The 113,127-nt window shown below is 53.5% G+C and overlaps 4 protein-coding genes across 5 annotated transcripts; 2 read left to right on the top strand and 2 right to left on the bottom strand.

Annotated features, from left to right (window-relative positions):
• The first annotated feature begins 525 nt into the window (after window positions 1–525).
• LOC123929534 (junction plakoglobin) lies at window positions 526–23,047 on the top strand. The gene is given in 16 exon segments (XM_045985334.1): window positions 526–728; window positions 10,845–11,057; window positions 12,641–12,900; window positions 13,122–13,360; window positions 14,061–14,262; window positions 15,072–15,216; window positions 15,359–15,462; window positions 16,582–16,821; window positions 16,823–16,921; window positions 18,094–18,249; window positions 18,445–18,564; window positions 20,522–20,672; window positions 20,783–20,904; window positions 21,430–21,469; window positions 21,728–21,893; window positions 22,211–23,047. Coding segments are annotated over 14 exon segments (2,235 nt in total). The 5' UTR covers window positions 526–728; window positions 10,845–10,852; the 3' UTR covers window positions 21,880–21,893; window positions 22,211–23,047.
• Window positions 23,048–34,922: 11,875 nt separating this feature from the next.
• HAP1 (huntingtin associated protein 1) lies at window positions 34,923–41,795 on the top strand. The gene is given in 12 exon segments (XM_045986266.1): window positions 34,923–34,935; window positions 35,017–35,517; window positions 35,609–36,041; window positions 36,113–36,131; window positions 37,413–37,532; window positions 37,629–37,768; window positions 37,817–37,895; window positions 37,975–38,261; window positions 38,263–38,350; window positions 38,938–39,285; window positions 39,912–40,400; window positions 41,703–41,795. Coding segments are annotated over 12 exon segments (2,610 nt in total).
• Window positions 41,796–46,901: 5,106 nt separating this feature from the next.
• On the bottom strand, window positions 46,902–49,186 carry GAST (gastrin). Of its 2 annotated transcripts, XM_045986570.1 has the most exons (3): window positions 49,023–49,186; window positions 47,183–47,398; window positions 46,902–47,061 (listed from the first exon to the last, which is right to left on the bottom strand). In XM_045986570.1, the coding sequence occupies exons 2-3, from the start codon at window positions 47,391–47,393 to the stop codon at window positions 46,958–46,960; spliced, it is 315 nt and encodes a 104-aa protein (XP_045842526.1). In that variant the 5' UTR covers window positions 47,394–47,398; window positions 49,023–49,186; the 3' UTR covers window positions 46,902–46,957. The 2 variants fall into 2 exon arrangements, with proteins under 2 accessions (XP_045842526.1, XP_045842525.1); XM_045986569.1 differs by lacking the exon at window positions 49,023–49,186 and having other exon boundaries at window positions 47,183–47,446.
• Window positions 49,187–64,611: 15,425 nt separating this feature from the next.
• On the bottom strand, window positions 64,612–66,928 carry EIF1 (eukaryotic translation initiation factor 1). The gene is made up of 4 exons (XM_045983743.1): window positions 66,744–66,928; window positions 65,875–66,038; window positions 65,628–65,729; window positions 64,612–64,829 (listed from the first exon to the last, which is right to left on the bottom strand). The coding sequence occupies exons 1-4, from the start codon at window positions 66,772–66,774 to the stop codon at window positions 64,785–64,787; spliced, it is 342 nt and encodes a 113-aa protein (XP_045839699.1). The 5' UTR covers window positions 66,775–66,928; the 3' UTR covers window positions 64,612–64,784.
• Between the last annotated feature and the right edge of the window lie 46,199 nt (window positions 66,929–113,127).

Here is a 113,127-nt window from a genome sequence, read left to right as displayed (position 1 = left end):
TCTGTGGCAAGGGTGAATAAGCCCAAAGAAGCATCATGCCTGACGCTGAGTTGGCTGACCTGTGAAGGCGTCCGTCCTTTCCCATGGCGCCTCCTGACTCACCTGTTGGACAGGTAGGGGGAAGGGGAGAGTAATGAGTCTCACCTGCTCAGAGCTAGGGTGGGGCAAGACACACCCCATCCTTCCCATTGGTTCTTTCCTTAGTCTTACTGACAATCCCTTGCCCAATCAGGAGGAAGTAACCTTCTATCTGCCAATAGGTGCGGAGTGAGGATGAAACCTCAAGTTGGAGGCGGTCCCCAGAGCCGACTAGCAGTCCCTGGGGCCAATGGCCAGAGGATAAACAGAGGCGGCGGTGGAAGAGGACTGGGCGCGAGGCTCCGCCCCTCGACGGGACTGTCAGGAGAAGCAGCCAGTGAACCCTCATCAGCGGGTGGGCGTTTCCCTGGGGGCGGAGCTTCGAGGGGGCGAGAGGCGTGGCTTGGCTGTCAGGTCCCTTCGCCTTTTGTTCGGTTACTGAGTTGCTGCCTTGGCCAGAGTCCGGAGCAGCCGCCGCCCGAGCGCGCCGAGCTCAGTTCGCTGCCCGCGCCGGCTCCCAGCCCGGCCCGACCCCTACACCCAGCCCGGCCAGGCTCCACAAGCAGGTGCGGACGATCGGGGCAGGGATCGCTGGGGCGAGGGAAGGGCGGCGAGCGGCGGAGAGGTCGATCCCCGCCGTCTCCGGGCAGGTGAGGGAGTGAGCCGGAGAGCGCCACCCTGCACCGGCGGCAGGGGGCGCGCTGGGGCGCTTGGGCGCGGCGAGTCAGGGGGCGCGAGGTTCCGGGCGAGGGTGCTGGGGGCTGCGTGAGCTGGAGATCCGCGAAGGGCAGGGAGGGATGAGGGCAGGTGCCTCTGGGGTCGCGCCTGACCTGCGGCCCGTGGAGCCCGCTCGACGCGGCGTCCCCGACTCTCGCTCTGACTCTTGCGAGGGTGACTTTGCCTTGCTCCTCTGCGTCCCAGGGCTCACTCTGTAGTCAGGAATGTACAGTTCGGGAAACTTGCTGCCGCTGGTGTCTTTGGGGCCACCCTCACCCCACCTCACGCGTCATCCTCGCTTTCCCTCCCTCTCTACTCCCCCAGGCTTGGGTGGGGCCCTATTGTCTGCGCCCGGCTTGCCCAACCGTGGGGGCCGAGCACACATTTTCCCAGCGACGCGGGCCCCACCTGCGGAGCAGGTGAGCACTCGGAGTCCAGAGGCCCGGCCCTGCAGCTCCCCGCCTCGTCCGTACAGTACCTGCCGCGCCTCCCTCCGCCCCGGTGGGTGCCGGGCTAGGGCTCTGCCATCGGAGGTGGGATGGGATGACAGCGGAACTGGCGCAGGGCCGGGGTTGCGCGGCCAGCTGGTGTCTGACGCCCGTGGCCCGGACTGGGGTCTGAGCGGAGGGGTCGTCGCTGGTTGGAGAATTCCCTGGCCCAGTTTCCAGTAGCTGCTGCTACCAGAGAGTCGACAGGGAACAGGACTACTCTTCTTCACTAACCTCTTATTGTCGAAAAAAAAAAATCACCCCAAACAAACTTTCTAGGAGGAAGTATTCAAGGTAGATTTCTCTGCGGGTTTTCCTGCCTCCTTGCCCAAGGGTTTTCCCCCAGGCTTAGGGGGTCAGTCTTGGAGCAAAGCTCCCTCCACCAGCCGGCACGGCTGAGCCCCGGCCAGTGCCTGCGCTCTGACCCAGTCCTCCCTGCCCCCACTTCCATCCTGTTTGCTGGGCCCCTGGGACCCGAGGTGGGGGCAGGGGTGGGGGGCGTGGACCAAAGGGGAAGCAGCTTCTTCCTTCTCTTCCTGCCTCCGGGGACCACCACACCCCCTCGCTCGAGGCTCGCGCCAGTGGCTCTCTCCCAAGCTTTGCCCCCTCCCCAGGAATGGGGGTGGGGCAGGGCCCGGCCAAACCAACAAGGGTGGGGGGAGCGATTGTTCTGGCCTTTTTTCCACTCTCCCCCATCCCCCACGTTATATAGCTGGATGGTCTTTGAGGCCGAAAAGTGTGGAGCTTGGGGTTTGGTTGCCATTTGATTTCTGGATTTTGAAGGTACAATTCCTTCTGGAGGCTTTTGCAGTCAGTCTCCCAGCCTCCCCTTCCTGAGAGAGTTGGGTGGGGCGAGTGGGACAGGCATGGGGACAAGGTTTCAGGAAAGAGGCATGAGGGCCCTCTGGTTTACTGAGGGCCCCTTCCTTGGGCAGAGCTGGAGATCCCCAGGCTTTCAGCACTGGTTTTTTAAAAATCTGAAGTGTGATCTTTCTGCAGGATTTTGGATGCCAGCTTCCTTGGGGGAATGGAAGAGCCAGGCTCTCCCTCAGTCCCGGGGTGAAGGGAGTATTGGAAGGAATCAGGGCTGCTTGGCCTAACTCAGTTGGGAGGACCCTACCACTTCTTTCAAAGCTGTAGTTGGGGGAGTGGGGAGGGTTCAGACCCATCCCCATGGAGTGCCCTGGGGGAGGGGGAGGAGGAGGAGGGAACCCCATCCTTCTTTAATTGGTGGTGTACCTCTGGGGAGCCAAAAGGTCATGGAATTTGGGCAAAAATAACCTGTTTTCCCTCTTCCATGTGCCAGAGTGGAGGAGGGGAAGGCGTGGTAATTACATTGGTTAAATGATTAGTTTAGCTAATCTGGTTCGTGGCTGTGATCAAAAGATAATAGTGAGGAAGTATTGCGAGGAGGTTCCTGGTGGCAACTGGTGGTTCTCCTGGCTGGAGGTAGGAGGGGAAAAGTAGGATCCAATGAGTCATTTCTTTTTTTTTTTTTTTTTTTTAATTTTTTTTTCTTTTTTTTTTTTTTTTACAGATTGAGAGAGAGAGAGAGAGAGATTACAAGTAGGCAGAGCAGCAGCCAGAGAGGGGAGGAAGCAGGCTCCCTGCCAAGCAGAGAGCCCGATACGGGGCTCGATCCCAGGACCCTGAGATCATGACCTGAGCTGAAGGCAGAGGCTTAACCCACTGAGCCACCCAGGCGCCCCCAATGAGTCATTTCTTGCTAGATCAAGCACTAGCTTGGGTGACAGAAACCCTCTCTCCACCTTGCCCCACCCCCATTCCATCTGGAGTCTTTGTTGGGGCTGCCAGGGCCAAGGCTTCGTGAATGTGTAGGAACAATGTGTAGAACGATCCCTTCCTGGAGGCTGGAGGGGCAGGTCCCCGTGAGGGGTAGCGGAGAGAGGGCCGCCTGAGAATGAGATGGGGTGATTGACTGTTCAGTGAGAGATGTTTCCAAGGGCCTGTTCTGAGCACAGTGAAATGGGCGTGGCCTGAGCTGGGTTTGAGTCTCAGCTCTGTCACTCATTACTTGTGTGGCTTCGGTGAGGTCCCTTCATCTCTCTGAGCCTCAGTGACCTCTGCAAAATGGGAGTAATACCCGCCGCCCAATAGTACTTGACAAATGGTAACTAAAAATGCTCGGGAGGACTTTACAGATACAAGCGGTTTCTTTGAGCGTTCTCGCTCATTCCTTAGGACAATCCCTAGAGGCAGGTATCATTACCCCATTCAGCGGATGAGGAAACTTTAAACTCAGGAAAGTGAAGAAAAGTGCCAGAGATTGCAGAGCGAGACCCAAGCCGCTGCCAAGACTAGCCTTTGGGTCCTCTGGTTCCAAGCCCAGAGCCCGTCTTATCACGCATCAACCCACCGCAGCTCTGGGAAGAACGTGCCACTGTTCGTTCTTCTGTTCTGAACGTGTCACTCTGTTCGGAGAGCCTCTGCTTGGGACTTTGGGGAGAAGACAATTCTAAATGACCCAGGAAGGTTTGTGTGGGTAGTGAAGGTGGGGGCAGGTTGGTCAGGAGGGGGTGACTCATGTCCTAGCCTCCAGCCCTCTGAAAGCTCCCTGGCTTGGTTTTTAGTTTGGGGGAGGGGGCCGTCCCCAAGGCCAGGGCCTGTGGCCATGTGCGGAGGAGGCTGGTGGGGGAGAGAGGAGGGCAGGGGTCAGAGCTGCTGCTGCCTCCTGGTCTGTGCTGGGCCAGATCCTGGCTGCTCTGGGCTTGTCCCTGCCTAGGAAGTGGGGCTTCCTGCTTTGCTGGGGGCGGGGGCTGGGCCAAGATCAAGGGCAGCCTGGTCCCTGGGGAAAAGAGAGAAATGAGAGATTTAGGACTGGGCCATGGTGCTGTAGGATTGTGCCAGTCAGTACTGCCTGGCTGCTCTGGGGCCAAGAGCTGGCCATCCTCTTTCAGCGGGGGGGGGGGGGGGGGGGGGGGGGCGGCGGCACTTTTAGGGGATGGGGGTGGGGTCAGCCAGAGCCTTGGTCCCGGAGGGAGGGGCTGGTGTCACAGTCCTCTCAGAGCCGCCTGGTTTTGACGCCTCTGCCAACTGGGCTCCAGATACCAGAATGGGCCTGGGAAATGGGGCCTCTCTCTGTGTGGGTGCACACCAGGCACTGAGCCTGTCAGCACTGGGTTTTTGGATCCCTTGAGGTCAAGAGGGGACCTTGGGCATGGAGATTATTGATCCAGGAGAAGAGAAGGCTGAGGGGACTTGATGTGCCAGAGAAGGAAAGACCACGGTCTCAGTCCTGACTGATGCTATAAAGAGGGTGCCATCACCCCTGGGGACGCAGGAACCACTGGGACTCCTGATGTTCTTCGGGAAGGAATGGCAACTGGACAGGAGGAAGGACTTCCTGTCTGTCAGAGATGAGATCTTGTGTTGCTGAGTAAAAGGGAGAGATGGAAGGTCAGAGGTGACTCTTCTCTGAAGAGGAGGAAGCAGGGCTCTGTCTGCTGGAGCTGGAGGAGCACCACTGTGGCCCAGGAGAGAGTGCAGGCAGGACTCAGTACCTTTGGTGCCAGTCTGAGGTCTGTTGGGGTCCCTGGGGGAAAGTCATAGTCTGGTATCTTCTGAGAGTAGAGAGTCCTGGCAGTAAGAGGGATAGGTATCCATGAGCTGGCCGGACCAGTGACCCTCTACAAAGAGAAAGAGAGGTGTGGCTGGGGCAGGTCACCCAGCTTTGTGTCCCTGCAAGTGACGTTTTGAGGCCTCTCTCCTGGGACATGGTTGAATCTGATGGAGGTCTAGGGGCATGGACTGCCCCAATTTCTAGCAACTTCCTTGCCCAGGCCTGAAGAGAAAGTCCTTTGCTCAGCCTCCTGGCACTTCAGCCTTTGGGGGCCCACAGGACAAGAAGCTCAGCTCTCTGTGACCTGCAGAATGTAGGTTCACAGGCCTTGCCTTCTCTCCACTGTAGGGACACTGGGCTGAGGGTCAGGGACAGAGTTGGGATGGGCTGGGCAATCAGTATGTTTATTTGGGGATGAGGAGGAGGTTGGGCTCTGATTCCTCCTCTCTCTTAATGGAAAAGTAATATCTGATAATTGTAAAAAATAATTGAAAGTTTAGAAAAGTTTACAAGAGAAGAAAAAAAAAACAACAACCCGTAATCCTACTCCATAATCCCGCCACTAACATTTTTTCCCCTCTCTTTTCTTCTTTCTTAGCCTCTGCCTTGATGATCTCATGCTCTGTATACAATAACACATTTTAACCAAACCTTTATCCAAATCCTAGTTTTCTCCAGCAAATCAGGGAACTCAGGGTTGGTTCTTCCCTGTACTTCCTGGGAGAGGGTCAGGCAGATCCCTGCAGAATGAAACCTTGGGAGACCACCTTCTAAGGAGGGGATACCAGCTGGGGTCAGGGCTGCCCAGCCCCCTGGGGACACTGGTGTGTGGGGCCTCACTGACACAAGTCAACCTTTTGCTGTTTCCTGAGGCTGGCTGCAGTGTTTTTCCAGTCTCAGGAGCCCTGGTTTGGGGTGATCCACCGGTTTGGGTTTTTGCCCGCAGAGGGTCACCAGCAGAGACGGGAGCTCCAGCTGGAGCCCTCTTCCAGGGGAGCCCGGAGGGTCGAGCCACCTGGCCTTGCATTTCCCTCTCCAAGTCCCCTTCATTTTCCCACCCTGATTTGTTTGCTTTGGGAAGGAGCCCAGAAGGAAGAAAACAAACAGCAGCTGGGACGGCCTGACCTGAGACTCCCCCACCCCCATCCAGTCCTGGGCAGCAGCTTGGGCTGTCCTCCAGACCGGAAGTGAGGGTTTTCCTCTGGAAGCATCCAGGAGGATGGGCTCCTCTGTCTTCTCCTGTCCCCAGGGCCCTGGCCATAGGTGGTGCCCATTTCGGTCTCTGCCTGCTCGGAATGACCATTCTGAAAGGAGCGACTACAGAATCTGTCCAGGAACCTCTAGTCTGTGGGGGTGTTTCCTGCTGGAGCCACCGGTCTGAGGGGAGAGGCCTATTTGGGAAGCCTCAGCCTGATGGGGGAGACAGGGCTCTAGAGGGAAGCAGTCACGTCTGTCTCTACTTTTCCGGTCAGTTCTTGGGACCGCTGGCCAGATCTGGACTGGAGTCAGAGACAGTCAGGAAGGGTGGGGGCTGGTGACCCTGCTCAGCCCAGCTTCTCTCTGGGGACTGCTATGTGGGGAATGTCCCGGCCTGACTGGCCTGGCCACCCCTGGCTGCAGGAGGCAGCCCATGTGACTGGGAAGAGGGGAGTGAGGAGAGGGCGGTGGGCAGCACTGGGTCGCCTCTCCTGGACTGGACATAACTCTCCCTCCCCAGCCACATCCCACCCCCAATATTGTATTGTATTAGGCTTAGGGCTGGGAGACAGACACCCTCCCTGGTCCTGGTTCCCAAAAAGCAGGCTGGCTGCTGGCCACCTTGCCAGGCCTGGTTCTGCTGGGCTTCTCCTCTGCCGTGTCTGCGCTCGGCTAATAGAAGAAAGCTGGCCTGGGCCTTTACTGTTGAGAGAGGGCTTTCCTGGTCACAGTCACGGCTTTGTGAGATCCATGACATGGAGTCTGAAGAAAGGAGTGGCTGGATCATCTCTACTTTGCAGATGGCTTAAGGAAATCGGATGACTTGCCCGAGGGCACGCAGCCAGTGACTGGCAGGGCTGGACGGATCCCTTCCCCTGACTCCCAGGCTCTCCTGCTCTGCCCAAAGCCCTTTCCCTCTGTCACGGAGCTGTGATCGGTGTCCACAGGGTGCTGGCCGGAGGAACTTCTGGAGGGCCCTGCCTGCTCTTCAAGCTCCCTCATGCTGTGTGTCTAAGCCTCCTTCCAGCAGGCCCCCGCCGGGGCGGGCCCATCCTTGTCCATGTTTCCAGGTGTTTCCTTGAACCTTGGCATCTTGCTGCTCAGCCCAGCCGTGCCCAGCACTGACAGAGGTGCTGGAGGGGGCAGGGGCCTGAGGTAGCTCTGGGGGCAGGGTTTTTGTTTTTATTCGGTTTTTTAAAAAAAGATCTTATTTCTAAGCAATTGCTACACCCAACAACCCCAGGATCAAGAGTTCCTGGTCCTCCCACTGAGCCTGCCCGGTGCGTGGGGGTGGGGGGGTGGTTACTTCGAAAGTCAGGACTGGACCTCACTGTGCCGGGACCCACTGGGACTTAGGGTGCCCAGGTGCAGCCCGCTGGGGTGGCCACGCTGGGGAGGAAGCAGGAGTGGAGCGCAGGGTATGTCCAAAGTTCACCTGCACCCTCCCACCCAGTGTGGACCTCCGTGGGGAGGTTCCTTGGCGCTCCTTCTCCAGGGCCAGGCTGCTCTTCCTGTCCCCGGTACTGTTGGCACCCCACCCTGTGGTCTCGGAGCTGGCTTGCCGCCCTGCGTTGCCCCAGGCCTGCAGGAGAGCAAGCTGCTGAACAAAGGCCTCCCATGCCCTTCAGAAAGGAAGGCCGTCGCCCCGTGTCTCCCTCTGCCCGGCTCTGCCCGGCTCTGAGTGGCTGGAGCTTGGGAGCGGGGCCCACGCCTGTCTTGCCCACTTCCACCCTGGCTCTGTCCGGGGGCACTGTGGCAGGGCCTGCTCTGGTCCGGGGTGGAGAGGGGCGAGACCAAGCTGGGTGCGGCCCCCTGCACTGTGGGAACTGCCAAAATAGCACTTCTGTTTCTTGGTGAGAGAATTCCCTTGTTTTTCCTGTGAGCCCGTGAGGAGAAAGGTGGGGCGGCCTCACAGTACTGCCTGACGTCTGACTCCTGGCCTTCCTGCTGCAGGAGGAGCTCACTCTGGGATCCATTCCTGGAGAAGCGTTCCGGTGTGGGCGGGGGGGGGTGTCCTCCCTGAACTGTGTGCTGTGTCTCCCCTGGCCCACCCTCAGCCTTCTCTTGCCTGTCCTGGGAAGCCCGAGTCTTAGAGATCCCCGTTCCTCTGAGATCAGCGGGGCCATGCTTCCTGTCAATGACGCACGGAGGGCAAGGAATCGTCTCAGGACACCAGTGAGCTTGTGGCTGAGCTGGGACCAGGGCCAGGGCCTGGGACTCCTGATGTCCTGATGTCGCAGCCAGTGCTTGGCCTCCAGCTGTGAGCGGCCTAGGCCTCCCCAGCCTCTCTGCCCGCTGGCAAGGGGCTCCATGCTTCCCTTGCCCTGGCCACCCCCTCATACACTGGTGTCTGGCCCCCTCTCCTTGACCGTCAGGAGCCAGGGGAGCAGCCCCGGTGAGTGGGCTGGAGGCGAACCCCGATCTGAGCAGAGCGCTGCCCTGTTCTCAGGGTGGTGTCTCTCTGTCTTTTCAGCTGGAAACTGGGCGCCACACATGCCCCCCCCAGGTGGCTTTGAGGCTTGAAGGAAATTCATTTGACAGTAAAAGCAGCTGTGTGGCCTCCCCGCCCCCGCGCCGTGGACCCTTTGACCTTTGTATGGCCTCTGTCTCTCCCTGGGCAGCTGCCAACCCTCAGCCCTCAGCTCCTCTTGGCTCCAAGCCTGGGTTGGCAGGGGTGCTGAGGGGCCTGCTGGGAAAAGTCCCCTCCTGTGGCCAGCCTTGACCTCGGTGGTCCCTGTGGCTATGGGGCCGGCAAGAGGAGGAGGTGTGAGCCCTGAAGTTTGGGGTGAGGCCTGCGCCCCTCTGGCTGGGCTGAGAACCCCCCGGGGGCAGGCGGCGCTCCACTGGGGAGGGCTCTTCCTGGCTCAGATGCGGTGTTCTTACTGATCCTGGCTGGAGATTTCCAGTTTGCCCTGAGCAGATCTGACGACAAGGCTCTGGGCCCAGCTGTGGCCTCAGCCCTCTGCCTGGCGTAGTGGCTGGATCCGTGCAGCTTCTAGAGCTTTACCTCCCTTCGGTAGCACTGGCACGGCCCAGGGCTCCTCCCCGGGGGCGGCTGCTGGTGCCTGGGAAGCAGCTGGATGCGGCTGGTGGCACGGAGCCTGCTGTCTGGGGCGCGCTGGGCCTGCTTCTGTTTATCATCTCGAAACTCTGAGTCACTTGGGGTGAAGGGAGGAGAGGAAGGAGGTGGCTGGGAGCTGGTTTGGCTCCTGCCTCTGCTTGTTCCAGGTGCGCTCGCTCGCAGGCAGGGAAGGAGCTCGTGTTGCCATAAAAGGCAGGGAGGCCTGTGGATCATTCATCCTCCCCGAGCCACCCACCACCAGGGTAGCCCTGGGAGGACGGACCCTGCTGACTTGGTTCCTGGGGCGGGGCCAGGCTGAGCCTGCTGAACCACGCTGGGCCTCACCTGGACCCCCATCAGGAGGGGACAGTAGGTGTGAGGGGCTGCGTCGTGTCTACCTTCGTGGGTGGACCGGCCTGGGGTCTGCTATTTGATGCCACACTGTGTGTGCAAAGGGCACAAACCCAGGTGTCTGTCACGGCTCTGCCCTGTCCCAGCTCTGCCATTTCTTTTCTGTGCCCCCTCCCCAGGTGGAGCCTCGGGCTCCCTGTCCATAAAGGGGGAGCACATGCTCGTGAGGATGATGGCATTCGAGAATGCTCTGGCCAGGGGAGGAGGGTAGAGGCCCTCCCCGGAGCATAGCTTCCCGTGCCTCTCCTCCCAGGGGCAAGACTCTGGAGGTCAGCTCCCCGGACAGGGAAGCCCAGCAGACCAGGAGAGAATTCACTACCCTGGTCCACAGTAGGGCCCAGCAATTCATGAATCTCAAGTGCCCCCAAGTTTCTGCAGGGAGAGGGAGGGATGCCTGAATAGCAGTGACTGCCCCCCCCCCCCCCCAGGGCCTCCTCTATCCCTTATCCCTAGTCTGGGTTTTAGGAGGACAGGAGGTGAGAAAACCCCCCTGAGGAAGAGGTGGTGTTGCTACATGGCACAGGCACGGCCACGAGCATGGCCACGGCCACCAACACTGAGCGCCTGCGATGTGCCCAGCACTGAGCTGGGTCCTTTACAAATCTGCCCTACGAGAGCCTGTGAGGGACGTGGTACCCCGTTTTGCAAATGAGGGTTGGGCTCTACGGAGAGGTGAATTGGCCCAGTAGTGTGTAGCTGATAATGGAACTGGTCATTGGGGCTTGGAATTCTGGAAAAGGTTTCTAGGAGCTGGGGTGCTGGAGAGACAGGGATCTCAGGACTTGGGCCTCTGGGGTCACTTGTGAGCCCACCCCATCTTCAGGAAAGGTCCTGAGATCGTGGAGTCTCCAAAGGAGACTTTGACGGCTCCCAGTGGCCTCCAGGGCTCTGCGGAGAAACCCGTTTGACTGCCTCCCTGCCCCACCCAGTTTCCTGTTCAATGCTTGGGGTGTAGGTACCTCATCAGAGACTTTCCCAGGGAGCCCCAGTGCACGGGGGTGGGTCTGCGGGACCCCAGAAGCTGCTGGAGGCCCAGTGTACCTTTTGCTCTGGGAGTGTTGGGCAGGGACATCGAGGTGAGTGAGCTCAGGGCTGGGTTGGGGCCTCTGGCTCTTTGCTGCCCCACTGCCCATGGGGCTCACCCCACCCTGGGCTGGAGGTTGGAGATCTAAGCCCAGGACTCACCCTTGGGTATCCCATTGTGGGCAGTCCGTCCATGGGCCTGAGGATGGGCTGGAGCTGCGGGGCTGCACCAGGTCATGGGATGCCTCCCTGGAGACCTCTGATTTTCCTGCCATTCCTGTGTCCCCAGCAGCCGCCATGGAAGTGATGAACTTGATCGAACAACCCATCAAGGTGACTGAGTGGCAGCAGACATACACCTATGACTCTGGCATCCACTCGGGTGCCAACACCTGTGTGCCCTCGGTCAGTAGCAAGGGCATCATGGAAGAGGATGAGGCCTGCGGGCGTCAGTACACGCTGAAGAAGACCACCACCTACACCCAGGTGCCCCAGAGCCAAGGTCAGGATCCCTGGGGACTCTTGCATGGAAACTATTCCACAGAAATGCTTCAGCAGAGAAACAGCCTGGGCCCTGGAGGGAGGGCGCAGCAGAAGGAGGCAGACTTGGTTGGGGGGCTCCTGTCTGAGGGAGGAGGCACAGCTACTTTGGGGTTCCCCCATCTGAGAGGAAGATGGATTCCTCTTCCCTGAACCTCTAGTAGGGCGGGGGAAGTGAAGACCTTTCCTGCCAGTTGGAAGGCATGGTCCTGGCCCTCGAGCCATCACTATTGCCCTCAGGGGACCCCTGGTCTGTTGGGGAAGATGGTGCTTTTGCTCTAGGAGCCTCAAGTTTGATGGGGAGGCAGGGATCCCATTGAGGGTAGGAGGAGACCCGCAGGTAGGCTGAGGCCAGGTGGTGGCAAGACGACCCAGCCGCTGGCTCCCGGGCCTGGGGCTTCCGGCTGGGGCGCTGGCCTCTCCAGGGGAGAGGAGTATGTGGGCCCTAGGACCGCTGTCCACGGGTGCCTCCAGGGCCCCGAACATTGAGCTGTGGGTGCTGGGACAGGTGCGGGGTGGGCTGGGACAAGAGGAGGCCCTGCGGAGCTTCAGTCTCGGCATTCAGGACTCTCCTTCCTGATAGTGGGCGGGGGCCTGCCATTGTGTTAATAGCTCAAAGTACAACGTTCAGGTGGGAAAGCTCTGTGGGTATCTCCTCCTTCCTGAATAATTGGAGGGTGGAATGTCCGCCTCTCTCCCCGGGGCATCTGGACACCTGCCAGGGCAGGGCTGCCTGGGAAGCTTGGGCACCTACTTGTAGGACTCCTGGACTCACCCAGGGGGTGGAGCCCGGAGTCTGAGCTGAGAACCCTCCTCTTGCTTTCTGAAACCCACACTCCCACCTTTCCCTCTGATCTGTATGATACTGGGTGGCCCTCTGGGCCTCTCTTTGCTTGCCTCTGTAATGGGAGACTTGCCTCTTTTGGAGATGATGAGGATGTAATTAGAATCATGAGATTTCAGGGTTGAAAGGAGACCTAGGTTGTCTCCTGCTACCCCAACCTGATTGTTAAGGGAGGGGTATAGAGTTGGGGTTTGGGCTCTGGAGTCAGGCTGAGTTCAGACCCCAGCTTGAGCTCCTAGAATCTCTCTGTGCCTCAGTTTGCCCGTGTGTAAAATGGAGCTGATAATGGTACTTATCTCATAGGGTTATTACAAGATAAATGAGAAAATATAAGAAAAGCTTTTAATTCACTGCTAAGCACATAGTGAGTACTCAAAAGATGTTAAATATTCCCATGAATAGTAACATTCACGAACAGGTTTGTAGTGATGTAGTGATCCCTTCTTTTCAGAGGGATTTACAACTAGTGTATAATTCCCCTAAGGATTCCCTACGATGGGCAGACCAGGTGGCACCCGATTTTACGGCTGACTTAACCGCCCCGGTTAGTGGCAGAACCACGTGAGGGGTGTAACTGGGGCCTTGGTCGGGATCAGTCCCAAGGACACAGGTGGCCTGTCTACAAGGCCTGCCCTGCTCCCCAGTGTCCCCCCACAATGCACCTTGTATGGCTCAGTCCCTGCCCACGGCCCACCCCCCAGGCGATCTGGAGTACCAGATGTCCACGACGGCCAGAGCCAAGCGAGTGCGGGAGGCCATGTGTCCTGGTGTGACGGCGGAAGACAGCTCGCTGTTGCTGGCCACCCAAGTGGAGGGCCAGAGCACCAACCTGCAGCGGCTGGCCGAGCCGTCCCAGCTGCTCAAGTCAGCCATTGTACATCTCATCAACTACCAGGATGACGCCGAGCTGGCCACCCGAGCCCTGCCTGAACTCACCAAACTGCTCAACGATGAGGACCCGGTCCGTGAGGGGCCTGGCTGGGGTGGGGGCGGGACAGAGAGCGGAGAGGTCAGGGGTCTGCAGGGAATAGCCTTACCACGGGCCCCATCAGCAGGGAGGGGAGAGTCTGAGCTGGGTCCCTCTGAACTTTGTGGAGGGAGCCACTGGACCTCTCCATCTCTCCGTGACAACTGGCCCAGCCCACCTGCTCACTTTTGCCCATCCCTCCCCCTCCCGCTCAGGTGGTAGTGACCAAGGCAGCCATGATTGTGAACCAGCTGTCCAAGAAAGAGGCATCGCGGCGGGCGCTGATGGGCTCGCCCCAGCTGGTGGCAGCTGTGGTACGCACCATGCAGAACACCAGTGACCTGGACACGGCCCGCTGCACCACCAGCATCCTGCACAACCTCTCCCATCACCGTGAGGGGCTGCTGGCCATCTTTAAGTCAGGCGGCATCCCTGCCCTGGTCCGCATGCTCAGGTACCCACCCCTACCTACTGTGGGATCCCAGGGCCTCCCCTCCTTTGGGCTTCCATACAACATTTATTGAGGACCTACTGTGTGCCAGGTGCAACCCCGTGCCTAGTCCTGGAGCTCAGCTCCTCATAGCTGAGCGGGGGAGACGGGCACGTAAGGAGCGAGCACGTTAGTTCCCAGAATATGGTGTAGGTTCGAGAGCACTCTGAGCAGCTGTGCACGCTAGCAGCAGGGTGTTGACAGATGAACAGGGTTTGGCCCTTGTCAATGAAGGGAAGACTATCTAGGGCAGAGGGAACAACAGAGTTCTTTGCCTTCCATATTTTTCCCAGCCTTGCAAGGTCCCTTGGTCTTTCTCCTTATGTCCATTCCAGGCTGTGAGTTCCTTGAGATTGGAGATACACTGACCCCCCCCCCCCTCCCAGGACCTCTGTAGCACATGGCCTCCCATGTGGTAGTAGACCTACTGTGTGCTCAGCCCTGGGCTACGAGCCCAGGAGGAGGAGGAGTCATGGTCCCAGCGGGGAGATGAGTGTGCTCTCGCTAAGAGTGGGGGCGAGGCTTAAGGAATGATGAGATTTTAAGTCAAGGGCTATTTCCACAGGGGTGTTGGTATGGGGAAGGCTTCGTCCGGGAGGTAGCCCACATTCACGCCAGGCCCCTGGGGACCCGACTCACGTTAACCCCTTGCCCATCATCCCAGTTCCCCCGTGGAGTCGGTTCTGTTCTACGCCATCACCACGCTGCACAACCTGCTGCTGTACCAGGAGGGCGCCAAGATGGCGGTGCGCCTGGCCGACGGGCTGCAGAAGATGGTGCCCCTGCTCAACAAGAACAACCCCAAGTTCCTGGCCATCACCACGGACTGCCTGCAGTTGCTGGCTTATGGCAACCAGGAGAGCAAGGTGCGCTGCGCCCCGCCTCCAGCCCCGCCCCTAGCACCCCCTCACAGTCCCCCAGGGCACCGACTTCTGCCCAGCAGCAACTTCTGGCCCTAGTCCTTACCCTTTTTCGGTTAAATATGAGTATACGCAGCTGGACATCTTTCATCGTAGAACTGAATATTTTGAGGATAAGGAAAAGGATAAAAAAGTCACCGTCCTCAGCAACCACTGCTATCTCCATGTGCTTCCAGCAAGGCCATCCCGTGGGCTCATTTGTGCGTGGTTATAGTCGTGGCAAATGTACAGCGTTGCATCTGTTTTCTGCGTATTTTAAAATCCCCCCCCCCCCCGTATCCTTAAAATCACCCTCTGTCCTGGCAAATAACCTTTCATGAAGTGGGGCCCCCAGACCACCTTCTTAGGGAGGGCATTTAGATTGCTCTGGATTTTTTGCCTTTATGAACAGTGCTGTAATGAGCAGCTTTGGGCACGTGGCTTTTCCCAAAGAGTGGACAATTTTTTCATCAGTGGAGCTGCAGGTTTTTAATACTTGTGGGCTTTTACCCAGATTGCCAAACGCCTTCTGGAAGGATTGTATTACTTCCAGCATTGTTGTTGGTGGTGGTGTCTGTTAATACAGTTTGACTTTACCCTTGTCAGCATTGTGTATTACCCTTTTTTCAAACTTTTTGGCGTTTTTAGTAGTCACAGAAGCGATTCACATTTTCGCTGAAGTTCAGTAGTGACAGCCTGTCGTTCCCTCTCCTTTCCTTGTTCCTTGTCCTGTTTCCTGTCTGTCTCCCACTCACTCTCCACTGTCTCCCCCTAAGCTCATTATCCTGGCCAACGGAGGACCCCAGGCCCTCGTGCAGATCATGCGTAACTACAGTTACGAGAAGCTGCTCTGGACCACCAGCCGTGTGCTCAAGGTGCTGTCCGTGTGTCCCAGCAATAAGCCTGCCATTGTGGAGGCTGGTGAGTGTGGCCTGCAAGGGTGGCGCGTGTGGCCAGGAGGGCCGGGATGGTGGCGGGGGGTGGAGGGGAATGACTTGTCCAGCAGCCAGGCTTGGTGAGCTGTGCTCCCTGTGACTGACATGCTCCCTGTCCCTTGCCCCAGGTGGCATGCAGGCCTTGGGCAAACACCTGACAAGCAACAGCCCCCGCCTCGTGCAGAACTGCCTCTGGACCCTGCGCAACCTCTCGGATGTGGCCACCAAACAGGTGAGGGGGGCGATTGGGCCCGGGCCCACCTCCCCAGCCAGCTCGTCCTCCCCTCTTGCCGCACACAGGCTCCCGTCTGGGACTCTACCCTTAGGAGCCGTGGGGAGCCTGAGGCCCAAAATCTTGCGTGTTGTGGCTGAGGCTGGAAACACCCTGAAATCCTCATCCCTTTGGCTTCAGGCTCTAGGGGCTGATGTTCCTAAACTGAGTTCAGGTGGTCCCTGGGAAACAGTTTCGACCTAGACCCTGTGAGGAGCAGAAGTGATGTACCAGGAGACGTGGGAGCTCTGGTGGCTAAACACACAGTTTAAGGAAAAATGTGGTTTTAGAACAAGACTGCTGATCCCTCCTTCCAGCCCGACTACCATTCTGAAGAGGCCCCCACACCCCCGTCAACAGGCAGTTTATTCAGCCCCGGCCACATGCTGGACCCGGCTGAGCACTTGTGGGCCTTGGTTTGCTAACTAACCCCTTTCAACAGCTAGAGGTGGGATAGGGGACCCAGGTGATCAGGCGAAGAAAGAGGGGTCCAGGGAATTATGTAATGGCCCTCGGTCATAGCTGGTAAATGGCAGAGCTGGGACTCAGCGGTGTCATCCCAGAGCCTGGAGTCTTCCTCTTCTCACAAGGCCCTTGGGGCTCCCCCTGGGAGGAGTGAGGCTTCTGGGTCAGTGATGGTCCCTGAAACTGGATTTGGTCTGGGGACCCCCGAGGGGGCAACACAAAGGCTCAGAAAGATGAGAGGCTGGGAAGAGCAGGCCACCTGGGCCCCTGAAGCATGTGGCCACCTCTGCACTTTCCTCCCGGCCCTGCGTGGGTTTGAGGACTCAGAGGGGCAGGGGCACTTAGAGACAGGCCAGAGTTCACAGCTGCCCTGCCGGCTGTGGCTGTGTGGGCGAGCCCCTCGGCCGCTCTGAGCGGTGGTGGCCTGGTGGGCGAGTAACCCCTTCTCCTGGGGTGTCGTCAGCAGCGGCACAGGGATAAGTCTCTGACCGTTGACTATCAGCTGAGTGGGTTTTAGACCCTGTCAGGCCATCTTGCTCCCGTGGGACAGATTTGGGGAGACTTCTGGGAGTACGCATCTCCCTCCCTCTCCGCTATCTCACCCACAACCCACAGGAGGGCCTGGAGAGCGTGCTGAAGATTCTCGTGAACCAGCTGAGCGTGGACGACGTCAATGTCCTCACCTGCGCCACGGGCACTCTGTCCAACCTGACGTGCAACAACAGCAAGAACAAGACGCTGGTGACCCAGAACAGCGGTGTGGAGGCTCTCATCCATGCCATCCTGCGTGCCGGCGACAAGGACGACATCACGGAGCCTGCCGTCTGCGCCCTGCGCCACCTCACCAGCCGCCACCCCCGAGGCCGAGATGGCCCAGAACTCCGTGCGCCTCAACTACGGCATCCCGGCCATCGTCAAGCTGCTCAACCAGCCCAACCAGTGGCCGCTGGTGAAGGTGCCGTGGGGGGCCGCAGTGGGGGCTGGGCGAGGGGAAGGAGCTCTCTGTGGGCAGGCTTAGATGCTGGATGGGTCTAGGCTGCTGTGACAGAGAGGCCCTGAGTCCATAGGTTGGGGTGGGCTCAAGATGCTGCATTTCTAACAGGTTCCCAGAGGGTGTTGCTGGTCCGTGGAACACATCACTTCCTCTCACACTTCAGGTCTTAATCACACCGTCTAGATACAAGGAGGCTAGCCAAGTGTCGTGGGTCCGAAGGCCATGTGTCCTGCTAAAATTCAGGGGGGATACTAACAAGACAACAAACAGAAAGGGTTTTGGGGGGGGCAGTTAGCATCTGCCGTAGGGAGTTAAGGGTGTGAAGGGGGCTGCCTGGGTACAGAAGAGGGAGCTGGTGGGGCTCCCACTGGTAAAATTTTCAACAGTCTGACAGGACAAATAAGAATGAGTCTACGGAGTTATACATTGAATTTTAACCATCCATAGTGAGGAAAGAACAAACAAACAAACCATGTGGTCCCTCCTTGGGGTTGGTCCCTACTGCAAGTCGGAGGTAGGGGAGGGTTTGACCTAACAGCTCACTGACAGGTGACCGTGGCAGGCCATCTATCTTGTGTTCACATCCTCATCTCTCACGACTTTTGTCCCTGCCCTCCTGGCTGCTTTTTTTGAGGGTCAGATGAGATGAGGGACTCTGGGAGGCCAGAGTGGTCCCTGGGAGATGGGGTGCCCCGGGGAAGAGGCCTCTTTCCAGAGCTGCCTTGCTGGGGATTGACTGCAGTATGCGTATCACTAAAGCAGGAAGCTTTGGGGTCAGCCATAGCAAGGACTCCCTGATAATCATGGTTTGGGACTTAATCAGAAAAGCAGGTGTTCTGGGGGAAGGGAGGCTGTTGAGAGAAGGGACAAGGGTGAAGGTCAAGGCATGGGGCTAGTAGAATGTTCTGGAATAGGGTATCATTTTAGCTGGGGCTATTAGACGTGCGAACCCACAGATCCAAAGGAATAAAGGACATGGGCTGGGAGTGGTCTCATGGTCTGGAGATCTTCCAGCATGTCTGTGTCTGGCCTGGGGCACAGAGAGATGGCAAGGGAAGGGGGAGATGATGCGGGGAAGTTGGGATTCTCCAGACGCCCAAGAAATGTCCCTATCATTGTCATTGTTCTTTCAGGCGACCATCGGCCTGATCAGGAATCTGGCCCTGTGTCCCGCAAACCACGCTCCGCTGCAGGAGGCAGCGGTTATCCCCCGCTTGGTCCAGCTGCTGGTCAAGGCTCACCAGGATGCCCAGCGCCACGTGGCTGCAGGCACACAGCAGCCCTACACGGTGAGCCAGCCTTCTGCGGGAGTCGGGTTGTCCTGTTGGTGAATGTATGCGTGTGCGTGTGTATAAGCGGGGAGGCAAGTTGTCACTGAGGCAGTCTCCGGGGGTCTGTGAGGTTTGTTGGATTATCATGGTGGGGGCGTGTGGCCAGGTCCAAGGACCATCGTTTGCCACGTCCCGGTGCTTCCTCTTGCGCAGGACGGTGTGAGGATGGAGGAGATTGTGGAGGGCTGCACTGGAGCCCTGCATATCCTCGCCCGGGATCCCATGAACCGCATGGAGATCTTCCGACTCAACACCATCCCCCTGTTTGTACAGGTGAGTCTGGGGCAAGTGGATAGGAGAGGACCCTCCAACCCCTGCTCACCCCCTGACGGAAAGGGGGAGCTTGGCAGCCATGGGTTTGGTGGGTCTGGGCCAGGCAGCAAGAGGTCTTTGGAGGAGTGTGGAAAAAGTGGCCACACCAGGAGTGAGCGCTTAGCATATCCCTGCATAGAGGCTTTCCAGGCTCAAAACCAAGGGAAGAGGGACACCTGGGTGGCTCAGTCGGTTAAACGTCTGGCTTTGGCTCAGGTCATGGTCCTGGGGTCCTGGAATAAAGCATCATCGAGCCTGCTTTTTCTTCTCCCACTCCCCTGCTTGTGTGCATTCTCTTTCTTTCTCAAATAAATAAATAAAGTCTTAAAATAAATAAAAAAAGAAAAGGAAAGAGATCATGAATAAGAAAAATTACCTCCAGATTCAACCGCATAAGCATTAAAATCATCTGTATGTCAGAAATAGCCTAAAAAGCATGAAAAAGTCAGTAGCACACTCGGAAAATGTTTGCAAGTGTCACAATAGGCAAGAGTTTGATATCCTTCGTATACAAAAGCTCCCTAAGACGGGACCCCAGTGGTTAGACAGGCAGAGGCCGAAGCAATCCCCAGGTCTCTCATAACAAGCAGTGCTCAACCCCAGGAGTTTAGAGGAATGAAGCTGATGCTTCCAGTGAGATTCCATTTTCCACTGTGAAATTGGGGTGGGAGGAAAGGGAGGGCCCTGGGCTTCGCCCTGGGGTGGCGAAGATGTGATGAAATACACAGCCCCAGACCCCGCCAGGGAGAAGGGAAGATGGCCAACCCTCCCCAGAAGGCAATTCTGCCATCCGGATGGAGAACCTTGGAGATACTCATGTCTGAGGCTCCTGGGTGGCTCAGTTGGTCAAGCCTCCAACACTTGATTTCAGCTCAGGTCATGATCTCAGGGTTCTGGGATCGAGCCCCTCACCTGGGATTTTCTTCTTATGAAATCATTTTAACATTATTTAAAATATGGCAGAAATATGTACCTACAGCCAACAATCACAGTGTGCTACTTACAATAAGTGAAAACAAAATGAATGGCCAGTGATAAGGGAATGGTTAAAAAAGAATGAATTCGTTTTATCATATGGCTGTATACAATGAGGTTGAAGAATTTTTTGCTTTTGGAATTTTTCTGTTTAATTACTAGAGTTTCAGATGGTGCCATCGCCTGAGCCACCTAGGTACCCAAAAATAAAATCTTTAAAAAGAAAATGCTAAAAAATAAATAAATAAAAGCAGGAATCAAAATTTATATATATAGGGGCACCTGGGTGACTCAGTCGTTAAAGCATCTGCCTTCGGCTCAGGTCGTGATCTCAGGGTCCAGGGATCGAGCCCCGCATCGGGCTCCCTGCTCAGCGGGTAGGCCACTCCTCCTGCTTGTGTTCCCTCTCTAGCTGTCTCTCTCTTTGTCAAATCAATAAAATCTTAAAAGAAAAAAAAAAGAAAAATATATATATATAAATAAATAAAACAGGATTACGATAAAAAAACCCGATGTAAATACATCGGTGTATTAACAGAGGGTGGGGAATTATGGCTGATTTTCTTTCCTGTTTCTTTATACTTTTCTTAGACTTTTCTACACTTTCTGGTAGGAGATTGTGTTAAATCCAGAAAAGGGGGCGGTGCACCTGGGTGGCTCAGTCGTTAAGCGTCTGCCGTCTGCTCAGATCATGATCCCAGGGCTCTTGGATCGAGCCCCGCTTTGGGCTCCCTGCTCAGCGGGAAGCCTGCTTCTCCCTCCCACTCTCCCTGCTTGTGTTCCCTCTCTCACTGTGTCTTACTCTGTCAAATAAATAAATAAAATCTTAAAAAAAAAATCCAGAAAAGAGGCGGAGATGGACAGGATTGGGAGACTGGCTGCCCACCCACCTCACACCTCACCCACCTGCACCCCTTCCCCATCCCATGCACCCTCTCCCCAGCTCCTGTACTCATCAGTGGAGAACATCCAGCGTGTGGCCGCTGGGGTCCTGTGTGAACTAGCCCAGGACAAGGAGGCAGCTGACGCTATTGATGCTGAGGGGGCCTCGGCTCCACTCATGGAGCTCCTGCACTCCCGCAACGAGGGCACCGGTGAGAGGCGTGCTCTGGGTGATGGGGTGGCAGAGGAGGGCTGGGTCTTGGTCCTTCAGCCAGGGTGGAGGCAGGTGCCTGAGCTGGTTTTTCCTTTCCTCTCTGCTCAGCCACCTACGCTGCTGCTGTCCTGTTCCGCATCTCCGAGGACAAGAACCCAGATTACCGTAAGCGTGTGTCTGTAGAGCTCACCAACTCCCTCTTCAAGCATGACCCAGCTGCCTGGGAGGCTGTGAGTATCGTGGGCTGGACTGCAACATATGGTTGTGCAAGTTGCGCACTGCACAAGGACAGCAATTTTTTTTTTTTTTTTTTTTTATTTTCTATTAAGGACAGCAATTTTAAGGGGGCTTCTACTACACTATCAACTTCATGGATTTTTATTTTATAATTGGATCACTGATGACAATTTCTAGCAGATGGGAGTAGTAGGACAAACTGTCTGTTTCTGAGGGGTGGGTGAGCCCCTGGTACCTGCTCTCATATTGTCCCGTGCACTGCTGTCCCCAGGGCTGTTCTAGTTCTGTGGGTTTCCCCAAGCATGAATGGTGGGCCCTTCCACCCTAGGGGGGGATGCCTGAGGAGAGGAGTCCCTTGGGGCACTGTGTAACCCTGTTTCATCTTCTCTTCTTTCGAGAGGTCTTTGCTTTTCCCTGGCCCCTTTTCTAGCACCTTCTCTAGCTGCCCACCCCCAGCCCAGAGCCTACGTTGTCTACCCTTCTCCCCTCCCCCAATGTTTCTCTGTCTCTTTCCTTAGGCCCAGAGCATGATCCCCATCAATGAACCCTACGCAGATGGTAAGTGTGTGCAGAGTTCCTCAGAGACCAGCGGGAGCCTGAGGTGTGGGTTCTCTGTGGATGTGAGCAATGAGAGGCACTGTGTCTCCAAGGCCGAAGGATCCGCGGCAGCTTCTGTGTAGTGTCCACACACACTCCTGTCTAGGCCCCCTGATGTGGGAGGTTGGAGAGGGGTCAGGCCCACTGGAGATGGACTGAGGGCTGTCCAGCAGGGTGGTCTACAGACCGTAGAAGGTCCTCTTGCCTTCTCTTCCCCAGACATGGATGCCACCTACCGCCCCATGTACTCAAGCGACGTGCCCCTGGACCCCCTGGATATGCACATGGATATAGACCCGGACTATCCCATCGACGCCTACAGCGATGGCCTGAGGCCCCCATACCCCGCGGGGGACCACGTGCTGGCCTAGCAGGCCCCACTCCGGTATGGCGCCTTCCCGCTTCGCAGCCCTCCCTCATGCCCATGGGCTGTTGAGACACGCTTTTCTTGCCCTCTAGAACCTTCTCACAGAGGCCTGTCATGTTTCCTCTGAAACCCTGGCTCTTTTTGGCAGGGTTCGAGTGTGGGGCCTTTTGCTATTGAGCTTCCCCCAAGGAAGGGCTGTGCCTTAGCCTGCCTTGGTCCCTTATCTTGCTGGGGCAGGGAGTCCCGTCCCTCCTGTGGGTAGTGGCTGGGTGACAAGCTCCTAGGGGCCACAGGCCTGCCCTGACCCCTCTGTGTCTGCCCCACCCCCCTGCCAGGTGCGATTCCTCATCTGAGAGGCTCTCCGTGCAGGTGAAGGGGCGGACAGAAAAGTGCCTGAGCCCCGGGGAGCAGGGCCGTGACTTCTCGCCGAACCCCACGCCTCCAGAGGTCCTCTGTAGGGTCTTTCTTGGGATGGTGATCTGCTCCTGCTTTTCTGTCTTGGGCTGTGGGTCTAGGGCCCAACACCCCCTCCCCACCTCTGTGGCCCTGGCACTAAAGCTTTAGACTCAATCACCCACGCTCTTCCCTCCCCCAGCAGTCACCCCCCACCCCCACCCCCACCTCGGGTAGCCTGACTCCAGCGGGGCCTGGCCACACAGCGCTTTGGTTCCTTCTTTGGGCCTGACTGTCTCACCGAACTCCAGCCTACCAGCTGTTCTGAGCCCCTGGGGTGTCCAGGACCCAGGATCAAGGCCCAAAGTCCAGAATCCAAAGCTTGTTTGGAAAAGTTCAGGGACAGACCACAGAGATGGGACAGAGGCGCAGAGAGTGAGTCCCCCTACTCCGGGGCACTGCTGTGCCTCTCTCCAGGATGCTCAGCTGCCTTCGGCCCCCTCCCGGGAGCCCTGGGGGTGGTTCCCTCACGCCCCTTCCCACCCACAGCTGCCCTAGCTGACTCCTGAGAAGTGCTCTTGGCTGACCCCTCTGGTGTGCGGTGGGGGGGCTTTCTCTTCCCCTTCCTGTTTCAAACCCACCACCACCTCCTGCACATGGGTGTGGGGGGCTGGGGGAGGTCCCAGCAGAGAGTTTTATTATTCTTGCTTTATGTTTTTGGTTATTGGTTTTTTTGTATAGACCAAAGCAAAGAAAATAAAACTAACACACAGATCTAATGGAGGCTGTACAGGGGGGCGGGGGGGTTGGTGGGGGTGGGATGGGGATTTGGGGGGTTCCCGAGCGGCCTGGTGCCTCCTTGGCTGGGCCCCATGTGCACTCCTGGCTACCTTGTGTGCAGCAAAGACACAGAGAGGGGAGTCAGGGAGAAAGGAGCGGTGAAGGATCTGGAGTAGCTTTAATTCAATTCACACACACTCAAGAGGCCTCCAGCTTGGAACCTTGGAACCTTTGGGGATGGGAGGGCTGAAGAGATGGCTGGGCATGAGTCCCCCCTTCAGGGACACCAGGTCTCTGGTGTCTGTCCAAGGGGTGACCTCCTGGCTGGCCTCAGCTTCCAGCCCTGCCCCGCCCAGCCTTAGCATACACGTGCTGGATTTCTCTTGGGCGGAACTTTCCCTGTGGCCTATGGCTTGGCGTCCAGGCTCCTTTGTGGTCTGGGGTGGGCCACCCCAACCCCTGCCCCTCCCTCCTGTCTCCTCAGCCAGCATCCTCCTTGCCGGCTCTTGCCTCGTGATCTTTCTGCAGGATGCCTTCCCCTGCTAGACCTCCCTCTGGGAACACTTCCTCCGTGACCTCCCACTGCTCCCAGCCAGGCCAAGGTGGTGGCCCTTCTCTGTTCCGTAATGCCCTGTGCACGCCGTCATTTCCCCAACCCCGTTGTCGTGACTGCCTGCTCACGTGACGGTTCCCCACGCACATCTCCCATCCCCCTTCCCAGGGCGGGCCAGCTGCAAGGCGCCTGCCAAGCCTGAGGACCTGGGGCACCTGGGGGCCCACCACTGTGTCATTTCCTCACCTGCCTGAGGTCAGGCTGTGCAGGGAGGCCATGGCTGCGTCCGCACAGGATTTCTGGCACTGGCACGGGTGGGCGGGGACAGGCGCAGGGAGCACAGTGGAGAGGGAGGTGTGGGGTGCAGGCAAGGGGTGCTGGGTGCTAAGCCGAACTCTGCCAAGGAGAGGGGACAGGACAGAGTTCTCAGAATCACAAGGATTTTCAGCAAAGCCCTTCCTCTGCACTCTGTGTTTGGGGGCCGTCTTCTGCTTGGGCTGCTGTAACAGAATGCCAAAGGCTGGGCGCTTGAACGTCAGGCATTTATTTCTCACAGTTCTGGGGGCTAGAAGTCTAAGGTCAAGGTCCCAGCAGAATCCACACCTGGAGAAAGCCCGCTCCTTGGCCTGCAGACCGCCACCTCTCACTGCGTTCTCGGTGCAAGCTCAGTGAGGGATGTCTCCCTCTTAGAAGGACACCACTTCCGTCCCAGGGCCCCAGCCTCATAGCCTCATCGAAACCTAATTACATCCCAAGGGATCCACCTCTAAATATCGCTTTGGGGCCTAGGACTTCAACATATGAATCTGGGGGGACATTCAGGGCATGATGGGGCCCTGGCAAGATCCACACAACTAGGGTCATTTGAGAATTTGGTGAAGGGACAGTTTACAGAGACCTAGGCAGAGGGAGGAACAAACAAGGGAGAGGGCAGCATCCTGGGCTAATTACAGTGGCCTCAGGCCAGAAGGCAGGGAGTGCTTCTTGGGGATGGACCCCTGGATGAGGTGCTCTCCTCCCACCAGTGATCTTTGTTGGCCAAACCCAAGCAGAAACCAGAGAACCCATCCATGTACCTCACTGCTGTCCAGAGCAGGGTGGAGAGAGGTACAGGAGCCAAGGAAGGGTAAACTGACTGACCCCATGCTTTCCAGGGGAGGACTCTTCCAAGAAATGGTTGTCTTCAAGTTTCGCAAGAGGCGATGAGGACGAGGATGGGAGGGGCCAGCCATGGTTGAGCTTCACAGGAGGTGCTGAGCTTCCTGGCAGCCTGGACAAAAAGGGAAAGTTAAGCTAGCTGAGGAAGTGAGTTGACACTTCCAGTTGCCCAGTAGGAGCTAACTGAGCCTCATAACCTTGAAAAAAAAAAAAACAGTGGATGTCTCTGAACCTCAGTTGCTTCCTCTGTGAAGTGGGGATAATGCTTGCTCCGCCTACTGCACATGAAGGCAGAATGAGAGCACAGTGAATCCAGGCAGGAGGAAGGGGGAAAGGCTAAAGGCTTCCCAGAGGAGTTTTGCCTTTCTGTTTTCCAGAAGGGATATCTACCCCCAGGGACACTAGCAGGAAGCTGTCCCATGACCCTACCTTGCTGCAAGGGAAGTTGGGAAATTTATTTATTTGACATAGACAGCAAGAGAGGGAGCAAGACAGCAAGCAGGGGGAGTGGGAGAGGGGGAAGCAGGCTTCCCGCTGAGCAGGGACCCCAGTGTGGGCCTCCATCCCAAGACCTAGGATCATGACCTGAGCCCAAGGCAGACACTTAATGACTCAGCCACCCAGGCACCCAAATCAGGGTCCTGATGGTAAGAAAGGAAGGAGGCGTGGAAGACGGGGTTGATCTGTCGTGTCTGCTGTGATGTGGAACTAGTCTCCCCGGCTAGCCTCCTCCACCTAGCTAGGCTTATTCGAGGGAGGCAGCAGAATGCCTGGGTTTCAGTGAAGGAGCCGACCAGAAGGGGGAGTGCAGGCTTAGGGGGTGTGGGCAGACCTGAGAGGCAGGCCCACGGAACAGGAAGCCCAGCCCTGGTGGTCTGGGCCAGTCTCTTGGTGTCTGCCACACACCACAGGGGCGTGGTGACACCACCTCGGTGTCACCAGTACCAATGGAGACTGACACTGTCCTATCACAGTGGCAGGCGTCACACTGAAGACAAGGGAGGCAGCACCAAGCGCCCCCCAGAAATGGCAAAGAGCGAGAATGAGGGGCAGAATCCGACAAGGTGGTGTTGGGCAGAAGACCTTCCTTTGCCCTACATCCTGCCAGCTGGGCTTAGAGTCAAGTTGACATGAGACAGATTAACAGAAGAAAGTCAAATTTAATAGGTCTACCTAGGGGGAATCCACACAGACATGAACTTCCAAAGATGATGAGGCAATGGGAAGCTGATCCGGGAAGGGTCTGCGGATTCAAAGGGGAGGAAGCTCACTAGCAGGAAGGTGAAAGGAGAGCTTTGGAAGAACAAGGTTGCCCAATTATGCAGGTAAAGGGCAGTCTGTTAATAGCCCTCTTCCGGGCACAGGCTCTTCTTTCCAATGCAAATTTCGGTAGCTGAAGGGGAGGCCAAGAGCTTTTCTTGCATCTGCTGAGTTTTGATTCCTTCTACCTGGAAATAATCTTTATGCCCAAGTGGCCCATCTTGGAACAGCCTGCCCTTGGCCCCTACAGTGGGATTTCAATATCAAGTTCTCAGGAGGCACCTGGCTAGCTCAGTTGGTAGAGCACGTGAGGGCTGATCTCGGAGTTGTTAGTTTGAGCTCCATGGTGGGCATAGAGATTACTTAAAAAACAAAACAAAACAAAACAAAAATAAGTTACCAAAATCCAAAATTAGCTATCATTTGTGACCCTAAAAGTACTGTTAGAAATACAATCTGTCAATTTAAAAACATTATTAAAAATGTATTTAGGGGGGCGCCTGGGTGACTCAGTGGGTTAAAGCCTCTGCCTTCGGCTCAGGTCATGATCCCAGGGTCCTGGGATCCAGCCCCACATCAGGCGCTCTGTTCCACGGAGAGCCTGCTTCATCCTCTCTCTCTCTCTGCCTGCCTCTCTGCCGACTTGTGATCTTTGTCTGTCAAATAAATAAAATCTTAAAAAAAAAAAAAATAAAGGAGCGCCTGTTGGCTCAGTGGGTTAAGCCTCTGCTTTTGGCTCAGGTCATGATCTCAGGGTCCTGGGATCGAGGCCTGTGTCGGGCTCTCTGCTGAGCGGGGAGCCTGCTTCCCTCTCTCCCTCTGCCAGCCTCTCTGCCTACTTGTGATCTCTCTCTCTGTCAAATAAATAAATAAAATCTTTAAAAAAATTAATTTAAAAACATGAAAAAGAAGTAAATCTTTTTTTTTAAAGTTCATCTTTTTTTTTTTAAGATTTTTTTATTTATTTGACAGAGAGAGATCACAAGTAGGCAGAGAGGCACACAGAGAGAGGAAGGGAAGCAGGCTCCCTGCTGAGCAGAGAGCCCGATGCGGGACTCGATCCCAGGACCCTGAGATCATGACCTGAGCCCGAAGACAGTGGCTTAACCCACTGAGCCACCCAGGTGCCCCAAAATAAAGTAAATCTTACACTAAAAAGAACTCGAAAACATGTCTACACAGCCGCATCTAAAAAGCATGTAAGTTGGCTAAAAAGAAACACTCAACAAGATAAAATAACTAGGTAGGAAATATGTAGATGGAATCCTAAATCCTATACTAGATCCAAAGACATCTGTGCACATATAGAGACATGGGTAACATATATAGAGAAATTAGGTAACACCCAAGACACGTGGGAAAGATTTGAGAAATTCTGTTGTTGACCCCCCGCTCCCCATAATTACTAGTACCATGAAGCTGTGCAAAACGTGTCCAAATGCAGTCCTGGTCTCTAGAAGGAACGGGAGCACTCCTTGTGGGCTAGATACTTGGGGCCTTCTTTGTTCATTCCATCACCAAAGCTTCCTAAGGGTCTGCTTTCTGGCAGGCTTTGCTCATGGCCCTGGGGATAGAGATGCCCCACATTCTCGTCTTCCCGTGCGGAAACAGACAAGCAATGGTGGCAGCAGAGGGCGCATGTGCGTGGGAGTCTCAGTGGGTTCAGAGAGCCTGCGGAGGTAGTGGGGGACATTTGAGTCACCCTTCAAATAAGGGGGTGTTCGATGGAAATCATGGAAGGCATCTGGGATTTCCTGGCAGTGGGAGCAGCAAAGACATGAGGACAGGAGACTGAGCACAGAGTCAGGAGAAATGACAGTGGGTTGGAGGGGTGAGAGCGAGAAACAGGCTGGAAAATGAGGCAAAACTGGTAAAAAGGTCTTCCTGGAACGTGGCACCATGGGGCGCCTGTGACAAGGGAACCCCAGGACACTAGTCCTCTGCCAGGAATGGCTGGAATGCCCAGAGTCCTCACTCGCTGCATGGTTGCTAACCCCTGTTTCTCATCTATAAAACAGTAATATTTTTCTTCCTTTCAGTAAGGATGAAATGACATACATGATTAGCATATGGGGCCCAGTGAATTTGCGTTTCTCCCTGCTTTGCTGTCCCCCAACCCCATCATGAATTGTTCCCAGAAGGGCTCAGAGTCTGGACATGGACCCAAGGTTTAGAAGGAGCCGCTGACTCCGGGGCCAGAAGTCAGGGCACGAAGGGTTCCTTTGTCTTCTCCCTGAACGTGGTGGAGCAGAGAGAGGCCCCAGGGCAGGAGAAGCTCCTCCCAGGCTTGCCTGCCATTGCCAGCTCAGCAGGCTAGACAGAGCTGATAGCCCTGCCTTCTCTGACACAGGGTGCTGTGGTTCCCCTCACCTGGCTTCCAGGTGCTTCCCACGGAGCCTCCCAGGCCCTGGGCCGTGACCTGCCACCTGCTGGTTGCTCCTACCCCACTTAGGCTTCTAGCTCTGGTGCCTCCAGGAAGTGAGTGTGGGCTGAGCTGAGGGGCTCTAAGTGAGAAGCAGGGAGAGGACTATGCTGCAGCCCCAACATCCCCCACCCCCGAGGTGTCCTTGTGCTCTGGGGGGTTTCCTGGGGGGGGGGCTCACCTGTGTTGGGGTGTGTGGAGCACTGTCCAGGGTCTAGAGCTCTAGAGTCTTGCCCTGACTGGGCAAGCCTCTCTGGAGTCTTTTGGGGGCCACTCCTCACCTGCCCCACCCACAACCAGACTCACCCAGAGAATCCGTCGTGTGTTCATTCAACAGATACTAAGTGCTTACTCTAATTAGAGCCCTAAGGATACGGAAGTGAGCAAACAGACCTGCTCTCCTGGTTAAATAACCATCTTATAAGTAACAAGACTCTTAACACTATGAACAGTGAGAGGCAGGAAGATGCCAGGAGGAAATGGGGAGGGCTTCCCGGAGGAGGAGGCCAACCTCAGCAGGAGAGCCAGAGAAGAGCAGAAGTGAGCCTGTGGGTAATGGATGTTCCCGGATGTTCCTCCAGGTCAAGAGCCTAGCCATCCCTGCTAGAGCCCGGCCCCCACTGTCACCCCAGGTACTTCCCCTCTGCCTTCTCTCCTTCCCTTGTCCTGACCAGCAGGGGGCCTATACACCCAGAAGACACCAGGCCCAGGGGCTCAGTCCCCCAGCACCCTCACTTCCTCAGCCCAGGCCTGGGAGAAGCTCCGAGTGTACAGAGCCGGGGAGTCTGACCAGGATCTGGGGAGGAGGAATCAAGGACAGGGGGCCTGAGGTTGTGGAGGGGCCTGGGCAGTGGTGGGGAAGAGGTGCTGCAGAGGGAGGAGGGGTCCCGGGAGGGAGCCCTACAAGAGAGGAGCAGGAGTGGGGCTGGTGAGGCAGTTCCTCTGGCCTGCCCAAGGCACTCCTACCTAGTCTGATGCAGAAAGTGGTCCTGGTGTCTGGCCCCACCCTGATCCCTGGCACTGAACTGACCCTCAGGGGCTCTTGCCATGGGGTAGCCTGTCCTAGGTTCATTTCCCAGGATCAGGTCAGGCGAGGTGGCCTGAGCAGGGGGTGCCCCGAGGCTGGGGTCAGTGTGACTGTGCTTGGCTTCAAGTTCATGGCTGTAGTGGGTCGCAAGTCCCTTCCTGTCCTCTCTCTGGTTCAGCAGGGGTCAGAGGGTGCGTACTGGGAGGGAAGGAGGAGGTCTAGGGTTTCTGTTCTGCTGACCTCTCTGGTTAGAGCAGCAGCAGAGTGGGGAGGAGAACGAGGCGGAAAGACACCACTGCAGAGGGACGCGCGGGGTCTCCTGGACTGCTGTGGGCTTATCAGCCAGGACAAAATGTTCATTTGTGGAGTGACCAGGGGTCTGAGCGTTGCCTTCTCCATCTATCAAATGAAGTCATCGTACTCTGCCTCTCCTGTGGGGTCACTGATCCCATGGGTGAGGGCTGGCTGGGAGAAGGTGGGGGTGTGTGGGCTGACACTGCCCCCTGGTGGCTATGTCTAGAGTTGCTTTGCCCGGTGCCGGGACCTAGAGGGTCCCCTTTAACTTTGTCTTCTCCGCTCCACTTTCTCCTTCATCACCCTAAACTTCCCAGGGTCCTCCGCGCTGCTTTCTCATGAGCAGGAATAATTCAATTCAGCAAACATCCATTCAGCAGGAGTGGAATGGGTCCCTATTGTATGTCCTGTTCTGGGGAGTTTTGTAGGGGCAGGTGATAAAAAATATTAAATGTTAAGAAATTAGATACTGGTGTTGGATGCACAACTCTGTGAATTGGACACTTTAATTTTTATTTTATTTTGAAGATTTATTTATTTATTTCAGAGCGGGGGGACGAGGGCAGAGGGAGAGAGAGAATCCCAAGCAGACTTCTTGCTGAGTACAGAGCCTGACCTGGGGCTGGATCCCAGGACCCTGAGATCATCACTCAAACTGAAACCAAGAGAATGTTCCACCAACTGAGCCACCCAGGAGCCCCTGTGATTTTGTTTTATTTATTTTATTATTCATTATTTAAAAAAATATTTTATTTATTTATTTGACACAGAGAGAGATATTACAAGTAGACAGAGAGGCAGGCAGAGAGAGAGGAGGAAGCAGACTCCCCATTGAGCAGAGAGCCTGATGTGGGGCTCAATCCCAGGACCCTGAGATCATGACCTGAGCTGAAGGCAGAGGCTTAACCCACTGAGCCACTCAGGTGCCCTGTCCCTGTGATTTTATTTTTAAGTAATCTCTACACCCAACATGGGGCTCAAGCTTACAACCCCAAGATCAAGAGTCCTATGCTCCACTGGCTGGGCCAGCCAGGCACCGCTGGACATTTTTAGGGGCTCCTGGGTGGTTCAGTAGGTTAAGTGTCTGACTCTTGGTTTGGGCTCAGGTCATGATCTCTATTGGGAGCTGGAGCCCTGAGTGAGGCTCCCTGCTCGGTGGGGAGTCTGGTTCCCCTCTCCCTCTGCCCTTCTCCCACCTTGTGCACTTCTCTCTCTGAAATGAATAAATGGTCTTTTTAAAAAGCTGTTTTGTTTCCTGGCGATTCACAGACCTGTACCCCTGGGGCTAGTAATACATTATATGTTAATAAAAATAAAAAATTTAAATTAAAAAATAAAATGAAATAAATATAAATTTTTTAAAAAGCTGTTTTGTTTCAAGAGCAAGAGCCATAGGGTCGTTATGGTCTAAATGTTTGTGTCCCCTTGCAATTCATGTTGAAATGCTAACCTCCAGTGTGATGGTGTTAGGAGGCGGGGCCTTGGGGAAGTGACTAGATCACGAGGTGGGAACCCCCATGAGTGGGAACTGATGGCCCTTGTAGAAGAGCCCCCAGGAGCTCCCTCGGCCCTTCCGCCATGTGACGACCACTGGCAGAAGACAAGACAGCAGTCCACGGACCAGGAGTGGGAGGTCTCACCAGGCACCACATCTGTGGGCACCTCCGTCTTCCAGCCTCCAGAGCTCCGAGCAACAGTTTATAAACCACTCAGTCTATGGTATCTCGTTAAAAAGCCCGAGCCAACCAGGACACCGTCTACTGTCTCTACTCTCAGCCGCAGCCGTCTCTTTCTCTCATTAAACTTAAGATGACATCTCTCTGATGACAAGCCGTCCACTCCCTCAGGCGAGGTCTGCTCCATGGGGCCTGCTGCTCCCTTTCTTTTTCTTTCTTTCTGTTTTTTTTTTATTTTTTTATTTTTTTTAAAGATTGTATTTATTTATTTGACAGACAGAGATCACAGGTAGGCAGAGAGAGAGAGGGAAGCAGGACCCTGAGATCATGACCTGAGCCAAAGGCAGAGGCTTTAACCCACTGAGCCACCCAGGCACCCCTGCTGCTCCCTTTCTGACCCTCCCCTGCAATCCTCTCAGCTCATTTCAGCCCCTCTGACCTCCCTCTCCTACCTCAAGCCTTCACTTTTGCTGTTGTCTCTCACTCTCTTTGGGTGGCTGTGCTCCCCTGCTCCCTCCCTTGTTCAGCTTTGGACCGGTGCCCACCCGCCGCTCCCAGCCATCCCCTCCTGTTGTCTTTTCCTCCACAGTACTCGTCCCAGCTGAAATATGATGTGATTTGCTTCTTTGTGCAGTGTTTGTAGCTCCCTGCTGCATGCGGGCCCTGGGAAGGCAAAGACCTTTGTATGTTTTGACCACTGATGTCCCCAACCAGTACTAAGGGCAGTTGCGGAAAGCCTAGGAGGAGGAGATTGTGGAGTTTGGATGCCTCCTCTTCTTACCCCAAGCCTCTGGCCTGACACCCCCCCCCCCCACCCTTAATAGTTTGGAAGAAGTATTGGAGTCTGGCTGGGAGGAGGGGAGGAAAAGAGGGAGTTGGGGCCAATGGTAGAAGGGATCCATTTCTTACTTCCCCCAGGGACCCATTTCTTACTTCCCTGCCAAGACAGGTTTGGAGGTGGAGCCAATATACATATTTTTAAAGATTTTATTCATTTACTTGACAGACAGAGATTGCACCTATGCAGAGAGGCAGGCAGAGAGAGAAGAGGAAACAGGTTCCCTGCTGAGCACACGCTGGGATCCTGAAGTGAGCCCAAGGCAGAGGCTTTAACTCACTGAGCCACCCAGGCGCCCCCAATATATATATATTTTAAAATATTTTTACTAATTTGACAGAGAAATACAGCAAGAGAGGGAACACAAGCAGGGGAAGTGAGAGAGGGAGATGCAGGCTTCCCGCTGAGCAGGGAGCCCAATGTGGGACTCCATCCTGGGACCCTGGGATCATGATCTGAGCCAAAGGCAGATGCCTAACAACTGAGCCACGCAGGCGCCCCTGGAGGCAGTAATTTAGAAATAGCATAACTAAGGAAGACTGCCCCTCTGATAAACAGGCAGAGAATTCCCTGGGGGGGCTGTTGGGGGTGCAGAGGATCTGGTGCGAGGGAGGTGAGCAGGCACCAGGGTTCGCTCAGCAATCAGGAATGATAAACACTGGCTCCTGAGGAGAGAGGCTGCCCTTTGAGGGGGACAGGTATGAGCTGGCTGGGAGTGTGGCCTGAGATGCAAACTAGGAAGCCATTAATGATTTCTCCTCCCGCTCCCACCCAGACCACCCTGTCAGATGGGTACTTTCCATTTTTCTCATTGTTCCTTGTTTGTCTCAAAAAAATATCACCATGTTCTGTAATTGTCTTAATTGTTTTCTCAGTTATTTGCTTCCCTTTCTAGATCCTGAACTCTAGGAGAACAGGGATCTAGTTTCTCTTACTCTTTGCTGAAAGTCTAGTCTGAGAGTCTAGTACAGTGCCTGATGTATATAAATATATATTAGGGACTCAATAAATATTTGTCAAATGAATGAATGGACCCAGATGGAAGGAAACATTTTTTTTTAAGATTTATTCATTTATTTGACAGATAGAAATTACATGTAGGCAGAGAGGCAGGCAGAGAGAGAGAGGAGGAAGCAGGCTCCCTGCTGAGCAGAGAGCATGATGCAGGGCTCAATCCCAGGACCCTGGGATCATGACCCGAGCCGAAGGCAGAGGCTTTAACACACTGAGCCACCCAGGTGCCCCAACATTCTTTTTTTTTTTTAATTAAAGATTTTATTTATTTGACAGAGATCACAAGTAGGCAGAGAGGCAGGCAGAGAGAGGTTGGGCGGGGGGAATCAGGCTCCCCGCTGAGCAAAGAGCTGGATATGGGGCTTGATCCCAGGACCAGGAGATCATGACCTGAGCCAAAGGCAGAGGCCCAACCCACTGAGCCACCCAGTCGCCCTGGAAGGAAACATTCTTTTTTTTTTTTTTTTAAAGATTTTTTTTTTTATTTATTTATTTGACAGAGAGAGATTACAAGTAGGCAGAGAGGCAGGCAGAGAGAGAGGAGGAAACAGGCTCCCTGCGGAGCAGAGAGCCCGATGCGGGGCTCGATCCCAGGACCCTGAGATCATGACCCAAGCCGAAGGCAGCGGCTTAATCCACTGAGCCACCCAGGCGCCCCTGGAAGGAAACATTCTTATCACAATCCTTCTGCATGGGAAAGCTGCTAGACAGGGCATTCTGATCCTCGTTCCTGGGTTGTGTCTCTTGTTCCATGCTGTGTCACAGACGCCCGACTCCCAAGGCACGTTGTCAGCACTAGAAGTCTCTGTCCCAGCTGCAGTCCTTGGGCAGCAGCCCCAGTTCTGGGTTCAGGCTTATCTTGGTGGCTGTGGGGAAGGGATTTCTGGAATTCCTTCGAGATGGATTCATGTGGAGGGGGCTGGGCGTTATCACAAAAATCTAGAAGGGAAGATGAAGCCTCAACAGTAGAGGGACTGAAGAGGAGACTGCACAAATATTGAGAAATATTTAGGCAGTAAATCAAGCGGGATGTGATTGATTATCGAAGGGAAGAAAATTGGGGCACCAAGAATGATTCTAAGGCTTTTTTAAAAAAATATTTTATTTATTTATTTGACAGATAGAGATCATAAGTAGGCAGAGAGGCAGGCTCCCCGATGAGCAGAGCTCTATATGGGGCTCAATCCCAGGACGCTGGGAGCATGACCTGAGCCAAAGGCAGAGGCCTTAACCCGCTGAGTCATCCAGGCACACCAATTCTAAGGCTTTAAAAGAATTAGTTCCACAACCATCTCTTTCTGGCCGGCAGATTCTTCCAGTCTAAAGGGGCAGAAATGCCCACCGGACTCCTCTGTGGCCCCATCCAACTCATTCAGGACTTCGGTTGACTCTCATAGATACCCTCTCCCGGGGCACACTCTGTGGGACTCGCTCCCTGCGCTGAAGGGGAGCCCGTCTGGTCTTGGAGACAGACACACTCAGCACTGCCTGCCACCGGGTAAGGGATGCTCTGGGGGCACGCTCTGGGGGAACGCGCAACGAGGTCCGAGGAGTCCTCACTTGGGGAGCCTCTAAGCGCAGTCTCCAGGAAGAACAGGTGTCTGCCAGGGTGGAAGGAGGTGGGCAAATCAAATGAGGGCTGGAGGTAAAGCACTAGAAAAGGTAATAAGAACAAGTAAGATATAGGAAAGAGGGCTGTCTAGCGGCTGGAGGACGGGGGTGTGAGCGCGTGGACCACAGTGTGACGCCCCAGAGTGGGCAGCACGTGGAAACTGTACTGGAGTTTGGATTCATCTCCCGGCTACCGGGAAAGCACAATACTGCCCTAACTCCCAGATCATATCCGGGGTGGGCAGCCGGCAATCACGTCGGGAGTGGACGGAGTGGGTGTTCCCAGCTAGGAACTTCGAAATCGCCATACCCGAATTCCAGGGAAGCTGCGACTTGGGGCAGAACCATTCTCGGGAGGAGGAGAAGCCCTGCATTCGTAACCAGAGCCCATGGAACCGGCTGGGACGGCCACTCGACTCTTCTCCTTATTCTGATTTTTGCGCGCTGCCTCCCCACCAAGGCTTCCCTTGCGCGCGACCCCCAGTCCCGGACCCACGGGTTGCTCCCGGCCGCGCACTCCCGTGCGTCGTACCGCTCCGCGGGCGCCCACTCCGGGCGCTGGTTATACAGGCCGGGCTGCTGCAGCGGATTGCGGACTCAAGTTGCGTCCTAATAGGTCGGGGCCCGGGTACGCGAGACACCGGTTCAGAAAAGGGGATCCAGCCGGAATCACCCTCTCACCCCCGCCGTGGCGCATCTCACTCCAGAGCCCTCTGCGCAGGCACCCGCGGTCGGACAGGGAACAGGATCCAGATCCCCATCCGTCTCGGGACTCCCAGCCCCAGCTCGCCTGATCTCCAAGGCTGGATCGGGGGCAGGAATCCCACGCGCGTCCGCATTCTCAGCCGCCCGGGGGAATGCCCAGTCCTTGCCCAGCAACTCGGACGCGCCACGGACCCGCTTCATATTTCAGGGACCCTCTGGTCCCCGGGCCACTGGCCTGGGGACTGGAAAAGCAGCGGGCATCTGGAAGACGCCGGCCGCCTACCTCGGGCGCGCCGCCTTTATTCGCGATCTGGGTAAACCCGCTCCGCGGAACTCCAGGGCGGGTGGGACGCAGGCACTCCGGTGGAGAGGGGGCCGCGTCGGTTCCAGGCGCCCCGGCCCTTCTGGCATTCAGTCTTATCGCTCTACCCATTTGTGACGTCACGGTCTGCGGAGCTTGTCCGGTCGCCTCTTCACTATCTCCTCCTCCCTTCTGTCGTCTGCAGGTCGTTGACTGGGGGTCAGGTCTAGGGGCTCTGCGCGCCCGTTGCTCTGCAGATCGGCGCACTCTCAGGGCACCGTCCTCCCCCGCCCCAGGCTATCGCAGTGCCAGGAGAAGGGCAGGTGCTGAGGGATGGCGCTGCCCCGCGCGGGCTGGGGAGGTGGGTGGGCGGAGCGGGAGGTTTTGTCCACCTTTTGGTTGCGGGGGCGGGGGGGGGGCGGGTGTCAAAGCCGTGCTTTCCCCAGCCTACGGATGGGCGGAGCCTCAGGTTTCTTCCCCTCATAGCCTCTCCTGGGTGACAGGAGATCCGTGGATTAGGTCTAAAGGCTTAGGCCCCCCCACTGCAGTGGTGGAAAAGTTTCTTTCTTCTCTCCATACGCAACAGGTGCAGGGCGGGTGACTGTGTCTGTTTTCTGACCCACGAGGCTTCAGTGAGTCGGCCAAGACTCCAGTGAGTCTTGCCCTCTGGGTAAGGAGGAATGAGCCAGTCTGTGGCTGTACTTCCACCAGCCGCCTGCATTCTCCTGGGTGCCAGGGACCGAGGCGGCCGAGAAGCAGTTCCACCTGAGCTTGGAGGACTGGGATCCTACACCTTGCCCAGGCCCCTCCAGAACAAGAGTCCAGCTGGTCCTGGGAGCAGGGAAGGGAGTGCTGAGTACTGGGGGGGGGGCTAGGGGCAGCGGCGCTGTGTGTGGAGAGGATATTGGGGGCAGGAAGGGAGCTCAGTCTTCTCCTCCCTTGTTGCTGACTCTTGTTTTTGTGGGAGAATTTGGGGATCGGACAGGAAACAGTGGGATGTAGGGTGGGATATGCTCCCCTTTTTCTGACACAGCCGCACCCCCTGATTTTGCATCCCTTTGTCCTGACCCGCCGGTGAGTCAAGATCACCCAAGAAGCTCTCAGGTTGATGTTGAATCTGCTGGAGGACGTGGGTATTGCCTTCCCCACTGGGGCCAGCCTGAGTCTTAGCCAGGCCTCCCTTTTAAATCTGCCCGGAGGGGTAGGAGTCCTGTCTGTTCCCTGTTTCACTGTTTTTCTGGGGGCCAAGCTGGGGGTCCCTCTTATGAGATCCAGACTGGAATTGCTCTTAAAGCCATCTTTTCCGTAAGGGGACATGGAGTCAGGTTCCACAGTGGGTTGATGGCAGGTTCTTTCCTAGTACCCTGGAAAACTAGGGTGTGGAAAGGTTTCCCTTAGTGGCCTGGCTTCCCTTTGACCCCTGTGTATTCCCTAGCTTCTCCCACCTGTCTGGGAGATTCCAGAAAACAAAAAAGTATTCCCCATGGTTGTGGGTCTCTCTGTAGAGAGAGCGGGACCTAAATATGGCGGCTCGCATTGGCCAGTCCCTGGCGAAACAGAACCATGTTCTGATGGAGGAGAAGAGCAAGCTGGAAACCATGCTGGGCTCAGCCAGGGAGGAGGGAGCTGGGCAGGGAGGAGGGGCACGGGAGTGGGCCCGAGCCTGCCTCTGCCTGCCTTCCAACACAGATCCTTCCCCTCCACCCCCCCCCCAATGGCAGATTTTACATCTCAGACGCCAGCTGTGCTTGCGAGATGATTTCTTCCAGCTCTACTCCGACTCTGATGAGGAGGAGGAGGAGGAGGAGGAGGAAGAGGAGGCAGAGCAGCAGCACCATCATCCCTATGGAGCCTGTGGGCTGTGAGTGTCCTGCCATTTCGCTGGAGCAGTCCCTTCTCTGTGCCTCAGTTTACCTGTCTGTGCACACATGGTGCACCTGCCAGCAGGGTTGCTGGGGCTAAATGAGACCACCCTGCTGAGCCTGGGGGTGGGGGGAAAGACCCTGGGGGGGCTGGGCCCTGGGTCCCCCAGCCCTGGGCCCTGACTTCCCTTTCTCCTGCTGCTAGGACTTCCTGCGGAAGGTCGAGTCACTGCACTACTGCCCCCAGCTGGAAACCCTGCAGGAGCAGCTGAGGCGGCTGGAGGAGGAGAACCAGGGAAGGGACCCAGGCCCAGGGAAGGTCACAGGGTGTTCTAGAATGCCTGACTCTGGCGCTCCATGGGGCCCCATTCCATGGGACCTCTTGCTTCAGAAAGGGCTGCCAAACAGTCGGCAGTGTGCCTGGGAAGACTTGCTGGAGCGGGTAGGGAGGCTTCAGGTGGGGCTGGTGTGTCTTGGGTGGGGCTGACCAGTCTCGGTCCTTCCAGTATGGAGTGCAAATGGAGAAGTTGCAGCGGCAGCTGGCTTTGGAGAAGGAAATCCAGATGAGGCTCCAGGTTGAGGTGAAGCTCCCCCTGGGTCCTGCCTGGGCCTTTGAGAACCCCTGGCCCAGAGCCGGGAACTCAAGGCCCTTGGCCAGCTGGCTGTCTGTCCTGGGAAGATGAGCTCCTTGAGCAGGTTCTGGATCTGTCCCTTTGCACACTCATGGTGTCTGCTGTGGGGCCTGGCTGTTCAGCCCTTTCTGAAGCAAGAGGTCACGTGGAAGGGGGCCTGAGTGGAGCAGAGTCCAAGGACTTGCTCAGGGGCATCCTGCACGTCCTTATGTGGGTCTGGAGCCTGGGCCGTGTGTCTGCAGCAGAACCTGCACGTGGCTTTCCAGCTGCAGGACCTGCAGGGGAGGTACGCAGAGTGGGGGGGGGGGCATGCCGACTGAGGCCCAAGAGGAGGTGAGGACCCTCGGCCAGTGAGCCCCCGTGTCCCCTGGTTCCTGTCACCTGCTACACATACACTGTACCCCTGGTGAGGACCACCCCCTCTGCCTTCTGCCCTCTGTGTGCTCTCCCCTGCTGGCTGATTTCCATCCCCCGTCCCTTTCTGGCCCTGGAAGTGGGGCTGGGTTTCTGTGGGGATCCCCTGCTCTCCCCTGCAGGAGGCCCTTCCTGGTTTCCAGGAGACCCTAGTCCAGGAGCTCAGAATATCTATAAGGAAGATTACCTTAGACTCTGTGCTTTTTTATGGAAAGGTGCGCTGCTGGGCTCCCCCCAGGCTCCTGCCTGACCCACACTCACCTTCCCAGAGTGTGGAGGGGGTTTGCTTTTGCTTTCGTTCACTCTTGCCCCACCCCCATTACCTGCCTGCCCCCCCCCTTTTCTCTGTCCACGTGTGTGGGCCCGTCATTTCTCCAGGGACTTTTTCCACACTGGGGCCCCAGGGACTTTGCAGTTTCAACTCCTGTTGTCTTGGGACAGTGATGGCCCTTTTCTCTGTTGAAGGAGTCATGGGATGATCGCAGAGGAGATGTCACACTTGGGGTAAGTTGGCCAGGTGCTCCCCCGTCACCGGCCTCACTTTAGCAGCCAGACAACCACCTGTGACCCTGCCATCCTGGAGAAGGCTGGGCGCTCGGGGCTGGCTGGGCTGAGGTGTTTTGGGAAGGGGATGCCCCCTCTTCCTTCGGACTTGCTCATAGTTGGCCAACTGACTTAGGCTGTTCCACGTGGGGACCGAAGCCTTCCCTTCACCTCACCAGGGACTGAGGGGAGAATGAACACTGGCGTAGGGCTGGGGATGTCTGGGACTTGAGTCCCGGCTTCTTTCCTTTATTGACTGTGTGTCCCTGGGCAAATCGCTTGACCTGTCTGAGCTTTACCAAAATGGATTTTTTCCTATGGCAGCTAGCTGTGGGCTGGGCCACGAAGGTTAAATCAGGGAGAGGAATATTATCTTTGCTCCTCTGGGGTGTGCACAGGGTGGGGGGTACCAGGGGCTTGTGGGGCTTGTGCAGGATGGGTGGCCCTTCTCCCTCCTTCTTACCTGGAAGCCTGGATGCTGGTTCCCAGCCCCCCCCCCCCCCCCCCCCCCCCGGGAAAGAAGTGGGGAGGAGCCATCGGGTCTTGAGGGTAGACTGGGACAGAGAGCAGGGAGCTCCTCAGCCCTGGTGGCCAGGGATGTCCCACAGGAGTGGATGATGGGGGAGTGGGGGCTCTGGCTGGGGTAGGCTTTCAGGGGCACGGAAAGACGTTCCTGTCTCCCTGGTCAGGTTCAAGCTGTGCGGCAGTGAGGCGCAAGAGCAGGAACCGGGGGTTTGAGGCTGAGAAGAGGTTAATGACAGCCGAGGATTCTGTGCCTTCAGAGGAGCTGGGGGCCACAGAAGAGGGGGTGCCCGCTGGGGACGGGTTGACAGAAGAGGCGGAGCTGGTGTTGGAGGAGGCTGAAGCCTGGGAGGAGGTGGAGCTGGAGCTGGATGACAGCGTGGTGTCCTCGACCCTGGAAGCCAGCGGCTTGGGCCCCTCTCACCCAAGCATGAAGCATGTCCTCCAGCAGGTGGCCGAATGGTGGGATTCGGGGTACAGGTGGCAACTGAGATAGAAGATGTTCCAGAAAGGTGAGAAGGTGAGTGTGCTCCCACAGGGGTCACTCCTCAAGGCCCCCCCCACCCCGCCAGCAGGACAAGCTCATGGAGTGCTCACTGACTCCAACCTGACCCCACCCAGTGTGCTTATTTGCATGGACTTTGGGTATCATTTGCATAGGTAACAGGGAACTCTGGTCCCAGGGCTCATTTATGTGGAATTTGCATAAGATTCCAGAGTTCTACCCCCTTTTCTCTCGGGGATGCTGGGCTAGGGGTCAGTACCAGGACTGCTGCCCTCCATGACACCTTAGCTTCCTGTCTCTGCTGCCCCCGTCCCCAAGGCTCCCCAACCCTAGGGCAGTGGCAGCAGCAGTCCAAAACAGTGTCGGGGGCATGATCGCAGAGCAGCAGCCTGGGTGCTGACCCTGGACTTCCAGAGACTGGAGGAGGACAGGGCCAATCACCTTCCCAGGACCTGGGATGAAGAGGGGGGTGTTTTGGGGCCACCCAGGCCCTTGGGACAAAAGCCTCTGCCAGCAAGGGTGGTCGGACCTGTCCCCTGGGTGAGTTTGAAGATGGGCTAGGTTCTCCTCTCCCCAGCTAGAAACTCCAAGGTTTGGAGAGCTAAGTGCCAGCTGCCTTCACGAAGGTCACAGAGATGCATTGTTTCCCTTTTTTTTTAAAGATTTTATTTATTTATTTATTTGACAGAGAGAGATCACAAGTAGACAGAGAGGCAGGCAGAGAGAGAGAGGGAAGCTGGCTCGCTGCTGAGCGGAGAGCCCGATGCGGGACTCGATCCAAGGATCCTGAGATCATGACCTGAGCCGAAGGCAGTGGCTTAACCCACTGAGCCACCCAGGCGCCCACATTGTTTCCTTTAATTGTCACGCCCTTACGTAGATGTGCCCCCTCCCCCTTTGTTAGGTGAGAACAGAGCTAAAGTAACTGGTTGGAGGTCACACAGCTGGAGAGGATCTGAGTCTGTTCTCATCAGCGCTGTGCTGGAATGACTCTCCTAGCCTATCCCTCTCCTCTGACCCTGTCCTGGTGCCTGCCTAGCCTGCTCAATCAGCTGTGAAATTTAGAGCTTGTTGATAGCCTCACCATCATAGGTGGCCTGTCCCAACTCTGGTGGCCTTTTGGTCACTGCTGGGCAGCTTCATCAGGGTCGCCATGGATAGTTGTGCAGTTTGTGTACCAAACAGTGGCCTCTATGGCCGGCGATGGGCAGCCTGCACAATGGTCAGTCGTGACTGTCTTTCTGATATAGTGACAAGGCCTCAGTCCCTGCCCACCGCCCAGGCCCCCAGTTCACCTCCACTCCCCTTCTTTTCCAGGCTTTGCTGTGTCCCAGCAGCCTGCAGAGGCTTCACAGACAGCCTGAGGCCTATCCTTCAGCTAGCTGCCTGGCCAAGTCCCACCTGCCCTAGAAACCTCCTTCCCATCCTCCCAAATGGGACCCTCCTGTGTCAGCGGCGCACCTTCTGTCCTGATGAACCTGGGCTGGGCCTTGAAGACCCAAGCCTGCAGGCTTTCTTGAAATCGGGGACCCTGGCCCTCACTCTGCAGCTGGGCCTGGGATCACGAGCTAGTCAAGGGGGCGGTGGAAGCCCAGGGGGAGGCCGGCCAGCTGCCAGACCCAGCTCTGAGCTGGGCTGGGGGTGGGGCTCAGGCCCTGGTGTAGCAAGCTCTTCTGACGACCCTCCTAACAACATGCACCTTGACCCCCAAGGTAAAGGTGACCTCCAAGTCCTTGCTGACTTTCAGGGACCTGGCCCTCTTCCTCCATTCTTGGTCCTTTCCTCTCAGTCCGTCACTACTGTCGGAAACCCCGAGTGTCTGTATGTGAGGGTGGGGGTCCCTCTGTCCACTGGGGGCCTCCTCCCCGCCTCCCTGCCTGTGGCCCTTGAGTGTCTAGGCTCCCCGCCCAAGTCATCCCCTCCCTGTTGTCCTCCCCTCAGTGCTCCTCGTTTCTTCATTCCAGATGTTCTGCCCTTTCCTACTCTTTATTCCTAAACAGCTGGACTCAGGGGCTCAGGACCCCGCTCGGTCTGACCCTATTCCCTGCTGTGCTACTCGCTCTTCTGTTTTTCTGTTGCTTGTCAGCCCATACACCTGTCGGTGCAGGAAATAAAGGACCTGTGTGCTACCAGGCCTGCACTGGGGCATCTTTCTCTGGGAGTGTGTGTGTGTGTGTGTATGTGTGTGTGTGCGCGCGCGCGCACGTGCTTGTGGGTGCGTGCTGATGCATGCAGCTTTGCTGGGGCAAAGCTGTGGCGAGACAATGGACTTTTGTTAAACACACGACCTAGTCCCATCAACAACCCGTGTGGAGTGGCAGGTGATCTGACAAATGGTGTCGGAGGATGAAACAGGCCCAGGCAGATGAAGTGACCCTCCCAAGGGTCTAAGAGCTGGCTGCGGAACTGGGATGTGAAGCCAAGCCCTCAGGTGTCCTGAGCCCGTGCTCAGGCAGCCTCCCTTCCCTATTTTTCTGCCCCAGGGATTCTGGCCTAGTGCCCTGGCTATGAGGGATAAGGCACGGGCAAGAGTTGCCCACTGTCTTAGGTGGAGGTCCCTTAGACCTGGAGTCAGACCTGCAACAGCATTTGAAGACAAGTAGTTTGTTTGGAAGCTGACCCAAGAAGCACTCCTGGCTGGGAGCGGGCTGGTGGGGGGTGGGGGGCTGTTGGGGGGGGGTATTAAGAAGGAAGGAAGGTAAAGGACATGTGAGGCACTGAGGGTTAACCCTACTGGGGAACTCTGGGAACAAATGTACCCTTTGCATCTCGGGTGTGGCCTGTGGACAGGCGTCATTGGCATCTCCTGGGAGCTTGTCAGAAATGCAAATTCTCAGGTCCCACCCCAGACCTGTAGAGTCAGACTCTGCACGGTCACAAGGATGCTGGGGAATGCACGCGCATGGTAAATTTCGGGACCCACTGAGATGGAGGCCATCTCTGTTATCCCCCCCAAGGGGTGAGGAAGCTGGGCAAGCATCTCCCAGCTGACATTTGTCACTGGCAGCCTTGGGTCTTAATGTCATGCTCTGTGCCCCGTGCGTGGGTAGGAAAAGGCCGCTGGCAGAAAATTTTTTTTAAAGATTCATTTATTTATTTGAGAGACAGAGAGAGTGAGAGCAGGGGGAGGAGCCGAGAGAGAGTGGGAGAGAGAAGCAGGCTCCCTGCTGAGCGCAGAGGCCCATGACAGCTGAAACCAAGAGTCAGATGCCTCACAGGCTGAGCCCCCCAGGCGCCCCAAGAATATTGATGCTTCTAGTGGACCATGGACAGCACATGCCGGAACAGATACTTTTTTTTTTTTTTTAAGATTTTATTTATTTGTTTGACAGATAGAGATCACAAGTAGGCAGAGAGGCAGGCAGAGAGAGAGAGAGGAGGAAGCAGGCTCCCCGCTGAGCAGAGAGCCAGATGCGGGACTCAGTCCCAGGACTCTGAGATCATGACCCGAGCTGAAGGCAGAGATTTTAACCCACTGAGCCACCCGGGCGCCCCAGGAATGGATATTTTTTAAACGATTACACTTTTTGTATGTGTGTATATTGCCTCCATGCCCAGCATGGAGCCCAGTGTGGGGCTTGAACCCATGACACTGAGATCAAGAGCCATGTGCTCTACTGACTGAGCCGGCAAGGCGAGGTGCCGCCTTGCACTGTCTCTTTGCTGTGGGTGGAAGCGTGATGGCATTTGCGTTCTCGGCTGTGGCGGCTCAGGACCGGTGCGTGACAGCTTTGGAATGATCGGGGTGTACCTCCCTGCCCAGTGCACACACATACTGATAAATGGCAACTTCTAAGCACTGACGCAGACTTGTGAACCAGGCTGCGGATCGTGGTTTTCCGTTTGGGCAGCTGACATCAGCCTTAGGCTCGTTTGCTCTTGATCTCTTCTCCTTGCCTAAGACCAACAGGGCTCTTCTTGGCCACCTGTAGGTCTCCAGTTTAGGGGCCCCATAGTCTAAGCTGTTGCTGCAAATCCTGTGGGCTAAGGCTGCCTGGTGAGTAGGTCCTCCTTGCCTCTGATGGATTAAGTGCTGCCACTTGGTCCCCTCTGTCCTGCAATCCTGTCATCCCCGCTGACACTAAGAAGCCTGGGTCCATAGCAGCATCTCCTACATCAGCCCCGGGCTGCAGAGGACACGCTCTGCTGGGCTGCTCAACAATGCTTACTTGTCCTCACCAACACGTTCCTTATGCCCTCCAGGAAAGGACTGGTTTTTGGACCCTGGCAGGGGCAGGAGTCACATGGTGGATTCTCTTGTCTGACATGGCAATTCATTCCAGGGTGACTGCCCGTCTTTTGGCTCCTTCCTCGGTCCTCTGCTGAGGCAGCTCGGGGACCTCACTTGCTCCAGACTTTCAGGGAGTCACGCCCAGCAGGGTGTGAAGATGGGCTCCGCATGTCCTTGCCAGGAGCTGAAAGCCTGAGTCGTGGGAGATGGTCCTCCACTCCCTTATCAACAAACTCTCTCTACCCAGTCCCCAGCCCGCCTCCTCGGTCTGTCAGTTTTGAAAATCCCCTCCTGTATGCGCTTCCTAGTTCCTTCTGTGGCATGTTTTCTGGTTTCTTCAGGACCTGCAGTATTTTGGGTGAATAATCCCGTTTCCGCCATGTTTGGGACAGTGCTTCTGCACAGCCTAAGACTTGACCCTAGTTTTTGGTGTGGAAGCCCTGAAGGGAGGCGGGGGCCAATCGTGAGAAACATCACTTTGCAAGACCTCTGCCTCAAGGAGGCCTGGGCATGCTCTCCAGGGGTGGAGAAACTGCTTTCCTCTGGCAAGGTGGAGGCAATTCCTCCAGCCCAGAAATTCCTGGAAACCTGGGAGTTTAAAGTTCCTCAGGACATTTTCTCAAATGTCCTGTGCAAGGTTATCATGGTCCCATGCCTTTCATTCTAGGACTTTGATAGGGAGACTTGTTGGGGCCCCAATGTCAGCTTCCTTTGTTATCTGACTTCTTACATTCAGATCTTGGGCTTGAGTTAATGGTTGGCTGACCTGAGCCCAACATTTTCTTCCTTCAGAAATCTCTGATCGTTAGCGGTAGCCAATGGACACCACAGCCATAAGCATCATCGCTCTTCTGTCTTGAATGCTGAAGCAATCAGCTACATCAGGGCCCCTAAACCCCGTCCCAATGCACCAACAATGAGAATCTTAGCAGTCGGGTTGCCACAGTACTCCAGAGGTGGTCGGCACCCTGCTTGACGCCAGCAAAGGGTCTGGCTAGTGAAGGATCAAATTCCAGAATCCCAAAATGACAGTTGCTTTCTACAACCCTTCTAGGACCACCTGTTTTCAGAGGAGTCCCCTGGACCAGAGGCAGACTTGGAAATAAGGATTTGAGTTCAAATAGTTTATTTGGAGTGTGGTGATCCCAAAGACCACCGGTGGGAGCCTGTGCGTGCGAGACAGGGAAGGGAGGGCAGTCAACAAAGGGTGCCCTTGAGCAGCTTCCTGCTGTGGGCAAGTGGGGCTCAGTCCTGGGGGGCAATTCTGAGAGACAGAGCTGGATTCACCTCAGAGTTACCCCGCCCGAGGGGTGAGGAAGCCGGGGTATTGATCCTCCTGCTGTCATCTGTCACCGATGCAGGGCTCCTTTGGGAGACACTCACTCTAGAGCATTTGCAGCCTGCCTCGCCTTCAGAAAGCCCTCAGGGGGAGCAGTGGCACCTGCTTGGGGAGGGATGCTGCTGACAGGCAGAGAACTACGGGGGAATATGGGTGTAGCATTCACAGTGCCTGTGCCGGCCACTCACGTGCCCGTCTGATGAGCGTTTATGGGATACCTCCTGTTCTTGGAACCAGGGGTACAGCAGGAAAGAGAGACATGTGGTTCCCACTCTCACAGACTTGCCCTGCTAACTGGGGAAGCAGACAATAAACTAGCTGACGAGACAATGACAGGGTATGAAGTGTGCTCTGAGAGCAACGTCAGGGACTGTGGGGCCGTTAGAGGACACTGGGCGCTGTGTATGAGGCGGGAGGAGCAGAACAGGTGGGTCTCTCAGGAAGAGGCGTTTCAGCCAAGACCCCAGGGCGAAGAAGGGCAGCCAGCCGTGTGAAGCCTGGGAAAAGCCTTCGGGGCACACGGAATGGCGAGGACAGATGTTCTGAGCAGGACCCAGCATGGCGCATTTGTGCAAGGAGAAAGGGAGAGAGGAGGAAGGAACAGGGCACCTGCCGTGAGGACAGCAGGCTGGCTTAGGGCTTTGGCAAGTTTAGGTCTTATCCTAAGTGTGACAGGGAGCATCGGAGGGTTAAAGCCTGGAGTGGCACAATTTGATTTGTCTTTTAGAAAGCTGACTCTGGTTGCGACCCCACCACCATTTCCCACCTGCATGAGTAGGTTAGGGTCAGTGTTAGGGTCTGGGGACACCCAGAAGAACAGGTCATGGTCCCTGCCCCCAGGGGAGTGCTCAGTTTTGCCCACTGCCTCAACCCTATCCCCACCCGCTCCCCTCTCCTGCCCCACACTTGACACAATGTGATCCATTGGAAGCTAGTTTATTTTGAATGTTTTTTCATGGGGCTGGGCTGGGCTGGGCGATGTCTGGGCTCTGAAGCTCCGTTCTAGGGACGCTGGTCCCCTTCCTCAGCACTGCGGCGGCCGAAATCCATCCATCCGTACGCTGCTTCTTCTTCCTCCACCCACGGTCCCTGCTTCTTGGACAGGTCTGAGGGTCAGAGCAGGGAGGGAACGTGAGGATATGGGAAAGACGTCTAGCTGCTGGAAACCAAGGCCAGGGACAGCCCTGGCTGGCCGAGGCAAGCAGGGACGGCTGTCACAGTTCCTACCTGCGACCAGCTGTGGGGGACCTTGGAGCCCTAGCTGCCTTCGCTGGTGAGGGGCTGCGCCCAGCCAGTCCAGCCAGTGTGGCTCCAGGCCCCTATTTGCCCCTGGACCCGAGGGTGCGTCCTGCTGCTGGGAACCGGGCTTCCAAGCAGCTTCAGAGAAGGTGGCCAGAGCCAGCGCCAAGATCAACACGCACACACACAGTCGCTGCATCTTGTCTGTAAAGAAAGGAGGGGCAGAGCCGCAAGATGGGGCCATCCAGGCACCCAGAGGCACAGGCCTGGACCAGCTGGACTCTAGATCCCTCCCTGCGGGCAGGTACAATGCCGTGTGGGGTTGTGGACTGTCCCTCAGCTCGCTTCTCCAGTTCCTGCTAACTCCCCCAGCTCCCAAGCCTTGTCCCCTTTCCTCATCACCTACCTTCGTTACAGCGGTGACTTCTCTTGGAGGAATTTACAACCTAGAGCAATGGTTTCCAAACTTCTGCAGAATTTGAGGCTATGTGAGTGGCTCTGTAGCTGTTTCCCTTTTGTAATTTCAAGTGAGCTTTTAAATAGTCATATCAAGGGTACGTTACAGACGACCTGGTATCTGAGTGGAGACCCCCAGTGTATTCACCGTGGGGTCGGGTCTCACTGTTTCTGCGCTGCCCGTGGAGGGAAGCTTCTCCCACCATTTTTGCTTAACTGAGGACTATCCTGTGATTGTAATGAAGCCGTTAAAAATTAAGCTGTTTTAAAAAAAATTAAAAAAAAATTAAGCTGTTACCATTTGCTCCTGTATGTCAGGGTGACCTGAGTTTGGGGAAACCATAACACAGAAATAAACTGATACTCAAATGAATCTAAAATTCAAATATAAAATTCTATTCTTAGCATTTGTGTTCTTTCAGTCTCATTATTCTGATTGGCTTTACCTTCTAGGAACACATTAATAGTAATAAAATAAGACTCTGTTTTTCATAGTGGGGTTCTCTGTTAGATTTCCTTTGGAAGAGAAAGTGTTCTAGGTGCTAAAGATACAAGGTTGAGGGGCGCCTGGGTGGCTCAGTGGGTTAAGACTCTGCCTTCAGCTCAGGTTATGATCTCAGGGTCCTGGGATTGAGCCCCGCATCGGGCTCTCTGCTCAGTGAGGAGCCTGTTTCCCCTCCCCCTCTGCCTGCTTCTCTGCCTGCTTGTGATCGCTCTCTATCTGTCAAATAAATAAAATAAAATCTTAAAAAAAAAGAAACAAGGTTAAAAAATCAGTGATCTAGAGCTACACTGGCCCATGCTGGCCACGTGTATTGTCCAATGTGGTAGCTAATAAGCAGATATAGCTCTTTACATTTAAATTAATTAAAATAAAAAATTTGTCCCCGAGGCTAGCCACCTTTCCAGTGCACTTGTGGCTGGTGGCTACCATATTGGATGGTGCAGGTACAGACCCCATCATCATGGAAAGTTCTTTCAAACAGCCCTCGTCTAGGAAAGAGCTTGAGATGGGATCCGGAAGCCCTGGGCTCCAATTCCAACCCTTCCCAATAATTTGTGTGACTTTGAGCAAGTCACATCTTCTTGGCCTCAGTTTTTTTACCTAAGAGATGGGAGAAGAGCCTTTGTCTTTCTCACCTTGCAGGATGGGGATGAGTGTGGAGTAAGAAGTTTGAAGTAACAAGGCAGCTCAAAGGAAAGGTATGGGAACGCCAGTGTGGGTTCTAGAGCTGAGACCTAGTCTGGCCCTGAGATAAGAGAAGGGTGGCAGCCTTGGAGACACGGAGACGTGAGCCTGGTACCTTGATGCAGGGAATTGTCCCATCAACCCTCTTCCCCTCCTCTCCACTCCCTTCCTGGGTGCTCTCACCTGCAGAGCTGGGAGATGGGCGATGCTCTAGCCGGCCTGGTGCCTTTTCCTGTCTGCTGCTCCTGGTGCTCCTGCCCTGCCTTATAAAGCCCTCAAGGCCCCTCCCAAACCCCAGGAGGTCAGCCTGCACCACAGCAAGACAAAAGGGTGTGGGCACAGGTCCCTTGCCCCTGCCCTGCCCTGCCCTGCCATTCATTCAGTCATCTACATGGGGGAAGGGAGGGGAGTTGACCTTCCTGGCAGTGAGGGACAGGTGTGGGTTGGGGCCTGGCTTCAGCTGGGCGTGAGGGCAGACAGGAGACAGGCTTCGTGGGGTCAGGAACAGTGCCCCTCACCCAGACCTTGGGGTGCATCAGCCCTCTAGCTACGTCCCCCTGGGGGGCTGGTAAGGCAGTTGCACCCAGTGACCTTGGACTCAGAGGAAGCATCTTTCATCAGACACTGGTGTTTGAAGAGCAGGGAGCGTGTGGATGTCGAGTGCTGTATCGATCCCCTGTCCCCTCTGCCCGGCTCTACAAACAGGATGTGAGCTAGTTATCGGGAGCAATGGGCCGTGGGCTGATGGCCCTGCCCGCTCTGCCTGGGGGCTGCAACCCGGTTGCCTCCGTCACCTCCCTTGCCTGGAAAACCCCAAGTGTCCCCCGCCTTGCGCCCTCTGTGGCGGCTGGGTTCCTGGGTTCCGCTTGCAGCTCCCCTCCACCTCAGATCCGCCCCGTACCCCCTGCCTCTTGCAAACCCCCACCCAGGGCTGATTCTTGCAGCCTCCTGCAGCTGGGGTGTCCCTCCTTTTGTCTTCCAGGGTAGATGGTAATCTGTGTCATGCATTCACCACTTTTCAATATAAAAATACACCTTCAAGTGGTTAGCAAAGAGACTGAATGAAGGGTTTGCCGAAGATGTGCCAGAACACCAAATAGTACGCTTGTTGACTGATTTGATAAATTGCCACCTCGACCTGTTTCGGACCGATGTAATGAGCCCTAGGCTGCTTTTGATTTTTCCACGGTTGACGTTAGAGATTTTGCTTTTGTTCATGCGTCATCAGGGCCCCTTCTTGTCTGGGGGAGTTCTGATGCCCCTTGGGTCCTGGATAAAGGGCAGTGGTACCCATGCTCAGCGACAGCCTTGCCGAGAATTAACAGGTGATGCCGCAGGCTGTGAGGTGTCCATGGCAACCAGCAGCCGAATGTTCTTGTGAATAACCGCTCTAACCCAGGGCCGGGTTCGGTGACTCAGCAGATGGACTTAAGTGAAAAATGACAAATCCAGTGCAGAAATCGGTGATAATGAATTGAATCCAGAGTCTTAGAGATGGAAGGGCCTTTGCTGGGGGCTTGGCAGCCGGTGGTGTGAGGAGCAGCTCTGTTCACGTGCTAGAGAATAGAGATGTTCGTGTTACCATGGTGATGGGAAACAGGAAGCTCTCTGTGGAGCCTTAGTTGTACCAGAACCCAAGATTTCGGCTGTGGAGGGGGTTAGGCAGCCCTCCACCTGCCACCCTGGCTGTTCTTCGCAGGCTGGTCACACAGGGCTGGTGAAAGCAGCAGACAGAAGCGGGTACCCACTCAGCAGGCGATGATCCCCGCTGACTGCGGGCACTGGCAGGGGCGCAGGGAGGGCTCTGCTCAGAGTCGAGAGTCAGCTCTCGTCCTGAGGTGCTTCCAGTCACGAACCTGCATGTTCTGCTCTCAGGGGAACCTTGCCCAATGGGAAACAGAAGCGTTTCCAGGCCCTGCCCTTTTCCAGATGTTGAACTTTGAGCACATCTCTCCTCCTCTCTGTGCTATTTTCTCCTTCAAGAAATGAGGAAAATAACTTGGGTTGGTGGGGGGGGGCATCTTGTGAAGGTGATGTACATAAAGCACCATGCACAGTGCCCAGAACATCACAAGAACCTAATTTGTTTACGGGCCTCCGTTAGCCTCATCTGTGAAATGGGAATCATTCATTCCTACCTCACTGGGCTGCTGTGAAGGGGAAATGTAACAAGGTCTGTGCACACACTTTGCACACATCAGAGAGCTTCTCCTTTCCCAAGACGTAGGAGGGTAATACCCTAAAAAGTATCATCTGTCAATCTAAGACTTTCGCTCCTGCTGGCCACAACTCCAAGGGACACTTGTCCTGGGTTGCCACTGAAGAGGGGGCAGTGATGGAGCCTGTGGAGGCTGGACCTCTCAGAGGCCAGCACCGACTGGTGTACAGAGGATGCGGGAACCGGTGAGGCCAGGATAGACTCCTGGCTCCAGTATTTTGACTCACTGGGTGACCAGAAAATCCAGTTTCTGAGCCTACCAAATTGAAGACCAGATCCCAGACCCTGGGGCCAGGGCCCTCCCTCTCTCTGCGGACCCTGCCCATGTTTCCACAATAGTGACAGTGCTGTGTGACAGGCCCTTTGCATGAATAAATGTGGTTGCTGTTTACCATGGTCCTTGGATGTAAGTACTAATGGGTCCCTATTCCACAGACAAAGAAACTGAGGCTCACACAGGTGAGCAATCCCTGTCCTGAGTTTACAGGACCAAGGAGACCTGCACCAGAAATTCTGGTTCTGGGATCTTTCTCCTCCCAGGAGAGGTGTGGTAGGCAGAATCATGGTGCCCCCAAAATGTCCATACCCCAGTTCCTGGGACCTGTGAATATATGAGGTTACATGGCAAAAGGGACTTTGTCGATATAATTATAGACTTTAAAGTAGGGAGCTTAGGGCACATGGGTGGCTCAATGGTTAAAGCCTCTGCCTTCAGCTCAGGTCGTGATTCCAGAGTCCTGGGATTAAGCGCCATATCGAGCTCTCTGGTCGGCAGGGAGCCTGCTTCCTCCTCTCTCTCTGCCTACTTGTGATCTCTGTCTGTCCAATAAATAAATAAAAATCATAAAAAAAATAAAGTAGGGAGCTTATCCTGGATTGTCTGAGTGGGCCCCATTTAACCAGATGAGCCCTTAAAACGTTCTTTGGCGGGATGCCAGGGTGGCTCAGTCTGTTGAACGACAGGTCATGATCCTGGGGTGTTGGGATCGAGTCCCGAGTTGGGCTCCTTGCTTAGCAGGGACCCTGCTTCTCCCTCTGTCGCTCCCTCTGCTGTGTGCTTTCTCTATCTCTAACAACAACAATAAAAAATAAAAAACAAAAAACCAAACTATGTTCTTTGGCTAGAATGTCCTTTGGGTAAAGGTGGAAGTGATGCGGCTAAAGGATAAATCAGAGAATCCAAGAATGAGGACGATTCCACCTGCCCTTGCCGGTTTAAAGATAGGAGAGGGAAGGCAGCAGGCTGAGGAGAGCAGGAGGCCTTCAGGAGTTGAGAGAGGCCCCCAGCTGAGGCCCCAGACCGCAAAGAACTGAATTCAGCCAACAATCCGATGAGCCTGGTAGTGGGTTCATCCAGAGCCTTTAGAACGGAGCATAGCCTTGGGGACGCCTTTGTTTTGCCCCAGGGACCCACACTGTACCTGGGACTCCTGACCTATGCGATGGTCAGAGAATGAGTTGGTGTTGTCTTACACTTCTAAAGCTTGTGGTGATTTGTTATGGCTGGAAAATACCCAGGATTCTGGTCTCATGGAGGTTTCCTTCAGTCAGAACTGGCCCTGTGTGAATTTGTGTGGGATTTTCTAAATATAGGTAAGGAGGGTGTTCGTCGAAGTACGGGGCCGTTCCCCCATTCCATTTCCTTCCAGTTAGTGAGCACCTGCTGTAAGTCAGGGGTAGGTGAGGCCCTGGGGATAAGAGGTGACTATGACTGGCCCCTTCATGGCTTGGTGGCACTGAGATTCCAGGGGATGGGAGCAGAAACAATAGACATAATAACAAGAGTGGGGAGGATGGTCCCTGGGGAGGGAGAACCCTCCGGGGGCAAGTCTGCTCTTGGGACCACACTCCCACCGGCCAGGGCTGGCTCTGGCAAGCAGTGGTACTGGGGCTCCCACCTGTGGTCCCGGGGAGCTGCAGACTGTGCGAGGCCGCCCGGGGCTCCTCATTGATTATTGATGGTGGACAAGGGAGAGGCTGAGGATGCCTCTGTGCCTCAGGCAATGAGGCCTGGGGAGGGGTGAAGGTGCTGGGACGAACAGTGACACCTGGGAGGTGTTCATGGCAGCATGGGCATCTGCGGTCCCTCCCCCGGAAGGGGGGGCTGCGGAGGAGGAAGTGGGTTCACGACTTCTGGCTTTACCTGCTTTCCCGGCCTGGTAAGGGAGCAGGACCAAGAGGACAGCCCACAGGCTGCTCTCAGGCAGAGCTGGAGAGGGTGCCCTGGGATGAGCTCAGGGGCCAGGTGACCCGCCTGGCTGGCTGGGAGGGAGAGCAGAGGGCACCCCACTTTCAGCCTTGGCCTCCTCTCCCTGGTCCCCCTCTCCCCTTCTCTGATGCCCAGCTGTGCCTTTGGAGCGGTGGCTTTCAATCCCCTCCTCATGTTAGGATCACCTGGGGGAGCGCTAAGCCCACCCCCACACCCAGGGCGCTCATCAGAAGGCTTTTCAAATCAGAAGCAGGGGTGAGACCCATGGGCTGGCTGGAGTCTGGGTGCGGGATTGGCGTTTGTGCACGTGGGAGGCCAGGACTAGGAGGCTTTGCCATTCTGGGCTGAATCCCAGCTTTGGCACTTCCTAGCTGTGATCTGAGGCAAGTCACAGACTTCGGGCCCCTCCCCCCCTTTGCTGCCATTTACCTGGGAGGGCCACGGTGAGGGATAACAGAGACACCTGTAGCATTCACTTGGTCTCTGCCACTCGGTAAGTTCTCCGTAAGGCTGTCATCATCGGTATTTTCAGCACCACAGCCTTACCTGCCCCTCCTCCATGCTGCTGCATCCTGCCGACTTCCAGAATATTCTACCCCGCTTTCCTTGATTATTTTCTTCTCCACTCTTTCCTGTAATAGTCCCTAGAGCCTTCCCTCACAGAGCCCATCAGAAACACAAGGGGGGCTTGAACCTAGACAGTTGGATTCTGTAAGCGTCAAGAAAATCCTTTCCGGCGGCGCCTGGGTGGCTCAGTGGGTTAAAGCCTCCGCCTTCCGCTCAGATCATGATCCCTGCGTCTTGATATCAAGCCCCACTTCGGGCTCTCTGCTCAGCAGGGAGCCTGCTTCCCTTCCTCTCTCTCTGCTTACCTCTCTGCCTACTTGTGATCTCTGTCTGTCAAATAAATAAATAAAATCTTAAAAAAGAAAAAAGAAAAGTCTTTCCTTGCTGCTATCCCGCTTTCTCTACAGTGAGCCTTCTCTTCCCTGCACTCTGTAATCTGTTAAGCCAGTGAGTGGGGTTGGTTGGAGTGGCAGACTCAGGCCAGGGAAACGGAGGTTTTTGTAGCTGATTTCACCTGTAATCTTACCTTTTTACCCCTCACACACACACAGTGAGAGAGGGAACACAAACAGGGGGAGTGGGAGAGGGAGAAGCAGGCTTCCTGCTGAGTAGGGAGCCCAGTGTGGGGCTTGATCCCAGATCATGACCTGAGCCCAAGGCAGACGTTTAATGATGGAGCCACCTAGGCACCCCCGCCCCACCTGTAATCTTACTTGGCTATTATAAAAAGCTGTTTCAGGGAAAGGAGAAGGGGTGGTGCATTTCTTTAGGCTTTATTGAAGTTTCTCCTGTTTTACAAACCCACCTAATTCTGGACTCTCCCTGGCAGAGGGTAAGGACATTTCTGTTCAATAGTCCAAAGTGGTGCTTCCATGCGGTAAGGGCAAAATCCCTGCTCATAATTTGCCCACTCAGCCAGCTCTGACACGAGACAATTAAAAATAGACATATAAGGGGCACAGGGGTGGCTCAGTTGGTTAAGCATCTGCCTTTGGCTCAGGTCATGATCCCAGGGTTCTGGGATCAAGTCCCACATCAGTCTCCCTGCTCAGCGGGGCATCTGCTTCTCCCTCTCCTTCTGCCCCTTCCCACCTCACACATGCTCTCTCTGTCACAAATAAATAAAAAAATCATTAAAAGATACACATATAAGCTCTATTTGTTGAGATATAGTGCACATATCACACAATTCATTCTTTTTTTTAACACCATTCACTCTTTATTTATTTTTCCCGTTCACTTTTTTTAAGAAATTTTTTAAAGATTTTATTTATTTATTTGACAGAGATCACAAGTAGGCAGAGAGGCAGGCAGAGAGAGAGAGAGAGAGAGAGAGAGAAGAGGAAGCAGGCTTCCCGCTGAGCACGGAGCCCGATGCGGGACTTGATCCCAGGACCTTGGGACCATGACCCGAGCTGAAGGCAGAGACTTTAACCCACTGAGCCACCCAGGCACCCCTCCATTCACTTTTTTAAAGTACACAAGCCAGTGGGTTTCAGCGCATCCACAAAGTGGTACAACGATGACCTTTATCTAGTTCCAGAATATTTGCATCAACTCAAAAGGAAAACCCCCTTACCCATTTGCAGCCACTCCTCATTCCTCCCCACCCCTCCCAAGGGAATGACTGGGAAATGAAAAAGAGGTTTTCAAATAACCGTTTGGGGAGTTGGCAGCACGGAGATCACCTTACGAGGAACTCCCTCCTCATCGACTGGTCGAAATTTAAAGCGGCTCTCTCAAATAGCACTCTGAAAGGAAACCCAAACCACTGGGTTCTAGAACCTTACAGCCACAAGAATTCTAAGAGATGGGAGAAGATGGGGAAAATCAAACAAAGATAAATTATTGACTTGTTCTGGCAGTCCCTGTCACAGGCTGAGTGTGACCCCTTGCCTAAGCACGACTGAAATAATTCAGGTGTTTGTACACTGCTTCTTTAGCATCTGACTCCCCAGCTAGAGTGTAGACTCCGGGAGGAAGAAGGTGGACTTTGGTTTTTCCGTTGCTGACTTGTACAGAGCAAGTCCTCCGGAAATGGGAATGGGTGAGTGAACAGGGCAGAGAGTTGGCTGTGAGCTCTGGGCTCGAGAGAGAAGTGGAGGCTGGAAACAGAGAATTACGATCATGAACACTGAAGGCATAATCAGTCATGAGGGCTGGTGTATGGTGCTCAGCGCCGCAGGAAACAATTGTAGGAGATGAGGACATCCAAGACCCTGTCCATCTTCCTCTCCTAGAACGTAGTGTCCATTCGGGCAAGGATCTTTGTTCGGGGCTACATTCTTAGCTCCGCAAAGGGTGGCCGGTGCAGCTGGGATGCCGCATAAATGTTTACTGAATGAATGAATGACTCATGCCATGAGAAATGAAAATTAGCAGGTGAAGATTCTGTAACATCATGATTTGCTCTCCTTCCTTTGTGTTTCTACTTGGTGGATCCCGAGGGAAAGGGTGAATTAAACCAGTGGTTCTCAAAAGGGGGATGTGGGTTTGCCTCCCAGGGGCATTTAACAATGTCTGGAGATAATTTTGGTTGTCAGGCATGCATGGGAAGGAGCGCTATCACCAAGCAGTGGTGGAGGTCCGAGATACTGTTAAACATCCTGTGATACACAGGTCAGCCCCCTCTTCCCCAACACATAATTATCTGGGCCCAAATATTAATAGTGCTGAGTTAAGTGAAGCCTCTGGGTTACACAAACTCGCTGGTAGTTGTCATAAGCCTGAGCAAGCTCTGCGTGAATCGGTCCACACGAATGTTTTCTGTCCTGCGTCCAACACAGCGACTGAGCTCTGTCTCAGTGAGTCTTGACTCTTTTGGATTCAAAATCCCTGTCATATCAACAGTCTACAGGACCAACTTGGGATCTTTAGATATTTTTAGATCTTTTTCATCATATGCCAGGTGTATGCCCGGCATTTTAAGAAAAAAATAACCTGAAGTTGGTAAATTATAATCGGTTCCCTTAAAGTTCAACTTAAAAGATAATCTGTAATAATCATACCGTGCAAAGGCAGCTTTTGACTTTCCCCTGTAAATAAAGGGGACAAAACACTGTTTAAATTTAATTAGAAGGAAAAGCATGACTTCAGACAAATTAAGAAGGGATACTGCTTCATGTTTGGTTCTGAGAAAAAAATGTATTTTAAAATGCAGCTTTAGATTTTGCTACGTAATTAAAAAACAATCTAATGTTCATTGGGATCCCCTTATATTTGTTATAGCTTTTGTATTATTTTTCCTGGGGGCGACAGAACAGGGTTTCAGGTGTCTCACACGCAGGCACATTGCGAACAGCACTACAGAAATGTAGGGTGTCTTCGGTTCCAGTGAAATAGAAGTCAAATTAGTTCTAGCCAGCACCGTATTTTCTCCTTCAGCATTGTTTTTGACATCCTGGAGACCTCTTAATCAGACGGATGGGACTTGGAGGTCTGGTGGGCTTCGATGGGGGTGAATGGCTAGATCATCATCACTCATGGGCCACCCCCGCCAGTGGTTCTGTCCTGAGGCTCTGGGGGCCAAGCCCAGACTTGGTACCATTGCAGGGGGCTCCCCAGCTGATCCCATGACAGCCAGGTCTCTGTACCTCTTAGCTAGTGCAGTGAACCTAATCCATATTCAGCTCATAACTGTTGCTTTCCACACTGTGACAATTTTTATGTGTTTTATATTTTTAAAGATTTTATTTGTTTGACACAGAGAGAGAGCAAGGGAGGGAACACAAGCAGGGAGAGTGGGGAGAGAGAGAAGCAGGCCTCCCACTGAGCAGGGAGCCCATTGTAGGGCTCCATCCCAGGACCCTGGGATCATGACCTGAGCCAAAGGCAGACACTTAACGACCGAGCCACCCAGGGGCCCCTTTTTGTGTGTTTTATTTTTATTTTTTTATTTTTATTTTTTAAAGATTTTATTTATTTGAGAGACAGAGAGAGGGATCACAAGCAGGCAGAGAGAGAGGGAGGGGGAAGCAGGCTCCCTGCTGAGCAGAGAGCCCAATGCGGGGCTCGATCCCAGGACCCTGAGATCATGACCTGAGCCGAAGGCAGAGGCTTAACCCACTGAGCCACCCAGGTGCCCCTTTTTGTGTGTTTTAAATGCACATCTAAAACCATAATGGAAAATGCACTTATAAAAATTAAAAGTCATAGGGGACCTGGCTGATTTAGTCGGTGGACTACGTGATTCTTGATCTCAGGGTTGTGAGTTCAAGCCCTACGTTGGGTGTAGAGGTTACTTAAAAATAATATCTTAAAAAATAAAAGTCATAATATTACTATCTTTTTTTTTCTTTTTAAGATTTTATTTATTTATTTGACAGAGAGAGATCATAAGTAGGCAGAGAGAGGAGGAAGCAGGCACCCTGCTGAGCAGAGAGCCCAATGCGGGGCTCGATCCCAGGACCCTGAGATCATGACCTGAGCCGAAGGCAGAGGCTTAACCCCCTGAGCCACCCAGGCGCCCCTACTATCTTTTTTTAACCAGTTTGCAAACCACAATACGAGGCCTGCTAATTTACGGTTCAAACCCGTGCTTCTCAAGTTTTGCTAAGTGCTGATTGTTAAAATGAAGATGGCTTCAGGGGGTCTGGGGTAGGGCTTGAAATTCTGTCCATCCAATGAGCTCCCAGGGGACACTGAGCAGCAAGAGTCTATAGTTCTGGGGCGCCTGGGTGGCTCAGTTGGTGTAGAGTCTGCCTTCGGCTCAGGTTAGTGACCCTGGGGTCCTGGGATCGAGTCCTGCTTCGGGCTCCCTGCTCAGGAGGGAGCCTGCTTCTCCCTCTACCTGCTGCTCCTCCTGTTGTGCTCTCCCTCCCTCCCTCTCTCTCTCTAGCAAATAAATAAAATCTTAAAAAAAAAAAAGTGTCTGTAGTTCTGTCTTGAAGGTGGACCACGAAACCTAGGTAGGTCACAGCTCTCTGCATTGACCTCGTTCTTGTTTGCTCCTGCTGCACAGAAATGGACAATCAATGACTTGACACACAGAGAATGACAGTAACGTTTTCGCCCTGCATTAACATTTCCAACCTCTGTGCTCCCTGTGCTTCCTGTTTTCAGCCGATTGTTCATTCTGGGTATAAATCGACCATCAAGGACTAAGATTAAAGACAATTTAAACTGGGCGACGGCCCGGGCTGCTGAGGCGGGTGGTGGCTGCCGGCAGCGGCTAACGAGCAGTCACGCACGGCGGCGGTCTGTGTACCTTCTGCCCGGCACACACTCGGATTGGGAGCTGTTTAGAAATGTCTTTAAATAGTTATTCATTTTCAAAGTTGATATTGGAATAGGCACGTTTCTGCTTGGAGTGCTGTGCCTGGGAAAACCTTGTTAATCCTGGGGCTGGGTAAGACTGGGGAGGAAACCACAGACCCGTGAGTCTTAGCTGGTTTGGGTAATGGGGTCTTTTAAGAATCTGATAAAAGCTGTGGACAGTCTTTTTAAAATTTTCTAAATTTTTTTATTTGACACAGAGAGAGGGATCACAAGTAGGCAGAGGGGCAAACAGAGAGAGAGAGGGGAAAGCAGGCTTCCTGCTGAGCTGAGAGCCGATGCATGGCTCCATCCCAGGACCCTGAGATCTTGACCTGAGCCGAAGGCAGAGGCTTAACCCACTGAACCACCCAGGCGCCCCATGCCGTGGACAGTCTTACCAGAACATACCCACATGTACCTCACACACAAAACCTCAGGGGTTGGTTTCTCAGGTGCTGGTAACCAGCTCTGACTCTTGGCCACCACCTTCTCAAACCATCTTAAATATAATACTTCTGATTGCTTTCCCTGAAGCTTAGCTCTGCTAACGCTCTCTCCCGCTCATATTTCCTCAATAGCTCCCATTAGCCAAGCAGTGTTTCCCCAGTGTGGTTTGTGGCCCTCCCACATGAACTGGCCGATGCTGGTTAAAATGGCAGGTTCCTGGGCCCCACATCAGAACCTCTGGATCAGGGTCTCTGGCTCTAGAAGGGAGGCATTTCCTGGAGCATTGTGGGCCAGGCATTCTGACCTCAGAGGTTCTGTTGTACCTCATACTAAGTGAATAAAATGCATCCACAGGCCAAATAGACATTTTCTGTAGTAATATTGGAAAGATGTATAAATTTTATAAATGTGAGGTTTTTTTTTTTTAAGATTTTATTTATTTGACAGACAGAGATAACAAGTAGACAGGGAGGCGGGGGAGGGGGGCGGGGGGGGAAGCAGGCTTCCTGCCGAGCAGGGATCATGACCTGAGCCAAAGGCAGAGGCTTAACCCATTGAGCCACCCAGGCGCCCCATAAATCTGAGTTTTGTTAAAAATAATATTGTTCTTGAGGCGTCTGGGTGCCTCAGTCTGTTAAGTGTCTGCTTTTGGCTCAGGTCATAATCCCAGGGTCCTGGGATCGAGCCCCACATCAGGCTCCCTGCTCAGTAGGGGAGCCTGTTCTCCCTCTGCCACTCCCCCTGCTTGTGCTCTCTCTGTCAAATAAAATCTTAAAAAGAAAAATATTGTTCTTAGGGCATCTAAGTGTCCGACTCTTGATCTCAGCTGGGGCCTTGACCTCAAGGTTTTGAGTTCAAGCCCTACTTAAATAACCTGTTCTTTCTCTAGAAATTTTTATTACATTTACATATAGTTATACAAGAATTATATCACAGTGACAGCCAGTGCTACCTCTTGTAGTGTGGAACACTTATCCATTCTGAGTCTTACAGTTTTTTGGTTGAATTTTGGAGACGATCAATTACTTCCAGTGCCTAGACGTTTCTGTAGGCCCTTGAAAAGCAGGTGGGATTAGTCAGCTCACACCCAATGGAGCCTAACTATCCTGGGTGAGGCCTAGAATCTGAAAAAATTTTTAAAGATTTTATTTATTAGAGCGAGAGAGAGCACAAGTAGGCAGAGAGGCAGGCAGAGGGAGAGGAAGAAGCAAGCTCTCCACCGAGCAGAGAGCTCGATGCGGGGCTCAATTCCAGGACTCCGGGACCATGACCTGAGCTGAAGGCAGCTGCTTAACCCACTAAGCCACCCAGGCACCCCTAGAATCTGAATTTTTTAACATGATTCCCAAGAACTGTGTATTATGAATATTTGAATTAGGAGGATTTAAGAGAGTCCGAGTGAAGAAACGGCCAAAGCCTCAGACTATTTGCTAACTCTGAAATAAATGTGTACCTCCTGAAAAGTTAAATAGTCTGGGAGCTCTTCCATTTCAAAGCCTTATGAACAATCAACTGTGTTTTGACACTCATGCCACCCGGGGGCAGCACTCAGGCTGGTAAACAAGGAAGCCTGGCAATTCCAGAGCTGGTTTGACCCGATGTTTAGTTCCCAAATATATCATGTTTCTTTGTCCTATTTATAGGTAAACTTTGAATAGGTTTTAAAGTAGTTTTTGTGGATTCCTGTGCAGTTTTAGCTGACCAGTACTCATCTTGTCTTGCTAACACAATTTGACGACTCGACACAATTGTTGAGTCTGGGTCTGCTTGTTCCAGGGAGAGGGAGCAGAGAGAAGAGGGGAGGAAATAGGAGAGGGAAGGGGAGAAAGACAACCAGAGGGAGCGAGGAGGCGGAGAGGAGACAGGGGCAGGAGAGAGAAGCCAACAGCCCAGAGCTTGGACACACTCCTCACCGTGTTCTGCTCTTGGCTTTGCCTCTTTTAACACAGACTAACCGCTGAATGTTTTCAGCTTGCGGCTCAGCCCACTGCGACCTCACACCAACCTTCCAGCCCTCCTTCCCCTCTGCTCCCTTCTCATCGCCTAAGTGCTGGCTCATTGCATCACTTCTCTGAATCTGTTTTTCCGTGGGGCTGAGTCCCTACTGTTAAATAAAGAGGCCACTGTAGCTATAGGCGCTTTGCAAAGGCCTGGCATATAGTAAGAGACAATACTACATTATTTCTGCTCTATACAAGGCCTTTGTTCCAGCCAAATGGTCCTACCTTAGGGCCCTGAGACACTGGGTGCTCTCACCTCTGGGTTTTGACTCTTCTGACCAGAACACCCTGACTTAAGATGACACCAATTTAAAAAAAAAAATTTTATTTATTTGACAGACAGAGATCACAAGCAGGCAGAGAGGCAGGCAGAGAGAGAAGGGGAAGCAGGCTCCCCGCCGAGCAGAGAGCCCGATGCAGGGGTCGATCCCAGGACCCTGAGATCATGACCTGAGCCTAAGGCAGAGGCTTAACCCACTGAGCCACCCAGGCGCCCCAAGATGACACCAATTTTAATGAAGCCTTTCCTGGCCCCCGAGTATGGACCGGGTGGGGATGATTTCCCAATCCCAAACACCTGCGGCTCTTTGGACAGGCCAGTGGCAGTACTGGCTCCTTTCTGCCTCGAGTTCAAGGAGCGTGCTGGTCCTCCACTGCTATTGGGCCATCTGCTTCCTGAACACAGGGTGTCCTCCTGACTGCTTTGAGTGGACCCCATGACTCCCCACGCTGTACACTGCATACACCAGTCTCTGTAATATGAGCTATTTATTTTTTAAAGATTTTATTTATTTTGAGAGGCATGGATCACAAGTAGGCAGAGAGGCAGGCAGAGAGAGGGGACGGGGGAAGCAGGCTCCCCGCTGTGCAGAGCCCGATGTGGGGCTTGATCCCAGGACCCTGGAATCGTGAACTGAGCTGCCCAAGGCAGAGGCTTTAACCCACTGAGCCACCCAGGTTCCCCTGTAATATGAGCTATTTAAATTGTGAATGTGTACGCTACACATTTACAAAGCACAGTTGTGCCCATTTGATGGGGGAAATTCGCCGGACTACTCAGTGTAGAGTTTCATCTAGAACCCAGGATCTCTGGCTTCTGCCCTTCCCAAAGGGGCACAACTGTGCTTTGTATCAGGCCCGAGATACTGAATTAGGGTGTTCCCCAAACTCCTGCCACGCCTACAGGTAGTTGTTTTGATTGGTTCTAGATGGTTGATTGGATACTGATGCTGCTAGCTTAACTCCATCTCGTTTCTAGAAAACTGAAGTCCTTAAAAGGTGAAAGTTTTCTCAATAGCCTAACACAGGACCTACTGTTATTAACCTACTTGATTCCGTTTTATTTTCTGATTGTGGTCTTCTGTGGGTTTGGCCTCCAAGGTTCCTACTGGAAGTTTTTTTTTTTAAGATTTTATTTATTTATTTGACAGAGATTACAAGTAGGCAGAGAGGAGAAAGCAGGCTCCCTGCTGAGCAGAGCCCAAAGCGGGGCTCGATCCTAGGACCCTGGGATCATGACCTGAGCTGAAGGCAGAGGCTTTAACCCACTGAGCCACCCAGGGGCTCCCCTACTGGAAGTTTCCAAGAGCCCTTCTGCTGTACAGTCAAATCTTAGATTTACAACAGTCACCCAAACATTCTAACAATGCCATCACATCTTGTTTGCTAAACAAAGGTTTTATAGGACCTTAAATTAGACCATGTCTATCTCCCAGTTTACAATCCTCTACTCTCACGGCAGTGGCCACCATCTCATCTCCCCTTCCAGGTTGGCCTCTGTACAGTCTTGTTCACAAGGCTGCTGGATGACCATCTACAAGAGGGGAACAAGAGTGGATTCTTCAGGACTCCTCTCTGCAATTTGCAGCCCGAATTTTATGACCTTAAATTGGTACCAATTCAGGATCCATGTGCTGGGAGAGTTTTAGCAGAATTACTGGCACCAGGAACAAACTTCCACAAACTCATTGCCTTTTCAAGGGACGGCCTCCAGACAGTCCTTCAACTTCTCAGAATACTTCTAGTCACTGAACTGTCACATGGTAAGCCTACTCCCTAGAAAAGGCCTTTTGTACCTCCTATGGGTGTGAGGATTAAATCAAGTCCCACACTACTGTCTGTCCCCCCATTACAGCCTTTAAGCTAAGATCCTATCACTGCGCAGACTCCAAACTGCTCCATAGAGCAAGTTCCTCCATAGCCACCGGGAAGGGACAGCCCTGTTACCACATCTGTCCACCATGCCTGCAACACAGCTGACCTGTGGGGAACTTGGGAAGGGAAAAGCTCACTGAAGGTTTTCTTGGCCAGGAGGTTGAGGTCCCAGTTGAGCTATAGGTATAGACTACCCCTCACTGCCCATTTCTGTGGTTCCTTCACACACTGATTATAGATAAAATACAATCTTCAAGTCAGGTGTTTCTGAAAACAAGTTTTATTTAAATAAGGGTTTAAATACATTACATAACATTAAACTGAAGGAAGAAATAAACCAAAAACCAGTCTGTTACTTCACATGGCATTGGGCAGCTGTCGCTAGTAAGTTGCAAGCTCTACAGCTAGCTACATGACTGACACATCAATCAGTTTGAAGTTTGTTCCCTTGTCAAAAGTTTAACTCAGATAGAAGGTTGGCCTCACACTCTGGTGTTTGGACATCGATTAGCTAGGATGTGTCTGGTCAAAAAGACCTGGTGGCAAGTCAGATGTCCTAGGAGGCCTCACTTGAGGGAAGGTGGCCGCCCTAAGCTCTGCCCACCTGGTCAGGTTGGAGACACCAGGGATCGAGCTTTGACTACCAGTGACTCTCTGTAGCAGCACAGCTGCGGTTGCCGCCTTACCCCATCCTGTCCTCTCAGCTTCACCGTGGACGGTTCAGGTGGTGACATTCTCTTAGGGCAGGGAACTCTGAAGAGGGAGAGGCGAGGAGCTCTTCTGGCCAGACATAGCCGTCTGTGATCTTGGGGCTCTGGGCTGGACCGAAACCTCACGTTACTGCTTGGTTTCAGGCCGGACACTGCCAGGCGCCTACTGCTTGACCTCTGTTTAAATGAGGGACTTCAAGACTAGACAGCATGGCTCTTTTCAGTTTATTGCATGAAGGAGTTACACTAGTCCAAGTTAAAAGCAGACCCCAAATGGTTACATTATACAAGCTGTGAGGTTTTTAAACTTGTGACAAGGGACAGAAGGGAAATTCTACTCATTGCAAGGAAATCCTCACTTAAGCTTCAGTGAGCCAAAAGCACTTAAAACCCATGAACCTTCAGCTGGTCGTCCTTTGCCAGTCCAATCTGCAAAGAAAAGAAAACAAGGTTATAATAGGGGATATGAAAAGAATTAAAAGTATCCATTTCCTTTTTTTTTTTAAAAAGATTTTATTTATTTATTTGACAGAGAGAGAGATCACAAGAAGGCAGAGAGGCAGGCAGAGAGAGAGGAGGAAGCAGGCTCCCTGCGGAGCAGAGAGCCCAATGCGGGGCTCGATTCCAGGACCCCGAGACCATGACCTGAGCTGAAGGCAGCAGCTTAATCCACTGAGCCACCCAGGTGCCCCTAAAGTATCCATTTCTGATGGCAACAACTTTGTCTGCTTGCTTCTACACTGGGCAAAAGTCCCAGAGCCAAGGCACACACTTTGAGCAGCAGGGCACAATGGTTTGTAACCATTTGAACCAATGATGTAACAGGATTTTAGCACTTAGGAACAGCCAGCCAGACATCCTGTTTATTTTATTATCTGCATGCAATTCAAAATGGCATCATTAAAGATGATCCACGTACATGGCATCTGTCTGGCTAAGTTGGTAGAGCACGCAACTCTTCACCTTGGGGTTCTGAGTTCAGACCCCACGTTGGGCCCAAGTAGAGATTACTTAAATAAAAAAAAATTGTAGGGGAAAAAAAAAAAAGATCCAAGAAAACATTGATATAAGGCAAACAAGTCTACTGGTGTATATATTTCAAAACTCAACCACTGTTTTGCTTAGCCCTACAAAACAAACTTCTGTGTCCCCAGGAGAGCTTGAACAGACAACAAAGGATTGTGACACAGTGGCACAAACGGATTCTGAAGAACCGACTGAACTCACCTCCACCAGGAACTGGCATATGTTCTTGCGCTGGTCACCCTGTAGCTGAATTACTTCTCCATATTCTGGATGCTCAATTACAGTACCATTGCAGGCAAATTTCTGCAAGCACCAACAAGGCAAAACAAATTAGACCAAGTCAACAGGCTGAGGGCACTAACAATCCCTAATGAGAAGCAATCCAAGTCAGCACCCCCAACCGGAGCAAGTTAAATGTGATTTTCCTACAATCTCATTTAAGACCCACCTTCTTAAACGCCTTCACTAGTTTCTTTTTATCGTAATCATCAGCGATCCCTTGGACAGTAGTAAGGGTCTTCCTGCCGTTTCTCTGTTGAATTCTTATATGGATATAATCCTCAGTGCCAGCAGGAAGCAGATCATCACCCTTACTTGCATCAGCAAAGGGGTCTGGGAAGAAAGATCAATCTCGTTTAGAGCTGTTGGGGCTCAGACGCCACTGCCACCCTTCCAAAGCATCTTTTTTGCGCGCGCACAAACTAATACTGAAATCGCCAGGGCTTAGGTCACGTCAGATCTGTCCTTGCTGGCTGTCCGCGAACGGGTCAGTCTGGGACGGCCAGCTTTCCCAGAGCCAGGGAGCGCCTGGGCCTCCTGCCCCAGGCCCGCCCCCGGAGGACGATCACGTGCCGGGGGAGCCCGGGCCAGCAGGCAGCGCCCCACCCGGCTGATGCAACAGGCCGGAACCCGAGCTCCAAGGCGGGGCCAAGCTTCCCGCCCCATTGGCGCGAGCGTTTGTCACTTAGGGCTGGCACCGCCTCTCACTCCCAGCTCCGTGACAACGGCGGTGACGTAACGGACGTGACGCAGGGGTGGCGGGAGGGGGCGGGTGTGGCCCAGGGCGGCCCGGGAGCCATTAGTAAATGCGCCACCCGAGACGCCGGGCCCGCCCAAGGGATGCCTCCCTGCCCGCTCCTTCCGGTCGTGCTTTAAGGGCCGACCCCAGGGCCCAAGTCGAGGCCCCGCTTCCTGCGAGACCACACACCTTATGTCAGCCTGCGTTTACGAAAGCCCGGAGCATCCGGCAGGGGTCCGGGCCCGGAGCACTTCGCCGCCCCACCCAGGCCTCTCCCCTTGGACCTTTCCGCAGCTTACCGAAAGAGTGGAGGTTCTGGATAGCGGACATACGATACGATTCCTTTTCCTCGGTGGAAACGGCCTGCGGAAGGCGGCGGCGGCGGGAGAAGGCGGGCGGGGGGGACGGAGCGTCGGGAAGCGAGGGGGCTCAAGGGGGAGGCTGCTGAGTCCTCGGCGGCGGCTCAGTGACTGGGGCGGAGGGGCGGCGCCTGTATTCACTTATATAGCCACCCCTGTGACGCCAGCGCGCTGCCCTCACGTCCCGGTCCCACCCACGGCGTCGTGGCCTCCGCGCCCTGGCGCCGCCGCTTCCGATTGGTTCGGGGGCGGGGACGCGGGACGGCGCCTGCGCAGGAACTCTTGCGCTGTGGGAGGGCGTCCTCTCGATTCCCCGAGAGGTGGAGGGGGAGGGAGAGGTTGGTCCATCTAGGCGCCTGCGCAGTGCAGGAGGAGGGTGTCAGGGTGGCGCAGGAAACTGGCGGAGGCTTCAGGATCGCGTTGCTTCTTATGTTCTCTGGCACGTTCCACCTTGTTGATCCGGTTGCAGCCCGATCTGCTTGGAAAAGAGCGTTTTCATGGGTTAGATCGGCTCTCCTTAAATAAGGCTTAGATGCTGAACCTCCCAGACGCGACGAATTCCCACTGTCTCATACTCTCCCAGTTACCCACGTAATCTTTCTTACGGATTTAGAGCAGCACTTTTAATCAACACTGATATCAACACTGGTATCAACAATGATATAACCCAAGCCTTAACTTCATCATTTAGATTGTTACTCTTCAGATGAATCTAATCTAAAAATGGATTAATCTACCTTAAATACATCATTCATACAATCTAAAGAAAGAATGCCCAGCTCCTTAACCTGGGTTCAAGGGAGAGTGACGCGGGTTCTGGGGGCTAAAAAGAATTCAGGCACCCGAAGGGTGTCCTGTGTGTCCTCCAAATTGTGTGGGGTAGAATGTTACCAGAGAGGAGTCAAAATATTTTCTGCAAAACAGTCAACCTTTCTTGATCTTTCAATATATAAACTGAAATGTTCTCAGTTGCAAGGGTGAATAGAGGGGATTTAGACACAGAAGGCTTCCAGGGGCCAGGAGGGTAAGATAAAGGAGTGTGATGTGACGGGGTGTGGAGGGGACCAGCATGAGAACTAGGGGTTATCGCGGCGATGGGCGATGTGAGTCCCAGGTGACACATAGAGGGTGGGAAAGAGCCTGTTTGTGGGGGCAGGGTGAGAGCCTACCAGATGAGATGAGAAACCCCAAGGAAGGAAAAGTTAGGTGTACTTGATAGTTTGTTTTGATTGCATATTTACTAAGTAATCTTTTAATAATTTGGCTTCCTTGATACCAGGAAGGGGGGGAACCAAAGCTAGAAGTCATGGGCATCTCAGATGTCCATCCCTACCTGCCCTCCACCTAGGAACCTCTGCCCTCATAGAGGTGGCTGTGCTTGAAAGGGGTTTGGGGAGAGAGAGTGTGGATGAGTTAGAACTAGCCTTCCCAGTTTGCAGACATATTTTGTTATACATATTTTTAAATTAACAACATGGGTTTGCCAATCAATCTTCCTTTTTAGGAAAAGACCCTTTCTGTGCCATTTTAAAGAAATCCTTTCTCTCCTTTGAGTTAATAAAGATACTCTTTTTGTTGTTGTTTGTTTGTTTCAAAAGCTTTATTTTTATATTATTTATTATTATTTTAAAAAGATTGTATTTATTTATTTGAGAGAGAGAGAGCGTGAGAGGGGAGGGGCAGAGGGGGAGGGAGAAAGAATCTGAAGTAGACTTTGCACTGAGCTCAAACACAGGGCTCTATCCTGATGCAGGGCTCTATCCAAGACCGCTCCCGAGCAGAAACTGAGTCAAGAGTTGGTGGCTTAACTGAGTGACCCACCAGGTGCCCCTTTTTTGTTATTTAGAGAGAGAAAAAGTGAGAGTGGGGGAGGCGCAGAGGGAAAGAGGCATTTAAAAAAAAAAGATTTTATTTATTTATTTGACAAAGATCACAAGTAGGCAGAGAGGCAGGCAGAGAGAGGAGGAAGCAGCCTCCCTGCGGAGCAGAGATCCCAATGCGGGGCTTGATCCCAGGACCCAGGACCCTGGGATCATGACCTGAGCGGAAAGTAGAGGCTTTAACCCACTCAGCCACCCAGGCGCCCCAAGAGGCAATTTTTTTTTTCCCGGTAGTTAGCAAAGCAAGGCCACTTGAGTGATAGGACAAAGCTCCCAAAGAGGGAGGGGACCCGAGAGGGTTGCCCAGGAGAGTGTCTTAAACAGGCTCCACATCCCGCATGGGTCTTGATCTCAAGATCCTGAGATCATGACCCGAGCTGAAATCAAGAGTCAGACACTTGACCAACTGACTCATCCAGGCACTCCTGTTTGCTTTGAAAGTTTTTTTTTTTAAGATTTTTTATTTATTTGACAGATAGAAATACAGTGAGAGAGGAAACACAAGCCATGAGAGTGGGAAAAGGAGAAGCAGACTCCCCTACTGAGCACAGAGCCCGACATGGGGCTTCATCCCAGAACCCTGGGATCATGACCTGAGCTGAAGACAGACACTTAATGACTGAGACACCAATCAGACGCCCCTGATTTGAAAGTTTTAGAACTTTACTTTTACCTTTTACTTATTTTTATTTTTTAAAGATTATTTATTTGAGAGAGAGAGAGAGAGAGAGAGAGCACACAGTTGATTACAAGGGTGGGGACGGGCAGAGGGAGAGGAAGAAGCAGAGTCCCTGCTGACAGGGAGCCTGACAATGTGGGGCTTGATCCCAGGGCCCTGAGATCAGGATCTGAGCTGAAGGCAGAAGCTTAACTAACTGAGCCACCCAGGTGCCCCTAGTTTTACCTTTTAGGTCTTTAAGCCACCAGGAACTGATTTGTGTGTGTGGTGTGAGACAGGGATCTAATTTTTTTCCTGTATGGATAGCTACTTGTTCCAGCACCATTTATTGAATAATGTATAATTTCCCCACTGATTCATGCCTTTTTTGTCCTATTCATGTTTCCATTTGAGTGTGGGCTTGTTTTTGGAGTCTCCGTTCTGTTGCCCTGGTCTGTTTATCCCAAAGCCACATTCCCTTAATGATAGGAGATCTGCCAAAAGTTTTGATGTCCAACAGGATGAGCTCCTCCATTTTGTTCTTCTTCAGAATGACCTTGGCTCTTGGTCCTAGTTCCCCTTTCAGCCTTGTGGCCTATCACCACTCCCCACATTCCACACCACTGCAGTTCTATGAAGCACCCTGAACTTTCTCATCTCAGGGGCTTTGTGCAAAGGCTCTCCATTTGCTTGCTACATTCTTCTGTGTTTTTTGTGCGATGTCTCCCACTCATCCATGGGACTCAGCTGGGACTCAGTTCTTTGGAGAAGACTGTGCTTGGAGCCTTTTCTGGGCCCCCACCTCCTCTATTTTGATATTTATCAAACTGCATTTGGCTCGCCTCTTCCTTGAACTGGCTATGTAATTTGCTGGGCCCAGGACAAAATAAAAAAATGTGAGGCCCTTTGCTCAAAAAATGGTTAAGAATTTCAAGACAGTGGCAGCAGAGCATTAAACCACACACGCGGTTCTTCCAAGGATGGGGCCCCATGTGACTTTGCAGGTTGCATGCCCTTGAATCGGGCTCTGCCCCTTCCCTTATTTGTCTCCTGCTGGGCTGTAAGTTCAAAGAGCAGGTGCATGCCTACTTCCTCTGTAGTCTGGTGTGGGGTAGATTCCTGGCACACAGTGGGTGCCCAGTGCTTGTCGAATGAACACATGGACGTACATAGTAAGTGCTTAGTTGGAATGGCTGATCCCTGACTCCAGGCTGTGACCTCTGCTACTGTATTAGAGAGTCCTGGGGTGGAGGATTGAGAAAAAAGTCCTTTTGAGAGGTCCATCTCTGGGCTCCAAAGAAAACTTCTAGATCTGGCTCCTGGCTCAGGGCATGGATGATAGCCCTACGTCAGCCACATCCCCCCAGCTTCTCCTGTAGGGAGGCGATGCCCAGTGCCAGCCTGACCTTAGTGCTCTGTAAACAGCTATCACCATGGACACACACAGGCTTTGCCCCAGGCAGGAGGCAGTGCAGAGGGCAGGCCTGGAGCAAGCAGCTGGGGAAGCAGGAGACGCAGGTCTTGATGACCGCCAGTTTCCTGGTGATTCTGGTCACCTCTTAGGCCTTCCATTTTCCCCATAAGAGGAGGAGAGGGTGATTTCTAAAGCTTTTGCCAGGTCTAAAGTCCGGGGCTCTGTATTTCCAGGCTGGGAACATTTCCAAGGAGGGTCTCTAAGAGTCCACAGTCCAGTGTGGAGGTTGTCCCAGCCCTGGGATCTTGGGGAGTAACGACAGGACCCGGACAAATTTGTCTGAAAGGGGCACCTGAGCTTACTGTGAACACAGCTTATTGGTTACTGTGGTCCCACTTCTGGTCCCTGCCCCAGAGTGAGGAGACAGGGACAGTGCATGGGCTCTGGAGTAGCTGAATCTGAGTATCACCCGGCTCCTCTTCCTGTGTGGTGGGGGAGGGGGTGAGGGGGATGGAGGGCTGGAGGAGGGGCTGGGATGGGGGCTCTGTCTCTCCCAGCCTCCATTCTCTTATCTGTACAAATGGATAATGATGCCTTTCTCTTGCTCTCTCTTTTGAGAGAATTTCTTTCTTTTTTAAAAAGATTTTATTTATTTGACAGAGAGAGATCACAAGTAGGCAGAGAGGCAGGCAGAGAGAGGAAGGGAAGCAGGCTCCCCACCGAGCAGAGATCCTGATGTCGGCTCGATCCCAGGACCCTGGGATCATGACCTGAGCTGAAGGCAGAGGCTTTAACCCACTGAGCCACCCAGGCGCCCCTCTTTTGAGGAATTTCAAGAGGAGAATACATGTGATGGGATAAGCATGTAGCATTATTAAATCACCGAATAGTTTACACCAGGTTCCCAGAAGTGAAAGGGGAGAGAGAGAACCCCTGAGAGCAACAGGGGACAGCAGCAAGCACCTCAGAATGGGGATGGGACAGAGGTGGGTACTTCTTCATGGTCATCTCCTTAGGCCATGTGGCAAGGGCACAGCTGTGCGGGATGCCTGGGTGATGAGGGAGCAGGAGGCTGGCTGAGGACAAAGCAAAAGCTGGCACCTTGCACCCCCTCTCCACCCGCTCCCCTCGGTAATATGTGTGACATTCCTCAGGCACCTCTAACTGCCATAAATGAGAACAAATAGTTAACTGCAGAGATCACAATCCTGCAAGACCGGAGTCTCCCTCGGTTTACCAATGTCCTGGAGATTTACAACAAAGAAGCTATTTTAACAACAGCACAATTTCCAGAGGCAAATAACTCAGTTCAACAAGCCCTAAATAAAGTTAAATTTCTTCTAAACCCAAATCTCACTAACAAGGACACTTGATGGGAGAAATGTGAAACTTTATCTCTAGATCTCCAAGATAGTGTTGAGAATCATTCCCAAGCATATGGCCCACTGATACACATCTAAAGGGTCTCACAAGAAGATTTTTACTGCTAGTAATAAATAACCTTTCTCCCAACAATAATAGTTAGTCCCTTGAGGTCCTGGAGACCTTGCTTCCAAAATTCCTTAGAGACTAACATCATCCCCTTTGTTCTCACCTACCCAGCTCCTGTGTATATAACCAACCACTCTTCACATCCCCGGGGCAGCAGTTCTTTCTGCCCACGGGTCCTGTCCCTGTGCTTTAATAAACCACCATTTTGCACCAAAGATGTCTCAAGAATTCTTTCTTGGTCATCGGCTCCGGACCTCAGCCCACTGAACCTCACCTAGGTTCTAGAACTTCATCATATGGCGCCCGAATGTGGGGCTGTGAGTCTTTATATTTGGACTCTGAGCTTCGGTGCAAAATGGGTGAGTACTTTCTCTCTCCTTTTCCTTTAGTCTCATTTCAGGGCTTTTCAAGGAGTATGGTCTTATTGGAACACTTGCATGTCAGTTGCTTAGGCTGTAATCCTCTAGCCCGTGGCTACTCTACGGGGAGGAGAGTGTCTGCCTTTTGACTGTAAGCTAGTACTCTGGCCAGAATGGCAATAAGACCCAGAAACTTGATGGCCTCTCTTTATTCCTGTTCTTATATGAAGTTGTCTCTCTTGGGCACGGGACAGCCACCTAAGTCACCAGGACGGCTGCCAATCTTGACTCCCATGTGAGATTTCCTCCTGATTGATCTAATGTGATCCCCTCCACATCCCTGGTCTAGCCACTTCTGGCGGTGAGACCTCCCCTGGGAGCTAGCCGAAACGAGTATCCAATTGAATTAAAACGCAACCGGGGACCGTTTCCTGGGGAAGTTGGCTGTAAGGACCACATATGTTGGAATGTCGCATAGACCATGATGGATTTCAGTCCTTACTGTTTCTTGTCAGTGTCTTCTACAAACTACTTAAAGCTATGAAATTGGGTAATTTCCCCTTGTCAAACTTTTCTAGTATTTCCATGGGTTAAAAATGGCAGGGCAGGGGGCGCCTGGGTGGCTCAGTAGGTTAAAGCCTCTGCCTTCAGCTCAGGTCATGAGCCCAGGGTCCTGGGATCCAGCCCCGCATCGGGCTCTCTGCTCCGCGGGGAGCCTGCTTCCTCCTCTCTCTCTGCCTGCCTCTCTGCCTAGCTGTGATCTCTCTCTGTCAAGTAAATAAAATATAAAAAAAATGGCAGGGCAGTGCAGAGTGTAGGACGGTACAGGATCCTAGTCCATTCACCAGGCACCCATCTGTAGCCTAGGATGCGATGGGGAAGGGGAGGGAAGCCGACACCCCTCCAGGGCCTTTTACGGCAGGAATGCCTTCTCGGGGAAGGCAGGATTGTGATCAATGGCGATGGCTTGTGTGAGGGACGCCTCCGGTCGCTTTTGACACACGGGAACCTTTGACATATCCTGCGTGGGACGCCACCCGGGAGTCAGGGGGGATTTTGGTAATGGACCTTTTAGGCATGGGATCCTCCTCCTCTGTGCCCAAGGACTCTCCCTTCGGGTGCCTTTTAACCCATTGGAAATAATTTGGATTGCAAAACTTAGAAAAGGACTGAGCTCCTGTAACACTGCATGGCCTCAGTGGGATCTACCAGTTAGATCTCCTCTACAGGAAACAGGGCAAAAATGGACCTAGGATACCTTCATTGCTCATACCTAGGCCTCCATTGCCCTGCACCAGGACCCCAAACTAAGGGGCTTTTGCAGAATGTGTTCACCCAAATGAGTCAGCTAGTAAACTTAATCTTGACATACTGGATGATAATTATGTTAGTGGGACTTCAGATAAACCCAGGTTGCTGGGCCATCCCTAGCAAAGAGGACTCTGGCTTTATCCCTCTCTCTTCCTCCTAAGAGATGTGGGGGCTTCTCCCCCACTCATTTCCCGTGTTAATGGCTATAACTGGAGCTAACTGGGGTTGGTCTAACTTGAGACAGAGACCTTAAGGAATATTCCCAAGCAGCTGCTGAAACTCCCTTTGTTTCGGGGAAATTCCATCTTTTCTCTGGCCCGACTTGGACTGCCTAACCCCTTCCTCCTTGCTGGTGGGAAAGCATGGAGTCTGCTCCTCTGTTGGGGCTGATGAGCTCTAAAACCGGGAATCCTTTCTCTGCCTCCTGGCAGCACTTTGTTTCTTCTGTTTCCCCCTTCTCGTGTTTCTGCACCAACGTGCGTGTGGCCTGCATGACTGGCCTCTAGATCATGCACCACGGCTCCTTCTCTCTTCACTGTCAAGGAGCAAGAAGAGCAGCCCCTGGACCTAACACCCCCCACTCCAGATCTTCCCACCCGTGTCTCAGGTAAACATTCAAAGTGGAGTGGGCCCAGGTGGAACGTAAATCAGTATTAGAACTAAGTTAAGTTTGTTGGTTTAATTAAGATAGACATGTCTTTGAAGTTACAGCAGTAAATGTGAAGCTTTTATTCTACTGAAGTTTACTGAAGGTCAAATAAGCTTGTGTTATTTGTTAAAATTTGTTAGCAAAGAAATTACTACGATGGTCAATTGTCTGTCTCAAAGTTTTAATGGGTAATTGCTGAAGTAGCTTTCAAAGTCTTTGGTAACCTGAAAGTTTAAAGTTTTGCTTGGATAATAAATGGAATTAAAATATGGACATTTAGGGGCGCCTGGGTGGCTCAGTGGGTTAAAGCCTCTGCCTTCGGCTCAGGTCATGATCCCAGGGTCCTGGGATCGAGCCCTGCATTGGGCTCTCTGCTCAGCAGGGAGCCTGCTTCCCTTCCTCTCTCTCTGCCTGCTTGTGATCTCTGTCTGTCAAATAAATAAATAAAAATCTTAAAAAAAAAGGGCAAAGCTTTCTTAGGTTGATTGATCTGTTAAAAAAAAAAAAAGTAAATGGTTTTCTCTTTGCCTGCCCAGAAAATTCAGTTTCTATGTTTTGTTTTATCAGGTGTTTAACATCCCTAATTATATTTAGGCATGTGCTTTAAAACTTTCTAAGGTTTTAGCAATTGTCGACAAGATTTAAGTTGTAAATGAGGTCTCTTTGACTCATAAGACTTTTCCTTGATATACTGTGTTACTCAGTAAGTACTGCTATCCAATGATAAACCTTGGGTAAATGCTGTAGCTACTCTAGAGGTTCTATACATTTACTAGAGTTTAATGTTTTGATAACGGTCATCACTTGATATTTAACCATATCTATTCTGAGTTTTTGTCATTTATAATTGTTTTAATTCTCTTGAAAAATGAGTTTTATCTTAAAGGAGATTCATATAAAGGACTTTCAGGACAAATACAGATATTTGATAAACTTGAAAGTCCTAAAACTGAAATGGGTAAGAATTTCCAAAACTAACTGAAGCTGCATTCATCGGATTTAGTAACATGGGACTAAATGAACTAAAAGATTTAGTGTTGTGTCTCTTAATGTTTTGTCTTATTTTAGACATTGCTGGTTCTCTAATGTTTGCTCTTCCAGACTAGGGATACTTTTTTCTTAAGATACAGAAATGTAAAATTATTTATTTGCAGACAAATCAAAGCATGCAACTTTTCTCTCTATCTGAACCCTCTGGAAACCAAAAGGTCTCAATAAGTATTCTTTCTTCCTGGGCAATCAGTCATTTGCATAAGTTCAATAAGAATCTGTTCTCCTTGTAACAGGACACCATTGGAAACATGGGTTATTTTACCAAGGCTTTGACTGGAATGTCATATTTGAGAAAGACATGCATTAGACTCAGATATGACCAGACAGCTTAAAGGAACTAGGGTTGACTTTTTGAAACCTGGAGCCGTAAAGCCCCTTGGGACTGTTGGCCTGATACCTTGCTTACAGAGTTCCCAGCAGCCTCAACAGGTGAATAAAGAATGTCACTTCCTGGCAGGATACCTTGGGAATCTCAGAAAGAAGAATTCACCCAAATCGACAGGTATTGCAGGCATGTCTGATGGCAAGTACGTGGCTTGGCTTCTGGCCTGGAGACGCTACTAAAAAGTTCAACCTAGAGATTCCTTATAAGAAGTTCCAGCAAAGCAGATTCTAAAAGATCTATATGATCACTGACTGTTCTTGCTGAGCTTATGTAAATAATTAGGCCAAGTTTGTTAAAACTGGACTTGTTTCTCAAATAAATTAGTCCTGATTTGGCTATCTCTAGAAATGAGGGTTATTTTAGAGAGAAAAATCATGTTTTAATAACACACCTTTATGGATGTTAAATTCTAGATTTAAGTGTTCATAAATGTTTGTTTACCTAAGCTAGACAACTTGAGGTAAACTTCAGAAAAGTTGCACAATAGCTCGTTTAGATGATCTTCTTGTTTTTTTTTTTATTCTGTGGGGATAATAACAAGACCCACAGCCCATGATTAAACAACTGGAAAATGGGATTGATTCCCAACAATTGTATAACTTAACTATCACCTTGTGTGTGGCTAGAATAATGAAATTGCCTAAAAGCCAGCATACCACACTCCATAGGATTAACTATGGACTTGTGGAGATAATGGATGACCCCACTTTCTTTATGAGTGGATTGGATGATGCATGTGGGACTCCCCTTATCTCTTGACAAGTTTTCTCCCACTTGCCAGTGATCCTCTGTATTCAGGATATTGTTAAGGCTGGACCACTCAAAGGGCTTCTTAATGGTTTCATCCCTCAGTCATATTTATCCTAGAAGCCACCTCTATTGAGGTGCAGTTGCAAACAGATGCTTTAGCTAAGCATAGAACAGCCCTCCTCATAAAAAGAGCCTCAAAGCTCACTATGAGACAGTCCCTGACTGTAATGACTTCACATCAGGTCCAGATTTGTCTTAGAAGCCAAAGGCCACCATTGGATGATGGAGGCTGACTTATTAAATACTGGGCTCTACTTACAGACATGCTAGAAATAATACTTAAAACTTGTCAAACTTTAAACCTAGTTACCGGTATGCGTGAACCTGACCACTGTACTTCTTTCTCTATAGAGCAAAACTGTTCAGAAAAAGAATAAGAAGCCTAAAGGTAAACATTAACACTGACTCCAAATATGCCTTCCTGGTACTACATGCCCATGGAGCTATTTGGAAGGAAAGGGGATTGCTGTCAAGCCGTAACTCCCCAGTCAAATATGGGCCTAAGTTACAAAACCCTCCTTATCGCTATGCTGAGGATGCTATATATCAAATCTGGGATACATATTTGTGGCTCACACCCACGATTGGACGGCTCAGTCGAAGGGCAGTTTTATGCTGGGAACAAAGAAAACATACGTATGATACTGGGGCAAAAAACACACAACATCTAGGATGGCTGTCATTAGAAATGTGTTCCCAGAGAATAGTACTCCAGGCTACTGACTGGCTTGCTGCTGAGGGCAAGGCGGCCTGGCATTAGATGGTCAGCTCCAAACGGAACCTACTGGATATGTGGAACTAAACTGTGACCCTGGCTTCCTCCAGGGTGGATAGGTTGCTGTACTTTAGGATTTGCCTGGACTCATGGGCACACTACTAAAATCATCATCACTCCAGCTAATCTCCCCAATTTAAAGCAAAGATGGACACGATCTGTTTTGAAATGGGGTGGTCACTGCACATCCATTTTTGGTCCATCTGTGGGACTAGAAGATCTCATGTGGCATGTAGAAGCCCTTAATAAATATACTACAAAGGCACCCAATGATTCACTAAATAGCTTCTCCCTGCTTAATATAGAAATCTCACAGATATGCAAGGCAGTCCTACGAGATGGAATTGCTTTAGGTGTCCTGACAGGAGCACAGGCTGGCACATGCACAATTATCAAAACAGAATGTTGCGTGTACCTCCCAGACTATCACAAACATGTCACAGGACTAATAAATTCTTATCGCCTTAATCTTGATATGTTGCTTTGTTCAGTGTTTCTCTACTTGGTGCCGAGACTCCATTGCTGCAGTGACTTCACAATGACAGATGATCCTGACCACACGCAAAGACACTTCTTCACTGTCAGTGCTGGATTCAGCTGCCTCCACCTTTCATAACTCCCCAAACGTTCCTCCACTGATCAATATTGACCCGAGTAGGTAGGGACAGCTCTATGCCCCTATTCAGCAGGAAGAAGTTTCAGAAGATGAGACCTTCCACCTTCAACTACCTTAAAGATTTAGGGTCAAAATTGTCCAGGGGGGAATGATGAAGGAGCAGGAGGCTGGCTGAGGACAAAGCAAAAGCTGGCACCTTGCACCCCCTCTCCACCTGCTCCCCTCGGTCATATGTGTGACATTCCTCAGGCACCGCCATAAAAGAGAAACAAATAGTTAACTTGCAGAGATCACAATCCCGCAAGACAGGAGTCTCCCTCGGTTTACCAATGTCCTGGAGATTTACAACGAAGAAGCTATTTTAACAACAGCACAATTTCCAGAGGCAAATAACTCAGTTCCTCAAGCCCTAAATAAAGTTAAATTTCTTCTAAACCCAAATCTCACTAACAAGGACACTTGATGGGAGAAATGTGAAACTTTATCTCTAGATCTCCAAGATAGTGTTGAGAATCATTCCCAAGCATATGGCCCACTGATACACATCTAAAGGGTCTCACAAGAAGATTTTTACTACTAGTAATAAATAACCTTTCTCCCAACAATAATAGTTAGTCCCTTGAGGTCCTGGAGACCTTGCTTCCAAAATTCCTTAGAGACTAACATCATCCCCTTTGTTCTCACCTACCCAGCTCCTGTGTATATAACCAACCACTCTTCACATCCCCGGGGCAGCAGTTCTTTCTGCCCACGGTCCTGTCCCCGTGCTTTAATAAACCACCATTTTGCACCAAAGATGTCTCAAGAATTCTTTCTTGGTCATCGGCTCTGGACCTCAGCCCACTGAACCTCACCTAGGTTCTAGAACTTCATCATGGGGACCCGCGGCCCCGAGAAGAATTCCCCAGGGCCCCAAACTTGGCACGGAAACAGCAGAATCTCCCAAGAATGTGGTGTCGGGGAATGAGTCGCATCCTTTGGAGAAACAGGTGTCTTCTTGGGAACTAGGACTGATGGATGATCTCGTCCAAGGCGTCTACCTATAGCTCTGGTGCTGCAGGAAACCCTGTGATCCAGGGAGAATCCTGGGGCACGCTAGAGGCCTTGCCACATCCAAGATCACATTCAGGGTGGCTTGGTGGGTTGTTCACTGGCACGGGACTTCGCTTGATTTAAAGAAAGTCAAATACATGCCATGTTCCTTGCATTTCTTGCTCTCTATTAAGGAGTCACTACCCACGGATGGAAATGGCTGGAATGCTGCCCCCAACCCCCACCTCTCCCCAGTGAATGAAGTCTGCTCTTGTTACCGCTTTGGAATGGAGGCAGAGCTGGGCTTGCTTGACAGACCGCAGCTCTGACCCCATCGCATGGGATTACCATAAGATGCACGCATGCTCAGACTAGGCGGGGCTCCCCCCCTCCCCCCGCTTGCTTCCAGGGTGATACAGGGAAGGGACTCAAGGGAACCTTATGGAGGGCTGGAAATGACCTCCACCTTAATCCAGGCGGTAAAATCTCATCGGGCTGGGCCCTTAGAGCACTCCGCTCCAACCTGCCTCCCTGCCCCATTCAGCCCGGTTTTCCTCTTGCCCTTGCCAGGGACTCACTTCTACCAACCCAAGGTTGGAACCCCCACTCAGTGCGCTGGATCTTCTCTCTCTTCCTCACCTTTGCTCCCCTCCTCTCCTCCTCTGGAGAGTTCCCTATAGATGGGATGAGGGAGAGGTGGCCTTGCTTGGGCAGGGGGATATGGTCAGAGCCCCTGGTTTCCCTTCCCTGGGCAGGGCCACCTGGATAGCCAAATTGCAGACTCAGGAGCCTCTGGTGGGAAAGATAAAGAGCAGGCTGGGCTCCCAGTGGAAGCCCGGAGCCAAACCTGGCCCTGTCCTCAAGGAGCTGACAGCCCAGCAAAGCTTTGGATGCTGGAGGGGCTGCTAGGTCCAGAGGCACAGAGGGCGCTGCATTCTGATGAGGCACTGGGAGAGGAGTCCCCTAGGTGGGCTGGGGGGTGGGACAGGAAGGACAATCCAGACCAGGAGAAGAGCAGTGGACGTGCTGTAATGGAAATCAGCTCCGACCGGGCTTCCTCTGAGACCACCGCTCCTCCAACCTCCTCCTCTTTTATTTTTATTTTTAAAACTAGTGTAACTCATGTAAGGGTCATCTCCTGAAAGGCCTCTGTGTTCGCACAACAGCAAATCTAAAACAAGACTCCTCCAATCTGGACAAGTCCTTCCCATGGCCTTGGGGAGCTCTCTTGTCAACTGGGAGAGTGTGGGTGGTTTGGGCTGAGGATCCAGGAGGAAACAGAGAGAGGGCTGACAGCAAGGTCGGGTGTCCCCACCCCTCCATGCCACTTGCTCTCGTTCAGCCGCACCTCTGCGGCCTGCCCCCAGCACCCAGCTCTTCTCAGTGTGTCACCTGGAGGTGGCCGGGCCATTCTGGGTGGCCTCTGCTCTCCCCGGCACCCACCCACCTTCCCCCAATTAAATCCAACTCACTAAGGGCCACAGCAGCCACGGGCCACTTGTGGGTCATGAGCCTTGGAAGTGGGGTTAGCCTGAAGTGTAACACACACGGAGTTTTAAATTTTTAATTTCAATTCAATTTAATTAACATATACTGTATTATTAGTTTCAGAGGGAGAATTCAGGGATTCATCAGTCGCACAACACACACTGCTCATTCCATCAAGTGCCCCCTTAATGCCCATCACCCGGTGACCCCGCCCCCCGCACCGCCTCTCCAGCCACCCGGATTTGTTTCCTAGAGTTGAGGCTCTCTTGGTTTGTCTCCTTCTCTGTTTTCATCTTTTTTTTTTTTTTCTGTTTTCATCTTATTTTATTTTTCCTTCCCCTATGTTCATCCGTTTTGTTTCTTAAATCCCATATATGAGTGAAATCATATGATATTTGTCTTTCTCTGACTGACTTATTTCACTTAACATAATACAATTGTAAACTATCTCAGTAATTTTTATCTCAACTCCTTATTGAAATAATATTCTGCACATATTGGATTAAGTAAAATATATTGTTAAAATTAATTTTGCCTGTCTCTTTTTACTTTTTGTTCTATTTATTTATTTATTTTTAAAAGATTTTATTTATTTATTTGACAGAGAGAGATCACAAGTAGATAGAGAGGCAGGCACAGAGAGAGGAAGAAGCAGGCTCCCTGCTGAGCAGAGAGCCCAATGCAGGACTCAATCCCAGGACCCCAAGATCATGACCTGAGCGGAAGGCAGCAGCTTAACCCACTGAGCCACCCAGGCACCCTCTTTTTACTTTTTAAATAAACAGGTCCACCGGGACATTTCAAGTTATATAGATGGCATGTACTCTGTTTCCACTGGGTGGCGCTGCTCTAGATAATTCCAAACGGAAGAGAGGGTTGGCCCAGCAGATGCAAACCCATCCTCCTACACGGGACTCCCCAAGGCCTTCTTCTCGCCACCATCAGCCTTATTTCTGTCTCCTGCTCCCTCTCCCAGCTTCTTTGGTTCCCTCTGCCATGAGCTTGCAAATTGCAAGTCCGCTCAGTGATGCTCATGGACTACCGAGGCCGACCACGGGTGTCCAGGAATCCCCGCCTCCCCTGCTACCTTGAGGGACCTATGAGCCTCCACCCACCCAAACTGGGTCTCTTCTTGGGCGGGGGGAGAGTTCTACCACCAAGAAGGTGATGTCCTTCCCTTTCTCACTTGCTTAGCCCAAGCCGACCCTTCCATTGGCTAGTGTCCAAGGGTATCTGAGAACGTTCCAAGGTGGTGGGGGTACCGACCCCCAACTCAGCAATGATCCTCTGTAACCATAGAGAGGACTCTTCCAGAGAGGAATCCTGGACAGTAACTCAAACAATTTAAACGAACATTTTTTTAATTGAGTACCCACTCCATTCTGGATGACGTGCTGAGTGTCTCCCTCTCAGGTCCCATGGAATCCTGACATGTCATGTCATTTTCTTCTGCAGGTAAGCTGCCTGGGCTTGGACAAGGACACAGCCTGGGGTGGCAACAGCCTTCCTGCTGCGCCGCACGGCCACCCAGAAAAGTTGGGGTCCCAGGAGGAACCTCTGGCTTGCTTCTGTCCTTATTAGAGAGTTTGCCATTCCCTCGAGGGGCCCACACCTGGGAGTGCACCCCAGTTCTCTGCCAGAGCTGGGGGGTGTGGCTCCATGTTTGAAGAGTGAGTCTGGGTGACCAGTGATGCTGCAGACAGGCAGCCATGGTAGCCTACGGACTTGGATTTTTAAAAAAAACCGGATGCTTAAGTTTGTTCTCTAAGCAATGACTGAGATCCTGCTCTGACCGATGCTGAGATGGGCGCATGCCTGGCCCCTGAGGTGTCAGGAAGATGGACAGAGACCAACTGTGGTTCAGAGAGGACTGGGTGTTGTGGGAACGGAGATGTGTGTGTGTGTGTGTGTGTGTGTGTGTGCGCGCACATGTGAATGCGTGGGCGGTGTGAATAGATATGGGGGTGAGTGCGTGTGTGCACATTTGCAAATCTGAGCCAGTGGGAGCATGTATCTATGTGTACAGTCCTTTCTTCCTTTCCAGATGCTCCAGAGGAACTGAGAGCTTCCTGAGGACAGCCAGGCCCAGGGGGAAGGATCTCAGTCCCCACAGGGAGGCCTTGCTGGCATGATTGGGGTTTTGGGTCAAGGGACTCTTTGAGATGCTGTCTTGTTACTTGTCTGTTCTGTGTCCTCAGGCAACTTGCATAATCTCTCTGAGCCTGTGTCCTTTCCTGTATGTATCAGGACTTACTAACTATACTGCCCAGCTCACCTTCTAAGGAGAGCTGCTCCAAGTGCCTTGGGGGCCTTTCTTGTCAGATGGGAGAGGCTGGGTGGAGCTAAGGTGCTGGGGGGAGGATGGAGACCCCAGGGGAAACTTGAGGGGACTGGAAGTGCAGCCCAGGTAGCTGGAAGCAATGAAGTGAAACTGGGGTGGGTGGTGGGGCTGGGAGAGATGACCGTTCCCTGGGGGCCTTATTCGGGAAGCCTGGTGCGCAGGGATCTACCTGCCCCATCTGCATTGCTCCTGCAGAATCTCTGGTCAACTATGCATTGCTCACTGGTTCTTCTACAGAGAGGATTTTCTCCTGGGGACAGAGTGAGCCCCGGCCTGGGCTGTGTGTGGGGGGAAACTGGGATGCCTTGGTTAGGTTATGACTCACTGTAGAGCCTCTGTTTATTACCGGCTTCCAGGGCCTGGCATTAAGTACTTTATATTTATTATCTCCTTGAATCCTCATGACACCCCAGCAACCAGGAGGAGCCATTCCCTTTTACAGATGAGAACGCTGAAGTTCAGAATGGTGGCATTGTTTTTGCAAGATTGTAGCTGTAAAGTTGCAGGGCTGGCTTCAGCCCCAGCCTGTGACCTTGACTGTGAAGGTGCCCCAGCCCTGAAGGGCTATCCATGCTGGCTCCCCCCCAAATGCCAGATACTGTTGGACTCCCTCTCCTAGAGCTGGGAGGAGACACCCCTGCCCGGGTGGGGTGGCCTGGTGTGGCCTTGAGTGAACTCACTTCCTTCAGTTTTATTTTATTCAAAAATAATGATTATATTTCCCCATTGTAAAATACTATATTCTTGTTTTTTTTACTTCTCAAAATTTTTATGCAATGAGAATATATTATTTATGTTCTTAATGTATAAAAAATTTAAAAGTAGAAAAGTGACCAAAAAAAAAATCACCTGTTAAATCAGTTACCACCTAAGAATGACCAAGATTCATTTTGGCATGTTTCCACCTCTTGATGTGGATATTTATAAAGCTATCCACTGCTTTGTGTCCCTCTGCTTTGTGTCATGTTAGCCCTTGATACCCTTGGCACCTGTTCAAGTTCTCCTCCTACGAATCCATTCTCATTTAAAACACTAGTGAACAATGTGAGCTCTACTCAGTGACCTCTGGGCAGGGGAGGGCACTTACATCTCCCCAACACAGCTCAAAAGTCTCAGCTTGCAAGGACCCCTCCTGCTCACTCTGATGAAGGATAGTTGGAAGAAAGGCAAACAGAGACAAGGAGCCTCCCCTTCCTCCCTGCAGAGAAAACCACCATTAATGGATTTTACACCACCCCGCAAGGAGCCCTACCCTTTTCCACATGACAGATAGTTGACAAAACCTGATTGGATGACAAGTGCATGGATGGTTAATTAGATTCAGCCAAAAAACCCATAAAAACCCCTAGAACTTAGCAACTCTGGTGGCCACACTCTTGGGTCTCCTCCCCCTTCAGGAGCTTTGTTTATTTATTTAAGAGAAAGAAGAAGAACATAGAGAGATAGAGTGAGAGGGAGAAGCAGACTCCCGTCTGAGCAGGGAGCCTGATGTGGGGCTTGATCCCAGGACCCTGGAATCATGACCTGAGCCGAACGCAGATGCTTAACTGACTGAGTCACCCAGGTGTCCCTCTTCAGGAGCTTTGTATTATCACTTTACTATCAATAAACTTTGCTTTGCTGCCCACCACTCTCCGTCTGGTTTACCTCTTCATTTTTTGAAGTGGTGTTTACCAAGAACCATGTCACTAAAGGAGAAGAAATCCTGTAACATAATGGTCTCCCTTTCTCCCTCCAGGATCTGTCTTTGCTAGCTTCCTCATCTCCCCCTTTGATTCTGTCCCTGTTCCAGACCTTAACCTCTTCTTACCTTGGTTCTGCAATTCAGTTCTGCCCCATTCGTCCCCACACATGTGCGCAGCGAAGACCAGCCTCCACTTGGCTGAAGGGTGTGCTGGCTTGTAGGACTTCCAAGAGCACCGATGTAGTCAGATGCATCAAAGTGTGTGTGGAGGGGGCACAGAGGGAGAGTCACATGCAGAAGAATGAAAGTGGACCATTTTCTTACACCATGCACAAAAATAGACTCAAAATGGATGAAAGACATAAATGTGAGACAGGAATCTATCAAAATCCTAGACGAGAACACAGGCAGCAGCCTCTGTGACCTTGGCCATAGCAACTTCTTGCAAGACACGTCTCTCCAAAGGCAAGAGAAACAAAGAGGAGAATGAACTATGGGGACTTCATCAAAATAAAAAGCTTTTGCACAGCAGAGGAAACAGTCAACAAAACCAAAAGACAGTTGACAGAATGGGAGAAGGTATTTGCAAATGTCTTATCAGATAAAGGACTAGTATCCAAAATATATAAAGAATTTATCAAACTCAACACCCAAAGAACAAATAATCCAATCAAGAAATGGGCAGAAGTCATGAACAGACATTTCTCCAAAGAGGACATCCAAATGGCCAACAGACACAGGAAAAAATGTTCCAATCAAAACCACAGTGAAATACCACGTCACACCAGTCAGAATGGTTAAAATTAATAAGTCAGGAAATAATAGATGTTTGTGAGGATGTGGAGAAAGGGGAACCCTCCTACACTGTTAGTGGGAATGCAAGCTGGTGTAGCCACACTGGAAAACAGTATGGAGGTTTCTCAAAAAGTTGAAAATAGAGCTACTCTAAAACCCAGCAATCGCACTACTGGGTATTTACCCCAGGGATACAAATGTCGTGATCTGAAGGGGCACCTGCACCCAAATGTTTATAGCAGCAACGTCCACAATAGCCAAACTATGGAAAGAGCCCTGATGTCCATCGACGGATGAATGGATAAAGAAAATGTCACACACACACACACACACACAGACACACAGAGGAATACTACTCAGCCCTCAAAAAACCAATGAAATCTTGCCATTTGCAACCATGTGGATGGAACTAGAGGGTATTATGCTAAGCAAAATAAGGCAATCAGGGAAAGAAAATTATCGTATTATCTCATTCATATGTGGAATTTTTTTTTTAAGATTTTATTTATTCATTTGACAGACAGAGATCACAGGTAGGCAGGGAGGCAGAGAGAGAGGAAGGGAAGCAGGCTCCCCGCTGAGCAGAGAGCCCAATATGGGGCTGGATCCCAGGACCCTGAGATCATGACCTGAGACGAAGGCAGAGGCTTAACCCACTGAGCCACCCAGGCACCCCTCATATGTGGAATTTAAGAAACAAAACAGAGGATCATAGGGAAAGGGAGGGAAAAAAGAAAATAAGATGAAAACAGAGAAGGAGACAACCCATGAGAGATCCTAAATCATAGGAAACAAAGTGAGGGTGGCTGGAGGGTAGGTAGGTTGGGGGATAGGGTCACTGGGTGTGAGGGGCATTAGGGAGGGCATGTGATGTAATGAGCACTGGGTATTGTATAAGACTGATGAATCACTGACCTCTACCTCTGACATTAATGACACAGTATGTTAATTAATTAAATTTAAATTAAAAAAGAAAAAGTGTGGGGCCCCTAGGTGGCTCAGTGGGTTAAGACTCTGCCTTGGGCTTAGGTCATGATCTCAGAGCCCTGGGATCGAGCCCGGCATCAGGCTCTCTGCTCAGCAGGCAGCCTGCTTCCTCCTCTCTCTCTGCCTGTCTCTCTGCCTACTCATGATCTCTGTCTGTCAAATAAATAAATACAATCTTAAAAAAAAAAAGAAAAGACGAGAAAAAAAGAGAATTTAAAAACTGTCAAGCTATAAGCAGATGGAAAAAAAAAATCAAACCAAAGAAAAGAAGACATTCTGTCATATTGGAACAAAACGGGAAACACCAGCATTCACTCATGACTTTTTTTTGGTAAAGATTTTTAATTTATTTATTTGACAGAGAGACAGCGAGAGAAGGAACAATAGCAGGGGGAGTGGGAGAGGCAATGAGCTAATCCATCACACCCACAAATAGAGGAACTTCCATAAAAACTTTTCAAACAGTGGAGTTTGGGGGGGCTTGCAGGTGGGTGAACACATCCTTGTGCTGGGAGGGAGGTGTACCCCAGCTCCACGAGGGCACAAACTCCTGAGTGTGGGGACATTTCCAGATTTGTGCCCTGTACCTCTTTATCTAGCTGCTCGTCTCTGTCCTTGATAAGAAACGTGTCATGGTTAGGTGTTTCCCTGAGTTCCGTGAGCCGTTTTAGCAAATTATCGAACCCTAGGAGGGGCTTATGAGAACCCCTGATTTGTAATGGAGCCAGACGGACCACTGTGGGTAGTTCTGGAGCACTCCAATTGATGCGGGGGTACCAAACGTGGGGTGTTCCAACGGGGTGGGGGCCAGGAGCGCTGGTCATGAAAGAACTCACCCAAGGCAGAACAAAAGAGTTAGAAGTTTGGGAGCAGAGGGCAGGACAGCAGAGGACAGCAGAGGACAGTCAGGGAGAAGTAGGAGGGGGAGGAGGGAGGGAAGGAGGAGGTGGTGGTGAGGTTACAGGGCAGAGTGTATGAGGACCTGTGGAATTTCCCCCTTTTTTTTGGCATCTGAGGAACTGTGCCTGGTTGTAACTGGCCAGTTAGAGCTTGTGGTTATTTCAAGGTTGGGTCCCTTCATAAGACTGGGGTCCCTTTGGCTTATTCAGTTTTCACGCTCCAGTGTGGCTTAAAATTGGCCTCTTCATTAACCTGAGGGCCCGCCGCTTGGGATCAACTTCTGCAGTGGGGGGGCAGTGGGGCTTGCGGGACAGGATCCCTTAGCCTTTGCGGTCTGTGCTAACTCTGGGGAGTTAGCATTGAAATTGTTTGGCGTGGAAAGTCCACCCATTGGGTGCCAGAAGGATTGTGAGCAGAGACATAATTTTCCTTCATTAAGGAATGATGACTCATTATTTTAGGTGTGATAATTGCATGCGGTTATGTTAAAGAAAAAGAGCTCGTATCTGCTAGCTACATACTGAAATATTATGAATGAAATGCTATGCTGTCTGGGATTTGTTTGAAAGTGATGTGGGAGGGGAACCTGGGTGGCTCAGTCGGTTAAGGGGCTCAGGTCACGATCCTGGGGTCCCCGGGTCCCCTGGAGTCTGCTTTTGCCCCTGACCCTCCTCCCTCTCGTGCTCTCTTTCTCTCTCAACTAAATAAATAAAATCTTTAAAAAGAAAGAAAATGATGTGGGAGAAGGGAGGGGGGGCGTCGGGAGTGGAGATCAAGACGATGAATTGGTAATTATTGACTTTGCAAATGGGGGGATGTTACATCATTTTTTCCCCACTTTAGTGCATGTTTTATTTTTTTAATTTAATTTTATTATTTAAAAAAAAGATTTGTTTATTTATTTATTTGACACAAGTAGGCAGAGAGGCAGGCAGAAAGAGAGAGGAGGAAGCAGGCTCCCTGCTGAGCAGAGAGCCCGATGCAGGGCTCTATCCCAGGACCCTGAGACCATGACCTGAGCCTAAGACAGATGCTTAACCCACTGAGCCACCCAGGTGTCCCTACTTCTACTTTTATTCATGTATTATTTCTAGTTGCCTAAAGATGTTTTCACCGGGATTTCTTTTTTCCTTTTCTCAAAGATTTTATTTTTCAAGTACTCTCTACACCCAACATGGGGCTCGAACTCACAACCCTGAGACCAAGAGTCATGGGCTCCACAGAAGAGCCAGCTGGGTGCCCCTTCCCTGGGATTCCGGGTAGCAACTCAAAGCCAAGTCCTCTCCTCTCCAGCTTGGCCCTGACTTGTCTGGTTGTCCGTAGTGCCCTCTTCAGCACGGACCGCCGTCCCTGCGCTTTTTCTGCTGCCCAGAAACCTCTTCCATTTGCCCTATTCACTCCTATCCCCTGCAGTGATTTTTTTTTCTTCCTGAAGAGACCCTGCTCAAGCTCCACCCTTGTTCTAAGACCTTTGTTGGCTCCCCAGTCCCTAAAATCCCTAGTACAAACTCCGTAGATTTCCATCCAAAGACTTGCCCCTTTTCATCCCAAATGAGTTTTCCCTCCCCTCTCCACATCTGCCCTAGGCTCGGGACAAAATGGATTCTTAGAACCCATGTTCTCCTGCCTCATGACTTTTCTCAGGCCAGCGCCTCCACCTGGGGTGCTTCCCTCACACCGGCTTTGTCAAATCCTACCTGCTGGCCGCAGCCTCTCCAGGTGCCTGCTCTAGACCATGCTCCCTCCATCTTTTGGAATCCTTTGCATGACCTATTCTGGTCGGTACCTGGTGCTGAGTTCAGCTTCGGACACGTCATTTGGAGGCTCCTCTGACAGGCTGTGAGCTTCAGGCCACGGGCTGTGCTTTGTTCCATTCTACATTCCACGAAGTCCCAGAACAACGTTCAGTTTTTCTCAACCTGAGTGGGTAAAATTGAGGGCGGCCCATTTAGGGCGGAACAGGCGCACTTCCCGAAGTGGCCACAAGATGGAAGCATAGACCGGGCATCGGGACAGAAGGGAGTCCCCAAGTTCCAACTCCCCAGGGACCAAAGCCCGACAGGTGACCCGGTTCCCTTGAGGTGTTGGAGGAGGGTCCTCTCTCTAGGGTTGGGGGCGGTAGGTCTGAGGTGGGGGACACCACCTGGTGGCTTGCTCTGAGTGTGTGCTTGTGTTTCCTGTGCCGGCCCCTCCCCAAGTTTACTCTGCGGTTCCTTTTCCAGGAGAGACCTTGGTAGGGTGGAAGGAGCACTGGGTGGGGAGTCCGCAGGTTTGGGTCCTGGGTCTGCTTTGCAGACCTGGGCAAGTGTCGTCTGTGTACCAGGAAAAGGCCAATCGCAGAGTCCAAATGCACATAAACTTCCTCTTTCCGGTCTCTCTCAGCCTCCCTGCAGTTTCCCCAAATCGTCACTCTAATGAAGGGAGGCTCACCACGTTGTCTCCATTCCTGGGATTCAGTGTGGCCCAGAGGAGAGGCAAGGTGAGGCTCATGGGGCCTCAGAGGGCCCTGCACCATCTCAAGGCCCAACTTATTCCCTTTAGTGAGGCGGGATGAGCCCCATCCAAGCTGATGGAAAATACCAGGTTTCTGAAAACTCTTGCGCTGTGACCTTGAGTAAAGCTGCCCCCCTCTAGAGGGACCAGTTGCCCTCCCTGGACGGTGGGAGGTTGCAGGATAACAGGGACTGACAAATTACAGGTGCCTGGTCAGTGGTAGCTGCAATTAATAATAAGTAACTATGTATGTATTTATTTCCTGCGCCAGCGTTTGACTATTCTGAGACCAACTGAGACAGCAGGGAAGGATGGTGGGGATTTAGGGATGCCTGAAGTATGTTTGCTGAGGAGCAGGAGAGAGGAGACAGGAAGGACACAGATGTCCGTGGAGGGTCAGGGATGGTTTGCGGCTTCCCTTAGCGAGGGGGTGTATGGGGGAAGGGGAGCGCCCCAAGGTGCTCTCTCCCTGGTGGGGCCCCTCGCGGGGCGGCGGGGGTTTGGCGGCGACCGGAAAGGGAGGAAGAGGCTGCGCCAGGCCCGCCCAGCAGAGGGCGCCGTGAGCGCTCAGGGCCGTGTCCTCGGTTTCCTCCAGCTCCTTATCCCAGCGGATTGGTCTTCCTGAGCCGTGGGCCTCTGCACACAGAAAGGCGGGGGTGGGGGGCGGTGCGGTGGGATACAGTAGGCATGAGGGTACTGCTGGCCAAGGTGGGGAGCTGTGGGTATTGCCACCATCTGTGATTGTCGGCCTGTGTCCCGAGCGGCCATAGTGGGTTTGCTTGTAGTCACCGCAGTCATGACTCATGCATTCCGCTAACACTGTTGGGCACCCACCAAGTTTCGGGCACTGGACCGTGAGTAAAGTGGCAAATAAGGAGCACGCCCTGGTCACCATCCTCCTCCATGATCCAGGTGACAGAGGTCGGCCTAGGGCGCTGGGGGAGCACGGAGGGGGGGCTGAGCACTTCCCACCGCCATCCCTCTCACCGGTAGCATCTCTGCGGTGTGAACTCTGAGCAGTGTTCCCCTGCTCTTATGAGGAGAGAATCGAGGTTCAGACAGCTTAAAGAACCAGCCCAAGGCCACACAGCCGGTTACGGAAGGGGTGGGATTGTACCCAGAGCCCGGTTCCAGCCCCTGGGGCTGCCTCGGTCAGTGACCAGGTGAGGGACTGGGCTGGGGGCAGGGATCCTACTCCATATGTCCCCCAGCAGGACAGGAGCTTGTGGACCGGGGACGTTCCAAGGTGTGATTTCACCCCAGAATGAGGGAGAACTTTCCAGCAACCAGAGCTGCCCAGCCATGGAATAGGTACACCCACGGAACAGAAGTGGCCTGCCTCCTCCCAGATGTTGCAGTGGCCCCCTGTTTAATTTGGCATTCACCCAACCCCACCTTTCTGCTGGCCCAGTCCCTGTCTCCCTCCAGCCTCCTCTTGCCCCCCACCCCTCTCTCTACCTTCAGTGTTCCTGCCTCTCAGGCTTCTTTCAGCTGCTTGCTAGGCATACTGGGCCTTTGCACATGCCTATCCCCTCTCTATCTGGTGAACTCACTCCTTCTGCAGGCATTGGAAGCCTTTCCTGATGGCCCACAAGGTCAGGTCGCCTTAGATGCTGCTGATTTAAGCATCTCTGCTACTCCCAAATGTACCTCGTCCTGCCATTCTGAAATTACTGGTCTCTTCCACAACACTGGCAGCTCTGTGGCAGGGACCACACTGTCTTCTCAGTTGTTTCTCCAGCGTCCAGCAGTCCACCCAAGTACTTCCTTTGGTGCTCAAGAAAAGCTCGTTGAAAAAACGAATGAATGATTAAGAGTGAAGGTAGGAAAGAATGAAGGGTGCATGCAAAGGCAAATACATAGGCGGGGAGACTTGGGTCAGCAGACCTTCCTGTCCTCTCCTATCACCCTGTGGCCGCAGCCCACGTTCTTTGCTCACCTCCCCAGCAACTGGAAATTTGGACTTACAGTCAGCAAACATTTGGTAAGCATCTAGGCACCCTGCTGGGCACTGTCCCCTGTATTGTCACCCATCAGATGAGCAGGGGCAAGGTGAAACGTTTTCAGCACACACTGGCTTGTAGGCTTCAATCCCTGCCTGGAATAGTTTGCGCCTTGGTCCAGGGAAACGCTCCACACTGGCTCCACCCTCTTTTAGACCCCACCCCGGTTGCGCTCCCGGATGCGCTTTCGGAAAAGGCCACCAGATGGCGGCAGACGCTAAGAGTCGGGGCTCAGCGAACGCCGGCCTCTCCCTGACCGCCAGCAGGGGGCACTGCTGCTGGGCCAGGGGCAAGGCTGAGGTCCCTTAGGTTTATCCGCTGGGAGAGAGAGGCGGGGTCAGCCGGAGTGGGTGCAAACAGCAGCTGGGGAGCAAAGCTGTGTGGCACCCTCATTCCCCCTCATTCGTACAGTGCGTTCTTAATCTCCGCTTTATAGCCTTCATGGGCAAACTTGATTTGGAAAGGGCCAGATGGCGAGTATTTTAGGTTTCGCCGGCCATATGGTCTCTGTTGCAAGTCCTCAGCTCTGTCCTTGAAGTGTGAAAAAACTCATGGACGAGTGGGCATGGTCATGTTCCCATCAATCTTTATAGACATCGAAATCTGAATTTCATGCAGTTTTCACGTGTCATGAAATACTGTGTTTTTTAATCTTTTATAAAATTACTTAAAAACATAAAAACCATTCTTTGCTCTTAGGCCGGGCCACCCTGGGTCTAGCTAAAGTCCCAAACCAGTGTCTGGTGTATAGTAGGTGCTTAGTTAGTGCTAACTGGGGTCGACCATTCAGGAGCACTCAAGAGGGGTCCGTGCACCCCTGTGTCCAGCAGCCCTTGGAGTGGGGCAGGACACTCTCCTTCCAGTCTTGCTCCCTGAATCTCCATCACTCCTCACAAAAGCGCTCAGTGAAGGATGTCTATCCCCACTCTTCCTTGGTGATATACTGGTGGCATTTTCACACCCATGCCTCTGCCGTGACCTTTCTGTCCTCTCAAGGAAACCCCAGTCCTTTTCATCTAACAATGGGGCAGTTTCATTGGTCACTTTGTAAAAAACTGAACTTTATTGAGGGGTTGAGGTGTTCATCTGTTTTAAGTGTGGAGTTCATGAGTTTGACCCCAAGGAACCACCTCCAGTCAAGATAGAGAACATTTCCCTCACCCCCAAAACTTCCCTTGGACCCTTTCCTCATCAATGTTGGCTTTAAAAAAGTCTCCCAAGGGGTGCCTGGGTGGCTTGGTGGGTTAAGCCTCTGCCTTTGGCTCAGGTCATGATCTCAGGGTCCTGGGATCGAACCCCGCATCGGACTCTCTGCTCGGCGGGGAGCCTGCTTCCCTCTCTCTCTCTGCCTGCCTCTCTGCCTACTTGTGATCTCTCTCTGTCAAGTAAATAAATGAAATCTTAAAAAAAAAAAATCTCCCAGTTATCAATATGGTCTCCTGGGATTTGGCCAGAAATGGAGGCTCGAGCTATGCCCAGAATTCTGGGCCTCCAGGTCCCACCCGTCTCCACCTGGGGAGTGGTGGCTGCATTGGTGTTCCCTTCCCTGCTCTACTGTGAGCTCCTGGAGGTCAGAGGCTGAGCCCACCTCTCCACCTCCACCGGGCAGCCCCCACTGAGTTGAATTAGGAAGAGCAGGAGGCCAGCACTCAGGGTGAGGGTTTGGGAGTGGGGCTGTGCGTCTCAGGAACTAGTGGGAGGCCTGAAGTCAGCAGCAGGGGGCTGATCACTCCACCTGGAGTTTGGACATCTGGCTCTCCACTTACTCTGGCCACTGTCCAAGTTGACTCAGGGAGTCTGGGTCTATTTGCATAATTTACATACCATTAGCATAGGTCTCTGGTACCTTTCCTCCTCACCTCATAGGGAAGGAGGAGGCTGGATCTGGGAAGTGAGGAGACAGGACAGAGGACTCGGGGTGTTGGGGGAGACCGTGGGCTGCAGGGCCAGATGCAGCTCCTGGGATGCTGATGCCTGTCCTGGGAGCAGGTCTGAAGTTAAGCCCTGACCCTTTTTGGATGACGAGGAGGGCTGCTAGAGTCTGCAAATCTGGATACTTGCTCTGGGAGCGAGTCTGGGCTGGGCTCCCCAAGTTTCTCTGTCTGGAATGTGCTAGTCATTCAGCAGAATTTTCTACAGCAATGAGAGGATCTTGCCATTGTAAGATTGAGCCAGAAGACTGAGAGGAAGCCAGGTTACATGAGCCAGCTTCATAAAGCCCAAGGTGTGCCGCGTGAATCTCTGCGGCCAGAGATAAAAGTCAGCCTGGGAAGGGGGCGCCCTGGCGGGAGGGGGGCGCTCAAACTGTTTTGTGATCCAGGTACTGGTTACATGGATGCGTCCACTCTGGGAAGACTCACTGAGTTGTACATTTGTGAATTATCTGTGCATTTTTCTAGATACAAATAAAGCATTGAAACAGACCAGATTTCAGTTCTGTGAAGAATTCCCCTCACATTCCACTGCTAAGAGCCCCTCCCAGGCTGCTTCCCTCCCTCCTGCCTACCCTTTGAAGCTCTGAAGGCCCCAGCTTCTCCTGACTTGTCTTCTCTCCCACTGGGCTGTGAACTCTCAGAAAGCCCACGTCCTGTTTGTCCTGTGTCCCCTGGTGTGGGATGGGCACAGAGCTCAAAACATGGGTGACTCCTCAACAGCTCTCGGTGGCCCAAGGGTCTCTGGGGCCCAACCAAACTAGAAGGGGGTGCTTCTCCTTACTACATGTTCTCCTCCAACCCCCCAAAGGCTGGCATTAAAACACTTGGTTGTGGCCTAGGGCTAGAAGTGGGCTAAGGGATGGGACAGCAGAAAGTGCCAGAGGAGACAGAGGTGAGACTCAGGGGTCACTGGGTGGGCCTGGGTGTTGGGGCTGCTCAAATTCTGGGTCCTCAGCACCCTTGCCTCTTGCTGATACTCCTTTTCACATGGCTTGTGTTCACTCCTGACCCTGCGGCCTCCTGGGTCCCTGCTGAGCCCCCACTTCAGACCCAGGGAGGCAGAGGCTGAGGCCCAGCTTCTCTGGCCTTGGCCTTGTGCTGGGGCTGCTCGGAACCTGCCAAGCCCTGAGCCTGACTCACCCCTGCCCTCCCTGCCTTGCAAGCTGGGTTCTCCCTGATGCCATCTGAATTATAGGAATCTGCAAGTAGGGGCAGAGTCCCCTCCCCACCTTCTAGAACTTGTCATAGAAGGACTTTGGGCAATGGTCTGGCCTTTCAGGCCTCAGTTTCCTTTTTTTCTGTAGAGTGGGAGAAGAATTCTGGCTGCCGTGAGGTCAGACAGGCTGGAGGGTACAGGAGAACTTGGGACCTATCCGTGTGGGGAGCAAAGGTCTGATGGTGGGTGGGGAGGGCTGATCAATGAGGGCCTCGCAGCCTGTCCCCTCTAGCTGTGCTGTGGTCTGTACAGTGCGGGCAGGGGAAGGGTTGGTGCTGTTCTGGGGGTTCCGGAGGACTTGGTCTGACTTGATCCTGTCTACAGGCCTGTTCCCCCTCTGGGCCTCAGCTTACCCTTTTGTCAAGGGGATCACTGCGCTCAGGTCCCCACAAGCTCTGAGGCTCTCCCATTCCCACATTCTGTTTGGCCTACATGGGTGTTATTTTGGAATCAGTTTCTAAATCTTAAAGATTGAGAGGCTTCCCAATCAAATCTGGAGTGTCAGCTTCCTGAGTACAAATGAGATCTGATCATTTTGGGATTCCCACATTTGCAGGCCTAAACTGGGACAGGACCTCAGGAAGGGGCCTCATTCCCCCTGGAGGTGCAGCTCTTCTCACTGTGGACACATGGCATGGGGTGGGGGGATGCTGTTCCTGCCCAGGTACCCTCAGATCCCAGCTCTGGCAGTTCTAGGCAAGCCCCCTCCCCAGGCCCAGTGGCCTAGCCCCGGCACTTGCACGGCCAGGCCTCTTTTCTCTTCTGTTTTCCCAGCTCAAGGCTTTGGAGGGCAGGTCTGGATTGGCTTGGCATTATGAGCACATATGTTTATCCAAAGTGGAGATCTAGATCTTGGGATTTCCGGGTGGTGGGGGAGGGTACAGAGCCTCAGTCAGGAACAAGGGACAGTGTGTGTTTGTGTGGTGAGGGCTTTCTTCCACCTGGGGCCACATCTTTCCCTTTCCCCTGTGAGGACCCCTATTTCCGGGCGTTCATCCTGGCCACAAGGCCCTTAAAGACTAGCTCCTTGCCCGTCTTGTCCTTACCTCCAGGCTCCCCACCACCAAATGCCCAGCCTCATTGTGTTCTTTGTGGCATGACCCGTCCACATGCTCGAGTCTGTTCCCTTTCTTCCCCTGGCAACCCCCCCAGCCTGAAGACTCAGCTTCTCCACCCCTGTGGAAACCTTCCCTCCTCCGTCTTCTTGGGGCCTGCCTTGGTGCTGTCTGCGCCCTTCTGCATAGGCTGTGCCCCTGACACGGGGATGGGACCTCAGTCCTGCCTGCCCCCAGCCTCTAGCAGAGAGCCAGGCACAGAGGCAGGGAGCTGTGACAGGGAGCTGGTGAGAAGTCACCAGGGGTCGGGCTCAGATTCTATTGGCTATTGGTTGGCCATTCTTGGGAGACGGAGCAAGGGTAGCCCCTCCCTTCAGGGACAGCAGAAAAGGGGGACCCTCTTCTCTAACACCATTCCTGGCCACAGCTCTGGGTTCTTGCACTCAGCTACCCCTTGGAACCTCAAGGGTGCCAGCCCCGGGCTGGGCATTGGGTCTGCAAAGAGGTGGGAGGAGCCCTCAGGGCCGGGGGCTCCCAGCTGGCCACAATTCCTGACCCATAGCCTGACTCCCCAATCCCTCAGCTGGTGAAGGGAGAGCAGAACTCAGGTGGCCCCTCAGGGACTACCCGGGTTAGCCCCTGACACTTTTCCGATAGGGAAACTGAAGTTCAAGTGACTTGACCTGGTCCCAGGACCCTCTCCTGGGTTGCCTGAATGGGGCTGTGGCGTGGTCAGTCCTGGGGGTCAGGACCTTGCAGTGCCCGTGTAGTTGGGGTTCCAGGCCCCCAGCCCCAAATCGGAGTGGCAGAGGAGCCTGCCCTCCCCCCAGCATGCTCTACCTGGCCTGCCGTGTCCCAGAGCCAGCAGAAAGGTGGGCCGGGAGCAAGTCTGAGTCTGCCCAGCGAGCTGCGAGTCTCAGCGGGCCCTCCCTGCCCGCAGGCCCCGGGAGCGGAAAGTGAGGGCTCCACACCCCAAATCCTCTGCCTTCCCTCCCCACCCACACATTCAGCCTGGGGCCCAAACACGGCGGGGAGCCAGCCTCCCTCCTTGGTAACCGAGGCACAACACCCAACACTAGAGACGGTGTGTCCTGCCAACGCCACACCCCATCCTGGGCCTGTACACCAGCTGGAAGCCTGGCTGGGGAGGAGGGGGAGGGGAGGTAGGCAAGAGGCAGCTGGAGACCCATCCCGGCCCTTCCCAAGCTCAGGCCCCCCCCAGGACTATCGCTCCAGAGGCCTTTGACTGTGTGGCTCCCAACCCCAGACCCTCTGCTGGCCCTGAACTTCACAGGCCTTAGGAGGGGAAGGGTCAGGGGCTGTTCTGAAAAATAGGAAAGAAGTGTAGATCCGAGGAAGAAAACCCTCCTGGGCCAGCCGGGTGGTGGGAAGGGTTCAGGGAAGGGGGGTGGGTGTCTGCCTGCCAGGGTCCCTCTGTCCCCGCCGGGGACCACAGGCCTCCTCCCTGGTGCAGGAAGGATGGGAGGTTGGCTGGCCCCCAGGTCTAGGCAAAGGGGGGCAGTCTGAGGTAGGTCCATCGTATCTAGGGGCTGGCTGGGTGGCTGAGCAGAGGAACGTCAGGGCCTAGGGAAGTGGGGTTGGCGTTGGGAAGGGAAGAACAGTTTTTCTGGCCTTCACTCGCCTTTGGTCTTCACAGTCCAGGTCAGACAATGTAAGGAGAGAGTGAAAGGCAGACAGAGTCTCCATCCTGAGACATCCCCTGTCTGAGGGAGAAACGTGGCCCTAGCTATTGGGGATCTCCTAGCTGAGGGAGGCACCCAGCCGCTGTCCCAGGGAGCTGGGCATATCCACGCTGGATGACAGGGTCAGAGGACTGGTGGACTCACTCAGCTCTGCAGGGAGCACGGACCCAATCAGGCTCCCTGGGGTCTTGGCAGATGTTTCTGGGACTTGTGGAGAGGTGGAACCCTGGGGTCTTTCTGCTTTTCCTCCCTGAGTGGAAGCACCCTCCCGGAGTTTGGGGGACCCTCCCCCAAGTTTCCAGGCCCGGTTTAGCTACCGTTCATTTTGCCATGGCTCGTCAGACGCTTCAGGGTTCAGCCGTAGCTTCCCCACCACCTCAGCCCTGGCCCTTTTCACAGAGGAGGAAACTGAGGCTCAGAAAAATGGCAGGTCTCATGCTAGAGTCACCCGGGGTTAGACGCATGGGGGCACCCCTCCCCCCAGCTTTCCTGCCATCTGAAATGGGTAGACACCTCTGGGTCGCACAGAAGAGGGGCGAATCTGACAGTCCCTGCCTTTCCTCTCCACCCTGAGGCCTGATGGGTGCTGTCAGGACTCCTGGCCCCTCTCTCAGGCCGCATCCCCGGCTTCAGCCCCCAGGGGCCAGGTGGGGAGGGCGGAGTGGGGAGAGACCTGCTGAAGCTGCAGCTTCCCGGCCCACCCAGGCTGAGTCAGGGCCGGCCGGGAGCCAGGGGGTGGCACCTCTCCCAGGGCCGGCCCGGGCGGCGTCCACATTCCTCACAAGCGGGGTGCGTCTGGGCTTGGCCAAGCCAGGTGCTCTGTGCCCCGCCCGGGGGGGCCCCGCCTGCCTGAGCCGGCTTAGCTCCATAGCCTTGTAAGGAACAGGTCTGGCCCCCACTTGGAATGGGGTGTGGGAACTGCTTGCCTTGCAAGTTCTTGCTGGGTGGGGTGTGGGCTGGAAGGGGCCGATGGTGAAAGCCCAGCACCCACAATGGGCTACTGGGGTACCCCCAAGTACCATGCCCTCCTTTTGCCTCTGTACTTGGAGAATTGGAGGCTGACGCTTAAGACTGTTTGTGGTTTGGGCCTTGGTCTTGCCGGTCGCTCAGCAAATGTTGGTGGAGCAGTGAAGGGCATCTGAGAGCTGGGGGTGGCCAGGGCCCCACAAAGCCCAGGGAGCAGCAGGCTTACATTCTCTTTGTTGTCCCCAGTTTCTGAGCGAGGCCTTTGTCCTCACCAGCTTGGCGCTCTGGGTGCCCAGTGGGGACCTAGGGCAGAGGCTCGGAGAGGGGTTCCATGCCCACAGGGGCCCTGCTTCCTCTGTACTCCCACTGGGCCCTCTGCATTGGCACCTGGGGCTGGGAGGGAGGGCCATGTAGGGGTCAACCAAGGTCAGTACCCCCACTCCTCTGTGGTGAAATTCTGTCCACAATCCTCTTCCTCTCCCTGGGCCTGACTTTCCTCTCCTGTAAAAGGGAAGCAAGGCCCTTGGAGTCTTGGTGGGCTGAATGTGACTTTGAGATTGAGGAAGTGCTTTGAGTCCCTCTTTCCCACTGGGGCCCTCCACACGCGCCCCCCCCCCCCCCCCGCCCCGGTCCCCGCCCAGCTCAGCCCAGCCCAGCTCTGCAGCTTCCCCATTAGCCTCTGCAGGTCAGGCCAGGCTCCTGATGGGGGTGCGGGGTGGTAACTTGAAGTCTGGGATTTGGGGACTCTGCCCACTGTTCTCCCTCTCCCTCTGAAGTCTGCTGGTGAAGAGAGCATTTCAGTCACTCCAGTGAACGGCTGCCCCCCCCCCCGCCCCTGCCTGCCTGTCACCCTGTTCTGCAGCCCTCAGCAGTTTTGAGCTCGGCCTGTGGGACCTGGGCTGGTCTCCTCGGTCATGCCCCTGCAGCAGGCAGGGCCTGGCTGCTCCTTGGGCGGGCCTAGGGCAGCTGGGGCTGCAGAAATCACTTCCCAGGCTTTGGTGGGAACAAACGGGCCCTGGCCCTGGGCCCGGGTAGGGGGGCGTGGGAATTCTGTCCTGCATGCCAAGTCAGGAAGGGTGACACCAGGGCTGTGGGAGGAGAGGCCCGGGGATGAGCGGCGATGTCACACCCGCACCTGTGAAGGGCAGTGGGCTGGGCTCTAGGCAGCTGGGGGACCTGGGTCCGGAGAGGGGGAGTAGAGTAGGTACGGCGTGGTTCCAGTTAGCCCATTGTTGAGCAGTCGTGGGCAGGATTGGCCTGGGATATGTCTGGGGCAGGGACCCCTTGGCACTCCCCTCCAGCTTTCCTTTGGCTGAGCCCTGAGCCCTTGGGCTGGCCCTGTGGGGTCACCTTGTTCTCAGGGACTGTCTAGGGACTTTGGCTGTCATCTGTCCTCCTCTGTCCAGGGCCTTGTAGCAAGAGGACAGCACTTTGTCCCGGGGGGGTAGTGCTGTTTGCAGAGGAAAGGGGTGCCTCAGTTCCCCGAAAGCCCTGTCTGTGTCCTGGGGCTGAAGATAGTTCTATGTGTGTGTGTGCATGGGTGTGTATATGTTGGGGGGGGAGACAGTTGTCCCAGTGGAAGTGGGCTTCTGGACATTTGCACCAGAGTCCCAGAGTTGCACCAGAGTTCAGCTGGATCCTGAACCCAGAAGGATTCTGGGAGTTGGCGCTGGGAGCTGGGCGCAGGGCAGCCTGGGAAATCGTGGGAACAGGTGAGAACAGGCTGGAAGGGTGTGGCAGCTGCTGGAATGTGTGGACGGAGCAGCCCCACCTTCACTCATCCAGGAATGGGTCCTGACTGGGGAGTCAACGCGGCGCCTTCCCCGAGCTGTCCCTCGCTCCGCTCTCCCAGGCCCCCCAGCCCCTGCTCCCCACTGTGGGGTGCCCACACCCCCTCGCCCCCACTTCTGGCTGGGGTAGAGCCAGTGGCTTGGCTGGGGTAGGCTGTTTGGGACAAACTGGCTTCTTTCCCCGAAGACTGTGTCAGGTTCTTGGTGCTGTGTGTTTGTCTCCGACCCTCTGTCACTCACAAGTTAGGGAAGCATCTGTGGGGGTTCCCTGGACCAGTGGACGTGGTTTGGGGACCAGATGTGTTTCTGGGATGGGGGCTGGGGGCACCTGCTCGTCCTGGAACTTCTGGACACACACTGTCAGCCTCTGCAGAGCACTACGTCCTCTCCTGCTCTGCACACCAGGTCAGGGCTCCCTGTGGCCTTGAAGAGAAAGGCCACACTCCTCCACATGGCACCCAGGGCCTTCCACACACGGGGCCCTGCCAGCCTCTCCAGCCCCAGCCCCCCATCTCTGTCTCCCTGGCTGACTCCCCTTGTCTGGAATGTCTCACTCTTTCCCAGTGGTGCCAGGCCCCCGTCTGGGAGGCCAGTGTCTGCCTGTGACCCCCATGGGGACAGGTCCTAATCAGATGCCTTCTCCAGCTGTCCTGCCCCTGGAGCGGTGAGGGGGGGTCCCTCCAGTTGTTTCCACAGTTCCGCCTGCTCAGCCTCCATAATGCCCTTGCTCAGTCCGCTCATGAGGTCTAGGATCCCTGGAGACAGAACTCCCCAAGATCAGGGCCCACTGTGGGTCCCCTGTCATGTCCACAGGCTCTCCCTCATGTAGGTCAGGCAGTGAGAGACCGAACTAATGAATGGGTGCAGGCAGTTTGGGGACTCCCTCTGAGGCGTGTGGACTCGCAAAGGGCTGTCACATGAACTACTTCCTTCAGTCTGAGGAGAAACAACCTTGGGATTGGGTCTCCTGGGAAGATCCCAGAAATCTCTCTTGAGAGCAAAGAGGGTCCAAGCTCCTTCTCTCTTCCTGGGATGACTCAAGGTGAATGGGCCAGAGTGTGAGTGGCAACTTTCTGCTTTTTGTGAGTGTGTGAAAGAGTGTGTAAAACAAAGCAGTGAGAGGCTGTGGGAGTGTACCCAAGCTGGAAAGGGCACAAGGGCATCCATGAGTGCATGGCAATGTGAGCGTGGGGGTCTGTGAATGTGTGTGAGTGTGCAAGGCGGTGAAAGTCTGCCTGAACGTGTGAGTGTGGATATGAGTGTGTGCGCGTGTGTCTGTGTGTCTGTGAGTGGGAATGCATGTGTCTGTGTGATGTGTGTGAGAGCTGACTGGAAGTGTGAGTGTGAGAGTCTGTAAGTGTGTATATAAGTGTGTGGGTATGAATCTATGCATATGTGAGAGTACGTGTATGTCTGTTGATGAATGTGTGAGTCTATGAGCGTATGTGAGTGTGATTATGTTAAAGCTGTGGGTAAGGGTATGAATGTGGGAGTCTGGGTGCATGTATGTGGATGCATGAGTGTGTAAGTGTGAGCTTGGGGGTGCGATTTATTTGAGAAGGAAAGTGAATGTGTGTGAGCCATGTGCAAATGTGTGAGTGTGAATGTGTGTGAGTGTGCAAGGGCCGGAGTCTGGATATGCTGGTCTGTGAGCAGGTGAGCCATGTGTGTGTCAACTGTGAGTGTGTGTGAGTCTGATGAGTGTGTGAATGTGTGTGTGAGCTGTGTGTAAATGTTTATACTGAAGGGAGGTTGGTGGGAGACCCAGCGCAGGTTCTCCCCTCCCCCAAGGCCATGGTCAACCCCAGGGAAACTCACAGTCACCGCGGGAGATCTGGGGAGTCCCAGGGAGCTGGAAGGCTCAATTTTGCCCTTGGGGGTTTATTTACTCAGAGGAGGGGTGTTTTCCCCACCCTAGAGAAAGCCCGGAGATGATTCTTTATTTTTAAAAAAACTACTTCTGAATAGATTCAAAACAATATCTACAAAATACGGGTAGTGTTTAAGAATTAAGGTACAGCAAACCCCTGTGCACCCACCACTCAGGTTTGGAAACGTTGCCTAGTGTCCCGACCCACACCATCCCTTCGCCCAGAAGTCTTTCCTTGCTTTCTTTGTAGATCTGAAGCCACTCTCCGTTCCCCAATCCTTAGGGTTAGGGCCGGTGCGGCTGGGATCAAGTCCCTGCGACGCCAGAGCGGCTCAGTGCTGCCCTCTGGGGGCGCGGGACGCCAGCTTCTTCCCGCTCCGAACCTGCAGAGACCGTACCCGGTGGGGGGCACTCACTGCGCCGCACGCATAGGGACACTGATGTACACACTGGGCACTCATAGAGTTTTGCATATAGACGCACTGTGAACGGCGTGGGCGCCGCACTCTGAGTGAGGTCTTCCCAGGAGAGCCAGCCAAGGACAGCGGCTGTCCCTCAGGAGCTGGTTGCAGGAAGCAGGTGGTTCCCACCGAGGGGAGCGTGGCCTAGAGAACCTCACACTCGGGGCTGGGGGAGGCTGGGTAGGAATGTTGACTTTGGGTAAGTGGTTTAATAGAAGGATCTAAGCTGGGGGTGGGGAGGAGGGCTTTGGGCCGGATGCGGGGAAGTTTTTTGGGGATAGAGAATGGAGGGAGGGGCAGATCAGCTTTAGAAGGAATTTCGTGTCCGTTGGCCTAGAGGCAGGGGAATGGACACAATGGCCCATCCTGGGCCCCTGGTGCTATGGGGGTCAGGGTACTGGAAAGGGAGGAGCCGAAGATGGTTAGTCGGGGCTGGTGTGAAGCGCAGGTGGAGGCCGCCTCCAGTCCCTCCTCCAGCCGGGGCCGCACCTCCCAGGACCGCACCTCCCAGGACCGCAGAGCAGAGGCTCACGACCCAGGGAGGCCAGAAGAGGGCGCTCCCGGTACAGATTTGAGGCTCCAGCCTGCACGTCTGGGTTTTATCGGGGACGGTTCTTGGAAAGCCCCAGGCCTGGAGTCCTGATAGAAGCATTCCAGTTTCTCCTTTGGGAGCAACCAAACGTAGGGGTGAGAAATAGCCTCATGAGGTGGGAGCCCCATAGTGTCCCCTTTCTCCTCTCCCCCTGCTGTCTGGTTAGCCACTGTCTCCATTCCCTGATCAGGATCTCCTGGTGGTGAGCTTGAAACCAGCCCCAGAAATGTGACTGGCCCGCCTAATCGGCCCTGGAGGTCTTCCTCTGCACCACTTTGGTCTGTTGGGGCCAGCCAGTCTTTCTAGAAGGTTCTCCAAGGGTTCTATCCCCAGGGCTCTGCCTCTGCAGTCTCCCTGGTGACCTCACTGGTTTCCTGCTTCCCTGGTTGACCTCCAGGTGGAGGACTTCCTGGCCTGGTATCCAGCGAGGTCTCTCAGCGGGTCTAGAGTCCTCAGTACCAGATGTAGCCGCTTGCCTTTTGGCACGGCTGGTGGGCACAGCCAGGTGTGGCTGGCTCAGATGAGATGGCCAACCCCATCAACTCCTTGAGGGGGGCGGTGCATGATGGGAGAGGAAGTCCCTTGAGTTGTGAATGCCTCCTTCCGCTTCCTGACATCTCCATTCACACAGACGCACCTCCCACCCAGGCTATGCATTTATCCATTAATGTCTATAGTTACCAAGCACCACCTGCGGTTTCCGTTTCTGGAGACAGAGAGAAGAAAGAGGTCGGGGATGGTCCCTCCCTGTGTCTAGAGGAGGGGACAGGTAAATAGGTGTGGCCACATGGAGTGGTAAATGCTTAGAGAGCAGTGAATTGTTTTTTTCCTCTGAACCTTGGTTTCCCTCAGCCTGACTCTCCCAGTCAGTGGCATCATTATCCTCCCACCTGCTCAACCCAGAAGTGCGGAGTCATCCTGCTGCCTCCCCCGCTCGGCCTGTCTCCCTGTTGGCCATGGTGTCCTATCCTCACGCTTACCATCTCTCTCCCGGGGCCATCGCTTCATCCCTACGGCCGGCCCTTGCCCCCATCCAGCTTTCACACAGCCCCCAAAGTGAGCCCCTTCTTCAAACTACCCGATGCCTAGATGCATCACAGAAACAATGATCGAATGCGATCAGAGGGAAATCACCTGTTGGAAAAAGATGCTGTCCAACAAAGTTGGAAGACCATTTGCCAACTGGGAAAGCCCATTTGCAACTCATTGCCTAAGGCCTCATTCCCACATTTGCGAAAAGTTCACCCAAGTCTGGAAGGAAAAGAGCCCACTGGAAAAATAAGTAAAAAATAGGGACAGGGATGCCTGGGTGGCTCAGTGGGTTAAGCGTCTGCCTTTGGCTCAGGTCACTGTCCTGGTGTCCCAGGATCAAGCTCCCGTGTCGGGCTCCCTGCTCAGTGGGGAGTCTGCGTCTCCCTCTGGCTCTCCCCCATTTTGTGCTCACTCTCTCTCTCTCTCCAATAAATAAATAACATCTTTAAAAAAAGACATGGAAACTGGAACAAGAGAGGACTTCAACCATCCAAAAGACAAACATTGGAAAAACAACAGCAACAGACAAAGCTTTGAACCTCGATGAGCCCCAGTGCTGGTGGATGTGTGGGGACATGCTCTCAACATGGCTGGTGGGAGTAAGAAGTTGTAGAACTTTCACAAGGAGACTTTTCTTTTTCTTTTTGTACTGTGGGAAATTTGAAATATACACAAAAGTAGGGAGAAGAGCAAAACCAACGTCCGTGGGGCCCCCGGTGACTCAGTCCGTTGGGTGTCTGCCTTCAGCTCAGGTCAACATCTCAGGGTCCTGGGATCAGCAGGGAGCCTGCTTCTCCCTCTCCCTCTGCTGCTCCCCCTGCTCGTGTGCTCATTCTCTCTCTGTCAAATGAATAAATCAACAAGATGTTTAAAAAACAACCCAAAACCCCCCAAACCAACGACCATATGTCCATCACCCGGTTTGAGAATTGTCCACAAGCTGCCACTCTCGTCCCTTCTCTCTCCCGCCGGCACCTTGTGTGGAGGAGGCTAGAGTATCTTCAAGCAAACCCTGCCTGTCATTTCCGTTCCCTTTGACAGTGGCTATCAAAGTAAGCGACGGACTTAACCCTTTAGCCCGGTAATCCCGCTGCTAAAATCGCCCCCATGGAGGCATTTGCCGAAGTTCACCGTGCTGCGTGTTTGCGGAGGTTTGTGTCACTGTTGTGTGTAAAAGCACAAAATCCTGGTGACCAGAGAGGAGGTTGGTAGGTACAGGAGTGTATAAATTACAGCTCATGCTCATGAGGCATTAAACAGAATGAGGTGACTCTCCAAGAGATACAACTAACTAGGAAACTGAGGCATTGACGAGATTCCTTTTCTATGATTAAAATCTCTGTAAATAGACACACTAAAAATAGAGCACAGCAAAGCTTGGAAGACTCTCTAGAGCTGCAGGACAAAGTCCAAACTTTTTAGTGTGCCTTTCATGGGGGGTCTTCCTTTCCAGCCTCGTTGGAGTCGTTTCTCCCACTGACATTGCCCTAGGAATCGGCCCAGAGATTCCCAAAGTGGGTTCCATGGAACCCCAGCCCCACCTGCTCTTCCTGGAAGTGGCTCCCTGGGTGAGTAAGTTTGAGAAACACTTCGCTCTTGAACGCAACTCCCCCATCTCCCCTTGGACAGTCCCAGTGCACACGGGCTTGTTAAGGATTGTGGGAAGTCTGCAGTAAAACAAACAAACAAACAAAAACTGACAAGGCTGTGCCCTGCCCTGGCAGGCCCTCGGCCCACCCGTCTCTCATGGGCACAGGCTGGGCCAGCTCCTGTGCATCAGGGATGAGGACCACTGGTCTGCGGGGTTGGCTCTGCCCCTTTCCGGTGTTAGGTAGCTCCGTTCTCTCCCTTGATACCCACCCCCACCCCAGCCACACTGGCCCTTCTCTCTAGTCTGCAAAGAGGTGTACCTTGATAGTGGGCTCAACTACTCAATCAGAAAATCTAGCCTTTCCTGTCCATGGCTGGCTCCTTCCTTGATTCAGTTTCCTGCTTGAATGTCACCCAGAAGAGGCCTTTCTTGGCCCCCCTGACCCCGACTTCTCCCTTTGTGCTTTCCTGGAGAACATATCACTCTCTGGTTTGATGATTGCCCATGTTTCTCGCTAGAATGTCTGCTTCCTGAGAGCAAAGACGGTTGTCCTGATCACCATGCCCCCAGAGCCTGAGCCAATGGCTGGCATGCAGTAGGTCCTCACCTAAGAGTGGCTGAACAAAGGCATTTCCTTACGAGATCCAACTTCCTTCTCCTTCCCTTGGGGCCTTCCTGGAAGCGTGGGTGCAGCTGGGGCCTCCCGGGGATCCCCAGCCCACCCGGTACATTCCCACCTATGCCTGGATGATTCCCCCCCCCCCCCCCCCCGACCTTGTCCTCTCTGCCTACAGAGCCCTGCCCTGGCTTCGAAACCCAGCTCTGTAGTCCCTCCCTGTGAAACTGTCCTGAGCCGCCTGGTGGGAGTGAGTAGCTTCCTCCCGCTCCTCCCGAGGCGCTTGTGCATACAAACCTTTATCAACACACGGAAAACACTGGGCTGTGATGGGCTGTTTGTGCGTCTGTCTCTCCATCACCGGCCCGCGCTCATTAAGGGCAGGACTGGGCTGACTCAGGGTGGAATTCTCAGCGCCCAGCCCGGTGACTGCCGCACAATGAACACAGTCAATGGTGCTGAATGAAGTCCAAGTTTGGGCTCCTGCTGCCTGCCTCCATTCAGCAAGCAGCCACCGGACACCTGCTGTATATACTACACAATAAAATATTATATAATAAAATAAAATGCTGAGTTAGGCCTTGTATTGGGCCCGGAGAGGAACAGAGGGCCCAACTTTTGGCCAGGAAGGATTATCATTCTAGAAAGGGAACAGGTCCACTTCCAAATAATTCTAACACCAGTGAGAGTGGCTAGCACCTGTCGGTGCCAGCATGGGCTAGGGGAGTGTATTAGTTGCCTAGTGTTGCTATAACCAATTACCATGGACTTTGGAGCTGAAAGCAACACACATTTGTTAGCTTACGGTTCTGGAAGTCAGAGATCCCAAGTGGGTCCTACGAGGTGTCAGTGGGGCTGTGCTCCTTCTGGAGGCTCTGGGGGAGAATCTTTCCTTGCCTTTTCCCACGGTTAATGGCTGCCCACTTCCTTGGCTCATGGCCGCTTTCCTCTGACCTCTGTGCCTGTTGTCACATCTGCTCTGACTCCCACCCTCTGGCCCTCCTCTTACAATGACCCTTGTGATGATACTAGACTCAACCAGATAATCCAGAACAGTCTCCCTGTTGTAGTTTTTAAAAAAACCTTTATATACACCTATTATCTCTTTTCCTTTTTAAAGATTTTTATTTATTTATTATTAGAGAGAGTGTGTGTGTGTATGAGAGAGAGACAGAGAGAAAGAGCAGGAGCAAGGGCAGAGGGAGAAGCCAGAAGGAGAAGCAGGTTCTCCACCGTGCAGGGAACCCGATGCGGGGCTTGATCCCAGGACTCTGGGATCGTGACCTGAGACAAAGGCAGATGCTTAACCCACTGAGCCACCCAGGCGCCCCTCCACTGCAAGTTTCTTAACCACATCTACCAAGTCCCTTTTGCCATGTTCTGTGCATGTTCCCAGGTTCTGGGGATGAGGAGGCAGGCATATTTGGGGTACGTTATTCTGCCTAGCACAGGAAGGGAAGGATTACACCCCACTGCTGAGAGGCTTCAATAGCCAGCTTTGGAGTCACTGAACCCTTACTGAGTCCCTGGTCCAGGCGAGGCCCTGTGCCAGCTGCTGTGACTTACTACCTCATCTCAGCCTCACGAGTTTGTCACGGAAGTCTCGTGGCCTCGTTTTATAGATGAGGGAGGCAGCTGAGGTTGGGAGAAGGGACATGAGTTGCCCAAGGCTGCACAGAGTTTCCACTGACCTCAGGTCCTTGGAGTTGGGCTGCTAATCACAGATAATACGTGCCTGACCCTGTGGGGAAGGGTCTGAGGATTAGGAGCTGGGGTTCCTCCCTGACAACACCTTGCTGGGGAAAGCTGGGGAAATGTTAAATAACAAGCCTCCAGGGCCCCAGGTCCCGAGGCAAGGCAACGGGACAAGTGGGCTGTGAGGTTTAGCACAGGGAGCTGGCTTCTGGCCAGCAGGTTGGGGAAGCTTCGGGACAGGCCTTGATGGGGAGGAGTTGGTGGGAGGTTGGCGGGGCGGGTGGGCAGTGTGTTCCGTGGAGCCCAGGCCTCTGCACACGTGTGCTCCTGCTCTGTCCTCCTGTTTTCCCCTTGGAAAGGACAGAGGACCTTACTTCCTACTGTGGACCTCCTCATTTGGGAACACGGGGATTGAAGGACGCTCTGCCTCCTCCTGCCTGCATTTTGTCCACTGTTCCATGATTCTCTCTCTCCTGCTCCTCCTCTCTTGCTTTTCTCTCCCTCAGTCCTCCTTCCCTCATCTTCCCTTCCCTGGTCCTCCTCCTCCCTGGTCCTCTTCCCCTCCTCCTCCCTCCCTTGGTCCTCCCCCTTGACCCCCTCTCTCCTAGTCCTCCTCCCTGGTTCTCCCCGTTCTCCTCTTACCTTTTCCCCCTGTTCCTTTCTCTGTGAGCCTCCCCTCCCCTGGTCCTCCCACCCAGGTTGTCTTCCACTCCCCCCTTCTACTCCGCCCCCTGTACTGTTCCTCCTCCCTTGTTGGTCAGAGTCATAGTGTGGTGGTCGGGGTGATCAGCACCAACACAAAAAGCCAAGAGACGCCCCACCCCCATCCTGCTGGCCATGCTAAGTGAAGGATGAAGGAAGCAGGCCATGCTCAGAGCACCCCTGGGCGCCCACAGGGGAGACACAGCCCTCAGCCCGAGCCAGCTCCTGGTCTGACAGGGGAGACACGGCTGCTGCTGTAGAAGAATGTCCAGTCTGAGGGGAGGGACAAAGCCTCTCTCTGGGAGACTGGGCCACACTCGCCGCTGGAGGACAGCACTCTAGAACATTAAAGAATAAGTACCAGTGGGTGTGGGTTAATAGGGAGCAATTAGCGTCTCAGGTGAAGAACAGAGTGGGCAGGTGGGGAAGCCTGGAAGCCTGAGGTCTGGGAGGCGGGAAGGAGCCTGAAGGATCTGACTTCTGTTCCCTCAGGCTCTAGGGCCCCCTCAGCCAGTTTGCAAGGTAAAGTGGGGAGAGGATGTGAGCCCCAAGCCTAGAAGGGGAACCCACCTAGGCTGTTGCCCTCAGGCCAGGGAAGGGAGAGTGGAAAGAGGGAGGGAGAAGAGGAGGAAGGACAGGGAGGGAGGAAGAGGGAAGGAGGGAGAGAAGGACTGAGGGGAGAAGTCAGTCCCGTCAGGCTGGAGTCTTCTAGCTTGTGGGAAGCAGCCAGAGTTCCTACACATGCCCCCCTCGGGCCCGGGTTCCCCTCCCCAGACTTCCTCTCCACCCATTCCCACTGGTTCCTGCCCTCCTTCCTTGCCCTGTCTTCCTGCCTGGGTCCCATCTGGGCCACTCAGGCCTCTGTGTCCTTTTTGGGGAGGGCCCTGGGCGGCAAATATGGTCCTGCCTGGAAAGGGGAGGTGTTCTGGGTGCTGTGATGGGTCCCCCCGAGGCTGGTGATCCTGGAAATCAGTCAGAGGAAGGCAGCTGTGTCTGCTTGTCCCTGAGGAAGGAGCACCCAGAGAACCCTGGTGTGAAAGGGGATACTGGGGGACCCTCTGCCTCTGAGTCCCCTAACAGGGAGGAGACTCTCAGGAGCCCCGAGAATGTTCCCCACCTCCCACAGCTTCTGGTGTGGAGGGTGGGGCTCTCCTTGGAGCTAGACAGAAATCCTCCCTGGGTGGATCTGGGTGGGGTGGTCCTGGGGCCTTGGGCCTTGGGCCAGAGGCTGAGGAGAAGGTAGAGGAAAAGGAGGACTCCCCCCACGGAGGGCAGGTGTGGCTGAGGCCGTGCTGGGCAGGCAGGGGCCTGGGGGCTCCTCGGTGGTCCTGCCTCTCCCATCCCAAATGAGGTTCCCACAGAGGAGAGGTGAGAAGTTCTCAGTGTCTATGGTATGTGGACAGGAGCGGACAGGTGCCCTAGCGGCAGGTGTCTGTGGGTTGAGTGAAAGTCTTTGGGACCCCTGAAGGATTTGGGGCCCTCTCCTCATCAGCTAAGCCAAGGTCCCAGCAGGGGGCCCACCCCTGGCCTCCTAGGCCTCTCACTTTTCTGACCTCACCTGATAGGGACCCTTTTCCTTGGTGGAGAGGGGAGGTGGCCGTGTTTCCTATTCGGGTCCCTGTCTCCACCCCAGTCAGGGCCCAGCCTCCAACTTCCAAACCATACAACAAGCCCTTTAGAGCACCCGCTGTGTCCAGGCCACGCCCTGGGTCCTGGGGGGGGTGGGGGGTGGGCACTGTCCTGGGGATAACAGTTAATGCTTGCGGGGGCAGCTATCGGAGCCAAGGTCAGCTGGGCTGATGTGGTATGATCTTAGTCAATATTAATATGTGTCTGTTTTTTAAAAGTTAATTTATTTATTTAGGTAATCTCTACACCTAATGTGAGGCCTGAACTCATGACCTGGATAACGAGAGAGTGGCATGCTCTTCTGGCTGAGCCAGCCCGACGCCCCTTAACATGCATTTATGGGACACCAACTGTATACCGGGGCCCCCAGATTATGATACACTCCGAGGCTTCCATCAACATCACAGGGGTGGGTGTGGTTCCAGGGACCCTCTCCCCACACCCGTGTTTCTGCTCAAATCTGAGGCAAGGCCTGTCTCCCCTGCACTGGTGAGCACGCTGGCTTTTCAGCAGCCTCTGGAGAGGAGCCCCAGGGCCTGTGGGGTTAGTCAAGCCTTGGCTGGCATGAGGGCACTCTGGGGGGGGGCGGTCTCTGGGGGTGATCCCAGCCATTCTCTGGCTTCCTCCTCTGGTCCCCTCTGCCACTCTGCTGGCCTTCCAGCAGCTTCCGGGGCTGGAGCTCTTCTTCTCATCCTCCATGTGGACCAAGGTGCTGACGACTGCAGGGGCCTGTGGGTCTGGTGCTTGGCTGCCAGGGGCCTCTCCCTGCCGGGGGTGGAGGACAAGCCCAGGCAGGAGGCGTCATGGCCTGGAAGACCTCTGTGCAGCCCTCGGGCGGGCTCCTGTCAGACCTTACCCGCTCCTCACGGGGAGAGTGGGAGCAGTGGAGGCCCGAGCTCTGCTACTAAGGCCTGGCCCTTCCTTCCTGCTTGCCCCGCAAGGGCCCTGTGCCTCAGTTTCCTCTCTACACTGTTGGGAAGATGTGGCGAGGGCTGTCCCAGAGCTGTGTAAGAGGGCTGCCCAGGTCCGCTCAAGCCAGATATAGTCGTATTCTCCAGAGGGCCAAGGAGGCCTTCTGGGGTCTGAGTCTGCCCTTTCACTCAGCATGTGAGGTCTTTCTGGGTTGGGGTGCCCTCAGGGATCCACAGACAGTGGCTCTCCCTCCAAAGAGCAGAGACAAAGGACCTGGGAGTCACCAGTGTGGGGAAACAAGCCCAGACCGGGGCACTCAGTCCGAGGTCGGTGGGGAGTGGGGGGCTTGAGGGAGCCAGATGGTGGTGGTGGTAGGTGAGGCCTTGGTGATTTTGGAGGGAGGAAGGAAAGTTCATAAACTCTCTGCTCCCTGAAACTGAGACTCAAGACTAAGGTCTGGGAGCTTTGGAGGCAGGGTGAGGGCTGAGCTGGGGGCTCAGCTTCAGGTTCAGTGTGGAAGGCAGACACCCAGGGAGGCCTGCCTGGAGGGCGCAGGTCAGGTAGCTCCTGGGGGAGAGGGCTCCCTGCGGGCGTGGCTGCGCAGGGATGGGAGAGTCTGCTTTGGGTGTTCTGTGCCAAGGTGAGCTGCTGGTACAGGGCCTGTCTCTGGCCCACTCAGGGGACCCCGGGTCCTCCCCCACAGACCATCTTGGACGGCCAGGAAGTCCTTCCTGATGTCTCACCTCATGAGAGAACCCTGGTGGTCTGACCTTGCCCCCTCACTTTGGCTTTGTAGCCGCTTCTCCACCCTCCCACCCTAACAATGACCCCAGAATTCACAGGCAGGGCTGGAGCAGGGTTAGGCTGAGGCTCATCCCCTCTCTCCCAGATAGCTTGCGTTGTCTCCACTTCCCAAGCCAGGAGACATCCTCCCCTGAGAGGACCCCCAATTTCTAAGCAGGAAGTCCTTCCCGCAGTCTAGTCTCAGCATGGGCGCTCTGGCCTGCACGGTAGACCCAACTCCCTCCCTGTCCCCGTGTGTGGGCTGAGAGCCTAGGCCACCCACATGGGAGCCTGGTTCACCCTCCCCTGCCTTGTCCCTCAGGCCCTGGCCACCCCTGGAAGCTCCCCATTCACACGGGCCTGGGGCAGACGTCAGTGTCCCGGCAGCGCCTAAATCGTTAGCGCCGAGGAGATTAGGCTGTAATCTCTTGTTGGGCGCGGGCGAGTGCCAGCTGCCAGGATGTGGGATGGCACGGCTCCCTCGCTGGGGCGGCCCTTCCCCGGGGCACAGCGCTAGCTGTAGCAGCCTGCTGCATGGGCCCTGCTTTGCCTCCTCTGGGGGCCCCTCTAGAGTGGCTTTCCTTCTCTGCTTCATTCTGTCCCCTCTGGTCTCAGAGCCCTGACCCCAGCTTCCCTGATGCCTCCATCTCTCC

The sequence above is a fragment of the Meles meles genome, chromosome 18 (assembly GCF_922984935.1).
Source record: "Meles meles chromosome 18, mMelMel3.1 paternal haplotype, whole genome shotgun sequence".
NCBI classification, from domain to species: domain Eukaryota; kingdom Metazoa; phylum Chordata; class Mammalia; order Carnivora; family Mustelidae; genus Meles; species Meles meles.
The sequence above is the reverse complement of the archived record's forward strand: the minus strand, read 5'-3'. Positions and strand labels throughout refer to the sequence as shown.

Excerpts from the sequence above, each read along its gene's own strand:
- EIF1 (XM_045983743.1), bottom strand. The coding sequence starts at position 66,774 with ATGTCCGCTATCCAGAACCTCCACTCTTTCG. Across the intron at positions 66,039-66,743 it reads CCAGAACCTCCACTCTTTCG|ACCCCTTTGCTGATGCAAGT; the intron begins GTAAGCTGCGGA and ends CTTTCTTCCCAG. Across the intron at positions 65,730-65,874 it reads TAGTGAAGGCGTTTAAGAAG|AAATTTGCCTGCAATGGTAC; the intron begins GTGGGTCTTAAA and ends TGGTGCTTGCAG.
- GAST (XM_045986569.1), bottom strand. The coding sequence starts at position 47,438 with ATGGCCCCATCTTGCGGCTCTGCCCCTCCTTTCTTTACAGACAAGATG. Across the intron at positions 47,062-47,182 it reads TCCCCCACAGCTGGTCGCAG|ACCTGTCCAAGAAGCAGGGA; the intron begins GTAGGAACTGTG and ends TCTGACCCTCAG.